Below are 138,004 nucleotides of genomic sequence, written 5' to 3'. Positions count from 1 at the left end.
TGCTGCGTGCGGGCTTTCTCTAGTTGCGGCGAGTGAGGGCTACACTTCGCTGCGGTGCGTGGGCTTCTCATTTGTGGTGGCTTCTCTTGTTGCGGAGCACGGGCTCTAGGCGTGCAGGCTTCAGTGGTTGCAGCATGCGGGCTCAGTAGTTGCGGCACGTGGATCCTAGAGCACACGGGCTTCAATAGTTGCGGTGCTCAGGCTCAGAAGTTGTGGCACACAGGCTTAGTTGCTCCACAGCATGTGGGACCTTCCCGGACCAGAGATCGAACCTGTGTCCCCTGCACTGGCAGGCAGATTCTTAACCACTGCACCACCAGGGAAGTCCCTTGATAAAAATTTACAAATAAGAGCTGTATACCCACCAGCTTTTACCATTAACATTTACTATCCTTACTTATCTCATGTCTATCCTTCTAGCCACCATCTATCCATCCATCACCTCATCTTACTTGTTGATGAATTTCAAAGCAAGTCCTACTTATGTTTTTAATTGATTTCTTAGAAGACTAAATTCCTGAAAAATTACTTACTTCATATATTTAAATACTATCATTTTACTTGTGATAGTCATAGGTCACTTGGGATGTTCTGCAGAATAAATCTTTGTAGTGAGGTCACCATGACATTTATTAAAAATTTGAAGCTGAAATTCAAGCAAGGATAAGCCCAGAGCTTATTAAGGAGAGACACTGAGAACAGGGAGGCTGTGGCATTTCCCCACCTCTTTTGGGAGAGTTTTCAGACCAAGGGTAAGCAACTTCCTGTCAAGAATGGTTTAGTGTAGTGTTGCCTGAAGGCAGAGAAACTTCCCAGGTGATCTATTAAGGTCCTTTTCATTAGAGCCAACTGACTCTGAGATCTCCCAGTCTTTACTAAAGGTTGATAATCAGGGTGGAAGAAGAAAAACAAAATGATGAAAACCAGAAAGACATCAGACTCAGGCTATCCCTTCATTAATATAAGATTATACATCAAGCCTCAGATGGCCTTTCAACTCACTCGGTGAATCTTCTTGGTAGGATGTTCATACACCAGACAACAATTGAGTAAATGTTTCTGCTCTCACCGAGGTCCCAGCCTTTCTTCCCAGACATCGCCAAGTTGCCAACTCACAGCTGGCTGGCCCACAGTTTACACTGATGCTATCCGTAGTCCTAAAGGAATCTGACCTTTTCCTTTGGAGATGAGAAATACTATATCCCCTCAAGATCACATACCCCAAACTTATCATGTTTAGCAGATAGTAAATCTCTCCAAAACATCAAAGCTGACAGGGACCTGTCTAAAGTGCACTGGCTGTGGACTGTGGCATTTCCAAATATCTAAGATGTTACTGAATGGATGGAGGTTGGAGTCAGTCAGTCAGTGAGACTTATTCAGTTATTCCAGGGCTGTGGTCAGGGTCTGAGCTGCTAACATGTTACCAGACAGGGAGGAAAGAGGACTAAACCACAGAGTGACCCTGTAACATGGGTGGAGAGCTACCGAACAATGAGTAGTGAAGTAAGCAATCTGTATCAATTGGAAATTTGGTTTGGGGGAGGCAGAGGATGTGCATCTCCCAGTTGATTCTGGGAAGATTTACTCTGGGCTCTGAACGGATGGGGAGCAGAAAGTTTGTCCACTAGTTTGGAGGATGAGAGAACACAGTGTAGCAGGTGCTGAGGATACCCTGCCCGTATCACCCTGGGCCTTGACATTTTGTGCACAGCAGCCTGACTTCCAACTGCTGGAGGGCTTTGTCTGGTGGTTTGGGTTTGCTCTGCCTAGCACACAGCAGGCCAGAAGTGTTGGAGAGTTAGTGCCTTCCCAGCTGCAGCCTTCGACCAAACACTGTGGAATTGGTGTTTTTATACCCCAGCTCCATAACTCCTTGTTCAGGATAACTGAGGCTTACATTCTGCACTGCCCCCCCAGAGTTCCCCAATAGGGTTGAGTTCCGATTGTCCACAGTGGCATCTTCCTTAAGCAAGCACCTCCTATTGGCTTCCATCTCTCCTGTCTCAGTTCCCCACTCCCCTACTCAAATAAACTACTTGCACTTGAACTTGTGCCTCAGAGTCTGCTTCTAAGGGAACCTAAACTAAGACACACAGGCAGTGGACAAATGCTCTGAAGATCCCTCTGGCTCATTATTTTCTCTCTTGTAATCTGTTAAGGCGATCAGAAAACAGAGAAGACAGGGACTGCCAAGCACTCTTACCTCAGCCCAGGAAATGCAAGGACATCTTTTCCTGGTAACAAAAATATTCTTTGCCTTTGGGAACAGCTGTCACAGTGTCAGCTCTGGCTTCATATTACTTACCCACACAATACTACCTCCCATTATAGAATTTGAGAGCCATCAGAAATGCACTGAGAGAACAGTGACAGAATCCTAGCTGTTGCCTCAACAAATCTCCTATGTTCCAGCTCATCTCTGCCCCAATCTGATATGTAGCAACATGAAATATTTTCAAATGCAAATCCAATCACTAATGGAATCCTTATAGAAGAAGTTTTAATGCCCTTGGAAGTCACTGTGCTCACACTGAGCATCTGAGTGAAAGTCAGGTGGACAGATCGATCTTCAGTTTTCCCCCAGAAATTAGGCCAGGAGACAGTCACTGAACTACTAGGACACAAAAGAAACTGTTTCTCCTTCAATGAGGTTAAATCCTTTGCAAAATCAGCACTTAGAATAGTGCTGTTTGTCTGGGGATGTAATCCATTTTCTGGAGGTGGTAGGAAATATCTCTATATTTCGTAGAATTAAAATAACTACTGTTGTCTATGTCCTTACACTAACAGAAGTTCAACTGCGGAGATAAAGTGTCATCTGCTATCATGGGAGGATAATTAGCATCCTAAGGCTCTTTCCTCTATGATGTGGGTCATGGTGGGAAGCAGGATTCACTTCCTACTGTAGAAGCAAGCCAAGCCAGATGGCCCTTTCCCTGACCCTTGGCTGCCAGAGGACAGTCACATTATCCAGCCTCAGCAGCTCAGGTGTTCCCACCCTGGACTTTTAATTTAGACTCAGGGACAGTTCAGAATTCCATGACAGGAGAGGCACTTGGGCTCTTGGCCTCAGCTGTGGTGGTGTCCATCGGCCAGAGAGGCAGCAGGGCCAGGGTTAGGGACATTCAAATCAGGCTGTCCCTGCAGCATGACCTCAGCTGTGTTCCTGCTGCCCAGCCTCTCTCAGATCCTGCCTGTCTTTAAAACCTAGTTATCCAGGCTTCTGGTCAATTCTGTTAGCCCCCATTATCCTTCTACTAAAGTTAGCCGGAGTCTACTCCTGTTATGTGCCATCCAGAACCCTGAGGGGCACAGAGAGTGATATCCCCAAGTGTACAGAGTCTCCCCTGTAGGTCAGAGACCTAGCTCTTGTCTAGGGGGCATCTAGATGTCTAGATAACTAGTCAAAGGGGCTTTATCTCCTTCCCTGCAGAGGGCTTGATTGCATAATTGTTAAGTTTCCTTTCCTGTTCTAAAAGTCTATGACACTACATGGAGTGTTGGACAGTGAAGACACAAAACTACTTGAGCTTCTGTATCCTTAGTGGTAAGAAGAGGGTTTCAGGAAAAAAAAAAAAAGCCATTGTGTGAAGCCCACAGACGGATCTGGTCCAAATCAAACAATCAAAGAGTATCTCAAGTCTATATTGTGCATATGTCCCCAAATATCTCAGTTCTATATGGTGCATATGATTGTATATGGTAAACATTGTTTGGGGCATATCAAGGCAAAGGAAACCCATAGTTCAATTAAAAATGTTCACAGGTCTGCTATATGAATGGTCCCATTGGAGACAAAGAATCAGAGATGTTAAGACAGGGAGAGTGACTGGCACTTTTACGTACTCAGTAATGTGAATGACTTTGTAGCCATGAAAACAGTCTGGAGAGTGGGCAGTGTGGTCATAACATGCATAGATCATGGAGTTTGGTGGGGAGAGTAGAGGTCATTTGTTTTTAAGCCCTTCCCATGGTCACACTATAACAATTTCAGGGGAAAACCCACTTGAAACACAATGAATCAGGGAAACTTTTGTAGTTAATGATAAACCAGTCTGGAGAGTGGTTCAAAACAGTTTTTGAAGGAAAGGGAGACTATTATAGATTAAAAGAGGTTTAAGAGATATGTCAGCCAAAAGCAATGGTAGATCCTTGTTTAAATCCTGATTCAACTAAAACTGTAAGAACACGGACTATTAGATGATGTTAAGGAGTTATTGATGATTATCTTGGAGGTATTAGTGGTATTATGGTGTGTTTTTTTCCCCAAGTCCTTATCCATTAGACATACATGCTGAATCTATGGGTGAAATAAAAGAATGTCTTGGGTTTGCCTTAAAATACTCTAGCACAGTATTACTGAAAGTGTGGTCTGTGGATCAGTGCCAGTTTGCCAATTGTGTGCTATTAGTCTGTGGTACGTGCAGACACTGACAATGAGTGTTTAGAAACTGGGACAGCACTTTGCATTGTCATGGCATCCAAGCAGCTATGAGTGGACTTGTCTCATTGACCAGCGCAGAGCCCAGTTGGGTATTGTTGAACTTGCATGCCCACCTGTATGTGGTCCATGACAGATTGGAAATTAAACAGAAGGATTCTTCACCACTGATAACTTAAGAAGAATTGCTTTAGCACACACACAGTGAGGAGCAGGGGTGGGTAGAGATAGATGAAAAAGAATGGCAGAAAGTTGATGACTGTTGAAGCTAGGTGATGGGCACATAATACAATTCTCTCTATTTTTGTGAAAGTTTGAAAATCTACATCATTTGGTTTATTAAATAGTTTTTAAACACCCAGTCTGTTAATGGAGATATTTTAAATACATACATTTTCAATGCATATATTTATATCTAAACGTATATTATATATGTATAATATATGTGTATTTCAAATAAAATAATATAGAAATGACACAGAATTCATAGCTCACACAGCTTACATAACATATGTAACTTTATTTTACAAAAATCTTAGGTAAACAAAGTAATTTCCTGGATCATAAGCTTGGTGAGCTTTTAGTATATAATTATAATAAACAGATTATATAATAAACGCCTTGAGGCCAAGGATCCTGTGAGATATCACTTCTGTTCCTCCACAGCACTCAACCCACAGTACTGCAGAGTTAATGGTCCCTAATAAACCCTGGCTGATAGGCTAAACTCAGGAAATGAATTGTTATGAAGAGTGGTTTAACTCTCCATGCACTAACAACACACCACTCAATCAATTTGAAAATCAGTTTCCTGAATCCACCCTCACAGAGATTTGTCACGGAACATTTGAGACTGAGGAGGACTTGGAACTTTGCTAATGTCCTCATTTTGCAAATGGAAATGAGGGCCAGAGAAGTTATATGAGCCTCACTGGATATTCCGCTTGTTAGTGGCAGTGCTGTTGCCTCTGATGCCTACAATTGGACTGTTCCTTCGGCCATGATGTTTCTCAGAACGTACAAGTCCACCTCCCACCCCCTGCCCCTTGCTCCTGGTTTAAAATTATATGGTTTCAGTTGTAGGAAAGAGAAAGAAGTTGTCAAGCTGACCCCACCAGGAGGCTGAACATGAGGTGTAACTATAGAATAGGTTCATGTAGTGGTCAGTATTTATCCAGCACTGCTCTGTGCCTCTGGCCTTCAGGAACTTTCTGTCTATTTGGGGAAAGCAGATGTACACATGTTAATAGAGGATGGTCCTGTTGTGTAGGATTAAAGCATAAATGAGTAGCTGGGTACAGCCAGGGGTGGGGAGTGGGGCTGGAGAAGGGAGGAATATCTTGGAGGCCATAGAGCTTGGGCATGAGGTCAGAGAACCAAGGAGAGGGAAGAATCCTAGGGTTAGAATCACACAGACCTGGGTTTGTGCTTCACCCTGTTGGTATTAAAGAGCTTGGGAGGTTTCTGTGGGGAACAGGATGGGATCCAACACTGACTGGACTTAGAAAGACCAAAATGGTAGCAACAGTGTGTGGGAGTGCCTGGCAGCAGGGAGAACCATGAGGAGGGCCTAAGGAGATGAAAACGTGGAGCAAGGGATGGCAGTGGGAAGAGAGAGAAAAGGCAGATGAGAGAACTTTGACTTTTAAGTAAAAAAAAACAACACCAAAAATCCCCCCAAGACTATGTGATGTGCCAGGTGCTGTTCTAATACCATACAAATCTGAACTTATTTGAACACCCTGAACTAGTATCATTGTTATTCCTGTTTTACAGATGCAGACACTGAGACACAGGAAGATTAAGTCACATGCCCATGGACACACGCTGATAAACGGTAAAGTCAAGATCACACCCAGGCAGTTTGGCTGCTGGGTCTCAGCTCTTCACCACTGAATGCTATAGTGAAGTAAAGGAGTTAGAGGTTAAAGTCATGATGACTCCCTCATGACTAAGTGACTTAGAAAATGTTAATGCCATTGACAAGTTAGATACATTAAATGAGAATATTAGCCTGGGGGAAAGCAGATACATATACTTGGTTTTTTATATATTTTGTTTAAGTTGACAAGGCTGCATCTGAGTAGAATGTCCTGTGGGAAATTAGAACTATAGGACAGGAACTCGGGAGAGGTGTGGTTGTTAGCTCCTTTCTGTCAGCACTTGAAAAAAGTTGTGCCACTTCATTCTGGCCTCCATGATTTCAGATGAGAAATCTGCTGTCATTTGAATTCGTATTTGCCTGTAAGTAATGCATCATTTCTCTCTTGTTGCTCTGAAGATTTTTTTCTTTAGTTTTCAGAAGTTTAACTATGATATGTTTTGAGGAGGAGTTTTTTAGATTTATCCTATTTCAGGTTCACTTAGCTCTTGAATCTGTAGGTTTCTGTCTTTCACCATTACTTCAGCCATTATTTCTTTGAATGCTTCTTTAGTCCCACAGTCTCTCTTGTCTCCTGCTGGGATTCTGATGATATATATGTTAGAGCTTTTGTTACTGTCCCACAGGTCCCTCTTTTTCTCTAGTCTCTTTTAGCTGTTTTTCAGACTGAGTGAATTTGATTGAGTAGTCCTCAAGTCCAGTGATTCCATCTTTTGCAATCTTCACTCTACCATTAAGCCTATCCTGTGAGTTTTTTATTTTAGTGGTTGTACTTTTCAGTTCTATAATTTTCACTTGGTTCTTTTTTGTAACTTCTATTTTTTTGTTGAGGTTTTCTATTTTTTCATGTTTCTGGGGATTTCATAATTGCTTGCTGAAACCATTTTATAGTGGCTGCTTTAAAATCTTTGCCAGATAATTCCAACAACTGATTCGTCTCACTAGTGGTGTCAGTTGATTATCTTTTCTCATTCAAGTTGTGATTTTCCTGCTTCTTGGTATGACAAGTGATTTTTTTTATAGTATTTGGACATTTTGCATATAATGTTAGGAGACTCTTGACCTTACATAAATCTTCTATTTTAGTAGGCAGCCACTCTGTTTAGTTTTTTGCTTTTTTTTAAGGCTTACTTTTGTAGGCTATCATTTCAATGACAGTTTAGTTTTCTGAGCCCTTGCAATGTTGTTCTGATCCACTTTGTTCTTCTGGCTCTGCTTAAGCTCCAACTGGATCCCTACACATGATGCCTACATGGGTTAAGGGTGCTTCCCTGGGCTGCTTGGTGTCATTAGGCAGATGAAGGGAGATGTCCTGGGTTACCTTCTGTCACTGCATGGAAGGCTGGAGACACTGAGTCTGCTGGCACTACTAGTGAATTTGGAGGGGCTTGCCTGTTGTTCACCTGGTGTGGGGCAGTGGATGAGCTTGGCTCCTGGGTTTCTCTGTTTCCACTGATGTGGGCAGATTGGGTCGACTGTTGTTGGGGGTGGGAGGGTAGGGCATGGGATGGGTTGGCCAACCTGCATTTTGCTGTTACCACCACTATGGGCAGATCAGTCTGCTGCTGTCTGTGACTGTGGGGTGGGGGATGGGTTGGAAATTCATTTCTGCTTCTTGCTGCTGCTGTGAGCGGGTTGGGCCTGCTGCTACCATAGGGTATGAGTCTCCCCACTAAGCCTTTGCTATCATTCTCTTTTCCTGGTCCTTTAGCCAGAGAGGACAGGCTTTTCTTCCTTCCTCCTCTCCTTCTTTCCTTCTTTCCTTCCTTCCTTCCTTTCTTCCGTCTCTTTCTTGCTTGCTTGCTTGCTTTTTCTTGTTCTTTCTTTCTCTCTCTCTCTTTTTTGTCTATTGTTTTTGTTTTTTTTAATCTGTTGTCTGCTTTTGGTTTCAGGTTTCAGGTTGGCTGGTACCCAGGATCTATGGAAGATAAAAGAACACCCAGGGAATTCACCGTGGTGTTGTTCTTCAAGACGTGAGGTCCCCAGCCAGTCCACTTTCTTCTTTCCATCTTTAAGAGTCCTTCAGAGTAGGATTGTCTGTCAAATTCTTTCCATGGCATTTGGTTGTTTTTAGAGGGGAGGAGCCAGGAGAAATGAGTCTATATCATCTTCTCCTGGAACTGGAAGTTGCCTCAGGATTTTGAGCAAATGTTTTTGTTTAAGCCACTGTATTAGCTGCTGACTGCTGCTGTAATAAATTACCACAACCTTAGTGGCTTAAAACAACACAAATATATTATCTCGGGGCTGCATTCCTTCCAGAGGCTCTGGGGAGAATCCATTCTTTGCCTTTCCAAGGAATGCTATCTATGGTCCCCTTCCAGCAATGGCATCACTCTGACCTCACTTCCATCATCACATCTCGTTCTCTGACTCTCAAACTCCTGCCTCCCCTATATAAGGACACTTGTGATGACATCAGGTCTACCTGGACAATCCAGGATGACCTTTTCATTTCAAGATCCTTAACTGAATCATACCAATCATATCTGCAAAGTCCTTTTTGCCATGTAAGATAACATATTCCCAGGTTTCAGGGATTAGGTCATGGACATCTTTGGGGACCAGTCTTCTGTTTGTTACAAAGCTAATACATGTACTTTTGGATATAGATTCCCCAGCTCCCCAGCTCTTCCTCACAGAGGCAGCAAGAGTTATGTTTCTTCTGCATGTCTCCAAAGATATTTTATGCATCCACAAACATTTCTCTTTTGCCTCCATTTCCCCCACACAAATGGTAATTTACTGCATAGACTCTTTTTCGCCTTGCTTTTTTTTCCCAGTTAATAATAGAGTTTGGAGCTCTTTCCACACCAGGACAAAAAGAACTTCCTCATTCTTTTACAGCTGCATAGTGGTCCATAATGTGGATATGCCATAATCTATCTAACCACTCCTTACTATGGGACATTAAAGTCTCTGCTGGGATTTGAGGGGGTGACTAACAATGGCCTCACTTTCAAGGGAGGAGGGTGCTAGTCACAGTCATGGCTGAAAGGGGCTTCAACTGAGCAGCAGTAGGTAGGGTAGAGGCCAGATTAGAAAGGGATGATGAACTAGTGAGCACAGAACATTACTGCCATTCTTACAAATTCACAATTTCACTGTGCTCTATAATTTACAAAGGGCTTTCAGGCACATTTTATATTAAGATATGTTGAATATTCATTAACTTATGAGAGCCTCATAAAGACTCTGAGACATAACAATCACCTATTATCTACAATTTGCAGATAAGTAAATTCAGGCCCAGAGAGGCTGAGTGACATGCTTGGGGGTGAACAGCAGCAGAGCCATCTCAGGGTCTTCTCTGTTTCCAAATTCCAGCATCTTGTGTCTTAGCTATTTCCTTGGTCCAGAAGATGGAAGCAAAGGGAAGAAGAGGAGATGGACAGAGCTAACATCATTAAATGAAGGGGTCTTTTTTTTGCTGTGTGTGTGTGTGTGTGTGTGTGTGTGTGTATGGGGGTGTGTGTGTGTAATTTTTTTTTTTAAGATAAAGGAAACCTGGAAATACATGATGGAAAAGTGAGAGGAAATGGGAGAAGGCTGAGGATACAAGACAGTGGGGAGAGAATGTGAAAAATCAGGGGAGGGTTAGGCACTGCATCCTTGCTGCCAGGAGTTCTTGAACCAGAGCATCTGAGAATTCCACACCTTATATCCAAATGGGCCACACACCTTCTAGAGAGTCAGTGAGCAAGTATTAATCAGGATCCCAGGGGTACCTGGCAAAGGTAACCAGAACGCTTTCACAGCTCGAATACACATGAATTACATTCTCATAAAATAATAAAGTGTGCTTAAGGCATCTGACATTAAGCTGCAAATGCTGAAGGAGGCCAAGGAAAAAATAACAGTGAGAGAGGGGTCCTGAGTCTTGTGTCTTCTGTGAATGCACTATCCAGAGAGACAGCAGTTGGAAAGGATTCACTTGGGTGGATTTGTAGAATTCTTGCTTCAGCTGCTGGTAAAACCACTTTCTCCAATGCACAGCTTTCAGGTATTTAAGAAAAAAGCAAGGAGAGAATAAGGCCAGTGGGTTGCAAGCAGGTAAGCAGGCTTGAGTCTGGTCCACAAGCCTATTTGCTGACAGAATCATTTATCCCAAAGGGGCTGTCATTTGGGTCTCCTTAACATGGGCTTTCTCCATCCAAGCAAGAAACTGGCGTAGGTGTCCACAGAAACGACTGTGCAGAGATAGCCCAAGCCCGCAAGGGACAGTTTGGGTTTTCTGAACACTGTGTTTTTCTGGTAAACGAACCATGAGGACTGATCAGCTCTGAAAGGTCTAAAACCATGGACCAATAACATTCAGGGATGTGGCCGTAGAGTTCTGTCAGCATGAGTGGGAATTTCTCGACCCTGTTCAGAAATTGTACTGGGATGTGATGATGGAGAACTATAGTAATTTGGTCTCAGTGGGCCATTCCATTTCTAAGCCAGACGTAATTGTTTTATTGGAGCCAGGGAAAGAACCCTGGATGGTTGTGAGGGAAGAAACAAGAAGCTGGAGTACAGATTTGGATTCAAGTTATAAAATAATCAGCGATAGAAAAACTTTTATATCTGGAAAATGTTCATCTCTTTTTCTGCATCAGAGAATTCAGAGTGGTGAGAAACTCTATGAAGATAAAGAATGTGGGAAGGCCTTTAGTTATGCCTCAAACCTTGCTCAACACGGAAGAGTTCATATTGGAGCAGACAGCCAGGACTCCAAGATGACATCAGTCGTACCACTGAAGGAGAAGTTCCTGGATGTCAAATTAGGGGAGCTGCCACACTGGATACTAATGCAGGATTTCATCCCTAAATGCATTGCTGGAGCATTTCAAAGAGGTTATTACCGGTATTACCACAAGTATTTTAACGGGAAGAAGGGGAGTGTCGCTGGGCTTTCTACGGTGCTGGCAGCTTATGTGCTTTTCAACTACTGCCATTCTTTTTATTTTTTAATTAATTAATTATTTATTTATTTTTAGCTGTGTTGGGTCTTCGTTTCTGTGCGAGGGCTTTCTCTAGTTGCGGCGAGCGGGGCCACTCTTCATCGCAGTGCACGGGCCTGTCACTATCGCGGGCGGCCTCTCTTGTTGCGGAGCACGGGCTCCAGATGCGCAGGCTCAGTAGTTGTGGCTCACAGCCCCAGTTGCTCCGCGGCATGTGGGATCTTCCCAGACCAGGGCTCGAACCCGTATCCCCTGCATTGGCAGGCAGATTCTCAACCACTGCACCACCAGGGAAGTGCAACTACTGCCATTCTTACAAGGAACTTAAACATGTGAATTCCCTGGCGGTCTTGTGGTTAGGACTCCATGCTTTCACTGGCTAGGGCCTGAGTTCGATCCCTGCTCAGGGAACTACGATCCCGGATTTTGGGGTCTTGGTTCCCCAGCTGGGGGTCAAATCTGAGCCCCTGTGGTGGAGTGCCAAGTCCCGACCGCTGGACCACCAGAGAATTCCTGGCCCCAGGGAATATTAATTGGCATGAGCTCTCCCGGAGGTCCCCATCTCCGCACCAAGACCCGGCTCTACCCAACAGCCTGCAAGCTCCAGTGCAGGACGCCTCAGGCCAAACAACCAGCAAGACAGAAACACAGCCTCATCCATCACCCATCAGCCTAAAGTTGTACTAAGCTCACGGACACCTCAAAACTCACCCCTTGACACGGCCCTGCCCACCAGAGAGACAAGACCCAGCTCCACCCACCAGAGCACAGGCACCAGTCCCTCCCACCAGGAAGCCTACACAAGCCCCTGGACCAATCTCACCCGCTGGGGGCAGAGACCAGAAGCAAGAGGAACTATGACCCTGCAGCCTGCAGAAAGGAGACCACAAACACAGTAAATTAGACAAAATGAGATGACAGAGGAATATGTTGCAGATGAAGGAATAAGGTAAAAAGAAAAGAAATCTTCCATAAACATGAGTAGACAAATGAGTACCACTGAAGAGGGCACACTCTACATTCCTGACCATGATCTTTGCCTGGCAGCCCTGAATCATTTCATATCTTAATGGAAAATTAACAATAAAAGATGACTGGTTAAAAAAAAAAAAAAAAGGATCTCTCAGCAACTTTCAAGTATGTAATACAGTAGTATTAACTCTACTTACCATGTTGTATGTTACATCCCCATGACTTATTTTATAATTGGAAATTTGTAGCTTTTGACTACCTTCACCCATTTCACCCACTGCCTCTGGCAATCATCAATATGTTCTCTACCTATGGCTTTGGTTTCACTTTTGGGTTTTTTTTTTTTTTTTTGGATTTCACATATAAGCGAGATCATACAGTATTGGTATTTGTCTTTCTCTGTCTGACTTCACTTAGTGTGATGCCCTCAAGATCCATCCATGTTGTCACAAATGGCAGGATTTCCTTCTTTTAATGACTAATATTTGACTGTATATATGCCACATTTTAAAAAACCCATTCATTTCTTGATGAACTCTTGTTGTTTCCATGTCTTGGCTATTGTGGGTGGTGCTGCCTTGAACACTGGGTTATAGATAAATTTTCAAGATAGGGGTTTTGTTTCCTTTGGATGGATACCAAGAAGTGGAACTTCTGGGTTATATAGTAGTTCTAGTTTTAATTTTTTGAGGAACCTCCTCACTGTTTTCCATGGTGACTGCACTAATTTGCATTCCCTCCGGCAGTACATAAGGGTTCCCTTTTTTCCACGTCCTTGGCAACACTTGTTATTTCTTGTCTTTTTGGTAATAGCCATTCTTACCGGTGTGAGGTGATATTTTATGGTAGTTTTGATTTGCATTTCCCTGATGATTAGTGATGTTGAGCACCTTTTCCTGTACCTGTTGGCCATTTGTATGTCTTCTTTGGAAAAATGTCTATTCAGATCCTCTCTCCACTTTTTAATTGGGTTGTTTGTTTTATTTTCTATTAAGTTGTATACATTTTAAAAAATATATTGTGGATTGTAAATCAACTATACTCCAGTATAAAGTAAAAATTAAAAAAAAAAAAGTGGGCTTTCTCTGAAGGTAAACTTGCTCATGGAGATTGTGCTCTCTGACAGATAGGGAAAGTGGTTTTCCCCTGGAAAAGAAAGTAGAGTCTGAGAGAGTCAGCCACTGCAAAGTGACCTGGGAGAATGGGAATAGAGAGAGGAAAGGAATAAAAAAATATTTTGAGTAAAAATGCCGAAAAAAGCAAACTGGCTTGTCATTTACTTGGATATACACAAACCAACATGCGAATGAAATTGATCATATCTGCTTCATCTTGCTTCCACTGAAGTATTTTAAAGTAAATTACAACCATCAAAATGTTTTACCGCTGAATCCTTCAGTACACATCTCTAAACAATACGGACATTTCCTACATTTTATTTTATAAATATGAATAAGCATCGCTGTTTGCCAGCCTGGATGTGCTAGGCATGGGTGAACAAGATAGAGCTCATGTTCCTTTGGTGGGGGTGGGAGATGGAGAGGTGGGAAGAGACTTAAACCATGTACCACATCATTACATTTGTTTGGTGTAATCAAGTTATGAAGGTGATGCTCTGTGCCGTAGCCATCACCTATGGAAGGTAGCCTCTCCCATCAGGGAAGGTGGGAGGGAGAGGTCCCAGAAGGCTTCTCTGAGGAAGGCACACTGTGGGTGGCCCTGGGGTGGGAGGAAGGCCAGCATTCTGGAGCAGGGAGCAGAGAAGGATAGCTTGGGGTTAGGTATGGGCTTTGGCACCACCTCCACTACCTATTAGTTCTCTGTGCCTCCGTTTCCCCATCTGTAAAATGGGGCCAGTAACAGCGGTGTTTGAAATGATGGTTGCCACTTATTAAGGAATCCACAGTCCTACCCAAAACCTGTTGGTTAAGGAGGTAGCATGTTGAGCAACTGAGAAGCCACTGTGGCTGCAGCAAAGAGAGTAAGGGTGAAGCCCTGGGATGGGCAGGACCAACTGCTAGACCAAGGGCAGCGAGAAGCATGGAAGGCAAGTGGCAAGGTTGGGTCTATGTTTTTAATTTTTCAGTTACTTATGTCATTGCAAAGGTAATACATGCTTTCATTTTGGATTGCATTTTCCCCACACCTTTGTTAACACTGGACGGGATTGATCTTTTCAATTTCTTACCAATCATATATATTTTAAAATGGCAACACTTTTTAAAAACTGCATTTCTTTTTTCTTGGCTGTGTTGGGTCTTCATTGCTGTGCACAGGCTTTCTCTAGTTGCAGTGAGCAGGGGCTACTTTTTGTTGTGGGTGTGGGTTTCTCATTGCAGTGGCTTCTCTTGTTGTGGGGCGTGAGCTCTAGGCGGACGGGCTTCAGTAGTTGCCCTGCATGGGCTTCAGTAGCTCTGGCACGCAGGCTCTAGAGCTCAGGCTCAGTAGTTGTGGCTCACAGGCTTAGTTGCTCCGTGGAATGTGGGATCTTCCCAGACCAGGGATCGAACCTGTGTCCCCTGCATTGGCAGGCGGATTCTTAACCACTGTGCCACCAGGGAAGTCCCTAAAAACTGCACTTCTGTGATAACTTACATCAAGCGGCTATTCATACTGTCCCCTGAGAAAAAACGCACAACCTAACAGTTGCGAGTTATGTTTTATTCAGGGAACTTACTGAGGACTATAGCCTGGGAAGGCAGCCTCCCAGATAGCTCTGGGGAACTGTTCCAAAGAGCTAAGGGAGGAGCCAGGATATATAGGAGTTTTTGCTGAAAACAAAACAAAACAAAACATGTAGTTGAACATCAAAAGATTACTGCTAATCCCAAAAACCAGACATTTCAAGTTAATGATTTTAGTGCTTTAGTATGGGAAGATGCAAGAGTCTGGGCTCATTGAAATTATTCCTTTGATATGCACCTTAACTATGAAGGGCCAGCATCTAGTTTTTCTCTGTCCTGAGTTCCCCTCAGGGTGCACCATCAGGGCAGCTGCCTTGGCTGAGGGCGTGATGGCTGCAACAGTCACTGTTTACTGAAATGCCAGGCAATGCTTTTTGTCCACAATATTTACTGACAATTTGCATTTCTTCTGTGAAGTACCTGTTCATACTCTTAGTTCATCTTTCTATTCATTTGCCATTTTAGCATTTATTTACAGAAACTCTTCATATATTACATTAAACTCTTGTTTGTTAATATCTGAGCAAATTTTTTCTCAAGTCTGTCTCTTGTCTTTCAACCTTTCCTTCTTTTTTAAATAAACTTTTTTTTCTATTATTAAGATTTCACACATAGAAAAGTAGAAAGACTAGTGAATCTCCATATACTCATTACCTAGATGTGGTAACTGATAACATTTTGTCATATTTGTTTCATTATCTTGCTTCTGATAAAGTATTTTAAGTATTATAAAATTTTTTTATTTAATAAAAAATTATAGACATTAAGACATTTACCCTAAATCCTCCAGTATACATCTCTATTTTTTTTTTTACAAAACCATAATACCATTATCACATATTTATGATATCTTTCAAAGTTTTTTACTTTTATGTAGTCATAACTGTCAGTCTTTTATTGTTTTGCATTGCTATCTGTTTTAGGAAGTGCTTTCTCATGCAAAGATTATTAAAAAACTTATCTTTATTGTCATCTACAATTCTATAGAGTTTTTTTTTTGCACTTAGATCTTTAATCATCTGGAATTTATTTTTGTGTATATTGTGAGGAAGAGATCTCACCATTTATAGAATATTTAGGTAATTCAACATTTATCAGAGTTTTGAAATGTTACCCTCAACACAGACTAAATTCCCATGGGGACTTCCCTGGTGGTCCAGTGGTTAAGAATCTGCCTTCCAGTGCAGGGTTTGATCCCTGGTTAGGGAACTAAGATCCCACATGCCGAGGGACAACTAAACCCACACGCCACAACTACTGAGACCGTGTGCTCTGGTGCCTGCATGCCACAACTAGAGAGAAGCCCGTGAGCTGCAACTAGAGAAGCTTGTGCACCGCAACGAAGAGCCCGTGTGCCGCAACGGAAGGATGCCACATGCTGCAACTAAGACCCAATGCAGCCAAATAAATAAATTAATTAATTAAAAAAATTTCCATGAATATGGCAACTTATCTTAATTTTGCTTAAAATCTTCAAGTCCCACTCTCTTTAGAATAAAATTCTAATTCCTCACCTGGGCTTAAAAGGCCTCCCCCTGGGACTTCCCTGGTGGCGCAGTGGTTGAGAGTCTGCCTGCCAATGCAGGGGACGCGGGTTCAAGCCCTGGTCTGGGAAGATCCCACATGCCGCGGAGCGGCTGGGCCCGTGAGCCACAATTGCTGAGCCTGCGCGTCTGGAGCCTGTGCTCTGCAACAAGAGAGGCCGCGATAGTGAGAGGCCCGCGCACCGCGATGGAGAGTGGCCCCCGCTTGCCGCAACTAGAGAAAGCCCTCGCACAGAAACGAAGACCCAACACAGCCATGAATAGATAAATAAATAATAAATAAATAAATAACTTAAAAAAAAAAAAAAAAAAAAGGCCTCCCCCTGCTTACGAAACTCATCTACCACTCTGCCCTCTGCAGAGTGTGCTCTAGCCCCAGGGACCTCCTTCCATCTGGGCACTCAGAGCTCATACCAGGCTGTTTCACACTGATTTCGCACATGCCATTCCCTCTGCCTGGATGCTCCAGCCTCTGTGCGGCTGGCTCTGGGGAACCCTGCAGCTCTCAGTTCAAATGGCACTTCTTTAGAGTCCTTCTCAGACCACCCAGTCTAAGCACCCACCCCAGGCACTACTACATCCCTTTTATTGCCCCAAAGCACCTCTCACTATTTGAAGTTACCTTGCCTTTGTCCGTCACCCTCACTAGAGGGTAAACTCCATGACAGCAGGAGACCTTCCAGGTCTGGTTCCCTGCTGTTGGGTCAAAGAAAGTAGACTTTCATCATTTTGATAGAAGTTGCCAAATTGCCCTGAGAAAAGCTTTGCCACTTTACTTTCCCTTTGATAGTCAATCAGAGCACTTGTCTCCCTGTACTCTTGCCAGAACTAGAGTCCTTCCAACTTTTTACCACCTCCAAAATACAAAAATCAAGAAACAAAAACAGACAAACCCAAAGCAACTAAGGGTATCTTATTGAAATAAATGAAAATTTAACCTCATAAATTGCAGTTCTTCATGTTTGAGTATGGTTGTTGTGCTTATTAGCCATTTATATATACTTTTTTCTTAACTATGAGTTCATATCCTTTGTCAGGTTTTTCATTTGGTTTATTTCTAATAATTTGTAAGAATTCTGTTTATTAAAAAAAGTCTCTTTATTACATGTGTTCCCAGTATTTTTCCTCATTTTGATCTTGTTTATGACCTTAAATATTTTTGGCCTGCAGAATTTTAATATTTCTAAAAAGTCAAATTTATCACATTTTTCCTTTAGGATTTTCAGGTTTTGTGCCATTCTTAGAAAGATCTCCTCTATTCCAAGATATCTAGATAGCTCTTTCCATATATGTATATGTATACACTCATTTTTTATTCTAACATTTTTATGATTTTATTTTTTAAATTTGAAATCTTTAATCCATCTGGAATTCATTTTGATATCAGGAGTGAGGTGAAGAATCTAAACTTTTTTCCTTTCCTCCCGCAGGGTGGGGAGCCAAATGTGCTAAGACCATTTGCTAAAAAATCCACTTTTCCTCATGGATTTGAAATGCTACCTTCATCATATATTCAGTTTCCATCTACATTTATATCTATTTATGGGCTGAATTAGTTTTCTTTGTCTATTTTTCTTTTCTAGTTGCTTTAATCACTGTAGAGTTAGAAACATTTTCACCTTTGACAAGGCTAGCTCTCTCTCTTTAATTTGCTACCTATTGATGCATATTTTGCTTTTTAAAAGGATTTGCACTGGGAATTCCCTGGTGGTGTAGTGGTTAGGTCTCCGCCCTTCCACTGCCGGGGGCGGGGGGGCCCTGGTTCCATCCCTGGTCGGGGAAATAAGATCCCACAAGCCACATGGTATGGCCAAAAAATAAAATAAAATGATTTGCACTATGGCTGCAGGGTAAAGAGAATGGAAATGGTGGATGTGGCTTGACCTGATGGAACTTCCTTGCAGTATTCCACGAGAGAGATGGTAGAATAGAGAATAGAACACAGATGTTACCATAGATTACCCCATTGTATTCCAAATTTTAGTCATTTTCTAGTATACCACCTTTCATAATTATTGATATATCTAAATGTCACCTACACTATTATTAAGTTAATTTTTCACTAATTCAATTCACTTTAAAATTTTAAATACTTACATTAGGTGTATCCTATGTAATATCTGTAAAAGCATAGATCAGACATAGTAGTTATAATATTTTATAATTATAAATGAATAGATAACAATGAAAATAAACATCGTCCATCTAGCACCTAAAGTTCTTTTGTGTACAACCAGTGGTTTGAGAAACGTTGATCTGAGCAAACCATTCTGATCAGTTCTTTGAAAATCTCCACTCAGCCTGGGCTGGTTGCTAGTGTCTGCTGCCTGAGCGGGAGGCTGGTTAACAGGTGGGTTCAGTTTGCAAAAATCTTCAAGATGTTCACTTATAAACACTTTTCTGTGTGATTATAACAAATAAAAAGTTTAAAAAGTAAGTTTTTAAAAGTTTTAAAAGTATCACTGTATTGTTTCGTGCTAATTACCGGTAATAAAATCTATTACATATATAGGTCATGCAAAGAAACAGATTAATGAAGTGAATAACAGTTACACAAACTTAAAACACTGGTAGCAGTTCTCTTCCATAGAATTCTGAGGTTCCTGGAAGCAAATCCATCCTCCCATAGATCTCTGAAATGGGCCACAGATGATATCCTAGATAGAACGTTCGGAGGATGATAAGATGTCAGTGAAGTGATCTGTAGGGCAGAGTTAGACAATGATGCCAGAGGCCAGAGCCTTAATATCCTTATCTCTTAGTCTTTATTAAAGGTAAACAGTGATAAATGGAAAATGCCATCCTAACTGCATGAAGATCAAATTAAGGAGCGAGACTGCAGGGAATCAAATATTTTGTACTGACCTGTCACAAGCACTTACTCAGAAACAAGTAAACACACACCACAGTCTTTTTTTACCCTAAGGTGATTCTGGTTTTTAGACTTCTAAATTCTCTGCTTTCAGAGTTTACCTTTTTTCTGAACAGCCACAGCACTGATATTAATAAAGTTTACAAAGTCACTGATATTAAAATCTCACTGCCAAACAGAAGCTGCTGCTTCCCAGCATGGAAATTCAAATAGCTTGTATCTTTTGTCTTTCAAAAACAGTATAAAATAATCTAGTTTCCTTCTGTTGGTAGCCATGGAAACTAAAGTCCAATATTTCGGTGACAGAATAATGCTAAAAACTACAGCATTCAAGGGCATCTATGGATTTGCTACACATCAAAAAACAATAAAACTAGCAACTTCAAAATTCAACCTGTAGAATTTCAATTGTAAGTCTCCCTGGTTTCATAATTATTGGGGGGGGGGCAGTTGAATTGGAGAAAATGCAGATTATTGCTTGTCAGAGGAAGATCTGGAGTCTTATTTTCTCAAAGACATGTTCATTTCCTATTTCCTTTCTGTTAGGTCTCCTTCCAGTGGTGCCTGCCCTTCGAAGTGGATATTCTTCCTACCTCTGATCATCCCAAAGCTGGAAGCCTTACTAAGTAATTCCTGACTTTTAAAAGGGCTTCTGTCTCCAGTCAAGAGTCCCTAAGAGGGCTTCCCTGGTGGCGCAGTGGTTGAGAATCTGCCTGCCGATGCAGGGGGACACGGGTTCGAGCCCTGGTCTGGGAAGATCCCACATGCCACGGAGCAACTAGGCCCGTGAGCCACAATTGCTGAGCCTGCGTGTCTGGAGCCTGTGCTCCGCAACAAGAGAGGCCACGATAGTGAGAGGCCCGCGCACCGTGATGAAGAGTGGACCCTGCTTGCCGCACCTGGAGAAAGCCCTCGCACAGAAACGAAGACCCAACACAGCCAAAAGTAAATAAATAAATAAATAAAAATTTAAAATGAATATCTGCTAAAAAAAAAAAAAAAAAAAAAAGCAGAAGAAGCATCCCTCCAAAACTGAATCAGGGAAATAAAAAAGCAAATTAAAAAAAAAAAAAAAAAAAGAGTCCCTAAGAAACCTGGCCTGAGAGGGTGCCCTCATTTTTTTTTTTTTTTTTTTTTTCCATGAGATATCTTTCCATTTATTTAGGTCTTCTAAAATTTCATTTAATGACATTCCATACTTTTAGTGTAGAAGTCTTACAATGTCCTTGTTAAATTTATTGTTGAATATTGTAGATTTTGGATGTCATTGTAAATGAAATTGATTTCTTTGTTTCATTTTCATATTGTTCATTGTTCTTGTATAGAGATATAATTGATTTTTGTATAGCCTTCTGTATCCTGAAACCTTACTGAACATGTATATTAGCAGACACACTTTTTGTTGTTTCCTTAGAATTTTGTATATATAAAATCATGTCACCTACAAAGAGATATAGTTTTACTTTTTTTTTTTTTCACACACACACACACACACACTGTATTTTATTTTTACAAGAGATAAATAGACTGACACCAAACATTGTACATGGATGACCACAACAAAAGCAACAATGATTGCAATTAACAAACATGAAACACACTCATACTATGTCATAATATTGACATTCAGTCCAGTAATCCTCCACTGTAACAGCTCCTTTACTTTGCAGTGAAAATTGATTTGTATATTCTTTGCCTCTGAGTCCTTGTGGGATTTTTTTTTTTTAATTCAGACAGAAAGTCACAAAAATTATACTCATCCTCATCAGTTCACTCAGTCCCATGTAATTAATTTTTTTTTTCATCTTGATCTTTTGTTAGCACTTTTATGAGTTCATCAGTTTTTCATTAGAGTTCTGAAAATGCTTATTCATTCAGTTCAGCAGTACAGTCAGTTAGCAGAAACCTGTACTTGTCAGAGTCTTTTCCATGAATTTCTTGAAGATGAAACCCTTTTATAGGAACATATTTGCAAAATCATCAGAGTACACCCAGAACTGTCTGTAAATGACAAAAGACTTAAAAATGACCACGGTTAAAAATTTGATGAAAGTTCATAATAATGCAGTTGACAAGAAAATTAGTTACTTCTGAGATATACATTTTAAAGTAATAACTAGGATTATTACATATAACATTATACCAGAACATATAAGATTTTTAGAAATTTCATGTAATGTCTGAAACATTTATATTAACATATTTCCATACATATTTCCATACACATACAAATATAAGATTTTTAGAAATTTCATGTAATGTCTGAAACATTTATATTAACATATTTCCATACATATTTCCATACACATACAAATATAAGATTTTTAGAAATTTCATGTAATGTCTGAAACATTTATATTAACATATTTCCATACAAATAACCCAATGAAAGTTTAGTATTAGTTGTTTTGTTTGTTGTTTTATACTGCAGGTTCTTATTAGGCATCAATTTTATACACATCAGTGTATACATGTCAATCCCAATCGCCCAATTCAGCACACCACCATCCCCACCCCACCGCAGTTTTCCCCCTTGGTGTCCATATGTCCATTCTCTACATCTGTGTCTCAACTTCTGCCCTGCAAACTGGCTCATCTGTACCATTTTTCTAGGTTCCACGTACATGCATTAATATACGATATTTGTTTTTCTCTTTCTGACTTACTTCACTCTGTATGACAGTCTCTAGATCCATCCACGTCTCAACAAATGACTCAATTTCGTTCCTTTTTATGGCTGAGTAATATTCCATTGTATATATGTACCACAACTTCTTTATCCATTCGTCTGTTGATGGGCATTTAGGTTGCTTCCATGACCTGGCTATTGTAAATAGTGCTGCAATGAACATTGGGGTGCACGTGTCTTTTTGAATTACGGTTTTCTCTGGGTATATGCCCAGTAGTGGGATTGCTGGGTCATATGGTAATTCTATTTTTAGTTTTTTAAGGAACCTCCATATTGTTCTCCATAGTGGCTGTATCAATTTACATTCCCACCAACAGTGCAAGAGGGTTCCCTTTTCTCCACACCCTCTCCAGCATTTGTTGTTTGTAGATTTTCTGATGATGCCCATTCTAACAGGAGTGAGGTGATACCTCATTGTAGTTTTGATTTGCATTTCTCTAATAATTAGTGATGTTGAGCATCTTTTCATGTGGTTCGTGGCCGTCTGGATGTCTTCTTTGGAGAAATGTCTATTTAGGTCTTCTGCCCATTTTTGGATTGGGGTGTTTGTTTCTTTAATATTGAGCTGAATGAGCTGTTTATATATTTTGGAGATTAATCCTTTGTCCGTTGATTCATTTGCAAATATTTTCTCCCATTCTGAGGGTTGTCTTTTCGTCTTGTTTATGGTTTCCTTTGCTGTGCAAAAGCTTTGACGTTTCATTAGGTCCCACTTGTTTATTTTTGTTTTTATTTCCATTACTCTAGGAGGTGGATCAAAAAAGATCTTGCTGTGATTTATGTCAAAGAGTGTTCTTCCTATGTTTTCCTCTAAGAGTTTTATAGTGTCCAGTCTTATATTTAGGTCTCTAATCCATTCTGAGTTTATTTTTGTGTATGGTGTTAGGGAGTATTCTAATTTCATTCTTTTACATGTAGCTGTCCAGTTTTCCCAGCACCACTTATTGAAGAGACTGTCTTTTCTCCATTGTATATCTTTGCCTCCTTTGTCATAGATTAGTTGACCACAGGTGCGTGGGTTAATCTCTGGGCTTTCTATCTTGTTCCATTGATCTATGTTTCTGTTTTTGTGCCAGTACCATATTGTCTTGATTACTGGAGCTTTGTAGTAGAGTCTGAAGTCAGGGAGTCTGATTCCTCCAGCTCCATTTTTTTGCCTCAAGACTGTTTTGGCTATTCGGGGTCTTTTGTGTCTCCATACAAATTTTAAGATGATTTGTTCTAGCTCCGTAAAAAATGCCATTGGTAATTTGATAGGGATTGCATTGAATCTGTAGATTGCTTTGGGTAGTATACTCATTTTCACAATGTTGATTCTTCCAATCCAAGAACATGGTATATCTCTCCATCTCTTGGTATCATCTTTAATTTCTTTCATCAGTGTCTTATAGTTTTCTGCATACAGGTCTTTTGTCTCCCTAGGTAGGTTTATTCCTAGGTATTTTATTCTTTTTGTTGCAATGGTAAATGGGAGTGTTTCCATAATTTCTCTTTCAGATTTTTCATCATTAGTGTATAGGAATGCAAGAGATTTCTGTGCATTAATTTTGTATCCTGCAACTTTACCATATTTGTTAATTAGCTCTAGCAGTTTTCTGGTGGCAGTTTTAGGATTCTCTATGTATAGTATCATATCATCCGCAAACAGTGACAGTTTTACTTCTTCTTTTCCAATTTGTATTCCTTTTATTTCTTTTTCTTCTCTGATTGCCGTGGCTAGGACTTCCAGAACTATGTTGAATAATAGTGGTGAGAGTGGACATCCTTGTCTCGTTCCTGATCTTAGAGGAAATGCTTTCAGATTTTCACCATTGAGAATGATGTTTGCTGTGGGTTTGTCATATATGGCCTTTATTATGTTGAGGTAGGTTCCCTCTATGCCCACTTTCTGGAGAGTTTTTATCATAAATGGATGTTGAATTTTGTCAAAAGCTTTTTCTGCATCTATTGAGATGATCATATGGTTTTTCTTCTTCAATTTGTTAATATGGTGTATCACATTGATTGATTTGTGTATATTGAAGAATCCTTGCATCCCTGGGATAAATCCCACTTGATCGTGGTGTATGATCCTTTTAATGTGTTGTTGGATTCTGTTTGCTAGTATTTTGTTGAGGATTTTTGCATCTATATTCATCAGTGATACTGGTCTGTAATTTTCTTTTTTTGTAGTGTCTTTGTCTGGTTTTGGTATCAGGGTGATGGTGGCCTCATAGAATGAGTTTGGGAGTGTTCCTTCCTCTGCAATTTTTTGGAAGAGTTTGAGAAGGATGGGTGTTAGCTCTTCTCTAAATGTTTGATAGAATTCACCTGTGAAGCCATCTGGTCCTGGACTTTTGTTTGTTGGAAGATTTTTAATCACAGTTTCAATTTCATTACTTGTGATTGGTCTGTTCATATTTTCTGTTTCTTCCTGGTTCAGTCTTGGAAGGTTATACCTTTCTAAGAATTTGTCCATTTCTTCCAGGTTGTCCATCTTATTGGCATAAAGTTGCTTGTAGTAGTCTCTTAGGATGCTTTGTATTTCTGCGGTGTCTGTTGTAACTTCTCCTTTTTCATTTCTGATTTTATTGATTTGAGTCCTCTCCCTCTTTTTCTTGATGAGTGTGGCTAATGGCTTATCAATTTTGTTTATCTTCTCAAAGAACCAACTTTTAATTTTATTGATCTTTGCTATTGTTTTCTTTGTTTCTATTTCATTTATTTCTGCTCTGATCTTTATGATTTCTTTCCTTCTGCTAACTTTGGGTTTTGTTTGTTCTTCTTTCTCTAGTTTCTTTAGGTGTAAGGTTAGATTGTTTACTTGAGATTTTTCTTGTTTCTTGAGGTAGGCTTGTATAGCTATAAACTTCCCTCTTAGAACTGCTTTTGCTGCATCCCATAGGTTTTGGGTCGTCGTGTTCTCATTGTCATTTGTCTCTAGGTATTTTTTTATTTCCTCTTTGATTTCTTCAGTGATCTCTCGGTTGTTTAGTAACGTACTGTTTAGCCTCCATGTGTTTGTCTTTTTTACGTTTTTTTCTCTGTAATTCATTTCTAATCTCATAGCGTTGTGGTCAGAAAAGATGCTTGATATGATTTCAATTTTCTTAAATTTACTGAGGCTTGATTTGTGACCCAAGATGTGATCTATCCTGGATAATGTTCCGTGCGCACTTGAGAAGGATGTGTAATCTGCTGTTTTTGGATGGAATGTCCTATATATATCAATTAAATCTATCTGGTTTATTGTGTCATTTTAAGCTTCTGTTTCCGTATTTATTTTCATTTTGGATGATCTGTCCATTGGTGTAAGTGAGGTGTTAAAGTCCCCCACTATGACTGTGTTACTGTCGATTTCCTCTTTTATAGCTGTTAGCAGTTGCCTTATGTATTGAGGTGCTCCTATGTTGGGTGCATATATATTTATAATTGTTAAATCTTCTTCTTGGATTGATTGCTTGATCATTATGTAGTGTCCTTCCTTGTCTCTTGTAACATTCTTTATTTTAAAGTCTATTTTATCTGATATGAGTATAGCTACTCCAGCCTTCTTTTGATTTCCATTTGCATGGAATATCTCTTTCCATCCCCTCACTTTCAGTCTGTATGTGTCCCTAGGTCTAAAGTGGGTCTCTTGTAGACAGCATATATATGGGTCTTGTTTTTGTATCCATTCAGCAAGCCTGTGTCTTTTGGCTGGAGCATTTAATCCATTCACGTTTAAGGTAATTATCGATATGTATGTTCCTATGACCATTTTCTTAATTGTTTTGGGTTTGTTTTTGTAGGTCCTTTTCTTCTCTTGTGTTTCCCACTTAGAGAAGTTCCTTTAGCATTTGTTGTAGAGCTGCTTTGGTGGTGCTGAATTCTCTTAGCTTTTGCTTGTCTGTAAAGCTTTTGATTTCTCCATCAAATCTAAATGAGATCCTTGCTGGGTAGAGTACTCTTGGTTGTAGGTTCTTCCCTTTCATTACTTTAAGTATATCATGCCACTCCCTTCTGGCTTGCAGAGTCTCTGCTGAGAAATCAGCTGTTAACCTTATGGGAGTTCCCTTGTATGTTATTTGTCGTTTTTCCCTTGCTGCTTTCAATAATTTTTCTTTGTCTTTAATTTTTGCCACTTTGATTACTATGTGTCTCGGCGTGTTTCTCCTTGGGTTTATTCTGTATGGGACTCTCTGCGCTTCCTGGACTTGGGTGGCTATTTCCTTTCCCATGTTAGGGAAGTTTTCGACTATAATCTCTTCAAATATTTTCTCTGGTCCTTTCTCTCTCTCCTCTCCTTCTGGGACCCCTATAATGCGAATGTTGTTGCGTTTAATGTTGTCCCAGAGGTCTCTTAGGCTGTCTTCATTTCTTTTCATTCTTTTTTCTTTAGTCTGTTCCGCAGCATTGAATTCCACCATTCTGTCTTCCAGGTCACTTATCCGTTCTTCTGCCTCAGTTATTCTGCTATTGATTCCTTCTAGTGTAGTTTTCATTTCAGTTATTGTATTGGTCATCTCTGTTTGTTTGTTCTTTAATTCTTCTAGGTCTTTGTTAAACATTTCTTGCATCTTCTCGATCTTTGCCTCCATTCTTATTCTGAGGTCCTGGACCATCTTCACTATCATTATTCTGAATTCTTTTTCTGGAAGGTTGCCTATCTCCACTTCATTTAGTTGTTTTTCTGGGGTTTTTTCTTGTTCCTTCGTCTGGTACATAGCCCTCTGCCTTTTCATCTTGTCTATCTTTCTGTAACTGTGGTTTTTGGTCCACAGGCTGCAGGATTGTAGTTTTTCTTGCTTCTGCTGTCTGCCCTCTGGTGGTTGAGGCTATCTAAGAGGCTCGATGGGAGGCTCTGGTGGTGGGTAGAGCTGACTGTTGCTGTGGCAGTCAGAGCTCAGTAAAACTTTAATCCACTTGACTGTTGATGGGTGGGGCTGGGTTCCCTCCCTGTTGCTGTGGCGGTCAGAGCTCAGTAAAACCTTAATCCACTTGACTGTTGATGGGTGGGGCTGGGTTCCCTCCCTGTTGGTTGTTTTGCCTGAGGCAACCCAACACTGGAGCCTACCCGTGCTCTTTGGTGGGGTTAATGGCAGACTCTGGGAGGGCTCACGCCAAGGAGAACTTCCCAGAACCTCTGCTGCCAGTGTCCTTATCCCCACGGTGAAACAGAGCCACCACCCGCCTCTGCAGGAGACCCCCCAACACCAGCAGGTAGGTCTGGTTCAGTCTCCCCCAGGGTCACTGCTCCTTCCCCTGGGTCCCGATGCACACATTACTTTGTGTGTGCCCTCCAAGAGTGGGGTCTCTGTTTCCCCCAGTCCTGTCAAAGTCCTGCAATCAATTCCCACTAGGCTTCAAAGTCTGATTCTCTAGGAATTCCTCCTCCCGTAGCCGGACCCCCAGGTTGGGAAGCCTGACGTGGGGCTCAGAACCTTCACTCCAGTGGGTGGGCTTCTGTGGTATAAGTGTTCGCCAGTCTGTGAGTCACCCACCCAGCAGTTATGGGATTTGATTTTACTCTGATTGCGCCCCTCCTACCGTCTCACTGTGGCTTCTCCTCTGTCCTTGGATGTGGGGTATCCTCCTTGGTGAAGTCCAGGGTCTTCCTGTCAATGATTGTCCAGCAGCCAGTTGTGATTCTGGTGCTCTCGCAAGAGGGAGTGAGAGCACGTCCTCCTACTCTGCCATCTGGGTTAATCCTCACCCTCATTCTTAACATACACGTGTAGGCTGATCTATCTGCATAATCTGCTTTCTGGAAATCTTACGGAGTCTTATGCCAATTAAATTTCATCCAGAGTCCTCAAAATCTAATTGTTCAGTATTTCCAGCTTCTCTCACTGTTCCCGCAGTCAAGTGATAGAGCCCTTTCTGTCAGTACAATTTGTTCGAAGGACCTTCGAGAGAGGGATTAGCACGAGGCTTCTGATTACAATTTCAGGGAGCTCAGTGCAGGGAGATGTCCTTCTACCAACCAAATCTCAAACGAATATTCAGGACACAGCTGAGGAGCAGAGGACCTGCCAGCACAGGCCTGCTCAGGCTATTTAAAGCTGCTCTCCATAAAAAAGAATGAAATAATGCCATTTGCAGCAACATGGATGGATCTAGAGATTGCCATACTGAGTGAAGTTAGACAGAGAAGGACAAATATCATATGATATCACTTATGTGTGGAATCTAAAAAAAGGGTACAGGGACTTCCCTGGTGGCGCAGTGGTTAAGAATCTGCCTGCCAATGCAGGGGACACAGGTTTGATCCCTGGTCTGGGAAGATCCCACATGCCGCAGAGCACCTAAGTCTGTGTGCCACAACTACTGAAGCCCGTGCGCCTAGAGCCCATGCTCCGCAACAAGAGAAGCCACTGCAATGAGAAGCCTGCACACCGCAACAAAGAGTAGCCCCAGCTCGCCTCAACTAGAGAAAGCCCGCATGCAGCAATGAAGACCCAAAGCAGCCAAACATAAAAAAATTAAATGAAAATGAAAAATAAATTAAAAATATTAAAAAAGGGTACAAATGAACTTATCTACAAAAGAGAAATAGAGTTACAGATGTAGAAAACAAACTTATGGTTACCAGGGGGTAAGGGTGGGGAAGAATAAATTAGAAGATTGGGATTGACATATACACACTACTATATATAAAATAGATAACTAATAAGGACCTACTATACAGCACAGGGAAGAACTCTACTCAATATTCTGTAATGGCCTGTATGGGAAAAGAATCTAAAAAAGAGAGAATATATGTATATGTATAACTGATTCACTTTGTTGTACACCTGAAACTGACACAACATTGTAAATCAACTAGACTCCAATAAAAATTTTTTTAAATTAAAAATAAATAAATAAATAAAGCTGCTCCCTGGCAAAGCAAGGGCAGGACAGGGGTGAGGGGCCAGCCGTTCAGAGGGCGACAGAGGGTGCTGGCAGCAGGCAGGCAGAAGACAAAAATAATGAGAGGAAGGAGTCCACTTGGGCAAAGGATTCCTTTTTCTCTTCCACCACAAATTGACAAGCCTGCATCCATCAGCCTAGCTTATCATAAGTGAGCTTACACATACTTTGGTGGGTGGTACACATTTTTTTTTCTCACCTTTCATGTTTACAATCTGGTGGAGATGAAAAGACTTTTAAAAAAAAAATTTGTGAATCTTAGCTGTTATTTTAGATGGTTCAAATGTTCCTTCCATGCCCAGTTGATGTTATAAAACAGGAAACTCTGGTTTTGGAGAGGCAAAGGTATGATTAAGATTTGATGCACTTTTTGGAACCATATTTAAATCTTTGTATTATTGGGGGACATACATTCCCAATCACATGGTCACAGTTTTACAATTTGGTAAAATTCTTATACTTGATTCAGCATAAGGCTTTGTTCCCTTCAAAAAAACTCACTGAGGGCTTCTCTGGTGGTGCAGTGGTTAAGAATCCACCCGCCAATGCAGGGGACACAGATTTGAGCCCTGGTCCGGGAAGATCCCACATGCCACAGAGCACCTAAGCCCGTGCGTCACAACTACTGAGCCTGCGCTCTAGACCCCGTGAGCCACAACTACTGAGGCCCACGTGCCTAGAGCCCATGCTCCACAACAAGAGAAGACACCGCAATGAGAAGTCCGTGAACCGCAACGAAGAGTAGCTCCCGCTCGCTGCAACTAGAGAAAAACCCCCATGCAGCAACGAAGACCCAACGCAGCCAAAAATAAATAAAAATAAAATAAATAAATTAAAAACAAGAAAAAAAAACTCATTGAACGGAAGCCTATTCTCTTAGGTCGGCTTCTTCCAGAAGTAGAATCTGAGTCAAGGGTTCAGGTGCAAGAGATTTATTAAGGAAACGCTCCCAGGAGACACCAGTGAGTGGGAGAAGGACAGGGGAAGGAAGGAGCCAGGCAAGAGTAAGATTTCATGCGAAGCCCCAGCCTTGGCCTGATCAGGAGGAGAGCTCTGGAACTTGAATCATGCCTCAGAGCATGTCCTTCCTGGAGACAAGGAAGCTGGACTTTCAGACTCCCAAACCAGTTGGTCACCAGCCTTAGGTCAAAGGGTTGGGTAGGAGATGGGGTGGCCATGGAGGCAATAAAACCCCCAGACACTGCTGGCTCTCCATTTGGGCTGAACTGGCTCCAGGACCAGATCACAGATGCCAGCCTTTGCCTGCAAAGCACTTAGCTGGGGGCTGGGCACACAGAGCTGGCAAGAGACCTGAGGGGTTCTGGGTGATGCACCAGCAGTATCAGCCACAGGGCTACCCCGCATATGCTTGCTCTCACCACCAGGCAACACTTATGGGTCTTTCATCAAGTTCTGCTGCAAGAGGAAATGAATAATTTCTTTTGAAAGTCCTGGGGTCAGCTTTTCATCCTCCAGAGACGCACTTCCTTCTCTGGTTGGGTAAAAGTGGGCATCCCTGGAATGTTTCTGTAAGATGGAGCAGCCGTCCCGGTTGAAGATGACCCGTGCCATTTGAAAACTGCGGAGGGTGTACTTTTGGTTCTCCTTGCCCTTCAGTTCATTGATTTTCTGAGACAGGCACTGGTAGACAGATGTGGAGAGTGAATTTCCAGAGGCTGGCTGTGGATGGCCAAATACTTCATAGAATCTATCCAGAGATTTCCGAAGTCCAGCCTCCTCTGCCTTGGTCTCTGGTGGGCCCTTCACAGAAGGGTCAAGCCAGGAGTTCTCAGAGGTCCAGGAATCATTTTGTTCAGTATTTAGGTTACTAGCGTCTGTAAGACAAAACACATTCCAATACTCAAACACATATTTTAAAATATCAAAAAGCAAGGCAAGAGCAGATGATGTTTCTTTTCAGTTTAACACACTCACTATTCCTGGGTAACTGGCAATGGACAGAATCAGCTGATTTCAGAATCTGTTCCCACTATCCTGGGATTATGCCACTTGTCTGCTCAAAGTAAGACACTTGCATGTATCAGGGGTTCTTAACCTGGGAGTCCTTATATAGAAATTCAGGGTGGCTGTGAACTAGTATGGGGGAAAAAAATCTTATCTTATTTTCATTAACCTCTACCTGAAATTAGGAATTTCCATCCATGATGAATGTAGGCAACAAACTTATTAGCAGCAGTACCTGTGACCCTGTTACCAACAGATCACAGTTATTTTCATTTCATATTAGAGCTTGTTGAAGAGGTTTTAAAATACCATTTATGCTTATCATTATGCTATGGAACTAACTGTGTCCCTCCAAAATTCATATGTTGAAGGCCTAATCCTTAATGTGACTATAATTGGATATGGGGCTTTTAGGAGGTTATTAAGGTTAAATGAGGTCAAAAGGGTGTGGCCCTAATCAGATAGGACTGAAGGCCTTATAAGAAGAGGAAGAGACCCCTCTCTCTCCCTATTGCCTCCCACCCGCCTCCGGATGTGCAAAAACCAAGGAAAGGCCGTGTGAGCATGTGAGGACACAATGAAAAAGTGATCTTCTGTAAGCCAGAAAGAGAGTCCTAACCACAACCTGACCATGGTGGCACCCTGATCTCAGACTTTCAGCCTCTGGAACTGTGAGAAAATACATTTCTGTTGTGTGAGCCACCCAGTTTACAGTACTTTGTTAGGGCAGCCCGAGCAGCCTAAGACACACTACTCTGAAATCACCATAGTTAATAGTTCTGACACTAGATCTTATTATGTAAGTCTTAATAAAAAAGCATTACATATTCTTTACAATATCATATCTTTGTTCTTTAAATATTTTAATAACTACATTTCAATATATTTTCCTTAGTAATCCTATATGTTTTACTTCATGCATTTAAAAACATTATTCTGAGAAGGGGTCGAGAGGCTTCACCAGATGCCAAAGGGATCCATGGCACAAACACAGCAGCAGTGACCCCAGTGTGGACGATTCTGGGCATTTATGCAGTTCAGACATTTTCTTTTCTACCCCCTACAATAATCCTATAGACTCTTTACCTCTAAATTAAAATTACCACCTTTGTGCTTTTTAAAGGAGGGGTAACAAACTAAGTGATTTAATAATAGACAAGAAGAAACCAGAACTGAAGACAAACCCTAGTTCCTGTAACTTTCTGTACCTCCCTGGGCACCCTAATTCTTAACATAGGAATCTCTTAGGTCTTTTGAAACAGAATGTTCCTATCGATGTGTTCTAGAAAAGACTTCATGCAAAAAATTAATTTGCAAGTTGCAGAATTCCTTATACAACTACCAGGTTTATTCTTTAAAATTTCATACTTTAAATCAAAATATATTTTCCTTTTTTCACTCCGATATAAGCTTTATTAAATTACTAACTTTAATTCCACACACACCCCACCCTTGCTAATTCAACAAGTAGTTATAATAAAAAATATTTGTACTTGCTAATGATGAAGAATGTTGAATGATGCAGTGGGTGAAGTTTTAGAAAAGGAGGCAGGATTTGGGGTTTTGACTCTAGTTTTACTACCAGGTAGATATGACACCTTTCTGAGCTTCGGCTTTCTCATCTACAAAACAAGAGTTTTACTAAACGATCTCTTGCCTAGAACTTCTACGGTAATACAGGGAATGGAGAAGTATAATCCAAAGCATTAGAGTATCCAAAAAGAATGTGGACACACGTTTTGTGAGACACACGCAGGGCCACACGTGGACAAGCATTCATTGACTCAACACACATTTACAGAAAGGTGATGATATAAATGTAACTCATTACAAGTTGCTACAAGATAAACAGAGGATGCTGAAGACCATGTTCTTCACCTGAGATAGTTAGACCTTAACTAGGAAGAGGAGACATACTTCTAGACATCAAACAACTGGAAAATACTCACAGGATATACATAAATACACAAAGATGTGATGACATTGACTGGGGACAGCGTGGATGCAAAGACAAATGCAGTGTAAGGGAAGGATCAGCACGTAGCAGAATTAGTGAGGGGTGCCTCTTTGGAGAAGGCTACGTGCAGTCTTATTAGGAAGGGACCAGAATCAGAGACTGTGGAAACAGGAGGAGGGTTAATGAACAAGGCCATGTGGCAAGAAGAAGCAGAAACTAAACTACTCCATGGCTGGTTGTCATTATCCCCCTCTACCAGCTGGCTGTACCTTCAGCAGCCTGAGACCCAGCCTGGAGGCAGAAGGAGAGAGAATTCACAGAGTGGCCAGACAGGCTCCTGGGACAGACAACAGCGACCGTGCTTTTTAAAGAATTCAGTGGCAGGGATGGTGCTTCCATTACACTGGATTTCAGCAAGCCTAGTTTATGTCCCAGGCCCCTCAAGCCTAAAAAATAAAATAAAATTTTTAAAAAAGGAAAAGAAATTTCCTTTGCTGCTGCTATGCCCAGAGCTTCTGCCTAGTTCTGCCTAAGTTCCTCCCAACAAGCCCATTGCTGAACTGCAGCCTCCTGGATGGGCAGAGGGTGAGGGTGGCAGAGGCTGGCCTCTTTCCAGCCCTTGTGTCAGAGAAACTGCAGGAGAGGACTTCCTGGCCACCTCACTTGGAATGCTGAGCACACTTTCCAATAGCAACTTTCTTATCCACATAGGTCAATAGGTTCTACAACATGGAAGGTGATGTGGATAGACAGAGTGGAAAGCTGGGGATCATCTAAAGCAGAGTGACTTGTAACACAGTCTCCAAAGTCAAGTAGACCCAAGTTCAAATCCCTGCTCTGCCAAATTCAAGTTGTGCAACACTAAGTTACCTAACACCTCTGAGACTCAGTCTCCTGGTGTGCAAAATGGAGACACTACCAGTTATCAGCTCATGATTCTCATGTTGTGAGAATTAACTAAGATAATATATGCAAAGCACTTAGCCAACCTTGAAGAATGGCTGATTCCAGGCTGGTGATAGGAAAGTACAAGATGAGCCTGGAACATCTCACCGTTCTCTAATGCTCGAAGAATGATGGGGGCACAGCAAGGGGGAGGTGAGGCCGGCTCAAAAGGGATCCTCTGGCCAAATCTGGAACAACTTGAGCATCAAAAAAATGAGAGTTAACAGATTATAACCCATTTATTAAAACAGAAAACCATGAATCCATAAAATAATTGAAAGTTTGAAGAGGAATGGGATACTTACAGCCTCAGAGTACCTCCCCATAAGATACTTATTAGTTACAAAGGGAAAAAGAATAACTTTAAATATAGCAGAGAAGCGTGGCAAATATCACCATCCACAAGTGATCTAAATGAGCACCAATGAGTAACGGGACAAATCAAAATCATGTGCAACCTGACCAGGTGTAACGGGAAGACCCAGCATCACTTCTCGGATAGTCCTGCCAAAGGTGCATCACCTGAACCAATTATGAGGAAGCGGCAGACAAAACCAAATCAAGAGACATTCTACGAAATGAATGGCCTGTACTCTTCAGAAGTGCCAAGTTCATGAAAACCAAGGAAAGGCTGAGCAGTTGTTCCAGACTGAAGGAGACTACAGAGACAGGACGACTAAATGCAGCACATGATTTCCTCTGGCTCCTTTTGCTCTACAGAACATTCTTGGGCTCCGTGAATGGGGTCTGGGGATGAGACGGTAGTAATGTGTCACTGTTAATTTCCTGATTTTGATGGTTTCATTGGGCTTTGTAGGAGAATGTCCTTGTTTGTAGGAAAATCAGGGATGGTGCGCAACAGGTTGGTGGCTTACTCTCAAATAATTCATGAAAAAAAATGTTACTTGTACTTGCAAGTTTTCTGAGTTTGAGATTGTTTCAAGAAAAAAATTAAAACAAACCTCTGGAGGAATAATTGTTAAAATTTCTTTGGGTGGCCTACTTTAAAATTAAAACAAACAAAACAGCCTTAGTCCAGGGCTTGGCAAATGTACTCGCCTAACGAATGTACTGCCATTAGAGAGGCGAGGAGAAAGGGGAAGGGGAAGGGTCCCACCATGGCAGCATGAGGTGTTCCTTCACACCTTCCTCCCCACAGATGATCTGGTCCTGGGGGGTAAGGCAGGAAGCCAGAGGCTGAGAAGTGTCAATGGGAAGAGTGGGAGAGAGAAGGAGAGCTCAGCAGTGACACTCCAAGTAGCAGGGCAGGTACTTATTAAGTAACTGATCAATAACTTTGATATGCAGATTAAAAAATTTTTCATCTGTGTCTCACTGTTATATTTCATTTAATTTTTGAAATTCAGTATCCACGAAAGAACCTAAAAAACTAGCCTGTCTCCTCTATTTTACATGCAAATGTCAAGCAGACAGCAGCTTGTCTTCAAAGAAACCCTCCTTCCCCTTTCCAGAAGAGTAATGACAACATGCATTGAGTTATTTACTACATCAGTTCTTTTGAACACTGCCTCCAGTTCATTTCAGACTTTGATTTCCTTTTAAAATTTGCTTTACTTCCAACTACAAAGCCATCTCTCTAATCATGTGGCTGTTGTGGCCTTTTGGGTATATTAAATGTTTGGGTAAATCATTTAAATTTAAAACATTTAATTTAAATTTAAACATTTAATATGTTTGGGTAAATTTAATCTAAAAATTCATAAGAGTTATTGTACGCTGTTCAGTTGCTAGGGAATGCACTGCCATTCATGCATGCTGCACAAAGCAGGTGTCAGCACTCACTCAGCATTTACGGTGCTCCCACTGGGTGTGAAGCACGGTCCTGGTGGAGTAAATCCAACCAAGAATGAGGCTCTGAGGCATCTAGGCTGTTTTCCTCACTCCATCCTGGGAGGAAGGCATCCAAATCATTTTTAAATGTTTTTATTCTAACATAAAGTAATCCATTTCTTGATTTGTTCTCTAAGACGTGAACTTTTCTGTCAGCTCTATCCTGTTGCTGTTGCAGTTGAAGGGTTTTGTTTTGCTTTGATTTTTATTTATGTGTAAAGAGACCTGCTGCAATAATTTCACAGATGAGAGACAGGCAGAGAGATATAGGGGTTTAAAAAGTTGCACATAAAAGGGTTTCATCTTCAAGAAATTCATGGAAAAGACTCTGACAAGTACAGGTTTCTGCTAACTGACTGTACTGCTGAACTGAATGAATAAGCATTTTCAGAACTCTAATGAAAAACTGATGAACTCATAAAAGTGCTAACAAAAGATCAAGATGAAAAAAAAAATTAATTACATGGGACTGAGTGAACTGATGAGGATGAGTATAATTTTTGTGACTTTCTGTCTGAATTAAAAAAAAAAAAAATCCCACAAGGACTCAGAGGCAAAGAATATACAAATCAATTTTCACTGCAAAGTAAAGGAGCTGTTACAGTGGAGGATTACTGGACTGAATGTCAATATTATGACATAGTATGAGTGTGTTTCATGTTTGGTAATTGCAATCATTGTTGCTTTTGTTGTGGTCAAAAAAAAAAAAAAATTACAACAAAAAGTTGCACAGCTAGTTAGTAGTGAGGCTCACACTTGACACTGGGATCCTGACATTTCATTTCTCAGATAGTTTAAGGATCAGTTTTGGCTTTCGAACAACTCCTTATTTTTACATTGGCTCATACTATTTCTTAGCTATTTGTACCCACCATTCCCTTGACCCATCTCCAAAAAAGGTAAACTTTTCATTAAATAATTCCTAATTAACATTTAGAGTACAAATAAAAAACATTTTATCATGAAAAAAAATTATTTAAATTTAAATTTACCCCAACGTATTAAAAGTTTCTTCACCAGTATACAAAGCCAATCACTTCTTTTCCTGATGCACCTACACGTGGACGGAAGATGGATCTCTGATAACTTGGTCAGTTCCTGCTCAGTGGAGCATCCCCACAGCTATATTCAAACCCCACTTTATTCTACCTGTTGCTAGAGCTCAGACCTGTAGGGCTCTCAACTGGGGACTCTACTCTAGGGACAGACTGGGGATGTTTTTGTGTCAGTGATTGGACAGTGCTACTTGCATTTAGTGAGTGGGCTCAAGGATGTAAACATCCTACAATGCACAGAACAGTCCCATATATCAAAGAATCATCCTTTCCCCAAATGCCAGTAGTGCCCTCCACCCCCAGAGAGCAACACTGGCTCAAAGGATTCTGGAAGGAGTGGGAAGTGAATGCTGAATCCCACTGAATTGTAATAGATTGATTTGCCTTGAGCTCCCCGAGACATCTTTGCTACTGATCCTTGCATAGTGAATGCCCTTCTTGCTGGCACCTATTTGCACCATGCTTTCCTTCCCTCTCAGACCTTGAGATGGCTTTTTTTTTTTTTTTTTTTTTTTCTCAGTAAGGGCCCCAGTCCTAATGATTTTGGCATTATATAAATTGGGTGGAATTTCCCTTTTTATTTCAATATGCTTTCCATCATGAATAGATTTCTCTAGGATTTGCAAGAAGAGAGAAGGATGGGGCTTGACGCCACAACGCTCTTGCATGCATTGCTTCCAGGTCATCTATCCACCAGAACATCCGTTTGTTAAATTTTCTTTTGACCAAAGAGAGAAGAGATAACGTATAGATATTTGAGATTCTTATAAACCTAAAACTATTTTTATATCTTGAGGAGTTATAGAGGTTATTTGAGTTTAGTAATCCGAGACAGTCAATTAGCATGGAGCATTTGAGATTAATGGCTGCGTTCTGAGATTAATGCCATTGGCCATCAGAAACCCGGATATTTAATGGGGGTTTCTTCCAGTGACTCTTCAGTGCCTACTTCTGCAGCTGATAAGCGCACAGTGGGGTTTGACCTCTGCGGCACATTTTAGGTTACATCCTTAACAGGTTCCCTTTAAATGGGCTTGACGTTTAACTCTGCCTCCTCCAGGCAGCAGCATCAATAGCTGCCCACTCTGCCTATTTGTCCAGAGTTTCTTTTACCAGCAACTGCTAATTGGGAGGATCTGTGGCTTCAAGGCTGTACAGAGCTGAAAGAAATCTACTCTAAGACAATAAACATATGACGGATTATCAGGATTCAAGGAAAGAAGGAACATGTGGTTTGTATGGCCTTCTATGTTGCTTGGAGGGGAAGCTGCTCATTTCTCAGGGCACTGCGTGGCACACTCCTAAGGGTGACCCTGCTGCCTTGGTTTGTCTGTTGGAGGCTCTAAGAAAAAGTCACGGGCATGAGAGAACAAGGTGAATGGGAGGAGGGCACACTTTGGGTGCACTGACTCATCTTCTTCATGACAGCAGTCAGAGGCCTCCCAAGGTATCTACATGGGTGAGCTACCAATTTTAGTGTATTAGGGTTTGTGGTCCAAGGATGTGGGGCACCACTCTGCTAGGCTGCATCTTCCTGCTCCAGATCTCACCTACCTTTCCTTCATATCCTCTCCTACGCCTCTCATTCCTGCCTCCCCACTCCATACTTTGTGGAGGAATAGAGGATTGAGCAGGATCACTGGATGGACAAAAATAAGTCCTACCTCCAGCCCCACAGGCTGCAGGGTGCTGATACCTCTGCATCCTGGCTTCTTTCCTGATCCTGGAACGCATCAAGAATGTTCCCTCTTCAAAACCTTTGCACTTGCTGTTCCTCCCTGTGGAACATGATCTTTCCACATATCCGCACAGTTGGTTTCCTCACAACCTTCAGTTCTCTGCTCAGATGTTACCTTCTCAGTGAGGCCTTCTGTATTAGTCAGGATGGGCTAGGGTATGCTACTTAACAAGCAAGCCCCAAATCTCATAAAACAACAAGGGATTGTTCCTTACTACTTGCACTCTGTGTCATACTACAAGTGGATCTGTATCATCCTTGCCCTTTCCCTGGAACCCAGGCCACTGGGGCAGCCACTACCTCAACATTGTTTAGTGACTATAGCAGAGGGAAAAGAGCATGGTGGAGCAGACAGTCACCGGGAGAGCTCTGTCACTTCTGTTCACATATCATTGCCAATGTTAAGTTGTATGGCCAAACCTGATTTCAAAAGAATGAGGAAGAAAAATTCTCCTGTAGGGAGAGGCAGAGATTACTGGTGAACAATAATTCAGTCTGCCATACTTTCCTCGAGCACACTATTTAAAATTACATTTCCTTCACTCCCTAGACCCTTGCTGTCCCTATCTCCCTTGTCTGCCTTATACTTTCCATATAAACCTAACAGTACCTAATAATGTATGATTTGTTTGTTTATTGTCAATCTTCTCCTACTCAAGGTTTTTTGTCTCTCTTGTTACCTGGTGTATCCCCAGGGCCAGCACACGGTAGATACATTTTAAAAATTTTGATGTTTTGTTTTATTTGATGAGTTTTACTTTCAAATGCACATGTAAATGTGTGTATTAGTAGGGTGACCACTATTCACTAGCGTAACTGGGCTGTTTGCCCAGCAAATCCCCTGTTTGTGCCTATTGTCTCAATTAATTATTAATAGCACCCTTTTTCACTCTCAAACGGGCCTTGGATTACACAATCCACTATGTGAATACATGAATCATGATAAATTACATATATAAGCTGACGCTGGAGGAGGGGGCACATATATCTTGGTCAACAGTGAGACGTTCCACCACACATACCTGGGGCGGGGCAGGGGGGTTGAGTTTGATGCCAGAAATAATGCCAGTCTGTGGTATAAATAATGTACCTACAGACTTTTTTTTTTTTTTTTTTTGCTAAACCTTCTGTGGATTTGTTCTACTGTACTCCAAGACCATCCTCTTTTCCTTTCCCCTCTTTTTCATACCTGGTATTTCTCCTACCCTCTTGCTGTCCAAGAACCTTTTTATTACTGCCCTGCAAGTGAAGGGCCTCGGTTCACTCTACCCCATCAGCAACTTGCTTAGATTCCTCTTTCTGGTTTCATCTGACTGTCCCCCTCCTCTTAAGGTATAACACCAGCACTGTTACTTACTTCCTATCTTATTAATAACGTAAAATTAATGACAAGAAAAATCAATCAGCTTAAGCCTCCTTTTGCCTGATGGTTTATACGGTTTAGAATTTGCAGCTGTTCCTTTAAAGGACAAAAACCACATACAAGGGAGCCCAAGGAGGTGTGGACATCAAGATATTTAATCCCAGTTAACACCTCAAAGGATGGATGGTCTGGTCAGGTGTTTTTGAAACCACAGTCTAGGTCTGTACTTACTTACATCTGAAAGTAAAAACTGGATGAATCACCCATGCTGTCACCTTTCATCCTAATGACGAACAGATGCAATGGGCAGAGGACACAGACCTCTAAAAGGCAACTGTTGTGAAATAAAATGAATGCTGGAAAAATACAAAAATATGTGTGATAGGTGAACAGCCCTAAAAGTAGGTGCCCAGGGCAATTAATAAGGTCAGTCTCTACTGTCTGATTCATAAGCTATCTTACTTTTACCTTGGCATTTTATGTCTTTTTCTAAAGAAATTAAAAATGTTCTGAAAATTACAGGGAACTATAATATCTAAGTTCACACCACTCCAGATTGACAATTAACATATGTCATATTTGCTTCAAGTCTTTTTTTCCTATTAAAGAAGAATTAAACAATTCAATTAAAGTTGACATAGAAATAGAAATTCCTACATAGAAATTGATTCCTTCCAGCCCATTTTTATACCTTACATATATATGTATCCATAAGCAAGACAGTGTTGCTTTATGTGTGATGATCTTTTTAATCTTATTTTCAATATACAAAGTTTTGCTTTTTTTCACCCAACCTTATGATTTTTTACTTCTAGCCATTATTGATATATATATACATGTGAATGTAGGGACAGGCTGCATTAGTTTTCATCCATCCTCTTGCTGAAGGACATGTGGGTTGTGCCTAATTTTTCACTATCACAAACAAGGCCTTAGTGAGCCCTTGTGCACTTGTGAGACTTTCTCTGGAAATACATACAGGAGTGGAATTGCTGAGTTGAAGGAAACATGCGTTTTCGATTTCACTAGATCCTGACAGATCACTCTCCAAAGTGGTTGCAGCATTTACAGTCCCACCAGCACTGTCTAGATTTTCCTGTTTCTCCACAGCTTCGCCAAACCCTGATATTGTCAGACATTTCAAGCGGTATCTCATTATTGGGTTCACATTTCTCTGATTACTCGCATGGCTGAGCTGCTCTTCATATACTTATTGGCCACTTGAGTTTCCTTACTGTGAACTGCATGTTCATATTCTTTACCATTTTTCTTTCTGTTTTTTTTTTTGTCTCTTTTCTATATTCTTTTTAATGGCATAGAAAATGAATTATAAAGAAAACAATATCTTTGTCTGACTTTTCTCCAATTAATCTCATGACTAGTTTTTTTTCCAGTCTGAAGGGGATTAAAAAAAAAAAAATGTGAGGATGAAAAACAGACTTCATGAGAAGCCTCAAGTTCTGTTTTTGTTCTAATGGCAAACTTTCTCAAGCAAAACAACTCTCCTGGTGTCAGCTTATCACTACCAAAAAGTGATATTATGTTTCTACTCGATTTAATAAAAAAGTCATACACCAAGCCTGATCCAGGGGCCGGGATCACATCCAGCTTACTGAGTCTCATTTTCCAGACAAGAAAATTAAGATAGGACCAAGTCTCCAGAGTCACTTAATGCAGAGATTTGCAACTAGAACACAAAAAAAGGCTAATCTGCTCATTAATTTTCTTAATTAAAATCATTTTTATGTAACTATCATTTGCCATAATGAGGATCGCTGATGGTTTTACATGTTGGTGATGATGGGCCAGGCAAGGGGTTCAAGAGCCTCCCGAGATGATTCATAATTGACGTTTAGAGACCACAGGCTTAGATCCTAGAAATGCATAACAATTCTCTTCTTTACTATGAGACCGAGGATTAGCCTGAGGCTTGATTTAAAACAGCTTGGTTTCGTATTTTGTTAAGTAGTAACCAAGTTAACGGGACAGAGAACCTGATCCTTTCACAGCTGGAAAAGCCAAGGGGAGTTACCTTGTTCAACTCTCTCACTTTCTGGACCAGAACTGTTTAGCTAAAGTTGGAACAAGAGCTGTGGTCCCCACAGACATAGAGAATAGACTTGTTGCCAAAGGGAAGGGCCGGTGGGGGAGGGATAAACTGGGAGTTTGGGGTTAGCAGATGCAAACTATTACTTATAGAATGGATAACGACAAGGTCTTACTGTATAGCACAGAGAACTATATTTAAGGTCCTGAGATAAACCATAATGGAAAAAAATGTATATATATATATATATATATATATATATATATATGTATAACTGAATCACTTTGCTGTACAACAGAAATTAACATTGTAAATCAAGTTTTTCAATTAAAAAAATTGTTAAAAAAAAAGAACTGTAATCCATTGATTGTTAAAAAAAAAGAACTGTGATCCATTGACCCCGTCCACGTTCTGGGCACGAGGAGTCCTGAGAAGGGATGACCAGGAGAGGCCATCAGACAAGGGACCTAAGCTCCTTCAGGAGCCATTTCGAATTAGGCGCTTCACAGTAACATTTAAAGCCGTTGTTTTAAAGTGTTTTTCCCCCAGGTGGTTTTTAAAATCTCATTTACATGGGATGTTTCAGCAGATTTGTTTCAAATCCTGGCCTAGATAGTAAGGAACAATTGTGAGCAGAAAAAGCAAATGAGTTGGATTTAGGTTGCTATGGCAACATTACCATTTTGAATACGGCTGTTTACTTCAGCAGAGTTGATTTAAACGTGAGCCGCTAATTAAGATGATGCTTGAAACTTTAACCTTAACCTTCACTGTAAGAAAAAAGTAAGCACTTTAAAAATGATGCTTGAAGTGTTGCTGGAGACATATTTAGCAAGAAGATCCTTCCCCTTTGCTGGAGAAGCAAAAAGCCAATCCGTTTTCCTTGAAGAAGAATGAGGGCCTACTCACAATCTGTCCAAATCCACAAGTCAGTATTTCCTAGTTTTAAGATTTAAAGAGGAACAGAACAGAATTCCTGTCAAAACTGAGCCAGTTCCAGTGTTGACACCGGCAGTAAGACTTTCTGAGAGAGACAGACAAGGAAAGTCTGATATTTCTCTACACATAGCAGTATTTTTGTTAGACACATATTTGTGTAAACAGATTTCACTCCACATCAAATCAAAGTTAAGTACATCTATGAAGTGACAGACTGAATTGGAAACAAATACACCAGAATGTAAATATATAGCTGAGTGTTCCCCCTTCAAAGTAATCGCCCTGGGGAGTGGGGGGGGGGGGGGAGTTCTTATTTTAAAAATGCTGATGTTGCTGAGAACATTTTGGAGCCTCTTAGAAAGTGTCTTCACTTGCTCCGGAAACTTTTTTTTTTAACATCTTTATTGGAGTATAATTGCTTTACAATGGTGTGTTAGTTTCTGCTTTATAACAAAGTGAATCAGCTATACATATACATATATCCACATATCTCCTTCTTGCGTCTCCCTCCCACCCTCCCTATCCCACACCTCTAGGTGGTCACGAAGCACCAAGCTGATCTCCCTGTGCTATGTGGCTGCTTCCCACCAGCTATCTATTTTACATTTGGAAGTGTATGTAAATCAATGCCACTCTCTCACTTCGTCCCAGCTTACCCTTCCCCCTCCCCGTGTCCTCAAGTCCATTCTCTACGTCTGCGTCTTTATTCCTGTCCTGCCCCTAGGTTCTTCAGAACATTTTTTTTTTTTTTTTTTAGATTCCATATATATGTGTTAGCATACATATATGTGTTTTTCTCTTTCTGACTTACTTCACTCGGTATGATAGACTCTAGGTCCAGCCACCTCACTACAAATAACTCAATTTCATTTCTTTTTATGGCTGAGTAATATTCCACTGTATATATGTGCCACATCTTCTTTATCCATTCATCTGTTGATGGACACTTAGGTTGCTTCCATGTCCTGGCTATTGTAAATAGAGCTGCAATGAACGTTGTGGTACATGACTCTTTTTTTCTCAGGGTATATGCCCAGTAGTGGGATTGCTGGGTTGTATGGTAGTTCTATTTTTAGTTTTTTAAGGAACCTCCATACTGTTCTCTATAGTGGCTGTATCAATTTACATTCCCACCAGCAGTGCAAGAGAGTTCCCTTTTCTCCACACCCTCTCCAGCATTTATTCTTTGTAGATTTTTTGATGATGGCCATTCTGACTGGTGTGAGGTGATACCTCATTGTAGTTTTGATTTGCATTTCTCTAATGATTAGTGATGTTGAGCATCCTTCCACGTGTTTGTTGGCAATCTGTATATCTTCTTTGGAGAAATGTCTATTTAGGTCTTCTGCCCATTTTTGGATTGGGTGATTTGTTTTTTTGATATTGAGCTGCAAGAGCTCCTTGTAAGTTTTGGCGATTAATCCTTTGTCAGTTGCTTCATTTGCAAATATTTTCTCCCATTCTGAGGATTGTCTTTTCGTCTTGTTTATGGTTTCCTTTGCTGTGCAAAAGCTTCTAAGTTTCATTAGGACCCATTTGTTTAGTTTTGTTTTTATTTCCATTTCTCTAGGAGGTGGGTCAAAAAAGATCTTGCTGTGATGTATGCCATAGAGTGTTCTGCCTATGTTTTCCTCTAAGAGTTTTACAGTGTCTGGCCTTATATTTAGGTCTTTAATCCATTTTGAGTTTATTTTTGTATATGGTGTTAGGGAGTGTTCTAATTTCATTCTTTTACATGTAGCTGTCCAGTTTTCCCAGCACCACTTATTGAAGAGGTTGTCTTTTCTCCATTGTATATTCTTGCCTCCTTTATGAAAAATAAGGTGACCATATGTGTGTGGGTTTATCTCTGGGCTTTCTATCCTGTTCCATTGATCTATATTTCTGTTTTTGTGCCAGTACCATACTGTCTTGATTACTGTAGTTTTGTAGTATAGTCTGAAGTCAGGGAGCCTGATTCCTCCAGCTCTGTTTTTCTTTCTCAAGATTGCTTTGGCCTTTTGGGGTCTTTTGTGTTTCCATACAAATTGTGAATTTTTTTTTTTCTAGTTCTGTGAAAAATGCCATTGGTAATTTGATAGGGATTGCATTAAATCTGTAGATTGCTTTGGGTAGTAGAGTCATTTTCACAATGTTGATTCTTCAAATCCAAGAACATGGTATATCTCTCCATCTGTTGGTATCATCTTTAATTTCTTTCATCAGTGTTTTATAGTTTTCTGCATACAGGTCTTTTGTCTCCTTAGGTAGGTTTATTCCTAGATATTTTATTCTTTTTGTTGCAATGGTAAATGGGATTGTTTCCTTAATTTCTCTTTCAGATTTTTCATCATTAGTGTATAGGAATGCAAGAGATTTCTGTGCGTTAATTTTGTATCTTGCTACTTTACCAAATTCGTTGATTAGCTCTAGTAGTTTTCTGGTAGCATCTTTAGGATTCTCTATGTATAGTATCATGTCATCTGCAAACAGTGACAGCTTTTCTTCTTCTTTTCCGATTTGGATTCCTTTTATTTCTTTTTCTTCTCTGATTGCTGTGGCTAAAACTTCCAAAACTATGTTGAATAATAATGGTGAGAGTGATCAACCTTGTCTTGTTCCTGATCTTAGTGGAAATGGTTTCAGTTATGTACCATTGAGAACGATGTTGGCTGTGGGTTTGTCATATATGTTCTTTATTATGTTGAGGTAAGTAAGTTCCCTCTATGCCTACTTTCTGGAGCGTTTTTATTATAAATCGGTGTTGAATTTTGTCAAAAGCTTTTTCTGCATCTACTGAGATGAGATTAGCTAATCCAACAGCACATTAAAAGGATCATACACCATGATCAAGTGGGGTTTATCCCAGGAATGCAAGGATTCTTCAGTATACGCAAATCAATCAATGTGATAAACCATATTAACAAATTGAAGGAAACTTCTTTTGGATGTCCTCATTGGTGGCAAATCTCCATCCACAGAGGACAGAATTACCCTTTTGGAAAATGTCAAGAGGCATTAGGAGTGAAATCTGATAAATAATGTAGGTGATCCTGCAGGGTAACTGGGTATGGGTTAAAAAGCAAGGTTTATCTCCAAAAGGAAATTGCTTTTCTTATGTTTCGCATGCTGGTTCTGAAAGTAGTTCTCACAAAGGAATTCCAAAGTCAGTTCTATGCAATAGCAAGCAGCATGGTTTCAATGTACATATATGTTCAAATTTGCTACCTTAAAGGACAAGCTAATGCGGATTTAAGTTCTGGCTATTGTAAAAAAGCTCATAGTCATAGATTAGAAATCTGAATATTTTTGTCCTGACAGATAAGATGTTGGCGAGTGTGGACTTTGTGTTTAGAAGACGTGAGTTAGTCCTACCATGGCCACTTACTGCCTATGTGACCATGGGCAAGTTACTTAACATCTCTGAATCTCCATGTTGTCATCTGTAAAATGGGAATAATAGCTCTGCCTCATAGGACTGTTGTAAGAATTAAATGATTTATTAGTATAAAACCTAGCATGTAGTAAGTGCTCAACAAATATAAGTTACTTTATAATTATCACAGTGACAAGAGTAGTACCAGAAGCAGAGTTGTTGCATGTATGTATTAAGCTATTTGCCATTTAGCATCTAGGCCTTTTTTTTTTTTTTGGCCACACCATGCGGCATGTGGGATCTTAGTTCCCTGACCAGGGATTGAACCTGAGTCCCCTACATTGGAAGCACAAAGTCTTAACCACTGGACTGCCAGGGAAGTCCCAGCATCCAGGATTTTAAAAAGTGAATTGTAAATGCTCCTGTAGGTCTTCTCTGCAGTGATAAATTAACATTATAAGCAAAGTCTAGATGAACAAGCATTCATTACTGCTCCATCCTGGTGTCAGAGTTAGTGGGATGAATCATAGTGAACATTGCCCATCTCACAGCAGTAGGACTATGATTACAGAGAGGTCCCAAGTGCATGCTCTGCAAAGCAAACACAATCCCACTGTGGGTGGAAACAGCAGGTGCCTCAGCGTGTGGGCATGTCAAACACAGAAGCCCAGGCTGGTGGAGCCCTCATCTGTCCCCCCAAGGAGCACCAGCACCAGAGTGTGGGTGGGACTGAAATGACTCAACCTCCAGGGAGTCTGTGGGGGTGGTGGTTTTGGAAGTAGATGGAGATCAAGTGAAGAACTTCAGGGAAAGTTTAGGTTAATAAATACATATGAAAGAGAAACAGGTTACATTAAAAATAAAAAAAGATTGAGAAACTAGGAAGAAAAGATTTGGGTTCACAGAATGACTGCTGGCTGAGTCAGAATTGTAGTGCTGAGTTAAATTTTAAAAGGCAAGATGAGACTGGGAAATACAATGAGAACAGTTACAGGAGATAATTCTTAATTTCCTTCTCTCTTCTCCCTTCTCTCACTAACAGCTGAATCTGAAGAAAGGCAAAGCTTTGAGCCTTCTCTTCTGTAACAAATAACTTCAGAGAACACAGAAAACTCAGTGGAAGTGGGAAAAAAGCCATAAACAAAATTTTTAAATAGCATAATATACAACCTATGCAGAAAAGGCCTATAAACAGCAGAGAAATGAAAGCTAAGGCTGACTAAATGACAGAAAATATGGGCTGTGAGGGGTTTAGGATGCATTTGTGTTGAAAATGTTTCTAACATGGAAACAGGAGCTAGAAGGGCTAGAAGTGGGTGCAAACATGGAATTTTGAATTTCCACCTTTACAAGGATATGACAAATCCTTCCTGTGACCAAATATCTAAAAACGCTGGTTAAGATATTTTTTAAAAATCTCTTACATGCATGACTAAGCTGGAATAAAGTAAAGAAAGCCCTTAGAGACCAAAAGGAAAACAGGAGTGGGTGTTCCAAGAGGTAAGTGAATCCTGAGCTGGTGCCTAAACCTAGCATATCAGCTTTAATGGCCACACAGCATTCGGGACACAAAGTCTAGGTCATGGCCAGATGGGGTGCTTGAAAGGAAGCTCACTGCACAAGGCTGAGAGCCCTGTAGCTCCGCCCTCAGAGAAAAGATGGACTAGAAAGAAATGTGCCTTGGAAAGGGTTGTAGGAACTTCCCTGGTGGTCCAGTGGGTAAGACTCCGAGCTTCCACTGCAGGGGGCATGTGTTCAATCCTTGGTTGGGGAACTAGGATCCCACATGACATGTGGCGAGGCTAAAAATATTTTTAAAAAATAAAAAAATAAAAATAAAGGGTTGCACTAAAAACACTTGTCTGTCTTGGCTTTGCTCTGAGTGGAGAGAAAAAAAAGAACCATCTCTCCAGAAATATAACCATGAGCCAGACCTCACATATATTTGTGGTCTGAGTTGAGACTATTCTGTGGTCTAAAATCCTCTATGCTAGTATTTATTTTAATATGGTTCCAGACTGATGTGCTCTCATATGTTTAGAGAAAGCAAATGCAAGCCCTTTTTAGAAGATTGTACTCTCACTCCAAATCTCAAAAGAAACCCTACACACAAAGTTCCATGGAATATGAGTTTACAGTAAAAACAATACTCACAAAATACCTATTTAAACAAGGCACCTTTGTTGAGAGGGAGTAAAGAAAAAGAACCAGCACTAGAATGAGACTCACAGAAACAGATTATTGGACTTAACAGAATATAAAATAAATATGCTTTTGTTAAAGAAATAAAATAGGGATTCGGAAGTTTGACTAAAGAACAAGAGACTACAAAAAATAAACAAACAGGTAAATTAGAAAAAGAGACAAAAAAGCTTAGAAAAATGTAAAATTATAATAATAGGTATTTATACCTCAGTAGATAGGTAAAACAGAAGATTAGACACTGCTGGACAGAGAATTAGAAAATGGAAATCAGATTTGAAGATTTACTCAGAATTTACCACAGAGAGACAGAGATGGAGAAAACAAAACAAAACAAAATTGAGATGTGTAAGTCAAAGTGAGACGTTCTCACATGCATCTGATGGGAATTTCAGAAAAAGATAATAGAGAGAATGTAGGAAAGGCAATGACAATGAGTTAATGAGTGAGAATTTCTTAGAACTGATAAAAGCATGAATTCTCAAATTTAGCAATCACAGTGTTTTGCAAGCAGGATAAATGAAAAGAATTCTGTGGCTAGGTACAAGATAAAACTATAGATTATCAAAGGCAAAAATAAAAATCCTAAAACCAGCCATAAAGAAGACAGATTACCTATAAATGAATGATAATTAAGTTGACTGTTGATGTTTCAATAGCAGCAATGCAAGCAAGAAGGCAGTGGAATAATATCTTTGAAGTTCTAAGAGAAAATAACTGCCAACCCAGGGCCACTCAGGAAATGATGAGGAAATTAAGATATTTAACTGGCCATTTAACAAAATCATAAATGTCATAGCCAGACTGCCCTCATATCCAAAGCTCATTCTCTAAGAGTGCTTAAAATGGACAATATTCATACCACCTAGGTCAATTTATGGAGATTTTATCTTAAGGCAGAGGAATGAGCTACATAGAATTTTCATGTTTTCTATTCCTTTTGGTGATTCACTAATATAGTTCAGCTATCCTTGAAACGGTATTCCAATGCTAGACTTTGATCCCAAATCACAGGTGATCACCTTAAAAGTGTAGCTTATTCTACATTTTGTTTCCCAAAAGTTTCATTCTGTAATGAATTAATTATGCAAAATCATTCAACTTCAAAGTTGTTCTAGTTGGTTTTATTAAAAATGTAGATGCTTTTAATGTTTTGCAGATGTCATTTTCTCTCTGTAATCAACTGTTTCCATATGTTTTTCAAAAATTACTCACTTGATCTTCCTAAGTCAGCTCATGCTGCTACTCTAGTGCCCTCAGTATTGCAATACTAATTGTGCAGCCATTGGCTTACAGATCAAGCACTCTTTTGGGAAAAAAAGGAAAATAATTATTTTTACTCTCTCATGATATTCACTCTCTTTGAAGAGATCACATGAAAGAAGAAATATAGCTTAATTTTAAGAAAGCAAACTTTCTTTTAGCCAATGAACTATGTCAATCATAAGAAGATACACAGAATCAGAGGTTATGACTCACAAAGTTATTAGCAGTAACATTTGCTGCCTTATTGATTTTTTGTTACCTAAGATCCTTCTTAAATTCATTTCATTTCACATATAAATGAAACAGTTTTCTTGCATAAACCTAGAAAGGGGTACAAATTTGTAGGGGACTATGAAGAAGGAAAAGGAGGAAAATGACCTAGTTATACTGGTCATTCCAGATAACTAAATTTCTTTGACCTCTGAGTGGCAAAACCTCAAATGCATTTGAAACTTCAGCTCTTTTAAAAGGAGCCCCCCAAACTCCATGCACGCAATAAATCTTTCATGCATATTTCTGTTTTCCTATACACTGACCTAGGTAGTATATAATTGGGTATACACATATGTAAAAATCCACCAAGCTGTAACACATAAGACCTGTGTACTTTATAAGAATTGTATCTCAATTAAAAAAATATCTACACACACAGACACACACACACACACACACACACACACACACTCCCTGTCTTCAATAAGTCTTGAATGTGGCATAGACGTTAAGGTTTTTTTTTTTAAAAAGATTCCCAGATGATTCTAATGTTCATCTAATGTTCAGTTCGGTTCAGCTGCCCGAAGACAGCTGGAACATGTCTTGATTAGAATAGCCATTCAGCAAATATTTGTTTCAATAAATGTATGAATGAGTGAATGATGAACCAACAAACTAATAAATATCTATGTTATTCACGGTTGTAGGTATACCATTGATTGAGGCCAGAAAAAACCCTAAGACTGTCCAAAAAAAAAAAAAAATAGGCATGCCACATGTTTTAAGCACTTTAAATGCCTTATCTTTCCTCACAACGACTCTGTGAGGGAAGTTTACTGTTCCTGATCTTTAGTTGCAGCCAACATAAATCACTTTGGCTACCTTAAGCAGAAAGAGAGGTATTAAGAAGTATAACATAATTCATATCATTGTTAGGAAAGCTGCAGAGACAGACTCTAAGCTAAACTTTTAGGGGTTACTCCTCAAATCACTAAGCAGAACTGGACAGCCAAAGGGGCCGCTGGAACCTAAAGAACCAGGAAGCTGCTGCTACAGATGCTGCTCCAAACTCAGTTTCTGCTACAATTTGGAAGCTTCTCAATCAGGAAGCTGCCTGTCAAGTCAGGAAGCTATTACTACAGCTGCCAGTTTCAGAACCATGCTGCCTCTGCCATTATCCACACCAGCTAGAAATGAAGGTCCCAGCCCCATCTGTCTTCCCACATAATCTAAGCCTGAATTCAGAGCTTTATGGGAATGCATTTGATTAGCAGATCCGACTCACATCCAGAACACTAGCTGCAGCAGGTTCTAGAAATGAAAACTGCCACCCTCTGTAAGACAAGAAATGATGCTAGGAGGAGGCAGGAATGGGCATTAAGTGGGCTAATTAATAGACTCACAGATAATGAAACTGAGGCACAGAGATTAAGAAACTTGGTCAGAGACACATAGCTAGTAAGTGGCAGGGCCAGGATTCAAACTCAGGAAGTGGCCCCAAAGACTAATAAGGCATTGGAGAAAATGATAATAATTCAGTGCACAGGCAGGCTCATGGGTGTGAGGTTTCCAGTCCTGACATACAAACTCTTTTGCTTATAAAGAGCAACTTCTAATTTACTATACTTATCAATCCTGACATCACCTCTAGAATTTTAAGTCTGGTAGTTGCTCATCTTCAAAATTCAAAAATATGTCATTAATTTATTTGACCATTTTCATTTTGGTCTAGAAAGTGTTCTTAAGTGTTTCAGGGTGGGGAGAGGGTGGGGAAGAAAGCCGAAAAAGGTTATGGCACCAACTAGTGATGGAAGACATCCATACTCAGGCTTCAATAACCACCTCCAACTCCAGCTCCTCATATTACTTCCACGGTACAAATTAAAAGAACATTTAAAAGTATCTTGAAGTTATTTAGGACTTTCTAATGGAACACCTTACTGATTCTACTTTCATCAAAAACTTTGAGAAACTATATTGCATGCAGTAGAATGATGGTTGTTTAGCTTCTGCTTGGAAAGTTGACCATTATACAGCTCTTATGGACTGGAAACCTTGAGACTAAAGCCTGTGGTGTATTCTCTGTTATCTGGAACTGGATTGCCACACATCCTTAGCACAGTTCCATCTGTCAGTCTGCCTATCTCTCTCTCTCTCCATCTATTCACCCACCCATCCATCTCTCTATGAGAATGACCCAGATAGCAGAATAAAAACATTAAACTGTATCCAAAATAAGTATATCAATAAGTTCGGACTAAGGCTGAGAGGAGTGAGAAGGGTCATTTCCAAATCATAGGATGGAAATGTTGAAAGTTCCCCACAGAGGAGAATGTGTCAGCTACTTTTTAAAGACTATAATTTGGAACAGAGACCCTTCTGGGGTGGGGGAAAGAGGAAATGCTTCATCTGACATGACAAGTTATAAATCACAAAACTGTCAGTTTGGGAAGGGGAAATATTTGCTGAAGATTAAGTACATGGCAAAGGTACATCATTAAATCTAAAGTGACTAAAAAGCTCAGTTTGTTATCACATACCTCTACTCCATCTTTAATGAGCACACAGCCTCAATAACCATGAGCCGTAGTCTAATCTATCTCCACGGTGCAGAAGGAAATGATAAATGTTTTCAGCATGACTTCCAACAAAGTGAGTCTGAATTAATTATTCCGTGTGCAAGTGCAAATGGATTTGGTTAAACAAATGAGCCTACCCGCCAAAGACATCAGCCAGACACTGGACTGAATTCATATTAATCAAATGTACATCAGACTGAATCAGTGACGTGCACAGAGGTAGGGCTGCTCAACACTTATATTTTATTGATAATTCCTAACCAATTTTTATGTTTATAGAAGTAATATGTGCTCAGAGCTTTTAAAAGTCAGATGACGCTAAAAGTCTGACAATGAGCAACAATACTTTGGAACATCCCTGGTGGCGCAGTGGTTAAGAATCCACCTGCCAACGCAGGGGACACAGGTTTGATCCCTGCTCCGGGAAGATCCCACATGCCGCGGAGCAGCTAGGCTTGTGCGCCACAACTACTGAGCCTGCGCTCTAGAGCCCACAAGCCACAACTACTGAGCCCATGTGCTGCAACTACTGAAGCCCATGTGCCTAGAGCCCTTGCTCCGCAACAAGAGAAGCCACTGCGATGAGAAGCCCGCACACTGCAACAAAGAGTAGCCCCCGCTCGCCGCAACTAGAGAAAGCCCGCACGCAGCAACAAAGACCCAACACAGCTAAAAATAAATAAATAAATAAATAAACTTTAAAAAAAAAACAATACTTCCCTGCCTCCTCCATCCTCCTCCCCATTCCTCAGAGTCTACATTCCAACTTGCTGTTCCTCCTGGTTTTTAAAATCTTTTTATGTCTAATGACCATGGTCCTGTATGACAACTTAACAGTCTTAGACACTATATGTTGATATCATTAGGCCTCATCACATACACTTACACATGCCCCTGTGCATAGAGACTTACCTTCCCCTGTTCTCTAAATACAATTATGTCACATTTTTAAATTAAGTCAACATTCAGTGTTTAAGTTATTACAACTATATAAAGTTGATCACTGCTTTATTGTACGATATTATTGTTTCTGTGCTTAATAGTTATTTCTCTTTTGCATTTGCTTGCTTTGCTTTGTAGCTATCCCTAACTCTACCCACACCCCCCAAGAGCCTCTCAGTGTAACGTCCACATGTCCACCTGGCAGAATAGGCTTTCAGTTCCCCAGCCTCCTGAGCACTTGCCTCTGCAGCTCTCCGCCCTCCAGCTCCAGGCCTGCTCCACGGCTGTTGACCCGGGTCTCCCCTTTGTTGCTCTCCTAAATTTTTTGTATTATTTCTATGATGATTTCCTCTGCCCCACTTTTTGTTTTGTTTTTTGCAGATTTCTTCTGCTCCATCATTGTCTCTGTTTCTTTTGAGTTCTTTATTTCATATTAGTCTTGGTTTCTACATTTTACAATGGAGGATTTCCACAAATACCTGGTGATCTTTGGCTATGAGTTCATAATTTAAGGGTGAGGTATTAAAACGCTAATTGGAAGCTCTTGCCATGGGTAGGGCTTATAGACTGGTGGACTTCATATCGGGTGACTGATTTTCATTCAGGTTTTCCAGAGATGGATCCTCTCATCTCCGCAATGGCCAGGGAGTGATGCATGAGGATCCTGTTTTAGACAGAAAGGTCCAGATAGTCCTCTTTGAGGAGATGGCATTTAACTGGGAGGCCCTAAATGCAACGAGGGAGGAAGCAATGTGAATATCTGGGGCAGATGGGTTTCAGCAGAGGAAACGGCAAATGCAGAGTCCCTGAGATAGAAACAGGTTTAGCAAGGATGAGGACCAGCCAGGAGGGCCCTGTGGCTAGAGCAGAGGAAGCAATGGGGAGACAGAAGGAACGATGTGCATTTATAATTTATGGAAACAATTTTCACATAGACCTTGTCAGAGACATTAAAAAGCCTAATATCAAAATATTTAGTGACAGTTTATAAAAACGAATCTGAATCATTTTTATGGTACTTGACATCAGACAAAAAAGATCACGATGACTTGCCTTTGTTTGGTTAATCAGGCAAGCTTACAGTTATGTGAAATTATTTACCCTTGTTCAACCTTGTGAAGATTGTGAAAAATGAAAAATCTATACCTCATAAACACTTACACCAGAGACTCTGAATAAGATATAAATCTGTCCACACATCTTAGCTAAATCAAAGGAAGCAGCTCATGTTGAGAAAAATCGAAAGCTTAAAAAAAAAAAAAACCCAACCAGTTGCCAAGGCAACAAGAAAAAAAATTAGACAGAAAATATATTTTCCATCTCAAACACTATCACATTCGAAAGCTGAGTATCTTCTGGCCCTGCTTTCAAAGTTTTATTTAACCCTTATTCAGTCATTCCCGGAGACGGTGGAAGAATTGAGAATCCACAGAACCCAGGCCTCTGTCAAAGCTGGGGGGTGAGCAACACACTACTAAAAAGCGCTGAAGGGGAGGGGAATAAACCCTCTGGTTCACAGGCTAAGGCATAAGAACTACCTTCTTTACTTGAAATTATTCTGCTACTTTTCCTGTATGACACGATTTTGCAGAGAACTTCCACTTATGAGCTAGACACCAAATGGTTATTGAGAGACTGGAGGAAGGTCAAATAATGTGCTGGAGGATTTCCAGATCCTTCCCCTTGAACTTGTACAATTTCAAAGGGTGACTCAGAGCTGACATTAAACACCATCTGTGCTCCTCAACCAGCCACCCCGCTAAAAGTCCTGCCGTCCGCAGGCTGCCAAACATGGTCTCGACTCTCCCCTTGCCAGCTTTCTCCACCTGGAGGCTCCGGTGCTTCTTGGGGTCCCTGCGCCCCCTCCTCTATGAAGCCCCCGCAGGTCTCCAGGCAGAGCTGACCGGCCCGCCCCACGTCCGGCAGGGTCTAGTGTACGGCACCCAGTGGCTCTTCCACATCCTGCTGAAGGCCTGTGCGTAGCTGTTTTCTTAGATCTGATTGTGGCTTCCTCGAGACAGGGACCCTGTCCTAGCTACAGTGAGACAATGGACCCAACACGAGCCTGGCGAAAGTGGTATTAGCGAATGAGACAGAATGAATTAATATACTGCTCTAGATTTTAATGCTAAAGCACAATCTCAAAACACCATCAACAAGTAGAGGGAAGAATCTGGAAAGCTGGTGGAGGGTAGAGGGAGGCAACTGTGTCTGGCCCCAGCTCGGGCCCTGGCCAGCCGTGTGACTACTGAACCTCTCTCATTTTCCAAACTGAGTCTGCACAACGCCGCCTGTGTCCTGAGAGATGGTAGCAGGTGTTCCATGAAAAAAGGGCTCGATTTTCCAATAAGTTCCAGATGGTGGGGTCAAAAGCATAAGTCAGGTCTTTTTACCGTAGGCCTTTGTGCAATAGTGTCTCACCTGGAGGAGGATGGAAAGAAGCGGAGCAGGCCAAACCCCTGAAAACACTGACTCTCATTTTCATTATTGTTGCTCTTCTCATCCATCTACACTCTGTAGATTTTTTTTCCCATAATGACTATAGATTATTTTTAATTAAAAAAAAAAGCTATTTTACTAAAAGAATTAGTCAAATTAGAATGTAACCTAGTTGGATGAGCTTGTATTTTTTTTTCCTGTGTTATTATAGAAATGATCCTTTTTCTAAAGTTACACACTATTAGTTTTGCTATCAAAAAATTTTTTTTTAACTTTGGAAAGTTATATTTGAAGAAAAGCACTCACAGGATAGGAGAACCTCTCACCCTGGGTACGGGAAGCCTCCACCATAAACCTTCCTCCTGGCAGGCAGTTCTGTTCTGGCCTCCAGAAGGCTTGGGCTTAGAGGGTAGCTCCTGATCTGCTTTCCCCAAAACTGGCACTGCCTTCCTGACAATGAGGGCATAAATACCACATCTATGAACACACGCTTAAGTAGATATCTGCATTCCAAGGGTCACAAAGATGAAGGGAATCAAATGTAAACACACGTGAAGTTTTGTCTCCTCAATGCCAAGGACAGCAGGCACATCTTAGATGAATGGGTTCTAGGCAAGAGAATTATAGGACCACTCAGGTAACTGAACATAGGCCAAGGGTTAGACAAAATGGAAATGATAAAGATGCAAATCCAAACTTTAGCCTCTTTCTCTTTTCTATAACTATTTCTACAGCTAGCTTTTCTATAACTATTCTGTGTGTGTGTGTGTGTATGTGTGTATTTCTCTCTCTCTCTCTCTCTCTCTCACACACACACACACACACACACACACACACACACACACAGAGCACAGGGCCCACATTAGATGGACTCTGTTCAGGACAATCATTTATAATAACATGGTGAAGCAGAGGCCTACAGATAATGCAGATGTCACGAGGCCCCCAACCAGAGCTGAGCTGAACAAACAATGTTCCCATTAAGGTATTTTAAAGATCAAGAGAAACAGTTTGTCAGTGTTACAGGGGTGATTTTTCTTCTTACCGATGAATAATCTCATTTAAATGAGTATCATTTAAATCCTTTAAGAGTCTAAAGAGAAACTAGGGACAAAACTCAGAGGAATCTGGAGCAAAAAACTGAAGAAAGGAAGAGGAGAAGCAGAGGAGCCTATTTTAGGACTATTTTAAGAAGAAAAAGCAAAAGTACAACACTGTAAGGTGTGTGCAACCAGGGGCACGACAGATGGGGAGCTCCGGGTGTGACAGGAGGACAGACCTGTCAGCCACATAGCACTGCTGCAGGAAGGCAATGACCACCTTGTTCCAGAAATGTAAAGAACAGCACAGCCTTGGACAGCTGCCCAGAAACCTCCACCTGGAGAAGCAGATCTTCTGTAAGATTCTTGAGCAGAGATCTAGGATTAATGGGATGCTAAGGTCTAAAAGATGTTAAACTCTAAGAGATCTAAAAGATCTCATCCTGCTTTCAGGATGAGACTGAGAACAATACTATTAGTAAACAGAATGGTTCTATGCTGGAAGAATTCTAAGTCCTCTCAGTGATTTGGAGTATAATATACCCACCAGCCATGCTAATCCCAAAAATGTAAGCAGTGGATAAGAGAAGCTTCAGGTAAATATCATGAAATTCTATTCTACGGCCTAGCGCTCCATCTAAGATCCCCCTTCACACAGGGAGAGTAAAGAAAACCAAGGCAGGAACACATGCAGTTTTCACTCTACCCAAGAATCCTTCAAAAATGTGCAGAAGTCTCTCCTAGGCTCACTTCCATCACTCTTACGAAATGAAAAAAAGAAAAAAATAGGGGGAGAGGAGGACCGGGAGCATGAAAGCAATGCATTATAAGAAAAGAAAAAGAAAATATAGCAAAACTGTAAGAGTTTCTCTCTGAGTGGAAGGATTATGGGTGTTTATCTTTTTCTTCTTGTGCTTTTTTATATTTTCCAATCTTCTACAGTAAACATGTAAACAAGAAAATGTTTAAAGAGAGAGAGAGATCAAAGGGATTAGAGAAATCAAATTGAGACAACTCAAAGGAAGCCACACAACTATTGCCACTTAAAAGCAAATGCTTGCTCTGTCTCAGGCAGTGTCTCTGTTCATCTTCCTGTTTCTTCAAGGACAACAGTCATTTGTCAAATATTTATTAAATGTGCACCAAACGCCTGACCCTGGATGGAGAAATGAAAGGTGGGGCTGTTGTCCTCAACAAACTTGCCGTCAAGAAAGACTCAAAAGAAATAAAACACCAAGAGCACTATAAAATGCTAAACCATGTTCTTTTGATGACAGCTATACTCAGAGCTTATAGAGAGCAGAGTCAGAGGTGCCATAAAGAGTTCACTGAACCGGGACTCCAGACCTGGCTCCTAAAGGAAATGGGGATTTGGATAAACTCCCATGGTTCTCCACAAAATGATCAAGGCTAGGTTGAAGTGTCTCTGCTTTCTCTTGGTAGTTAATTAATATGGTTCTGTTTAAAGACAATGCAGGGCTTGTGTGCCCTTGAACCTTTTGTCAAAGTGTCACTGTAAACTTCTACCATTTCTAATGAGTTGGCATGAAAATTATAGCAATGTTATATTTTCAAATTGATATACTTTTAACTTTTTATAAATTATACGTATATAAAAGTGCCTAAATCATAGCTCTATTAATCTTCACAAACTGAACATACCTGGTATAACCAGCACCCAGATCAAGAAACAGAACAGCACCAGAACCCCAGGAGCCTTTCTTGTACCCCCTTCCAGTTACTACCCTCCCAAGTGTTACTCTCATTCTGACTTCTAACATCTAGGTTGCTTTGTCTTTTTTATACTGTATATAAATGGAATTACACAGCAGTTACATTTGATATCTGCCTTCTTTCACTCAACCTTCTGTTTGTGAGACTCATCCATGTTGTTGTAGAGAGTAGCAGCTAGTTCATTTTCAATGACATATGTGTTCCATTGTATGAATACATGACCATTTAGTTACCCATTCTACTGAAGATGGGCATGTGGGTGGTTTCCACTTAGGGATGTAATAGTTGGTGCTTATATGACTATTTCAGTGCATGCCTTTCCATGAACATATGGGTGCATTAACTGCTGGGATACAGGGTACACAAATGTTCAGTTTTTAGAAATCCTGCAGGTAGGTGTCATAGCTTATCTGAGAATTAAGGGCCCATCTCTGCTTTTTCCTGTTCCTGGCTCTAATGACGGAGTCCTATATCAGGCCTGGTCCAAATCTGATCTATCACTGAAGATGGGGAGCCCCCAAACCATTCTATTTTCATCTACCTTAAAAATATTGTCTTCATAGACATTGCCTATGCTTATTTTTTCCTAAAGAAAAGGCTGTTAACTAAGAAGGGCAGAAGAAATTACATTGTTATTAAAGGCAAATTATAAAGGACAAGCTCCCTAGTAAAACACAACTTATGATTACAATTATCTTCAAAATAAATCAAATTATCTGTATAAACCCAATGACTCACTGGTAAATTAATGAAAAATATGACAGTGTTCAGCTTTTAATTGCTTCTATTGCAAACCCCCCAAACCCAAACTTCGGTTATCAGGCAGTAAAGAGGCAATTAGTTTGTAACAGATGTGTCAGTAAAAACCTGTTACAATGTGGCCCCAGAGTTAATAGTTCCCAAATTTATGAAGTCCATCTGTCCAATTTTTTCAGGTTTTCACTTTAGACAATCCTACTTAGATAGTCCCTCCAAACTAATTGCCTTTTGTTTTGTTTTGCTTTTGCTCGGGGTCTTTTTTTTTTTTTTTAATATTTTCTGTATATAAGCTTCATATGAGCCCTGTTATCTCAAACTCAAAGTTTAATTTCTTTTCCAGAACATTTTTTTCATAATACTAAACCTCAGAAAAACAGCAGATGACAAGATTATTGAGCAGTGGTAGGGCTGAAACAAATTAAGGCTTTCAGGCTGTGTTGCTACTTCTGTTTGCAAAAAGTAATCTGTTTCAGGTTATCAAACATCACCTGTGACCTTTAAAAAGAACTCCCTGAAGTCATTCATTCATAATAAAATCTGGTTAGACTATTACAATAGTGAATAATGTAAAATGATGCCAATTTTCAATTATAAGACCTGATAATGCTTATTACACATCTTCAATATTACTGAATAGGTTTGAAACGATCCAAATAACAATCAAATACATTTTGCTTGGCACCATCAGATGAAGAAACTACAAATAAACACAATAAGGAAAGAGGAATGAGAAATAGAATAATTTCAGGGAAAAAAATTCCCCCAGTAGCATATCCCCTATGGAGATGGAAGGAAAAAAGAATTTGCTCTTGGTACAAGATCTACTCCCATTCAGGTAGAAAGGGTGGTTACTCTACTGATGGGAGAGTGGGGTCATAAAGGAATGACCCCTTAAAGCAGTAAGGAATAACTTGAAGGGCATGAAAAGGAACTTCATGGGCCCTTCCATGGCACCTAGAATCCCTACTCTGCTGGCTTCCTAAGGTTATGACATGCCACAGACCAATATGTTTATTCATTCAACAAATATTTGTGAAGGATCAATTATGTACCACACACTGTTCTACAGTCTGGAGATTCTGTGATGAACAACACAGCTATGGTCCCTGCCCTCATGGAGCTAAAGATCTAGAAGAGGAGGTAAGACAAGAAATAGAGAACTCCACAGATAAATTCTAGTAAGTGACATATAGGGTGCCCCAGACAGCAACTAAATACTGGATATTGTAGGGAGAGGGGGTCGGGGGTGACTTAGTTACATACGACATGTGATAGAGTTAACCAAGTGTTAAATATGCTGAATCCATTATTCATAACTAACACCATCTGTAGCCAGGTAAGTGATATCAATATTTACTGCATCTTTCCATTAGTTATTTCAATATAACTATTTTGGGGGGGCACTTATTTTTATTTCAACCACAAATAAATGCAGAGTTGAGTATGGTGTGGTCTCTCTTCAAAGAGTGGATGATCAAGTCTACAGAGGAAGCAGCCCCACAAATAACCCTCCAGACCACAACGTGAAATGCAGTGTAACGAAGCTGTGAGGGAATCTAACTGAAGGCAGGGGAAGACTGCAGAGAACAAGGGTATCCCTGTGAAAATGTAGCACTTCTCCAGGCCTAGAAGGAGGGAAGGGAACTCTTGGGAAAGGGAATGGGCATGAAAAACCTTAAAGTGGTACACAGGTCATGGCATGTTTGATGGGCAGCCTGCAGACTGGCTGAGCAGCAGGGGAGGGGACCAGAGTGGTGGATTCCAGGGCAGAGACAGGAGGGCTTATGGGTGGAGAGATGGGTGTGGGCCAGACTACAGGGGGCCATGACTCAAGGCCGAGTGGGGGCTGCAGAGCAGCGGTACCACAGGGCACTATGCAGACATTTTCCACCCACCCTCTTACCTAGATCCACTCTTTACCTGGCTCCACCTTGCTCTGCCCTGGGAGGCTGACCACATGGACTGCACAGATGGGCACCCCTGCCCTCTTTCTTGGGGTTGAGAACCAAAGAAAGGCCTGGCAGGAGATGCAAGGAGGGAGAAAGGTAAGGTGGGACTACTTCCCTGGCTCCCTTCCTGGGTGGTTGCCATGGGCTGACTGCATCCCTCCTCCAAGCTCACAACTCCCGTCAGGCAGCCCACTCACCACGGCTCCTGGGAGCACGCTCTCTCAGGCCCCGGCCATGCTTCCCCTTGTGGTTTTCTCACTCCTACTCACAGCTTTGTACATAATCTCTTTTTAAGCTTCCCTCAAATTACCTGGTTGGACTGTGTTATCTGTTCCCCACCAAGACCTGAACTGATGCAGTCATGCAGCAAGGAAATCGGGAGGTGGCTGAGGAAGGCATTAGAGGCAAATGCAGAGAGGGAGATGCCTGTGGGAGAAGGAGGGGACTGGGGGATGGAAGGTCATGATGACAGAGAAGAGTGGGTCATCGGGGAGGTGGAATGCCAGACTAGCCACAGACTACAGCACTTATGTGAAAACCGCCGTGTGCCAGGCACCATGCCACAGGCTCTAACAAAACTCACTTAACTCTTACAGCTTCCTAATGAGGCATCCCATTGAACAGATGAGGAAACTGAGGCACAGAGAGCCTGAGTGACTTGATTAAGGTCCCAAGCTAGTAAGTGGTGAAGCTCAGATTTAAACCCAGGGAAGTCTAGTACCAGAGTCACGTCCTGAAACCTCTGTGCTAGTCTGACCGCTCTGGCTGGGCAGAGAAGGGCCCTTCAGAATTCAAGATCTTGGAGGAGGCAAGGCAATGGTGACAACAACTCTGGGGAAAGCCATCTGTGTAGATTGCTGAAGTAAGGCTACTTGAAGAAAACCTTGCTACCCTGTACAAACTCTGCCTCAGTGACAATGTAGAATCTTGTGCAGAAATCTAAAAAAAAAAAAAAAAAAAAAAAGACTATGTCCAAATAAATTACAGTCAGTTGGGAATGGGAATTCCCTGGTTAGAATCTTGGGCTTTCATTGCTGAGGTCCCAGGTTCAATCCCTGGTTGGGGAACTGAGATCCTGCAAGCTGCGAGGTGTGGCCAATAACAGAAACATAAAACCCTACGGATTTACCATAAAACCACAATTATTTTATGTTCCTAAGAAACCTCACACTATCAAAACACATATCACATAAATAGTTATTTCAATATGGGAAAAGGAGGATGGTGGTTAGAGCTGGCAAGACTAGATAATTTTTCCTGTAGGAGCTTCGACAATAAAGAGTTTAATTATATTTTGTTACCATCTAAAAAGAATAAATGACTTGATCACAGACCAACAGAGAACCAAAAGCAAAACCTGAACAGCACAGAAAAATAACCTGCATCCAAGTTCACAACCAGCGAAGACAAAGAAAAGCTGGCCTTGGGCCACTCACCTAGTGCGGCCATGTGCCCTGTGCTCCACGGGCAGCCGCTTCCTTCCTCCAGCCCAGGGGAGCCTGTGAGGGCGCTCACATCACAACCCCTACTGGTCCAGAAAATGCAAAACACGCTTCCAACACACTCAGATGCATAATACCCAGTTCGCAGAATGAACTTACACCGTAAGGAAAATATTGGTCAGTAGTGTTTGTGTGGGGTCTCCTGCAGCAGATAAAGTCATGAAATCAACAGGGCTCTGTGACGCGTAATTACAGCAGGGCATGTCCCGTGACTTCTTTTAAATGGCATCTCACCATCTCAACTCACTACCTGAACTCAAATAACTTCCATAGCAACAACTTTCCTTTCCTTAAGGAGAAAGAGAGGAAGGGAAAATGCTCCCTAGCCAGACTCGTATATTTTTCATTTGCCCGGTGCACGGCGAGGTTGTAAGGAGGAATGCAACATGAGCTCTTAGAAATGTCGCGGGGGGTGGGGGGGGGGGTTGCAGTCGCACGGTGGGTGTCTGACGATAGCTGATGATAGCTGCTGACTGTGCTGAAGGGTCTCTGCCTTATTCTGTTCTTCCTGAACATCCTCAGGCAGGGTCCCAGGCACAGGAAAGACGGGGGCTGCAGAGAACGGTCCGTTTCTGCGCTTGTTCCCGTGACATCAGGGCAGGTTGCCATGACTGTGTGTACACTTAACTTCTTTTTGCAAGAGGGAGCAGCTGGTAGATGACATTTGTTAATCAGTACTGTTCCATACACTCATATTAAAAGGAGCCAAGAAAACCTACGCTACTGTGAATATTTATCCTTTCAGGTTCAAACTGCTAATTTGTTTTAAAGGAGGACACCCTCTCTTTGCCGTATAACAGGAGACAGTCAATAAAGGACTTTGAAAGGGATATGGTTTAGCTGAGTGTATTGCCAATTTTTAAAACCTCCTGTTTTCTTGATGTCTCAACACCCCTGAGCAGAGGCTGTGATCACCCGCCAGGAGACCAGATGCGCAGCGTGATGAGGCTGGTCCCTTCTTGCCCTTCCCTGACTGTGACTGAGTGACATTCAAACACACCAGTAAAAATCCCTTCACACCTTTTGCTTGTGTGGGGATCGTGCCTGTACCTGGGTGCTCACTCTCTCTCAGCTCCTGACCCTCTTGCTGAGTCGGTTCCTCCAGTGCTCCTCCCACGAGGCCTGCTGCCTAGCCTGCGTGCCTCCCTCCTCTAGAACCTGTGAGTATAATAAACCCTCTCACTTAGTATGCTTCTCCAAGTGCGGCTGTGCTGACAGCATCTTTAAGGAACCCACGAGGGGCACTGGCTCCCCGTTTACAACACACTAAGCAATCTGGTGGTTCTGAAAAGGAAGCTAAGGCCTCTGATGACCGTGGCAGTTGGGAAGACACAAACTTCAATCCACATTGCAGAAAACTGGAGATTTCATCATTAAATTCTTCCATGGGAACATATTTCCCTTAAAAATGCCAGTTTGGGAAAGAGAAATTTTTTTAGTCTGGATATGGTCAATTTATATACAAATGTATATAATTTTAACTAATTCTATTTCTTATGTTTCTGATCTATTTTAAAACATTGAATCCGGATTTCTTTTATGATTTATCCAATGACTGGTAATATTTCTCTCCCTGTTACCATTTGCTTTCATCTCGCTCAATTCCCTAAGCCCCCTCCTTTTTCCAAGAAGGAGAGGTTCATTTCACTCAAACCATGATCATGGGTAAAATTCATAGTCAAAATTCTAGTCCACTTTAAACTACGTTTGATAGCTACCATAAAGAGTAGCACCTCTAGTCCTCTTGACTAAAGGGTAAAAGTAGACAGTAGATAGCTGTAGGCTTTAGATCCTTGTGCAAGATGGTAACTTGAGCTGAATCTTGTAGACTCTACATTGCTACTGCTTCATTTGGGAAATAACACTTTAGATCAAGGCAAAATGTAGATACACATGTTAATATTTCATCCCAGATCTCTACTGCAGTGTTTAAACGATAGTTCTTCAATTATGGTGGAAGAGGAATATTCATTCATTCATTCATTGTTTAACACAAATTTCTTGAGCAGCTGTTATGTGTCAGGCATTATTCTAAATGTTGAGGATAGAGCAGTGAATAAGAGAAACAAACTGTTTGCTCTCATGGAGCTTATGTTCCCACTGGTAAAACAGACAATAAACAAGCAAATAGAGACTTTAACTAGAGACAGTGATAAATCCCATGATGAAGATAAAGTAGAGGAAGGGGATAGAGAATGATGTGGATGGGGAAGCCAGGTTGGATGGGGTAGGCCAACAAGGCTTCTGGGGAGTCACATTTGAGCAGAGATCTGAAGGAAGTGAGGGAACAAACAATGTTCCAGTGGAAGAACATTCCAGGCTAAAGGACCTGCAAGTGCAAAACCCCAGAGGTGGGAATGAGCTTGTGTGTGGCTGGTGAGAAGTGGGTGAGGAGGAGGGGGCATAGCCAGGCAGGGAGTGGCCAGATCACGTGGGGCCCAGAGACCAATGGAAGAGATTTGGATTGTGTCCTAAGTACACTGGAGGGGTTTAAGCAGGAGAGTGAAGTGGCAGAATTGAAAGTTTACAAAAAGGTTGCTCTGGCTGCTGCTGGTGAGTGGGTCAAAGAGGGCAAGAATGTGACTGGAGACCAGTTAGGAGGCTACTACAGAGTTAGTGCAAAATGGCAGCTTGGGCTTGGGTGGAGTGATGGAGGTGGTGAGACACTGCCATACCTGGAACACATCTTGGAGACAGAGCCTGTGGGACTAATTTGTGCTGGACACAGAGGACAGGTTTGGGGCCTGAAGAACTGGGTGAAGAGAAGAAAATTAGGAGAGAGGCTGAGTTGTTTGTTTGAGGGGGATCAAGAGTTCTATTTGAACTTAAGTTTGAGGTGCTTATTAGATGGCCATCTAGAGCAACTGAGTAGGTAGCTGAATGTACGTGTCTGGGGCTCAGGGAAAGCTGGCACCATAGAAGTTAAAAGAGATCACCGAGGGACTGAGGCAGAGGGTGAAGGGAAGAGGCCTGAGGTCTGAGCCTGAGATGCTCCAGGGGTTGGAAATCAGTTAGAAGAGCCAGAACCCAACAAAAGAAGCTGAGAAAGAGCAGCCAATGAGGAGGAAGAAGAAGCAAGAGGAAGGGATGTCCCAGAAGCCAAGTGAAGAACAGGTGTCCAGGAAGGGGGTGACCAGCTGCATCAACTGTGCTGTTTGGTTAAACACGATGAGGACTGAGAACTGACCATGGGATTTGGGAGACAAAAGGCACCACAAGTCCACAATAATAGCAGGGGTGCAGTGTGTGGAGGTAGGGGAGGGGAGGACTGGTGGGGAGGGCAGGCAAAAGCCCGACTGAGTGGGTTGGAGAGAAATTAGGAAGAATGAAGAGAGTGTGTCAGACAAGCTACACTCCTCTTTCACAGCCCTTTGCTATAAAAAGGAACAGAGAAATGGGGGCAGTAGGCGAAGAGCAATACGGGGTGAAGGGAGGATTTCTTTTTCTCAAGATGAGAGATTTTATGCTGGAAAGAATGAGCCAGTCAAGAGGGGAAAATCAATAATGCAGGAGAGAGGAGATAATTGGAGGTGTGATGTCCGTGACCAGGAGAGAGGAGTGGGAATTGCATACGAGTGGAGGGAACGGCCTTAAACAGGAGCACAGACTTAGTTACTGTAACAGACAGGGGCATCTGGGGACAGAGGCAGGTGGTAGGAGATGAGAGAGTTCTTTTTCTGCTGTTTGAATTTTCTCAGTAAAATGGGAAGCAAGAAGCAAGGTTTATGGCTCATAAGGTGATCCTTAATAGAGGCCGAAATGACCCTGCTTCCTCTAGACCTGGGCAACAAGCAGCCGATGGTCCGATGGGGGCGCCAAAGCCCACTGGGCAGCCCAGTTCCCCACGTGAGAACTGCCAACTGCCAAACCCAATTCTTTTTCTTTGTTTCTTTTTCTTTCTCTCTGTCTCTCTTTTTTTTTTTTTTTTTTTGTGATTGATTCCCATTGCGGAGTTTACTCATGTTGTAAACTGAGCTACAATTTAGTTTTAGCAAAATAATACAGTGTATAACATTTAAATTAATGCTGTTAATTTTTTAGTTTTGTCATTTATTGCTTTGGTTTTTTAATTGTATTAAGCACAATAAGCCTATGGGGCTTTTTTTTTTTAATTTTTTATCTTAAGCATTCTTACCACACACACACACAACTTTAACTCTATGAGGTAGTGAATGTGTTAATTATTTTGATCTTGGTAATCATTTCACAGTGTATAAGTATATCAAACCATCACACTGTAAACTTTAAATATATACAATTATATTATTGTCACTTATTCCTCAATAAAGCTGTAAAAAAAATGTTGAGCCCATTTCTAAGAAGAGGAAACAGTTGGGAGAACCTGACTTAGCAGCCAGGAGAGGGCAAAAGAAGGCAAATCTCTGAGGAATAAAAACCAGCAGGGAAAAACTACTAATCCTTCAGCAACACTTAAAAAATTAAAAATCTTTGATCCATTTGCTTTCAATTTCCCTAGTGAACCTTTCCTATTCAGTGAGAAAAATACTCATGTTCCAATAGGGAAAACAGGCTAAGGACATTCACAAAGAATTCATAGGTAAAAAACATGAATGGCCAATCCATACGAAAAAATTACTGCATTTCACCCATAGAGGCAGAAAGTAGAATGGTGGTTGCCAGGGGCGGGGGTGAGGGAAATAGAGAGTTAGTGTTTAAAGGGTACAGAGTTTCAGATTGGGAAGAAGAAAAAGTTCTGGATTTGGATGGTACATTAAAAAAATTCTGGATTTGGGTGGTATAAACAGTCCTGGATGGTACAATGTACTTATTGCCACTAAACTACACATTTAAAAAAATGGTTAATATGGTAAATTTTATGTTATATGTTATATACCACAAATAAAAAAAATTTGCATTTAACTGGTAAAGAAATGCAAATTAAAACAACGAGATGGGGACTCCCTTGGTGGTACAGTGGTTAAGAATCCACCTGCTAATTCAGGGGACACGGGTTTGAGCCCTGGTTCGGGAAGATCCCACATGCCACGGAGCAACTAAGCCCATGTGCCACAACTACTAAGCCTGCACTCTAGAGCCCGTGAGCCACAACTACGGAGCCTGCGTGCCACAACTACTGAAGCCCATGTGCCTAGAGCCTGTGCTCCACAACAAGAGAAGCCACCGCAATGAGAAGCCCGCGCACTGCAATGAAGAGTAGCCCCCACTCTCCACAACTCAAGAAAGCCTGCACAGCAACGAAGACCCAATGCAGCCAAAAAAAACAACAAAACAAAACAACGAGATGACAGTTTGTACCCATACTCTATCCTCAGTGAGGTCACCAGGTGGGTAAGACCCTTGTGGAAGAGGTGGATGTCACCCAGGACGCAGGGAGACCAGCCCCCTCCCAGCTTGCTGGGTGGAGGATAAGCAGTGTCACTTTCCCAGAGGGCTATGGGACTCAAATGCTTTGACACTGTAATTTGGCTGTCAAGAGTCTATTCTAAAGAAAGCATCAGTAGCCAGGCTCAGAATATCTAACTAAGTGCATATGTATGCATCCAGTCTATGCTGGAAGGCCAGGAGGGCACCACCAATGGACGACAACTTGGAGGAGTGTCTGGAAGACACAAAGCACAATGGGCAAGATAGACCATAAAACTCAAAGGTGCTGGACACCCACACCCCCCCCCCCCCCCCCGCTGAAAGAAAATGGCATGCAAAAAGTGAGTTTTCTAGCAGAAATCTGAAATGATCCTGTAGTCAGAAGCAGGAGGAGCTGGAAGGAGAAAGTGTGGGGAAGGGAGGAGGAGGAGGTCTGTCTGGATATTATTTAAAGGGATCAGTAGAGTTGAGCCAGGTCTCCCCCATCACACACCATAAACATGTTCCTTCTCAGAGCTGCCAGCTCTGGTGTGTGTCAGCAGGATGCAACATGAAACGCATGGGACACTGATGTGCACAGTGGCATTATTTGTAAGAGTAAAAATATTAATAATAGCTGGCAAAAATGGTTAATAAATTATGGCATATCTATATAATGCAATATTTTTCAGCAATTAAAAATGATATTTTTGAATTTAGATGATATCAGAAAAGGCTCACAGTATAATGTCTAAAGAAAACAGACAATTGGCAAAAATTGAATCAGGTCTGTGGAATAATCCACAGTGGAGCTCTGTATAAATGTTGATTTTTCTGATTTTGATAATTGCACTGTAGCTGTATAGGAGAATGTCCCATTTTAGGAAATACACACTGTACTAAAGTATGAGTGAAGGAGCATTAGGTCTACACTTACTCTCAAATGATTAAGAGAAAAAATAATATAATTCTCAAATGAATAAGAGACTGATGAAGCAAATGTGGTAGAATATTCTCAATGGGAGAATATGAATGCAGGGTATAATTTTTTAGAAAAGCAAATAACCCAATTTAAAATAAAGAGCCAGTGATATGGACAGATAATTCACAGGAGAATAAATTAAAATGTCTAAGAAAATTATATAGGATGATGCTCAAACCTTACTAGTAATCAGAGAAATGCCAATTAGAACAATGAGTTCTTGTTTTTCACCCATATCAGTAAGGATGTGGGAAAACAGTCACTCTCAGACATTTTTGGTACAGGTTTTTGGAGTGTTAGCAGTACTTATGTAACAAATTTGGAAATGTGCATGCCCTTTGATGCAGTAATTCCACCTTCTACGCACCTGTTCTACAGAATGAAAAAAAGCAGCATGCAAAATTATACGTAGAGAATGACCCTTATTTGGTTTAAAAAAAAATAAAGAGCTACAAGTAAATCACAAAAATGGTAACAGTGATTAAGGATTATCTCCAGGTTTTAAAAAGGAGATGGTTTTCTTCTCAGCATTGCTTTTAAAAAATGTATAAAATACTCAAACAAGCAGGAAACATACAAAACCGAAAACAGCAAGCCTCCATGTACCCAGCAACCATAGTTAAGTGATGTTAACAGTTATGAGAAAATAAGTCATTAGATATATTTGAAGACCATCCCAACTTCTTTCCATCCTTTTCATCCTAGAGTTTCTTCTTTCTAAGCTTTCTTCTTTAAGCTTGTTTGTATTTTACAATGTTAACCTATTACCATTATAACAAACACGAACCTCTTGAACAGCAGCGTTGAATGGAAACAAGCAAATCATTTGCACACTGCTCAGAATGCCTGGGGGACCTCGGTAATTCCCTCTGTTACTGGAGAAACTGGGGTACTGTCAGGTACCTCCACTTGCATGCCATAAGATTGGCTAGTTACAGGTCTCTGAGTGGAAACAAAATGCCATTTAGAAACAAGTAGATTTCACATCTGAATGCCCAGGTAACTCTTCAGTGGATCAGTACATGGAGAAACAGCAGTTGCAACATGACAGAGCCGGAAGGAAGGCCTGTGCTGATCACCTTTCTTTCTAGTCCAACCACTTTGTTACTGTTGAAGAATTTAAGTTCTAGAGCAAGCATGTGACTTGCTCAAGACCAGACTGGGAACTCATATAGGGGAGAATAAAGGAAGGGCTCTACCAGCAGCCTGGTACTGGATCTCTCTTTCCCTTTTTGGAAAATGAGGGCTAAAAGGCGCCATAGCTTTGAGAAGGTGTTCCCAGGATATTCCACTGAAAATAGGTTCCCTCCAGATTTCCCACACCTTGAGCCTGGTCAGTGCCCCTTTCAGTGGACACAAGAGAAGGGGCTTTTCCCTTGTACTGGGTCCCTGGTCTTGTTCAGGTTGAGATTGTTCCTCCAAATCCAAAAGTCTGTTTGGTGATCAATCTGTGCCTCTCAAGTATCAGCTCTTTGGCCTTACTATATTATAAGAAACTATATAATTGGCCTCATTGTTGGGATTTAAGGACACACACATGAACACACACATTCACAGCCCCACAGCTCTGGATTTTCACTTTATATCTCTCAAGAAGATGAACAACAGAAGCAGTAAATAGCAATTCACCTGACCCAACATGATGGACTTTTAAATGAAATTTTGCCTGACCAATAGCCCACGTGGTTGCCAAGACTCCAAGATGACCCCTAATGATCCCCATCTCCTGGTATTCACACTCTTGAGTAGCCTCCCTCCATACTGTAGTGGGGTAGGCCTGTGTGACCCATAGAACATGGTAGAAGTGATGGTCTGTTGCTTCCAAGATTAGATTATAAAAAGCACTGTGGCTTCTGTTTTGAGCACCCTCCACCTCTCTCATCTCTCTCTCTCTTTCTCTCAACTCACTTGGGGAGAAGTCACCTGCTATGTCTTGAGCACACTCAGCAGCCCTGTGAAGGGGCCTGGAGAACTGAAAACTCCAGCCAGGAGTGACATGAGTGAATCTTCTTGGAAGCAGATCCTCCAGCTCCAGTCAAGGCTTTGGCTTGACTGCAACCTCATGAGAGACTTAGAGCCAGAAGCCCCCAGCTAAGCCACTCCCAGATTTTTGACCTCCAGAAACTGTGAGGTAATGAATGTTTGTTGTTTTAAGCTGCTGAATTTGGGGGTAATTTGTTATCACTCCCAATAGGTAACTGAGCTCACTGTCCCTCAATATCCAGTATGCTACAACAAAGTTTTTACCAAACTATATTTTAGAGGTTAAGAAATGTTGGTCACAGACTTCCACATGATTTTTTAAAAATTTAATTTAATTTATTTTTTATACAGCAGGTTCTTATTAGTTATCTATTTTATATAAATTTATTTATTTATTTTTATTTGTTTATTTTTGTCTGCACTGGGTCTCCGTTGCTGCACGCAGGCTTTCTCTAGTTGTGGCGAGCAGGGGCTACTCTTCGTTGCAGTGCGCAGGCTTCTCATTGCGGTGGCTTCTCTTGCTGCGGAGCACGGGCTCTAGGCACGTGGGCTTCAGTAGTTGTGGTGCACAGGCTTAGTTGCTCAGTGGCATGTGGGATCTTCCCAGACCAGGGCTCGAACCGTGTGCCCTGAATTGGCAGGCGGATTCTTAACCACTGAGCCACCCGGGAAGTCCCCATAATTTCTTATTTTCTCAGCTGATGAAACTCTGATAGTAAAAGATGTTTCAAATGACTACAGATTGTTGCCATAACCCAATACCTGAGCAAACTGTGCCTTTCAAAGTAGGACTGGGAAACTCTCTCATAAAGGTTTTCAGGGTGCTGCCTCCCAGCAGGCTCCCCTGAGCAGGCTGCTGAAATCCTCCATGTGCCTCTCAGATGGCTCTGGATCTGGGACAATACATCAGGCTCTTAGGTATGGCCTGGCTGGCTTTGTCATCCCTGGTCTCTTTCTCCAGGACACTGTAAATCAAAGGCCCAGGCTAAAGCTTATCCATCAAACCCAGAGATGAAAAGAAGACAAGACGAAAGGAGACATAAATAAAACCTTTCCCCTGTGAGACAGCATGACAGCAGGCTAAGCGATCATTTAATATCAGCCTGAAGTAACATTTTCCTTTCTTTATTTTATGAACTTTACTTGGACTTCCACAGCCATTCTTTTTTAAACCTACCCGTGACAAACAACTCTGAGTTTGCTGATAAATACATCACTGTGGGAAAATGTCTTCTAATCTGGACATTTCAGTAATGGGTTCCTTGGGTTTTCTATCACTAAAGGGTGAATTTAAATTCTAAGACAGCAGAGACTGTATCTAGTTCACACTTTCTCCCCAGGAGCTAGCACAGTGCATTTATTTACCAACTATGAATTTACTTTCTATCTTTGAAGGCCTATCAGTCAAAGGGTATCTGCTGAGTGCCTATAGGTACAGCATGGTGGAAGGAGCTGTAAGGGCCATGAAACTTAACATGGCATAGACCTGAGGCACTGAAAAATACTATCAGGTCCCCATGTGTGTCCACTGGAATTCAGTAGTTCTTTAGGCATAAACACAAACGTGTGACTTTCTTAGCAAATTACCTGCTGTTTAAATAGTCTATAGAGTTGCTATGGTGCCTGAAATCAATATAACATTCACTGAGTACTTACTATATGTAATGAAGGCAAAGCAGTTACAAAGGTGAGAATTACAGTTAATAAGCAAAGTTTGAGATTGAAAATAATGGATAAAGGTAAGAGTATAGATGATTTTTTTTCCTTCTAATGTTCTGTATTTTCAAAGTGTCCTAAAATTAGCATGTATTGGTTTTAAAAATCAGAAGAAAACGAATGGTATTCCTGAAGGGGTGGAATCAGGTGAAAGGGGGAAAAATATTAGGCAAGTCAGCAAAAATGAGTCAGGGAAAGGCGACCTCTGCTGGTGAACCATTATGATGACGAGCACGAGCTTCGGAGTCTGCAGGTCTGGGTTCAAATCTCAGCATTGCTGCAATATTAGCTCTGTCTGTGGGGAGGTAATTTTGCCTTTCTGAGCCTCAGTTTCCTGATCTATAAAATAGGGATAATAGTGTCTTCTTTAGGTAGAGAATGAAGATTAAATGAGATAATACACTGAAGGATCTCAGTTCAGTAAATGGTGGCTATTACTTCTATATTATTATGGGTGACAGTGAGTGACATCTGATACAGCTCTTGGTGTTACTATAGCAACCCCAAATTTCTCTCCTGATACACAGCTGTAGAGCTCTCCCCTACCCCATTCTTCTACCACCTTTCTTTTTTACTGTTTTCTCTTCTCTTTTCTCCACTGCTTTTGTCTCTGCCAGTTGGAACCAGTAACACTCACTGGGGTGCTTAGGTCTGCAGGCGGGATGTAGTTTAGTGAGGCAGGGCCAGATAATGTGATTCACAGTTCCTGCCATCCTGCCAACTCAGTATGTGATCTCAAACCTCTTAATCACTCTTGGCAACTCTGTCATCTAACTTATAAAATGGGGACAGGGCTTCCCTGGTGGTGCAGTGGTTGAGAATCTGCCTGCTAATGCAGGGGACACGGGTTCGTGCCCTGGTCTGGGAAGATCCCACATGCCGCGGAGCAACTAGGCCCGTGAGCCACAACTACTGAGCCTGCGCGTCTGGAGCCTGTGCTCTGCAACAAGAGAGGCCACGATAGTGAGAGGCCCGCGCACCGCGATGAAGATTGGCCCCCGCTTGCCGCAACTAGAGAAAGCCCTAGCACAGAAACGAAGACCCAACATAGCAATCAATCAATCAATCAATCAATAAATCTTTAAAAAAAAAAAAAAAGAAAGAATATCTTTAAAAAAAAAAAAATGGGGACAAGATCTCTGCCTTTACTTACTACAAAAGAATAGTAGAAAAAAAAATCTAAGTAAGTAACCTCCGGCAATGACAGACTAACTGGTACCAGACTTGCACTTCTGCTGTAAACAACTAGAAAACAGGACAAAATGTATGGAACAACTGTTTTCAAATACTGGACATGGGTAGTATAGGACTTTGACCCCTGAGAAAAGGGAAACAAAACAAGATGTGCCTATGACTGCCCCAGCTTCCTGCCTGGAGGCACTTTCTGGACCACAGTGCAGGGAGTGGGATCCAAGCAGAGCACAGCAGTCTCCACAGTGAGGAGACAGAGATTTGAGCTTAAGATACCTGGAATTTGTGAGGCTAAGTCCTAGAGAGAAGGGAGCTACACAGAGAAAGAGCTCCAGAGACTGGAACAAGGATTCTTTTTGAGTCTTCCACTGAACACTAAGCTGTGCACATTTATGGTGAAACTCCATAAAGCCAGGCAAAGCCAGGGAGGGAAGCTGAGCTGAACAACTCCAAGAACTTGCACAGGGCTGGGAGACATCCATGTTCTGACAGCCACAGTGGAGAGACCTTGCTGAACATCCAGGGTATTCAGTAGAGACCCAGAAAGGCCACACCTTGGTAGTAAGCTAAACTAAGTACAGAGTAAAGGCTACTCCAAAATCTCTCTAACGAACTTAAAAACAAGCCTGAAACCATCAAGTTGATTAGCAAGTAACTTAACTGACTGCCAAAACAAACTTCAGTACTTTTTAAAGACAGCAAAATCCAGACACTTAACAATGCAATATCATGAAGTCCAACCATCAAGTAAAACTTGGTGGAGAAGAAGCAGTAATAGGTATTTTGAAAAAACCTGGCTCATTTCTAGATATAAAGTCCAAAACAACCATCAGTCCTTTTTGTTTGTTTCTTTTTGCTTTGTACTTTGAGGAAATAGTGCTGTAAATATATGACTATTTCTCTAATTGTTATTTTCTGATATTTGCATTTTCTCCTCTTCCATAGAAAAGTATAGAAGAGGCTCTTTATCACAGAATTAACTTTACAAGCAAAAGAAAAATGTACGAATTTACTCCACTAAAACTAAAATTCTTCCAGCCTCTATGCGCATGTCACCTGTCAGAGGCCTTTCCTGGCCATGGTGTTTAAATTGCACCCCCATCTCTTATGTTGCATGCTGTTTCTTCATAGCACCAACTTCTGCTATGTTTTCCTCTAACAGTTTTATAGTGTTTGGCCTTACATTTAGGTCTTTAATCCATTTTTAGTTTATTTTTGTGTATGGTGTTAGGGAGTGTTCTAATTTCATTCTTTTACATGTAGCTGTCCAGTTTTCCCAGCACCATTTATTGAAGAGGCTGTCTTTTCTCCATTGTGCATTCTTGCCTCCTTTGTGAAAGATAAGGTGACCATATGTGCGTGGGTTTATCGCTGGGCTTTCTATCCTGTTCCACTGATCTATATTTCTGTTTTTGTGCCAGTACCATACTGTCTTGATTAATGTAGCTTTGTAGTATAGTCTGAAGTCAGGTAGCCTGATTCCTCCAGCTCCATTTTTCTTTCTCAAGAATGTTTTGGCTATTCAGGGTCTTTTGTGTTTCCATACAAACTGTGAAATTTTTGGTTCTAGTTCTGTGAAAAACGCCATTAGTAATTTGATAGGGATTGCACTGAATCTGTAGATTGCTTTGGATAGTATAGTCATTTTCACAATGTTGATTCTTCAAGTCCAAAAACAGGGTATATCTTTCCACCTGTTTGTATTGTCTTTGACTTCTTTCATTAGTGTCTTATAGTTTTCTGCATACAGGTCTTTTGCCTCCTTAGGTGGGGTTTATTCCTAGGTATTTTATTTTTGTTGTTGCAATACTAAACAGGAGTGTTTCCTTAATTTCTCTTTCTGATTTTTCATTGTTAGTGTATAGGAATGCAAGAGATTTCTGTGCATTAATTTTGTATCCTGCTACTTTACCAAATTCATTGATTAGCTCTGGTAGTTCTCTGGTGGCATCTTTAGGATTTTCTATGTATAGTATTATGTCATCTGCAAAGAGTGACAGTTTTACTTCTTCTTTTCCAATTTGGATTCCTTTTATTTCTTTTCCTTTTCTGATTGCTGTGGCTAAAACTTCCAAAACTATGTTGAATAATAGTGGTGAGAGTGGACAACCTTGTCTTGTTCCTGATCTTAAAGGAAATGGTTTCAGTTTATCACCACTGAGAATGATATTGGCTGTGGGTTTGTCATATATGGCCTTTATTATGTTGAGGTAGGTTCCCTCTATGCCCACTTTCTGGAGACTTTTTATCATAAATGGGTGTTGAATTTTGTCAAAAGGTTTTTCTGCATCTATTGAGATGATCATAAGGTTTTTATCCTACAATTTGTTAATATGGTGTATCACATTGATTGATTTGTGTATATTGAAGAATCCTTGCATTCCTGGGATAAACCTCACTTGATCATGGTGTATGATCCTTTTCATGTGCTGTTAGATTCTGTTTGCTAGTATTTTGTTGAGGATTTTTACATCTATGTTCATCAGTGATATTGGCCTGTAGTTTTCTTTCTCTGTGACATCTTTGTTTGGTTTTGGTATCAGGGTGATGGTGGCCTCATAGAATGAGTTTGGGAGTGTTCCTCCCTCTGCTATATTTTGGAAGAGTTTGAGAAGGATAGGTGTTAGCTCTTCTCTGAATGTTTGATAGAATTCACCTGTGAAGCCATCTGGCCCTGGGCTTTTGTTTGTTGGAAGATTTTTAATCACAGTTTCAATTTCAGTGCTTGTGATTGGTCTGTTCATATTTTCTATTTCTTCCTGGTTCAATCTTGGAAGGTTGTACTTTTCTAAGACTTTGTCCATTTCTTCCAGGTTGTCCATTTTATTGGCATATAGTTGGTTGTAGGAGTCTCTCATGATCCTTTGTATTTCTGCGGTGTCAGTTGTTACTTCAAGGAGAGCATATCTGTTAATGCTATCAAGATTTACTCTAAACAGTAGTTAGTATTCATTTCATGTAATTAAAATGGGTTGCCCATTTTTGTGCAAACATGTACATTCAGCTCCTTTCTACTATTTAGTTGTACATCTAGTTCTTTAGTGACTTTTTAAAAAGCTGTCACTTTAATCACTTATGAACACAGTTTTAGAAAGAAGAATCCACCCCAACACTTCTCACCTCCTCTTATGAAAAATTCTTTTATAGTTCCACCTCTGGAAGAACATTCTAATGATGCATGTGCCACAGCTCTGTATCTGCCACTATGGAAACTCATTTAAAAATGCCACCCCCTTAAATTCCTTCATGGCGTATTAATTTGATGTTCTAAAACAAATACTTCACCATGAATTAACTCCTGGCAAATAGTAAGATCAACCTAACTAACCTGACTTCTATAGCCCTTCCGCCATCTGTAAATGTGTTTCTTATACATTCTTAAAGGGATCTTTTGTTAGTCATTAGGCTTTATTATAAATATTCTCCACTAAAATCTACTAAATCACTAATATTTAAAATAAAGCAATATAGTTCTCAAGATATGATTCTATTAATGAGAGTATTCATTCACCAAATGCATTGGGTAAGATATGTTATGAGGAAACCCACTACCAGATTGTGAGAGTTAAAAAGTGGGGATGACCTAAACATCCATCAACAGACATCACATCAGATAAAGTATGGTCCAACCATACAGTGGAATACTATGCAGCCACCCAAAATATGAGATTTACATGTACTAAAATGGCAAGATGCCTTAATATAGCATTAAGTGAATAGAGTAAGATACAAAATGGTATGTATAGTAAAATCCTATTTTCATTTCTAAAAAACAGATATATGAGCTGTTTGTGTTATGTGTAATATATGTGGTGTATGTGTATGTGTGTATATGTATGTATGTGTAAGTATAACTATATGTATGTATATGCTTATAATTGCATAGAAAATATCTGGAAAGATGCACAGAAGTTATTTATGATGATCTCTAGGGAGAAGTACTGAAGAGACACGAGACTTTTATATTTCATTTCATACCCTTCTGTGTTATTTATTTAAATAAATTTTTTAAAAGGATGACTAATGTCTTCATCACTAATATCGTAACAATCATACATATACCAAAGTGGGGACCTCCTTCCAAAAACGTAGCAGCAAGTCTGCAACAAGAAAGATATGTTTTGGATTTTCTCTACAGCTCATTGCCTGAAATCACTAATGGCTTCCAGGGAGCACGAATCCTGAAGCCTGACAAAGAAAGGCTATATCTTTAAAAAGGAAGTCTCCAGGGCACTGCTTTTCCAGTAGTGTTCGCATAATTCTAGGGTTATCTGGCTTGCCAAATTGGGAACATTCCACAGAAATAGGACTCTAACTTATGAAACTGCTTTGAATAATGCAGTATCCTATATATTATTTTCAGAGATATTTTCAGAAGTCAGGAGTTTACACTGTATTTCTGGATTTTAATTTTTTTAATACCAAAATGATATCATTGTTCCAATTTTAAATCACAATTCAAGCAGAATCAAATGTGGCCAAGAGCTGCCCTTGGCCCAGCATAGGAAAGGGACCCAAGACAGAGAGCACAGCCCTGCGGGGCTGCAGCTGAAAGCAGTGGGCACTGTCCCAGCATGTGGCTGCTAGCCAGCTGACTTCTAAGCTAGTGTGCTCATGAACACAATGAGGATTCAAGGCAGAAAATTACAGGTGATGGTTACAGGACAACTCACTTGCTCTCAGGTACTAAAAGCAAGTCTTGCAGTGAAAGACACAATGTGCGGCATTCTAGTGGAGAAGATGGTGACAGAGGGCTGGCAACCATCACTGCCACTCTACACCCTCTCTCACCCCAAGTTACTCAGTTTACATCCCCTGGGTGCACAGAAACAAAAACAGGGGATACAAATAAGGAATGTTGGTACCTTAACTGATCCGCACAGCATAGGCAAGATGGCTAGGAGAGTCAATTCTCCCATCACTCTGAAGAGACATAGTGATGCTGAATCTCTCCGTCCATGGCCAGAAGCAGATACCAGAGACCTCAACAGATCCAGGGACAACACTGTGGGCCTCTGTTCCACTTCTATCAAGATTATTGTTTGATTTCTTTTAGCCCTAAATCCAATTCCTTCAGAACTTGGGAAGTAGTTTATCAAAACTCAGGCCTGACTGGTAAGAGTAGAAATGGGCACAAGGCATTTATTGCAGATAATATGCTTTCTCACAGTAATACAGGAAAATGATCAGTGCTCTTAACCATCACAAGAGATGGATATATGATAGAAGAAAAAGAGACAAGCAAGTGTCTTAATTTTCAACAGGGAGGAAGAAGGTATAATCCAGAAATCTATACATTATGGACCATTGAGCCTGATGCTTAAACAAGAGTTAAAAGTATGGAGGTGAGGACTGTCATTTGTGACACCTGTTGTGTGTCCAACCCCATTGGTTAGGTGTTATTAGCCCCATAAAACAGATGAAAAAACTGAGGCTCAGAGAAGTTCTTAACATGCCTAAGGACACCGAGTAAAAAATGATAAAACCCTTTAAACCCCAAAAGCTGTACTTTCTCCCCATTCAACAGAGAAAAGGAGGTCGCCAGGCCCAGCCATGTGTCCTACAACATTAGGTTCACCTCTGTCTGATCACATATTTAGCAGACAGTTCAAATATTTACATTCTTACTTTGTTGCCTGCCCCAAAGTACCTTTTTCCTGTCTAAAGAAACTGAAAAATGTACCACTTGTAGAAAGGTCTAATTTCTTTATTTCAAGAAACTAAAAGGGTGATGGGGAACTGATTGATAAAGGACAGTGAGCCGGGGAAACAGAGTCATGTTACTGCAGCTTCATGACTGTGAGACCAAGAGTTGAGCGTCAGGTACAGCTTTCCTAGGTCTGGCAAGACAAGATTATCTTCTGGGAGGGAAAGGGGGCATTTGGGGACAGTGTTGTAAGATTTTTGTTTTTCCCTCAGCTGATCACCGTGGGATGCTGCCAGGGTTCCTGCTGCCTGGACTCCACAAGATTTCCCGGGCTGGGCAAAGGCCTTATTCACCACCAGCACATAACTCTCTTTTCAGTAAATAAACTGCCAAAGAGACTGAATATGTGGCATCTCTTGGGTTGTTTGTTGTTTTTCCCTTTGCCTTCAAACACTTCAAGTTTACCAAGTCAATAGGAAACATCTCATGCAAAGCTGAACAAGATCCCGCTTCTAAACATAAATCCCTGTTAGATACACCAGCACATGTATCCACATATCCATGCCAGTGGCAAAATGTCAAGTGCACTGGTCTACAGGGTTAGGTAGGTGACAGACACCTTCATCTAGGGCAATGTCTGCGATGGAATTCCTGTTAGGCCATCACGGAAATGTTCTTGTACACTCCCAGATTGTTTCCAAGACAGTGAAAGATTTTACAGGATGTGGCAGACCCTGAACAAACAAAACTAGCCTGCAGGGACCTTAAAGTCACTAGAAAACACACAAGAGACTGAGTGGAAGACAGATTATTCTTTTCGGGAACTATATTAATGTTTTGCATTGATTTTAATGATCAAGTCATAGGAACAGGCAACTTCCTCTTTTGATTGAGGAGGAAGGAGACAGCCTCCCAACTCCCAGTTAGCAAGCCCACCAACACCTCCTCTTGTAATTGTTGTTTTATTCCTTTAAATGTTAAATCAAGGCCTAGGCTTCTGGCGGGGGTTCCCCCAAAACCACATGCTACATTTGAGGCCCCCTTTTTCCCCCCGTGGGGAAAGTTTTCATTTTTTCTATCAGATTCTTTTCTTTTTTCTTTTTTTTTCTGGCTGCGCTGCGCGGCTTGCAGGATCTTAGTTCCCCGACCAGAGATTGAACCTGGACCCAGCAGTGAAAGCACCGAGTCCTAACCACTGAACCGCCAGGGAATTCCCCAGATTCTTTCGTTTTAAAAACCATTTTTAAAAAATTGAAGTATAGTTGATGTATAATGTTGTGTTAGCTTCAGGTGTACAGCAAGATGATTCATATATATATATATATATACACACACATCTATCTATCTATATATACACATCTATATCTATATGTTCTTTTTCAGACTCTTTTCCATGATAGGTTATTATAAGACATTGAATATAGTTCCCTGTGCTATACAGTAGGTCCTTGTTGTTTATCTATTTTATACACAGCAATGTGTATATGTTAATCCCGAACTCCTAATTTATCTCCCCCTTTGTCTCCGTTATCCCCTTTGGTAATCATAAGTTTGTTTTCAATGACTGTGAGTCTATTTGTTTTGTAAATAAGTTCATTTGTATCATTTTTTTAGATTCTACATAGAAGTGATATCATATAATATTTGTCTTTCTTTGTCTTACTTCACTTCATATGATAATCTCTAGGTCCATCCATGTTTCTGTAAATGGCATTATTTCATTCTTTTTTATGGCTGAGTAATATTCCTTTGTGTATATGTACCACATCTTCTTTATCCATCTATCAGACTTTTGAAGGAATCTTCAGTCAAACAAGGTGAAGAACAAATGTCCTCATACCTCTCTGGTCTTCAAGAATGTTGTGCTGAAATTCAGCCCCTCTTGAGTTACAAGTATTGTGGGCTTATTGAGCATATGCTGAGGGTGAGAATAAGCCCAGGACAGTGAAAAGGGAAGGCCAGGGCTGGTGATCAAGCCAGATGGGAGCCAGAGCAAAAAGTCACCCATTTCCCTTTATCCTGGCTCTGGCCCAGGAGTGTGTGTGACAGAGAACTTGATGGTGTAAGCCTCGGAGGAAACCTCGAGAAGCACTGCTGTTTGAGGGAACCACTTGGGCAATATTGTGTATGGTGGTCACTGACAAAGCTCTGGAGTGCGACTGCCTAGTTCTACCATAGCCTTGGTTAAATAACCTAGCTGGGCCTCAGTTTTCTCAACTCTAAAATGGGGATGAGGGAGTTCCCTGGTGGTCCAGTGGTTAGGACTCTGTGCTTCCACTGCAAGGGGCACGGGTTTGATCCCTGGTTGGGGAACTAAGATCTCACATGCCACACAGCCAAAAAAAAAGAAATCTCTAAAATGGGGATGAAAACAGTATCTCTCCCCTTGCTTATTGAAGGATTACCTGGGATAGGGCCAAGGAAACAATAAATGTCAGCTATTGTGATGACTATTTATAAGTGACTTTATACTCCCTTTGTAATCATTCTTTTGTGTGACCTTTGCAGTGAGCACTTCCTGAGGGTGAGAGATGTATTATAATCTCTATGTTAATTCTTCTTTTTAAGAACTTCCAGCCACATGTCTTAAAAGTATATTCTAAAAAAAAAAAGTATATTCTTAGCTCTGCTACTTAACTATTTCAGAACTTCTATCTTCAAAGGACCAAAGAAAGTTTATCTCATCCACTTTTTTCTAATATTTTATCTTCTGTAGATATTGCATGAAGTCTACAATGATTTGAACATTTCTAAACTAACAGACAAAATGGCAAAGTGGATTTTCCAACCTCTGCCATTGATAACACTCACTGGCTAAAAATGTCTCATATGTGTGATGCTTTGAACTTCTTTCAGTGCTTTCATAACTACTCTTTATTTTATTTATGTGGTTCTTTACTTACTTATACCCCTACCTTTTCCCATCGAGGACTGAAGGTGGCTTTAAGGACACACAAAATCACAAGATGGCATAAAATAAAGACAGAGCCAAGGAAGAAAAACAAAGAAGAAAGAACACCAAAATCCCTGGGAATTGGGGAGAAAAAGGCCTTGTTCCTATTTCACAGAGAAGGAAACCGGGGCACAGAACCACTAAATGACTTTTGAAGCTGTGTGGGTTAAAAGCTAGAAATATCTGAGACTAAGGCAGTGTTAAAAATGATAACCTGGGACTCTGGAGTATTGGAAAATTAATTCAAAACAAAACAAACTAATGTCAAAGAGACACCATCCAGGTCAGCGGAGCTCCAGGGAGAAGTCCTGGGAGCTAGATGCGGATGGAGCTTGGAGGGGAGGTGGTGTAGACAGCCATGATCATAATCGTAGGTACTAACAAAGTGCTGGGCACCATTCTAAGAACTTTCTAAGCATCACCTCATTTAATACCACAGTGCCTTATGACATATATACTGGTATTATTCAGATTTTGTAAATGAGGAAAATGAGGCCCAGAAAGATGAAGTAACTTGACCAAAGTCATGGAGTGAGTACGTGGCAGATTTGGACCCAGGCAGTCTGACCAGAGCCCACTCCCAACCTCCAGTGTCTCCAGAGACCCAATGCAGACAGAGGTCACCAACAGGAAGGCTGGGCCTGGAGGACCAGGGACATCCTTTCTCAAAGCTGAGAGGGTGAGAAGAGCAGGCATGGTGTGTGGGTCAAGAAAGTTGCAAGGAAAAATGAGGACTCAGCTAGAAAAAAAGGGAACTCAGGATCTAAAACCCCAGGCTTCAGTGCCCTTTATTTGGATCCTGCCAGCTTGCTGGGCAGGAGAAATTCCTTAAAGTGACCTCACAAGGGTTCAAGACACTGACTTGTTTCCAAAACCAAATTTATCTCTGAGACAACAGGATGATGATGATGATGATAAATAATAACAACAATGCTTGCTTTTTTCCTATGGTAAGTTTAGAGCCATCAGTCAATCAATTAGTATTTATTGAGCACATACTATCTACCAGGCACTGTACTAGGCACACTGACTTTGAACACAGGACTTTAAAGAAGGAGAATTTTTGTCATTTCCATAGCACATTAAATATTTTTTAAACATTAAAAAAATTTCTAGGGACTTCCCTGGTGGTCCAGTGGTTAAGACTCTGCCCTTCCAACGCAGGGGGCCTGGGTTCGATCCCTGGTCTGGGAACTAAGATCCCACATGCCACATGGTATGGCCAAAAAAAGAAAAAAGAAATCTAAATTTTAAAATAGAACACCCCTACTTCTCCCAGCTCTAGGGTATTGGTGGCTATCAATCTCCCAGGCTATTCCTATTACAGGACTCTAAAAAATTGCTCTATTTTTGGTACAGGTTCCCTCCTCCTCCCAGTGTCTTTAGGAGCCACTCCACCTCCGCAGTTCCTCCCTGTGCATATTCTGAGCTGTGGCTTCTTCCTTCCGTTAGATCCCCTCTACCTTGGCCTTTTAGGGATCAGTAAAGCTATATGCCAAATATGTCTAATTCTCCCCTCTCCAGGCCACTGACAGGATTGCACTTCCTGGCTTCTTTGTGGAAATGGGGCCACATCATTAGTTTTGGGCAATGAGCTGTGAGTAGAATTCCTGATGCTTGTCACTTCCAGGAGGGATCATTTAACTGCCAATGAGAGGCTCTCTGGAGTTCTTTTTTTTCCCTCTACATGACAATGGCAGCATGTGAGATGGTGGCTAGGTCTCGGGGTGACGAGCCATCCTAACTGCCCAAAATGAACGTGCAACATGAGTAACAAACTATAGAGTTTAAAATCACTTAGATTTGGGGATTGTTTGTTATCACAGCATAACTGACTGACAAAGCCTTTCAGTAAGGCTCAAAGTTTCTGGTCCATAGTTTCTGATCACCCCTTATTTTCCAAGAAAGAGACAGAGATACATAGAGTCATATATAGATATAGTCACAGAAATAATTTTTTCTTATTATTTCTTAGATTTTGAAGTGGGAGGAAGAGGGTAGAACATGTGAAAACCCTACCAGCCATCTCGATCCAATCTCTGTATATAAATGATTTCAATACAAAAGTAAATAGAAGGGCTTCCCTGGTGGCACAGTGGTTAAGAATCCGCTTGCCAATGCAGGGGACATGGGTTCGAGCCCTGGTCCGGGAAGGTCCCACATGCCGTGGAGCAACTAAGCCCGTGTGCCACAACTACTGATCCTGTGCCCTAGAGCCCACGAGCCACAACTACTGAAGCCCGAGTGCCTAGAGCCCGTGCTCCGCAACAAGAGAAGCCACAGCAATCAGAAGCCCGTGCACCGCAACGAAGAGTAGCCCCCGCTCGCTGCAACTAGAGAAAAGCCCGTGTGCAGCAACTACGACCCAATGCGGCCAAAAATAAATAAATAAAATAAATAAATTTTTAAAGAAAAGTAAATAGAAGTTGCAGCTTTAAGAGCCCTTAGATAAATCTCACAATTTGAATCGGAAATATACAGATAAAAGATTTTTTTAATCTATAAAATGAAAGGCACAATAGATGTCTTGGAGTATAAAAAGCAATGTGCTCTGTATGAATTTACAAGACAGCATGGGAAGAATCTTTGCTCTAGCTCAGGGTTTCTCAACCTCTGAACTATTGACATTTGGGGCTGGAAAATTCTCTGTTGCGGGGGAAGGGCCCGTCCTGTGCACTGCAGGATATTTAGCATCACCTCTGGCCTCTACCCACTAGATTCCAGTGACACTGCCCCCAACCCATTTTGACAACCAAAAATGCCTTTAGGCATTGCCAAATATTCCCTGAGGGACAAAGTCACCTTCAGTTGAGAACTTCTGCACTAGCTATGGTCACAAATAGACTTAAACCTTCTCCTACAGACTGGATAACAATTTTCTTTCATAAGAGATTAGATAGTACCATGTTTATGTACTCACCACCTTTTCCAGAATTACTTCTGGGACACGAACCTTGAGCCTGTGAGTGTCCTTTTAAAAGACTTAGACTCAAGGCAAATTTAAAGGAAAGTGAGGTTTACTATGTTGTAAGATGGCCAGTCATCAACTCCTTCCCCGCTCTGTATGCCATTCCCGAATCAAGAGTGGAGTCGATTCCTTCCCCCCCTTGAGTTTGAGCTGCTGTGACTGCTTTGACCAGTAGATACAACAGAAGTGAGCCAGGCTCTTGAGAGGACTGGGAGTTTCTGATTTTCTTCTCTTGGAATGCTCACTCTTGGGATTTTCCCTGTAGGAACTCAGCCACCATGTCGTGAGAAGCCCGGGCCACCTGGGCATGGAAAGGCCACATGCAGGTGCTGCAGCTGACAGCCTACCTGAGCTCCCAGCTGATGGCCATCATCAGCTGTCAGTGATATGGATGAGCAATCTTGAATATTCCAGACCATTCAAGCTCCAGGTGACTGCAGCCTCAGCCAACATTACTTGGAGCATAAGAACCATCCACCTGGGACTTCCCTGGTGGTCCAGTGGTAAAGAATCTGCCTTACAATGCAGGGGACGCGGGTTCGATCCCTGGTCAGGGAAGTAAGATCTCACGTGCTGCGGGGCAACTAAGCCCATGCGCCACAACCACAGAGCCCATGTGCCCTAGAGCCTGCACGCCACAACTAAAGAGAAGCCCGCATGCTGCAGTGAAAAGCCTATGCACCGCAACGAAAGATCCTGCATGCCTCAACAAAGATCCTGCGTGCCACAACTAAGACCCGACCCAGCCAAAAATAAAAATAAATAAATGATAAATAAATCTTTTTTAAAAAAGAAAAGAACCATCCATCTGAATCAAGTCAACCCACAAAATTGTGAGAGATAATAAAATGGTGTTTCAAACCACTAAGTTTGGGAGGAGCTGGGCAGCAACATAATCAAAACATGACCTCAGATCCAACTGTTGTTAGTGACAGAGACCAGACGGGTCACATATACATGTGAGACAGGCATAATGTTCAAGGAGTGGCCCAGGAAATAGTGAGTGGAGAAGCCTGTGACAATGGCAGGGTCTAGGATTGCATGGCCAGGAGTGTGAAATTCCCGACTATCTCAGAGATGTCAGTGAAATCAAGTGATTGAATGTGAATGAGTGGCAAAGTAGAAGGTGACCTGCTAAACAAATGTAGACATGTCTTCGAATACTATTCCCTGGAATGTACAATTTTACATGACCATCATCATGGCAGATATTATTAATAGTGTGTCTAGCATGAGTGAACACTGTACTGGGTACTTTACATACATTATCCTTAATCCTTGAAACAGTCTTGGAAGATAAGCATACTTGTCTCTTCCTCCACCCTCCCCCTTCCCTAACACCCTTCCTGCTTCCTTCTTTTATCAAGAGGGTAGTTTAAAAAATTTTTAAATCGCATCATATACTGTTAGATGAAAGAAAGCTTCCTGTCACTACTTTGAGCAAAACACAGAATCCAGAGCTCTGTTTTTGTTTTTCTTCCCAGGTCTTAATATGCTGAAAGACACTCGATAATCCTTTTTAGGTTCCGGGCTGGTTGCAAACAACTTCAACTTCTCATGCCTGTTGAAGGTTAATATTTGAAAAGTTATATGTAAATTTGTAGTCTAATACTGGGAGATACCAAGTATCTTTCAACTCACCTCCCATGTTCTAACTCACCCTGCAATTGTTCACTGAGTGCCTACCACATGGGTACACATCATGTCACCTCCTCACTAGATGAAATCTAGAGACAGATCACAAGTAGGAAGATTCTATTTGGAAGGACTTAAACAGCTTCAGGTAGTGGCAAGGGTTGTGGCCACAGTCTAGCAGTAGGAAAGACATTTACTTTCTACCATTCTGTAAAGCTCCTGGATATTCAATACAAGACACAGTATTCAAAACAGAGCATGCACTTATTCAGTGCTTACTGGATGAATAAAAAGCATTAAATAGACAGTAACGTGAATGTGTGGAAATAATGTAAGACAACTGAGTTCACTGTATAGAATAAGTATGATTATCTGATATTATTAGTTCATACTGACCCCACAAAATTCACTTGAATGTATAAAAAATTCTCATTTATAGCATTATATAGCCAATTCCAAATTTGTTTTTCCCAATTTCTGAATCCTGCCAATTTCTATATTTTTTCAGGCTGCTATTATCTTGGGGTAGTTGCAGGGAGTTATCACATAATCCACATCCATGAGCTCCAAGTTTGAGAGACAGCACATTTTGATCACCCATTCTTTGAAGGAAGAAATCATGATTAGCCATGGACTTGGCCACAAAGATCAATAATCTTCTCATCTTCACAAAGTAACTCAAATTCAAATTTAGGAAATTAGCTGAGAGTTTATAGGCAGAGGTAAAGCAGTAGGAAACTCTAGGGTATCTGAGATGTACCATAAAAGGAAAAACTCAGCTGGGACCACTTTAAATCATAACTGAGCAATTACCGATTCCTTATTATGACTATTTCTCTCTATATTTTTATTAATAATATATTAAAAATAACTATAGCCAACTGGGCAATTTAAAAAAAAATAATTTAAAACTCTACAGGTAATTTTGAGAACACTCACAATAAGAAAACTGAGGTCTAGTAATAAAGTTATAAAAATGTTTCCTCTAAGATTTGATTAAATTTGGTATTACTGCTCTTCTGCCATAAATGTAAAATAAGATGCTAATTTCTAACCCCTGAGTAATATTTTTTAGTGTCACCAGAATGTAATAGATTCAACAGCTAATCTTTTCATAGAGGATTCTGACATGGAAAAATAAGAAGATAACTGCTCTTTTCTTTTTTAAAACTTATTTATTTATTTTATTTTTGGCTGCATTGGGTCTTTGTTGCTGCGCGCAGGCCTTCTCTAGTTGCGGCGAGCAGGGGCTACTCTTGGTTGCAGTGCGTGGGCTTCTCATTACGGTGGCTTCTCTTTTTGCACAGCACAGGCTCTAGGCGCGTGGGCTTCAGTAGTTGGGGCACACTGGCTCAGTAGTTGTGGCTTGTGGGCTCTAGAGTGCAGGCTCAGTAGTTGTGGCACACGGGCTTAGCTGCTCCGTGGAACATGGGATCTTCCCGGACCAGGGCTCGAACCCGTGTCCCCTGCACTGGCAGGCGGATTCTTAACCACTGCTCCACCAGGGAAGTCCCAACTACTCTTTTTATGAATGAATTTGTTCATTTTATTTGTTCTGTGTAGCCTTGAAAGTTACACTGCCTGATTTTGTCCCCTCTTATTTTAAGTTTTATTTAAGATTTTGCATATCTTATTTTCCCAACTAGACCATCAACTCCTTGTGTACAGGAATCATGTATTCTGACTATTTTATATCAACCTCAATCTATAGCATGGAGCTTGACATAAAGACAACAATCTAAAAAACTGTTTCATTTGACTAGTTAGACCTGTAAAAAACATGCCATGTAATACATTCTCACAGACCCAGCTATGCTTAAAGCCACCTCAAATTAATTGAGAGCCTTCATCATAAGATTATTTGTAAAGACTATTTAGGAGCATCTGCAAATACTAATCAAAGCACTTTGCAAATGAGAAGGCATCTGTTGACAAACACAACATTTGAAATGAAGAGTTTATATGAGAATAGGATTAGATGATTTGCCTAAAAATATATCCAAAGTTAGTGGGCTTCCCTGGTGGCACAGTGGTTAAGAATCCTCCTGCCAATGCTAAGGGACACAGGTTCGAGCCCTGGTCTGGGAAGATCCCACATGCCGCGGAGCAACTAAGCCCGTACGCCACAGCTACTGAGCCTGCGCTCTAGAGCCCGTGCTCTGCAACAAGAGAAGCCACCGCAATAAAAAGCCCGTGCACCGCAACGAAGAGTAGCCCCCGCTCACCGCAGCTAGAGAAAGCCCACGCAGCAACAAAGACCCAACGCAGCCGAAAATAAAAATAAATAAATTTAAAAATATATATATATATATCCAAAGTTAGTAGAAAACATATATATTAATAGCAAATGCTAGGAAGTAATTCTACAGATACTTTGGGTCAGTGTTAATAACTTCTCTGTAAGGGCTCTGTCCAGTACAAATCCATTTTTTTGCCCAGTACTGAGCAACATGAAGGAGGACAAGGCTTGGTCTCCTCCTGAAAGGAATTCAGTAATGAAGACATGCGAGTCCAGAAACATCCCAAGTGGTGGTGCTAGTTCTAACAGCAGCAGCTGTAATGGCTGCCACTCCGTGTGCTAATCTCCAGGTGCCTCACTCAATTCTCAGGACAACCTAGGAAACAGGCATTCTTAATCTACCAATGAGGAAACTGAGCAAAGCAAAGTACAGCAACTTGCCCAAGGTCAGAAAGATAGTAGGTATAGAATCAAGGTCAAACCCAAACTACTCTGGCTCTCAAACCAAAAATAAAGAATACAATTTTTTTTTTTAAGTCAGGACACCATTAAAACCAGAGGGAAAAGGATACAAGTACATAAATAGCATTAAGACAACTGGCTCCCATTTGGAATAATAAAGCTATCACCTTGTCCCACACCTTTCACCAAAATAAAGATTTCAAAGTACAAAAAAAACTAAACCTTAAAAATTCCAGGAGGGACTTCCCTGGAGGTCCAGTGGTTAAGACTCCACGCTTCCACTGCAGGGGGCACAGGTTCGATCCCTGGTCGAGGAACTAAGATCCTGCATGCCATGTAGCACAGTCAAATAATAATAATAATAATAATAATAATAATAATAATAATAATAATAATAATAATACCAAGAGGTATCTATTTATATAATCTTGGGAGTGAGAATGATTTTCTAAATATTAGACCAAAGTAGAAGCACTGATTGATAAAACTAACTACATAAGAACCTAAAATCTCTCACATCAATAAAACAATGTATTTATTTGTAATTATCAGAACTTGGAGATGAACTAATGGCCATTAATAGGGAGATAGTTAAAATATTATAGGATATTTGCACTCCACAATACTATGCAGACATTAAAAGGACTGAAGTATTAACATTTAATAATGGCCGTTATAGAATGTGGTATTTTAAAAGACAAGATGTAGAACAATATGTTTTTGTTAGAGATATTTTGGGTAAAAATTGTGCATAAACAACTGTACTAAAATACATAGTTCACATGCACAGATTTACCCACACTGAGACATATTTATGGGTACACTACCAAAAACCAAATACACGCAACACTACTGGTTACCACTAGGACGTAGAAAGGGGAGAGTGAGAATAGAGAATGTCCCATTTCTACTTCCTTTTGGTCTTCAGTATTTTAATTTTTTTTAAAAAAGTACATATTACTTTGGTCACTTTAAAGAAAACAAACTTTAATCAATACATATAATTAATAATCAATACATTAAAATTAAAAGGCAAAACTGGAAAAAAATAACTGCATTCCCGATGTATAGAGAACTTTCACAAATTAGTAAGAAAAGATGAAAATTCTAATAGAAAACAGGCGATTCATAGAAGAAAAAACATGTCCAAGAAAACACAATCAGAGAAAAGCAAATTAAAACAAGAAATCATTTTTTGCCTATAATAGAATTATCAAAGTATTTTAAAATTATAATACTAGTGTTGATAAGTCTTGAAAAAAGTGATTTTTTTGGCCCCCAAAGCACCGTATATAAGTGGTATCAAACTCTATGTATCCTTCTGCAACTTGCTTTTTTTGCTCACTATTAATGATTTATATAAGTTGACACTGTGGGTAATAATGATACAGGTAGCTCTTGTTCATTCATCTTAACTGCTACATCATATTCTGTTATACATTTACCTTAATTTGTTTACCCATTCTCCTCTGGTGGACATTACTTTGTGTCCATTTTTTCCTTCTGTTTTAAACAATGTTGCAATAAATATTGCTATAAATGTAGGAGCACAGTTGCTAAGATTTCTCTCTTGGATATTTACTGAGAAGAGTAAACTGAATAGGTGGGGCAAAGACTATGAGCATCTTCACTTTGCTCTCCAAGGGCTTATACCAACTGACTCTACCAACCATAGAGGAATTTCATTCCTCTACATCTCCATCAACAGCTGTATTGTCAGATTTTAACTTCTGCTTAGGTGGTAAATGTAAAATGGTATCTCATTGTTGTTTTATTTTGCAATTTCCTTGATTACTAGTGAGGCTGATTTATATGTTTGTTGGTCATTTGGGGTTTTTTTCTTCTGTGAATTGCCTCCATTTTTTTTTGTTTTTTTTGAAAAAAGTGATTTTTATCCCTTTCGTTCTGGAGAACAAACAAGCAATGCGTATTAAAAAATTTATTGTATTACAGCAATTTTTCTTATAGGAACATAGCTTGAAGAACAATTTAAGGTATATACAAGGGTTTAACCATAAGGATGTTGAACACAGCCCTTTATAATAGCAGAACATTAGAAACAGTGAAAATGATCAAAGATAGGCAACTGTTTATTTGTATAATGATTTTAAAAGTTGTTTCAGAGAAATATAAGGCACAACAAGGAAAAGGTGATCTGACAAGCATTTTAAAAGAAAAAGGACCAGTATTTCTTGAGATGTCCAACAGATTTTTTCACAGGAAGTTTTATTGAAAAGCCTGAGAAATAATGCAGATAGATCCTGTGAACATCTACCCACTTTCTCCTAATGTATTGTACTTCAAACTGTATATTGACATTGATAAATCCAACCATCTTATTTATATTTCTCAGTTTTACTTAAAATCATTTATGTGTATCTATACGATTTTATCACATGTGTAGATTCACACATCCACAATCACCATCAAGATACAGAATATTTCCCTCACCACAAGCATCCCTCATGTTACCCTTTATAACCAGGCCCACATCCTTCTGCCCACCCCAATCCCTGGTGTCCACTAATCTGTTCTGAAATTTCTAAAAATACTGTCATTTCAAAAATATTATATAAATGGAATACAGTATGTAGCCTCTGGGAATTAGCTGTTTTTTCCCATGCAGCCTAATTCCCTGGAGATTCACCCAAGCTATTGTGTGTATGGCTAGTTCATTCCTCTTTACTGCAGAGCAGTGTTTCATGGTATAAATGCACCACAATTTAACAATTCTCCTATTGAAGGATAACTGGGCAGTTCAAGTTTTTAGCTATTATGAATAAACCTGCTATGAACATTCATGTACAGGTTTTTGCACAAATCTAAGTTTTCAATTCTCTCAGATTAAATGTCCAAGAGTGCAATTACTGGATCATGTGGTAATTGTATGTTTAGTTTTATATAAGAACCTGCCAAACCATTTTCCAGAGTGGCTGAACCATTTTACATTCCCACCAGCAATGTATGAATGATCCAGTTTCTCTACCTCCTCACCAGCATTTGGTGCTCTCATTATTTTTTATCTTAGCATTCTGATAGGTATCATTATGGTTTTAGTTTGTATTTCCCTGTGGCTAATGATGTTGAACATATTTTCACGTGCTTATTTGCCATCTGGATATCCCCTTCAGAGAAATGTCTCTTTGTGTCTTTTGCCCATTTTCTAATTGGATTATTTTTTTCTGTTGAGTTTTGAGAGGTTTCTACATACTCTAGAGATACTGGTCCTTTGTCTGATATCAGATTTGCAAATACTTCTCCCAGTGTGTATCTTATCTTTTCATCCTCATCATGTGGGCTTTCAGAGAGCAAAAGGTTTTAATTTTGATGAGGTTCAATTCATCAGTTTTTTGGCTGTTGTATTTTTCATTCTACCATTTACATTTGCTCTTTTTCTAATTCTTTGCTGAGATTTTCTATTTTTCATTTATTTCCAGAGAATTTGTAATTGATTGTCAAGCATTTTTATGTTGGTTGCTTTAAAACCCTTGTCATTTAATTCCAAATCAGTGTGATTCATCTCACTGTTGGTGTCTGTGACTGCTTCTTCATTCAAGTTGTGACTTTTCAGCTCTTGGTTTGACAGGAGATTTGGGGTTGTATCCTGAACATTTGTCCACTATGTTTAGAGACTATTCTTTTTAGGGAATCTTGGTCCTAATTAAATCCTTCATTTTAGCAGGCAGCCACTCTCTTTAGGTTCAGCACTCAGGTTCTGGCCTGCTTTCATGGGCTGCGGTCTAATTTTCAGAGACTCTGCTGTTCATTGTGGTTTGGCTGGTGCTGCTGAGGCCCCCACAGGTCCCTGCTGGTATTGTCTGAAGGCCTGGCCTGGCCTATAGGTGTTCCTTGGCAGGGGGAGATCTCAGGCCCCTGGGCAGGCTTCCCAGGCAGGGCTGCTTGTTGAGGTGGGGTTCCCCTTTACAGTGCCCCCCTCTTTGCTGCTCCCCATCTGCCCGAGTGAATGTGGGTAAAGGAGGGGAGTCTCAGGCCCATGAAGATAAAGGGACTTCCCAGGCTGGGTCACTTGCAGTGCTGGCAGAATCCCCCTGTTTGTGCCTCCTGGATGCCTAGGTCTGGCTTAGTAGGGGAGGGGCATCTCGGGCCCAGTGGAGGAGAGTGCTTCCCCTGGTCACTTATTGCTACGGGTCTCCTATAGGCTCCCCCTTGCTGGGTGCTGGGTTCTCCTGATGGTGTTGGATAGACAACCAGTCAATCATGGGGCGAGAGGAGCCTATGTGACCCCTTCTTGTTGCTAGATGTAGGTCAGGGTACACTGGTCCTGGCCACCTTCTCTATGCTGTTCCTTCAGTCCTGGGGCCCCCAAACCAATTCATCTTCTTCTTACCACTGCAAATGGTCTACTTTGGATGCCACTTGCGTCTCCAGGACTATAGTTGTACTTAGCAGAGAAAAGCAGGGAGAAATAGGTCTACACTATTTTGTCAGATTACAAAAGATTTTTAAAATCTCTTACCTTTTAATGCTCCTATAATTTCATCAAATAAGGCATATTTAAATCCTTTGATCTTATCTTTTCAGAAGAAAACATAACATTTACTTGGCAAATGTGCAAAAAAAAAATCAGATAGCATTTTTTATATCTGTATTCCACCCTGTAATCAATCAAGCAAGATATGTGAAAAGGTGTCCTCAAATTATATAACAACATGTGCAATAACTAGGCCTAATTAATAAGTTAGCTTCTCAGACTTTGAGTAAAATAATCTCTAACAACTTTAAGTTTTAAGATGAAAAAAACTCTGCAAAGAATGAATTACAAAGGCTTAACACATATGGTACATTTAAATTCTTTTTCTCTGTAAGGCTCAGGAACATGAAAAAAGTGGCCACAAGATGGCAGCAGACTCCAACTCTGCCCCATAGCAAGAGCCTGCCAAGCAGGTGTCCAGGCTCCAGACCCAGAGTAGCTGCTTAAGTATTACTGGCTAAAACCACGGGATATTATTTTAACCCATTCTCCCCTTATACTTTACTTCTAAAATGCCACTGGTCCACGGATAACGTCCTCATCTTTTTATCTATACTGTGCTTAACATGCCCCAATATTTTCCAAAAAGTTCTTTGTAAAAGAAAATTCTGGACATAACAATTACTGAATACATTGTAAAGAAATGAAGTTAAACCTCTTTCCTTGTTTGTTTTTAGAATTTATTTTAATTTTCCACTCATTTGTATTATTTTGTAAGCAGGAAAAAACTCACAATACTATAAAATATAAGAATACAGTTTTCTTAAGAAAATAGCTTTAAAAGACAGTCTTTAGGGGTATCCTTATAACTGTAATCTCATGTACTACAATTAGAGAGATTTTTTTGCTGAAAAAAAAATGAAGGAAACAACATACTTTCTTCATGATGGGGAAATGTAGTGATAATTTTCTACTCTCAGTAGCATTATAGCTCCTCACATATATTCATTTCTTGGCTGTTTTCTTGACTTTTTAAAAAAATTTTTATTTATTTGGTTGTGTTGGGTCTTCGTTGCTGCATGCGGGCTTTCTCTAGTTGCATTGAGTGGGGGCTACTCTTCGTTGTGGTGCGTGGGCTTCTCATTGCGGTGGTTTCTCTTGTTGCAGAGCTCAGGCTTTAGGCGTGCGGGCTTCAATAGTTGTGGCACGCAGGCTCAGCAGTTGTGGTGCACGGGCTTAGTTGCTCCGCAGCATGTGGGATCTTCCTGGGCCAGGGATCCAACCCGTGTCCCCTGCATTGGCAGGCGGATTCTTAACCACTGCGCCACCAGGGAAGTCCTTCAAAGAAAAAAGCTGGGGGCTTTAGAGAGAGACCAGTCTGGGCTAGTCTGAACACTTTTCATATGAGAGTTGAGCAAATCTGCAGGACTTATGTGAGAGTACACGCTATTTTCTTTTATTTTTGGCTGCGTTGGATCTTCATTGCTGTGCGTGGGCTTTCTCTAGCTGCGGCGAGCGGGGGCTACTCTTCTTTGCGGTGCCGGGCTTCTCATTGTGGTGGCTTCTCTTGTTGCGGAGCATGGACTCTAGGTGCGCGGGCTTCAGTAGCTGTGGCTCACGGGCTCAGTTGTTGTGGCTCGTGGGCTCTAGAGCACAGGCTCAGTAGTTGTGGTGCATGGGCTTAGTTGCTCCGCGGCATATGGGATCTTCCCAGACCAGGGCTCAAACCCGTGTCCCCTGCATTGGCAGGCGGGTTCTTAACCACTACGCCACCAGGGAAGTCCCATATGTACTATTTAACTTAGAATCTTTTTTGTCCTATAGTACACATAAGCTCAATCACAGCTTAAATTTGATGGTAAAGTTATAAACTGGTGAACAAGGTACTGTGATACTTGATATCTATTTTAAAATCTTGTCAAATTTCACTTAAGTGTGTTGTTCATTTATTCAACCACCCTCCGCTGAGCACCTACTATGTGACAGGCACTGTACCCTTATTCCTTACAGGCCAGGGTTCAGGTCTGGACAATGTCTGCAACAGGCACTGTTCTTAGACCAGGCAGAGAGCAAAACAAGAACCCACACAGGGAAGCACCAGGCTCCCAGGAATGAATTAAAAAACACTTATCCTTGCAAGTTATGTGCCAGTAAGATGGGTTTTTGTAACTTTGAGCATGTTAGCAAGACCTAGCTCCATCAAAAACTCCAGGGAGCTGGCGGGTTGGGAAACAGCAGCCACTCAGCAAACAAAGAGCATGATTTACAGCTTCAAAGGACAAAGAGCCAAGAATAAGAAGAGTTCCGGGTCCAGATGAGAAAATCTTTTCTGGACAGAAAGAGTTATTGAGAGTTCCATCCATTCCAGCAAAGTTAAAAAACTATGACTTCATTTTCTTCCTTCAGTTTTAACATAAGAAGTTGGAACCTGCCTGGTGTGAGAAATTTATCTGAAAAGGCAATGCCTTCTTTCCGATAGGTCTACAGGTAGGTAGAGCTTCTTCAGTGATGGGAAGATGAGAGGCTGAAAGGGGAGCTCAGTGGGCAGCAGACACAATGCTGGTCAATGAACCAGAGTCCTGGTGGCCCGAGACGGTGCTGAGACTGGTGTGAAGATATTCAGAGTTAGCAGAAAGAGGCTCACAAGGACTTTCCAGAAGAGGTAACTGCAAATATTTAAGACAATATTTATTACTCAATACTTACTCATACCTTGATGTTTGCATTTCTTTAAAGTTCTGCCTTGAAGTCAATGTAACCCAGATTTGAGTCTCAGTTTTCCACAGTTTGCGCGGTAAAATATTAATATGTTACATGTTAACCTTTCTATGGCTCCATTTCCTCATGGGTAACATGGAGATCATAACATTATTAACTTCTTGGGGTGGTTGTGAGAATCAGAAGGAACAATGCATGTAAAACGCATAGCACAGTGCCTGGAATGCAAGTGTACAATAAATGATAAACTACTGATCTTCCTGTCTCCCCTTAATTTTTTTTGTTTTTTTTATTTGGCTGTGCTGTGCGGCTTGCGGGATCTTAGTTCCCTGACCAGGGATCGAACTAGGGCTCCGGCAGTGAAAGCACTAAGTCCTAACCACTGGACTGCCAAGGAATTCCGTCTCCCCTTAATTGTATATGATCTTCTTTGTCCTACCAATATATGACAATGAATGCGACTAGTGATGGTGTATGTTTGACTGTTTCCACCGAGTTGTTTCCTCATATTGTAAGAAGACACAGCTGAGTGACGAGTCAGGAATGAATGTTCACTTGGAGAAGCCCCTGAAGAGAGCTATATGGTCAGGCCACGGGGCCACCGCTGTACGCCTGGACTGAAGAGTAAATGCCTGTTGGTGCAGCTCTCGACAGGAACACAGCCTGTCTTTAAAAACTGTAACTGCAGGCAGAGTGCACAGAAGTAAACAAGCCTCTTCTCCCACAGCAAGTGTCCTTGACACTCAAAACTAAGGATGATGAGAGATGGCACAGATCACAAATAGCATTCCTGAGCTTTAAAAATAATTCTACTCGGGCTTCCCTGGTGGCACAGTGGTTAAGAATCCGCCTGCCAATGCAGGGGACAAGGGTTTGATCCCTGGTCCGGGAAGATCCCACATGCCTCAGAGCAACTATGCCCATGTGCCACAACTACTGAGCCTGTACTCTAGAACCCATGAGCCACAACTACTGAAGCCAGTGAGCCTACTCAAACTGTTATCACCTCTACTGACTATTTAACATTGTCTACAATTTAGCAGGCTAAAATACAGAACTATATGTATGTATGTATATATATATATACATATACATATATATATATATATATATATATATTTTTTTTTTTTTTTTTTTTTTAAGGGATAGAAAAGTCACAGTTAGAAGTAGTCTGTAAAGAGGGTCTCCAAGGAAACAGGAGTTGCCAGGTCACTATGTGACTTTGGGTGACTTTCTTCAGTATCCTGGGGTTCAACTTCCCCTTGTAGAAAATGAGACAACTAGGAGACCTTGGTGGTTTTCAAACCTTTTTTTTGGCCCTGACATCCTTTCTTCCAATGAATGATTATCTGGAAGCCCACAGTGTAAATAAGCTAATACGGATGAGCAAGAGTGGAGAGTCCAGGGCTCGCTACTGTCTCCCAGTCCTGACCTGTAGTTCTCAAAGAGCTGCCTGGAGCACAGTTTGGGCACACTGGCCCAGAAGCTGTACCATTCTCTAACTCTGTGGGCCTTAATCATGTACACTTAGGGTTTACCCTTCACTCCTTGGGCCACACAATTAGAACACATTGCTGCCTTCCAACAGTGGCAAGAAAAGAGTTCAAAACCCGTTTAGAACCTGAAAATTAAGCCTAGTTGGCTGAATCTGCATACCTCAATCCAGGAAGTGGTAACAAAATGCAGAGATGCATTGCCATGAAGAATACTCAAACTTCCCGAATAAAACCCATCAACTTGATATGTGATAGGAAGTTTCAGATTTTGTTCTATGATTTCTCAGAGAATTGGCTCATCAGTCTCCTTCTTTCCCTTCCTGACTGTATCTTAGGTCCAGTTTAGAGGAGGCTGTGTCATTAGCTACTAGGTTGGGTACTATTTAATGCAGCTATAAAGAAAATGTCTTTAACATTATTTCCATGTCTGAAATATACCCTGACTCCTGTTTAAAATGACAACACCACATCCAAAATTCTACAGTTATTATGTAAATTCTATTTTGAGATTTTGAATTTAAGAGCTTATAATTTCTTATGGAAATAAAATTTTCAAGAATTACAAATGGATACCACATGAATAGCAGAAAGGAAAAAGACATACTTATCTACTCTTAAAAAATAAATTCCTTAGATGAAATGCCTAAATACACAGGTTATAAAATGGCCTTTGAAGATTGGGATGTTGACAGATTCCAAAAGAAGAATAAGGAGCATCAAACCACCATTTACTTTAAACTTATAACCATTTGCCAGCAGGGCCTTTAATCATCAAAGACACTGTGTTTAATATTCAACTTGCTGTACACACTCAACCAATTTCCCCAACAACTGCTCTTAGAAGTTCAAGTTGGAGGAAAGGGCTGAAGTTTCCCACCTCCACGTGCAATGTCAAAGCAACTGCAGAGGAATGCTGTGTCCTGCATTAGAATACATCTTGGGTGCTCTCCAGGATAAAGGTTTGCGAGGGCTCTAATGAGACAGGCCACATGAGCTACCCAGAGTTTATCAAGCTGGAGTGGTACACACAGGACTGCACCGCCAGGAAGCCTTTGTGACCTTGAGTTTGAGAGGTTTCTCCAAGACTATTTGCCATTTCACTCTGCACTTTCATTCTGTTTACTATATGCTTTCTTCGAGCCCAGTAATGAAAGAGAAAGGAAATATGTATCTAAGAGGCAGGGAGTTCAAGTTCATCAACAAAAATGTACTTGGGACTAATTGACAGGTTGAATTCATCAGTCTCTGGAGTGGACTGGAGCTAACCAGGGAGGGGAGAACACACTTCAATGAGGGAAACAATGCAGCTGAGGCACCAGGGCCTGACTCAGCATAGAAACAGGCCCGACTGGAACGGCAGGCCTGTGTTAATGAGTACTTAGACGCCAGCAGGGGCTTGTATTCAGCTGGTGTGCACCTGCACAGCCTTTCCAGTTGTTAAAATATTGCAATACTGTTGAATTGGTTGTTAAATATTTTGAACAAATACCCCAGACATCAGATTACACAGTCCTGAAAATGAGGCGCAGGAGCCTTGAGAGGAGTTGGCAGGAAAGTGAAGTGGACCAGGACATCTCAAGGGGATTTAAATAGAGGACGTGAAGACAACTGTGTTTCGGGAGGACCTTCTTGGCGTGTGGCTCTTCTGCCTGATCTCCCCAGGAAGCGCAAAGGGCGGGGGTTTCACAATCCTGTGCTTGGCCAAGGTGACAAGTTGTTGTTTGCTCCCCAGCAATTCATAGGACGTGGCTAATCGGTCACTTCAGGACAGATGAGCTCTATTTAGACAGAGCCCAGCCTCACCTGCCTTTGGTACCCAGACAGAAACGACCAAGGCTTTAAGGTTTTTCTGACTAATACTCTCAGGTTCTTATCAACCCACGCACTTCTTGGAAAGCACTCTCAAGCCTCACGTCCTTTGCCACGAATCTCCTCCCCCGGGGCACGGGCAGTGAGGTGGCAGCTGGGCACAGCAGATAAGGGCAGAGGAGTATCTGTTTCGCTCCCGGCACCTGAGCAGGAGCAGTTGGGGTGGAGGTCACGGCCGGAGAATGAGGAAGAGTCTTGCGTGAGGTGAAGAGGGAGGAGGGAGAGCAGGGCCTCCTTCCAGAAGTTGGGTCAGTGACAGGCCCACAACAAAGGCAGCTGCACGGTGACACGGGGAATCCGTACAAAAGGAGCCAAGTGCAGTGAGTCCCAGGTTGGATGCGCCCAATGCTGGGTGACCCTGGTGACTGTAACCGGAAACTTTTGACCGTTCACCAACCCCTCCAAGAGCAATTTCCTAACAACACACAGCAGCAAAAAGCAAACCAAGAATGAAGTTGGCCTGGGAAGTGGATGTGTTGGGAAGCTGAGACGGGATGGCCACCATCAGGACAGCTGCAGAAACCAACGTGCAGATAGGCCGTGTCTCTGACAAACTAGGGATCCAGAGTTATTGGACTAGATTAAAACATGGGCCAAAGTCTCCAGAGGGCTGGTGAGGGAGAGAGCCTGTAACCACAGGCACCTAAGAACATGCAGTGAGGGGAGGAAAGCGACTCAATTTACAAGTAGAAAGTGAACCCTCAGGCTCCTGGACAGTCTGAGAAACAGGTGGTGGAAGATGGTCAGCACAGAGCCCATCGGCTGGGCACTCAGGGCAGTGACTCCCCTAGAGGTTAAGGCTGTCCATCTCAAGTTCATGGCTTGATAACGGCCAGATTAACAGTGACAACCTAAGTTTACTTTGTAGAAAATCTCACCAAAGGCAGATTTGGAATGTTTACAACAAAATAAACAGCTTTCCATGTAAGCATCTCCTACTGATGTCAGAATGAAGTCCTTTTGTGGTGGATAAACCTGAGCCCAGTTATTCCCATTTAGCATAAACTCTCAGATGCGGGCTGTTAAATAAACGGATGGCTGCCTCCCATTTGACCCCAGCATAATCCTTGCTCCCATCATGGCTCAAAGATACCATTTCCACTTAGTTCGCAGGAACCTCTGGGTGATCTGGTCTGTTTTTAAAACGGTCACGAGTATTGTCAGTAATAAATGGCATAACCTACAAAAGTACTACAGAGTGGCCGAGTGTACAGCCAAAGAAAATTTTTGAAAATATTTAAGTCTGAATAAAATAGTATCAAAACCTAATATTCCTCCCTAAAATTACCACCTCCCAAAATGAGCTGTTTGTTCTATCAAGCTAACAAACTTGCCTACATTTATTTCCAGCAGCTCCTTGTCCCAAGGGTAGCAGCCCCTTGGTTATTTTCCAGGTTAGAAAAGAGCAAACTTGTCTCAAAGTATGACTTAAAAGGCTGCCTTTGGATTCACCCCGGCTCTGCCATTTAATTAGTGACACTGGGCAAGTTTCCTAACTTCTCTAAGCCTCATGTCCTCATGTATAAAACAGGGCTAATTTCCATTTCTCAGGTTTGTGGTAAAAATGGAAAGTGGCAAAGGTTTGAGAAACACTAAGCGTGGAGCCCAGCAGCACAGAACCTGATGGGCAGCAAGTCCTCCACAAACAGAAGCAATCATTGCTCACCCATTCTAAGACGTTCCAGAACCCTGTGGTGCAGAGAGAAATGCCCAGGCACAGAACCTTCCTTGGGGGACTGTGTGCAGCCCAGCAGGCGTGCTGGGAGTGCTGCAGAGGGTTAGGCACAGCCACGGGCAAAAGGCGGGAGATGGACGCTAAGGATGGTTCCACTGGGAAAGGTCAAGCTCCGGGATGGGGAGGGGAGGGGAGTGTGAGAAGGTGTGGGGGTGGGAAACCTAAACAGGATGCTTTTCAAGGACAGCAGACAGGCAAATCCCCAAATCTCTCTCCTACCTGCCTTGATTCCAGAAATTGAACCTCTCTTTTAGGCTAAGGCTCAGTACTCTTAAGAACTGGGACTCCAAGAGCACAGAGGCGGGTGACTCACCTGTGTGTGTGTGTTTGCCTTGACAGAAGTGACAGAGTTTAAGCCGCTGCACAAGAGTCTATAACTTACTTTACACACGTTATTTTTTAAAAAATATTTATTTATTTATTTGGCTGCGCTGGGTCTTAGCTGTGGCATGCGGGATTTTTGTCACCGCGTGCGGGATCTTTTTTGGGGCATGGGGGATCGTTTCTTTAGTTGCAGCACGTGGGATCTTTAGTTGCGGCATGCGAACTCTTAGCTGTGGCATGTGGGATGTAGTTCTGTGACCAGGGATCAAACCCAGGCCCCCTACATTGGGAGCGTGGAGTCAGCCACTGGACCACCAGGGAAGTCCCACTTTGCACATGTTAAATGGCTGACAGTTCTGCCGTGTCTCCATCAGTTACACATTTTGACTTTTCTTTTGCGAGGCAGAGGAAATGTGACAATCTCCTCCTCCAACACTGACCATGTTATGGGGCTCAATTCAGGCTTTGAAACCGAGGAGGACCCTGTGGGGCTCCCGGGCATGGAGAATTTTCTGTCCCCCGTTTCTTGTAAGCAAGACTCCAGCCTCCATAACCTTCCCTGAGTTCCAAAGGGCAGATTCGAACTGTTGCTAATCAAGGGAGGAGCAGCCAAGAAACCACCTGAGGCAAGATTAAAGGGACCAGAGAGGTTCATCAAGATTAAGGGACCCTGCACACACCCTCATCTTGTCAGCAACCCCACCCTTGAACTATTGCTATAAACTCCTCATCAAATCCTCCCAGGTGGGGACACATAGTTTTTCAAGACAGGAGCCTGCTGTGTCCCCCTTTGCTCAGCAAAGCAATAAAGCTATCCTTTTCTACTTCACCCAAAACTCTGTCTCCAAGATTCAATTCGGCACTGGTGTACAGAGAGGCTGAACTTTCAGCATCAGCTTCACCTAATTCAGTGCTGCCTATGACTCCCAACCCTTATACTGGAACCTTCCAAAGTTATCCATAAGCAGCCTTAAGCTATGTATGTGCATGAGGAGTGGGGAGGGAGGGGAATGGAGACATTTTATGTTGTGATCAACTTCAGCCCTAAATAAATGTGGGCCTGTCTCGTAATGAAATAATAAGTTAGCATTTACTCATCCATTCTTTCTTTTTAATTTTTGTTTTGTTGTTGTTGTTGTTTTTATTTTTACTCATCCATTCTTCATACAGTACCTGCTATCCTGGAATTTATGTTCTCGTTGGGGGAGACAAACAAATAAAGTAACAGTAAAATACATAGGGTGCCCAATGACACTGGTGCTGTGGAAAAGAATAAAGCCAGGGAAGGACATGATGAGGGAGCATCAGCAGGAGAGGGGCAAGGCTGGGCCTCTCTGAAGGGTGAACATGTGAGGCAGCAGCCCAGCCCGGGGTGGGAAGGGTGGGTGATGGTACAAGGTGAGGTCAGAGAGGCCAGGCCCAGGGCCCCAGGGACATGGGGCCAGGTTAAGTCCTGGTAAGTTTGGCTTCAGCTCTGAGTCAGGTAAGAAGCCACCAAAGACTAACATAATATGATTTACACTTTAAAAGGATCCTCTGGTCTCTGTGTTAAGAAGAAACTGTAGGAGGGAGGAATCAAGATGGCAGAATAGGAGGATGCGGAATCCACCCTTCCTCACAAGTACATCAAGAATACATCTACAGGTGTGGTCCTGTTACCTTGGAGAACTGAAGGGGTCTGGAGGTCCTGTGATGGTGTTCTGGGCCGGAGATCTAAACAATCAAAACATTAAACAGTACAGCTGCTTCAAATCCCTGGGGATTTCAGAATAACTGACACTTCTGAAGCTGTTCCAAATTCTGAAGAGATGTTTGCCAGTAGATTCACAGAAGATGACAAAGAGTACCAGGAATACCTGAAATGCCCTCCTGAGTCCCCTCCAATTGTTGAGGAATGGAATAGCAGAGGTGGTGGGAACCAAAGAAATAGAGGCAATCGGTTGCAAGATAACAGACAGTTTAGAGGTAGGGATAGCAGACAGGGGTGGCCAAGTGACAATCGATCCAATCAGTGGCACGGATGATCCTGGGGTAACAATTACCCACAGCACAGACAAGAACCTTACTACCCCCATCAGTATGGACACTATGGTCACAACCAACAACCTCCCTATGGCTACTACTGATAGAAATGTCAGCAGCTTTTAGTAAAACCATTTACTCTGTTAACATGACAAAAGTTTATGTTGTATTTTCTTTTTTTTTTCTTTTTTTTTTTTTAAGTCTTCTAAACTTATTTAATTAATTTATTTACTTGTTTATTTTTCGGCTGTGTTGGGTCTTCGTTTCTGTGCGAGGGCTTTCTCTAGTTGTGGCAAGCAGGGGCCACTCTTCATCGCGGTGCGCTGGCCTCTCACTATTGCGGCCTCTCTTGTTGAGGAGCACAGGCTCCAGACACGCAGGCTCAGTAGTTGTGGCTCATGGGCCTAGTTGCTCCGCGGCATGTGGGATCTTCCCAGACCAGGGCTCGAACCCCTGTCCCCTGCATTAGCAGGCAGATTCTCAACCACTGTGCCACCAGGGAAGCCCAGATGTTGTATTTTCTGTTGGTCATAGTTTTACATCTGATTGTAGAGAGTGGATTGATTTTTTGGAACTTGAGACTTTTTTTTAAATTAGATCTTACTGGAGAGATATGATGGCTGCTGGAAATATCAATAAATACTCCCCTAAAAAAAAAAAAAAGAATACCTCTACAAATGCAACAGTTCTCACAGAGCACCTGCTGAACACTAGCGGAAGACCTCGGACACCTAAAAATGCAATTAAAAATCCCCACACAACTGGGTAGGATGAAAGAAAGAAAAAACAAAAGAAAAGAAACGAGAAGGGACAGCATCCCTGGCAGGGAAATGAAGGTGGGGAGAGGTTCCTGCACTCAGAAAAGCCCATTCATGGCAGGAAAATCAGCTGGGGCAGAAAGGGACCTTTGGGGGATTGGAGGTGAACACAGCAACCGGTCTGTGGAAGGCAGGACAAAGTAAGAACTGCGCGCATGGTCCATGTAACAGCCCTGCGCACCCCAGCCTGAGTCACATGTCTCCTGGTGTGGAGGGGGCTGGGTGCTGGAAACTAGGGTTTGGAGAGTGGACCCAGGGGGGACAGCGATTGGCTGTGAAGAGACAGCCTGCAGGGACAGGAGTAAGGAGCTTCACAACAGGGAAGGTTTTTGGAAGAAACCCGGGCTGCTATAGAAGCAAGGTATCATTGTTGAGTGGCACACAAGGAGCGGAGCCGCCATTGCAACTCCCTACCCCCCCCGCTGGCCCCTGCCTCCACGGGCCCTGGGAGGGACTCCCACCAGAGCGAGCATGTCCCAGTCTGTTGCAACTTCCTGCCAGTCTCTGTCACCACAGACACTTCACACGACCCAGTTGTGGCTGCCTTATCCCTCCACAGCCTGAGTGAATAAGTTCCCCAGTCAGCCTGGGTGCCTCAATCACCGTTGTTTTCGCCACCTCTCACCTGGGCGGGGAAAAGACACCTAACGGTAGCCCACATGCAGAGGTGGGACCAAAACCAAAGCTGAGCCCCAGGGGCTGTGCTACTAAGGAAGAGGAACGGAATTCTCTCTGTGCAGCTGCACAAGCTTTGGATTAAATCCCTGGGATCTGCTTGGTAAACCCTGCATCTGAGGAATATCTGAACGGACATGTGCTCCCACAACTGAGACCAGTCTAGCTTTAGCAGCTGTGGACTCTGGGGGCAAGTACACGTGGGAGATGGGCAAGGTCAGAGTCTGAGCTGCCCCCACAGGGCCCACAGCCGGTCCAGAGACCTACCTAGAGGTATTGGAGGGCCTCCTGGGGAGGCAGGGGTTGGCTGTGGCTCACTGTGGGGTCAAGGACACTGAGAGTGGAGGCCTCAGGAAAATATCATTATTAAGATTGTTTTTTGGGCTTCCCTAATGGCACAGTGGTTGAGAATCTGCCTGCCAATGCAGGGAACACGGGTTCAAGCCCTGGTCTGGGAAGATCCCACATGCCACGGAGCAACTGGGCCCGTGAGCCACAACTACTGAGCCTGCGCGTCTGGAGCCTGTGCTCCGCAACAACAGAGGCCGCGATAGTGAGAGGCCCGCGCACCACGATGAAGAGTGGCCCCCACTCGCTGCAACTAGAGAAAGCCCTTGCATAGAAGTGAAGACCCAACACAGCCAAAAATATATAAATAAATAAATAAATAAATTTATAAGATTGTTTTTCTATTTTTTAATTAATTTTTATTGGGGTATAGTTGCTTTACAATGTTGCCTTAATTTCTACTGTACAGCAAAACAGTATGGAATGCTTCATGAATTTGCATGTAATCCTTGCACAGGGGCCATGCTAATATTCTCTGTATCATTCCAATTTTAGTATATGTGCTACCAAAGCAAGCACACTTTTTTGGTTTGTTTGTTTCATTTTGTTCTGTTGTTGTTTTCTGTTTTAATTTTATTTAATTTTTAAATATATTTTTTACTTTTCTATTTTTACTTTATTGTGGTTTTCTGGGTTTTTTCTTGTTTTTCTTTTTGTTCTTTTTTTTAATCGTCTTTGTGTGTTTGTTTTATGTTATCTTTGCTTATTTTAGTTTGCTTTCTGTTTTTGTTTTGTTTTGTTGTTTTTGTTAGTTTTTTATTGTTTGTTTTTGGGTTCTTTTGTTTGTTTGGTTGTTCTCTTGGGTTTTTTTGTTTGTTTGTATTTTCTTTTTTTCTGTTTGTCTGTTTGGTTTTTGCTTTTATCACTTTTCTTGGGTTTTGCTTGTCTGCTTGTTTTCTTTTCTTCTTTTTTTGGCTGTGCAGCTTGTGGGGTCTCAGTTCCCCAGCCAGGTGTTGGGATAAGAGTGCCAAGTCCAGGACACCGGACCACCAGAAAACTCCTGGACCCAGAGAATATTAGTCAGCGTGAGCTCTCCCAGAGGTCTCCATCTTGACACTAAGACCCAGCTTCACCAAACTGCCTGCAGGTTCCAGTGCTGGATGCCTCACACCAAACAACCAGCAAGACAGGAACACAGCCCCACCCATTAGCAGACAGGCAGCCTAAAAGTTGTACTAAGCTCACAGACACACCAAAACACACTACCTGACACAGCCCAGCCCAGCAGAGGGAAAAGACTCAGTTCCAATCAACAGAGTGCCGGCACCAGTCCCTCCTACCAGGAAGCTGACACAAGTGCCTGGACCAACCTCACCCACCAGGGGGCAGACACTAGAAGCAAGAGGAATTACGACCCTGAAGCCTGTGGAAAGGAGACCATAAACACAGTAAGTTACACAAAATGAGACAACAGAGAAATATGTTGTAGACGAAGGAGCAAGGTAAAAATCCATAAGACCAAATGAATGAAGAGGAAATAGGCAGTCTACCTGAAAAAGAATTCAGAGTAATGATAATAAAGATGATACAAGATCTTGGAAATAGAATGGAAGCACAGATCGAGAAGATACAAGAAATGTTTAACAAGGACCTAGAAGAACTTTCAAGGAACAAACAGTGATAAATAATACAATAACTGAAATGAAAAATGCACAGAAGATAGAATAAGTGAGCTGGAAGATAAAATGGTGGAAATAACTGCTGAGGAGCAAAATAAAGAAAAAAGAATGAAAAGAAATGAGGACAGTCTCAGAGACCTCTGGGACAACATTAAGTGCACCAACATTCGAATTATAGGGGTCCCAGAAGACGAAGAGAAAGAGAAAGGGTCTGAGAAAATATTTAAAGAGATTATAATCAAAAACTTCCCTAACATGAGAAAGGAAATAGCCACCCAAGTCCAGGTAGCACAGAGAGTCCAATACAGGATAAAACCAAGGAGAAACATGCCGAGACACATATTAAATACACAAAAAAATATTACATACAAAGAAAAAATATTAAAAGCAGCAAGGGAAAAGCAACAAATAACATACAAGGGAATCCTCAGAAGGTTAACAGATGATCTTTCAGCAGAAACACTGCAGGCCAGAAGGGAGTGGCAAGATATATTTAAAGTGATGAAAGGGAAAAACCTACAACCAATATTACTCTACCCAGCAAGTATCTCATTCAGATTCGACAGAGAAATCAAAAGCTTTACAGACAAGCAAAAGATAAAAGAATAAAGCACCACCAAACCAGCTTTACAACAAAAGCTAAAGGAACTTCTAGGCAGGAAACACAAGAGAAGGAAAAGACCTACAAAAACAAACCCAAAACAATTAAGAATATGATAATAGGAAAATACGTATCAATAATTACCTTAAATGTAAGTGGATTAAGTGCTCCAAGCAAAAGACACAGACTGGCTGAATGGATAAAAAACAAGGCCCATATATATGCTGTCTACAAGAGACCCACTTCAAACCTAGGGACACATACAGACTGAAATTGAGGGGATGGAGAAAGATATTCCATGAAAATGGAAATCAAAAGAAAGCTGGAGTAGCAATACTCATTATCAGACAAAATAGACTTTAAAATAAAGAATGTTACAAGAGACAAGGAAGGACACTACATAATGATCAAGGGATCAATCCAAGAAGAAGATATAACAATTGTAAATATTTATGCACCCAACAGAGAAGCACCTCAATACATAAGGTAAATACTAACAGCCATAAAAGGGGAAATCGACAGTAACACAATAATAGTGGGGGACTTTAACATTCCACTTATACCAATGGACAGATCATCCAGACAGAAAATTAGTAAGGAAACACAAGCCTTAAATGACACATTAGACCAGACAGACTTCATTGATATTTATAGGACATTCCAGCTGAAAGCAGCAGAATACATTCTGTTCTCAAGTGCACATGGAACATTCTCCAGTGTAGATCATATCTTGGGTCACAAATCAAGCCTTCGTAAATTTAAGAAAATTGAAATCATATCAAGCATCTTTTCCAACCACAACACTATGAGATTAGAAATCTATTACAGGAAAAAAACTGTAAAAAACATAAACACATGGAAGCTAAACAATACATTACTAAATAACCAAGAGATCAGTGAAGAAATCAAAGAGGAAATCAAAAAATACCTAGAGACAAATGATAACGAAAACACGATGATCCAAAACCTATGGGATGCAGCAAAAGGAGTTCTAAGAGGGAAGTTTATAGCAATTCAATCTCACCTCAAGAAATAAGAAAAATCTCAAATAAACAATGTAACCCTACACTTAAAGCAACTAGAGAAAGAAGAACAAAGAAAACCCAAAGTCAGTAGAAGGAAAGAAATCATAAAGATCAGAGCAGAAATAGAAACAAAGAAAACAATAGCAAAGATCAATAAAACTAAAAGCTGGTTCTTTGAGAAGATAAACAGAATTGATAAACCTTCAGCCAGACTCATCAAGAAAAAAGGAAGAGGACTCAAATCAATAAAATTGGAAATGAAAAAGCAGAAGTTACAACTGACACTGCAAAAATACAAATCATCATAAGAGACTACTACAAGCAGGTATATGCCAAAAAAATGGACAACCTGGAAGAAATGGACAAATTCTTAGAAAGGTACAACCTTCCAGGACTGAACCAGGAAGAAATAGAAAATATGAACAGACCAATGACAAGTAATGAAATTGAAACCGTGATTAAAAATCTTCCTGCAAACGGGACTTCCCTGGTGGTGCAGTGGTTAAGAATCGGTGCTCCCAATGAAGGGGGCCTGTGTTCAATCCCTGGTCAGGGAACTAGGTCCCAGATGCATGCTGCAACTAAGAGCTTGCATGCCTCAACTAAAAAAGATCCAGCATGCCACAACTAAGGAGCCCACATGCCATAACTAAGGAGCCCACACACCACAACTAAGGAGCCAGCAAGCCACAACTAAGACCCAAGCAACCAATAAATAAATAAAATAAAATAAATATTAAAAAAAATCTTCCAGCAACCAAAAGTCCAGGACCAGATGGCATCACAGGTGAATTCTATCAAACATTTAGAGGAGAGCTAACACCTATCCTTCTCAAACTCTTCCAAAAAACTGCAGAGGGAGAAATTCTCCTAAGGTCATTCTACGAGGCCACTGTCACCCTGATACCAAAACCAGACAAAGAAGTCACAAAAAAAGAAAATAAGAGACCAATACCACTGATGAACATAGACGCAAAAATACTCAACAAAATACTAGCAAACAGAATCCAACAACACATTAAATTGATCATACACCATGATCAAGTGGGGTTTACCCCAGGAATGCAAGGATTCTTCAATATATGCAAATCAATCAATGTGATATGCCATATTAACAAACTGAAGGATAAAAACCATATGATTGTCTCAATAGATGCAGAAAAAGCTTTTGACAAAATTCAACACCCATTTATGATTAAAAACTCTCCAGAAAGTGGGCATAGAGGGAAACTACCTACACATAATAAAGACCATATATGACAAACCCACAGCAAACATCATTCTCAATGGTGAAAAACTGAAAGCATTTCCTCTAAGATCAGGAACAAGACAAGGATGTCCACTCTTGCTACTTTTTTTTTTTTTTTTTTTTTTTTAAGATAGAAGGTGGTTAAAGAGCTGTCCTCAGTGGCTGTAACAGTGTTACATTGGCAAGAAGCTCAGCCTTTCCACTGGTGCCCCCTTAAATCCTGCCACCAGTTTTTTTTTTGTTTTGTTTTGTTTTTTAATTATTTATTTATTTATTTTTGACTGTGTTGGGTCTTCGTTTCTGTGCGAGGGCTTTCTCTGGTTGCGGCAAGCAGGGGCCACGCAGGGGCCACTCTTCATCGCGGTGCGCGGGCCTCTCACTGTCGCGGCCTCTCTTTTTGCGGGGCACAGGCTCCAGACGCGCAGGCTCAGTAGTTGTGGCTCACGGGCCTAGTCGCTCCGCGAGCATGTGGGATCTTCCCAGACCAGGGCTCGAACCCATGTCCCCTGCATTGGCAGGCAGATCCTTAACCACTGCGCCACCAGGGAAGCCCCACTCTTGCTACTTTTATTCAACATAGTTTTGGAATTCCTAGCCATGGCAATCAGAGAAGAAAACAAAATAAAAGGAATCCAAATTGGAAAAGAAGAAGTAAAACTGTCACTGTTTGCAGATGACATGATACTATACTATACATAGAGAATCCTAAAGACTCTACCAGAAAACTACTAGAGCTAATCAATGAATTTGGTAAAGTTGCAGTATACAAAATTAATGCACAGAAATCTCTTGCATTCCTATACACTAACAATGAATGATCAGAAAGAGAAATTAAGGAAACAATCCCATTCACCATTGCAACAAAAAGAATAGAATACCTAGGAATAAACCTACCTATGGAGGTAAAAGACCTTTACTCAGAAAACTGTAAGACACTGATGAAAGCAATCAAAGATGACACAAACAGATGGAGATATACCATGTTCTTGGATTGGAAGAATCAATATTGTGAAAATGACTATACTACCCAAAGCAATCTACAGATTCAGTGCAAACCCTATCAAATTACCAATGGCATTTTTTACAGAACTAGAACAAAAAATCTTAAAATCTGTATGGTGACACAAAAGACCCTGAACAGCCAAAGCAATCTTGAGGGAAAAAAATGGAGCTGGAGGAATCAGACTCCCTGACTTCAGACTATACTACAAAGCTACAGTAACCAAGACAATATGGTACTGGCACAAAAACAGAAATATAGATCAATGGAACAGGATAGAAAGCCCAAAGATAAACCCACACAACTATGGTCAACTAATCTATGACAAAGGAGGCGAGGATATACAATGGAGAAAAGACAGTCTCTTCAATAAGTGGTGCTGGGAAAACTGGACAGCTACATATAAAAGAATGAAATTAGAACACTCTCTAATACCACACACAAAAATAAACTCAAAATGGACTAGAGACCTAAGTGTAAGACCGGACACCATAAAACTCTTAGAGGAAAACATAGGAAGAACACTCTTTGACATAAATCACAGCAAGATCTTTTTCAATCCACCTCCTAGAGTAATGGAAATAAAAACAAAAATAAACAAATGGGATCTAATGAAACTTAAAAGCTTTTGCACAGCAAACTAAACCACAAATAAGACGAAGAGACAACCCTCAGAATGGGAGAAATTATTTGCAAACTAAGCAACTGACAAGGGATTACAAAATATACAAACAGCTCATGCAGCTCAATATCAAAAAAACAAACAACCCAATCAAAAAATGGGCAGAAGACCTAAATAGACATTTCTCCAAAGAAGACATACAGATGGCCAACAAACACATGAAAAGATGCTTAACATCACTCACTAATTATTAGAGAAATGGAAATCAAAACTACAGTAAAGTATCACCTCACACCAGTCAGAATGGCCACCATCAAAAAATCTACAAACAATAAATGCTGGAGAGGATGTGGAGAAAAGGGAATCCTCCTACACTGTTGGTGGGAATGTAAATTGTTACAGCCACTATGGAGAACAGTATGGAGGTTCCTCAAAAAACTAAAACTAGAACTACCATATGACCCAGCAATTCCACTCCTGGGCATATATCTGGAGAAAACTATAATTCAAAAAGATACACATGCACCCCAATGTTCATTGCAGCACTATTTACAATAGCCAGGACTTGGAAGCAACCTAAATGTCCATCAATAGAAGAATAGATAAAGAAGATGTGGTACATATATATAATGCAATATTACTCAGCCGTAAAAAGGAATGAAATTGTGCAATTTGCAGAAACGTGGATGGACATAGAGACTGTTATACAGAGTGAAGTTAGTCAGAAAGAGAAAAACAAGTATCGTATAATATTGCTTATATGTGGAATCTAGAAAAATTATACAGATGAACTTATTTGCAAAGCAGAAATAGAGACAGAGATATAGAGAATGGACGTATGGTTACCAAGGATGAAAGATGGGAGTGGAATGAATTGGGAGATTGGGATTGACATATATACACTACTATGTATAAAATAGATACCTAATAAGAACCGAGTGTATAGCACAGGTAACTCTACTCAATGCTCTGTGGTGACCTAAAGAGGGGATATATGTATACGTATAGCTGATTCACTTTGCTGTACAGCAGAAACTAACACAACATTGTAAAGCAACTATACTCCAATAAAAATTAATTTTAAAAAAGGAAGAGGGCTTCCCTGGTGGCGCAGTGGTTGAGAATCCGCCTGCCAATACAGGGGTCACGGGCTCAAGCCCTGGTCTGGGAAGATCCCACATGCCGCGGAGCAACTGGGCCCGTGAGCCACAACTGCTGAGCCTGCGCGCCTGGAGCCTGTGCTCCGCAACGGGAGAGGCCGCGATAGTGAGAGGCCCACGCACCGCGATGAAGAGTGGCCCCCACTCGCCGCAACTGGAGAGAGCCCTCGCACAGAAACGAAGATCCAACACAGCCAAGGGTAAATAAATAAATAAATAAATAAATTTTAAAATTACCTAAAAAAAAAGAAATGCAATTTTTTTGAATATTCATATTTAGTTGACTGGGTGTACCTAGTTAACCATTATTATTCAATTATTTAATTACTTGTTTGTTTATTTATTTTGGCTGCGTTGGGTCTTTGTTGCCGCGCACAGGCTTTCTCTAGTTGCAGCGAGTGAGGGCTGCTCTTCATTGTGGTGCGCGGTCTTCTCATTGCAGTGGCTTCTCTTATTGCAGAGCACAGGCTCTAGGTGTACGGGCTTCAGTAGTTGCAGCACACAGGCCCTAGAGCGTGCTGGCTTCAGTAATTGCAGCGCATGGGCTCAGTAGTTGTGGTTTGCAGGCTCTAGAGTGCAGGCTCAGTAGTTGTGGCTCACGGGCTTAGTTGCTCCGTGGCATGTCAGATCTTCCTGGACCAGGGATCGAACCTGTGTCCCCTGCATTGGCAGGCGGATTCTTAACCACTGTGCCACCAGGGAAGTCCCTGTTCAATGTTTAATTTAGTGACAATTTACTGTAATTACAGATGTCACTATACACAAAGCTTATTTTTATTATGAATTATTTCTTTAGTTTTGGTTAACAGAACTGGAATTCCTGCATGAAAAGTAAAATATTTCTAAGCCCATGTATATGTATTTCCATATACTTTCTATATGAATATGTGAAAGCACAATTTATGAGTGAAGTTTCTCTGCTTTTATATATTCCAATAAAGATAATAATAGAAATAAATAAAATTTAAAAAAAAGAAGAAGAAACTGCAGGAGGATAAGGAGCAGATGTGAGAAAAGCTAGTTATGAGATTAACAATAATCCAGAAGACAGATGTTACTGGCAGGGACCAGGGTGGTGGCAGTGGAGATGAAGGAGAGCTGACAGGATTTGCTGATGGACTGGATATAAGATTAAAGAGAAAGAAAGAAGTTGAGGATGACTCCCAGGTTTCTGCCTAAGTGAACAGAAGGATGGAAGCACTTTTTTGAGATGAGAAAGCCTCAAAGAACAGGTGTGTCTATGTATATATGAGAGGGTAGAGGAATCAGGAATTTGGTTTAGGATATGTCAAATTTAGGAAGCCTAATAGAAATCTAAATGATGATGTGAAATACATAGATAGTATAAATGTCAAGCCAGAGATCCAAACTAGAGAGAGAAATCTGGGACTGAGCGGGGTACTGAGAGCATTTAAGGCCCCGAGACTGGATAAGATCACTCAGGGAAGGGTGTGATGACAGAGAGGAGAGCTGAGGACTCAGCCCTGGGCTCTCCAACACTAAGGGGCTGGAGAGGAAGGAATCAGGCAAAGAAGATTGAGAACAAATAAGACAGAAAAGTAAGAAAAAAAACCATAAGATGCTGCTTCCCAGAAAGCCCACTGAAGAAAGAATTCAAGAAGGAAAAAAGTCAATGCTGCTGACAGATCAAGAAGGAGGACGCTTGAGAAGTGACCACTGGATTTAACAATGTGGAGGTCACGACCTTGACAAGAGCTATTTCCATGGAGTGATGGAGATAGAAGCCAGGTTGGAGGGTTTTAGGAGGAACTGGGAGGAGACGAACTGGGGACAACAGGTGTAGATGACTCTTCTGAGGGTTTTCTGTAGAAGAGAACAGAGGAATGAGTCTGTAACTAGACGGGGACTTGAGGTCTAGGGTGGGCATTTTGTTAAGATGGAAGCTATTAAAGCATGTTTGTATGATCATGAGAATGACCAGTAGAGGTGGGATCAACAATGCAGGAGATTACTAGAAGTGACGACCTTGAGTAGCTGAAAGCAGACAGGAAGAGAAGGACAGGCAGGGATGGGTCTCCCACGGAAACAGGAGGGAAGGAAGCTGATGGATGTGAAGTGTGTGTGCTCATTCTCTTTTGAGTGTTTCCGTTTTCTTGATTAAATAGGAAACCAAGATTATCAGCTGAGAGAGAGGTTGAAGGAGGTAATGGGGGTTTGCAAAGAGAGAAGAAGATACTACACAGTCATCCAAGAGGGCAGGAGGATGAACATGCTAGGAAAATAGTGTGTGATGGATGGGCAGCAAGGAGGCTCCACTTGAGGTAGGAGGTCATGAATTTAATGGATCTTGTCATGAGGATGTGGAGAAAAGGGAACCCTCATACACTGTTGATGGGAATGTAAATTGGTGCAGCCACTGTGGAAAACAGTATGGAGTTTTCTCAGAAAACTAAAAGGAGAACTACCACGTGACTCAGAAATTCCACTCCTGGGTACCTATCTGAAAAAAACAAAATCACTAATTAAAAAAGATACATGCACCCCAATATTCATAGCAGCATTACTTACAATTACTAAGATATGGAAGCAACCTAAGTGTCCATCAACAGATGAATGGATAAAGAAGATGTGGTATATACACACACACACACACACACACACACACACACACACGCACACATGCACAATGGAATACTGCCCAGCCATAAACAAGAATGAAATTTTGCCATTTGCAACAACATGGATGGACTTGGAGGGTATTATGCTAAGTTAAAGAAGTCAGACCACTTACATGTAGAATCTAAAAAATAAACTAGGGACTTCCCTGGTGGTCCAGTGGTTAAGAATCCACCTTCCAATGCAGGGGATGCAGGTTCAATCCCTGGACGGGGAACTAAGACGCCACAGGGCAACTAAGCCCGCGCGCCACAACTACTGAGCTTAACTAGAGAGCCCGGATACCACAAACTACAGAGCCCACGTGCTCTGGAGCCTGTGCGCCACAACTAGAGAGAAGCTCACGCACTACAACTAGAGAGAAACCCACGGGCCACAACTAGAGAGAAGCCCAAGCGCTGCAACGAAGAGCCCAAGCACTGCAACGAAGAGCCCAAGCGCTGCAGCGAATGATCCCACATGCCTCAACGAAGATCCCGCGTGCTGCAACGAAGACCCAAGACAGCCAAAAATTTTTAAAAATAAATAAATTTTTAAAAATAAATAAACAAATAAAACAAACTAGTGAGTATAACAAAAAAGAAACAGACTCACAGATATAGAGAACAAACTAGTGGTTACCAGTGGGGAGAAGGAAGGGAGGAGGGGCAAGATGGCGTAGGGGATTAAGAGGTACAAACTATTATGTACAAAATAAATAAGCTACAAAGATATATTATACAACACAGGGAATATAGCCAATATTTTATAATAACTATAAATGGAGTATAACCTTTAAATATTGTGAATCACTATGTTGTACACGTGTAACATATAATATTGCACATAAATTATAGCTCAATTAAAAAAAAAAAAAAATGAAGCCTGGTCAGCATGGTGGTGTGCTGAGGCGCCCAGGCGCTGAACTCATGAAGAGCTGGATTTCCAAAGCCCACCACATGCCAGGCATTACACCTTATACACTTTGACCCTCATTATGGCTGCCCCATGACCAGATAGGCATTACTATCTCCATTTTACAAATGAAGGAACCAAGACATGGAGGCCAAGTGACTTGCCCAAGGCCAAACCACAGAAAGAAGCAGAACCAGAATTCAAACTAGACAGTCAAATGCAGCACCACCACTCCCCATGCCGTGCAAAACGGTTGTCTCAGGATTTGAGTGCTCCTTCCCATGTTTAGACCTTTATAAGGGCTTCCAAAAGAATCTTTTTTCATGAAATGTCTAGATTTTAAACAAATACTCCAATATAAATATTTCAATGGTCAACTCAATTCAAATTAATAACAGTTGCTTTCTTTGGGATGGAAAGTAATGTAGAGGCAGCAGGATGGGAAGGGGAAGAGGAAAGGTTAAATGAACTAAGATTCTGAGCCTAGAAAGAAAAAGGATAAGAAATGATCTAATTCTTGCTCTGGAACTAAATTAAACAGGAATCTGACTGGTCCTGATTACTATGTCCTGAAAATCAGAACAGAATCATCAGGGAGTTTAAAAGTATTTTTTTTTTCATAGAATTCTTAAAGATAATGACAGGTACACACGCTACTTACTGCCAATGTTGAATTCATCTTCATTAAGGCCCACATTTTCTTAGTACCTGCGTGCTCTTTAAAAATATATATTTGGGTTTCTTAATATTAACAACAACAACAATAATAATAGCACCAGAATACTGTAATAGCAATTGACTGAGCGCCAATGTATGGCAAACACTATGATGTGTCCCTGCACTGTTCCCTGAGTTAAACCTACTCCATGAAGCAAGCATTTTGATCCCCATTTTGTAGATAGATGATTCTGGAACTCAAGAGGCGTTAAGAAGTATGACCTGAGTCACACAACCAGTAAGTGGCAAAGCTTTGAATGTGTGGACCTACAGGCCTGGATTAGGCAATAAACAGGGAGGAGATTGGCTTTACAACCAGAGATGGTCACTATGTCAAAGAATTATCATTAAACTTAAAAAACAGACTTTTCGGCAATTCGGTCAGGGAAACTTACAGAAAAGTTGTTACCTAAATCCAGAGTATACTTCATAAGAGGAACACTAAGGTCCCTATGACACACAACAGGCCCACGTGGCTATTTCTGAAGTTTTAAAAGAACAAAACAAAAAAACAATTCTACCCTCTCCCTATTGAATCAAGTGCTCCCTGCCTCTAAATGCATTTGGATGGAGATCAGAAAGGGACTCAGACAAAAAGGCCTCCAGGAAACAGCTCTTTGTCCTGGTTCCACCAGGGAGGCTGTCCTTTGAAGTCTCTCCCAACAGTTTTGCTTAGATAAGATGTTTTTCTCCCCAAGACAATGAATGATTCTTCAGAGATCTGCCTTTGGAAGACAGAGAAACAAACTATCACATATAGGTATATGTCAGGATTTTTTTGTTTGTTCAATGTTAGTTTGTTTTAAACTGTGCTTCTTACCTGGATCCATATCAGAAGAGCAAGGAATAGAAAGGGCTTCCTCAGAACTAAAAGCCTCACTGTTGGCCTCCTGGCTGGGTCTCTGCAACACGTAATCCCTTACGTCACAAGCTGATGGCAGGTCCAAAGCATTGCTCTCCTCTGATTGGCTTCCTGAAGTGGCTTCCTGAGTTGCCATAGTCCTGCCATGGAAAAAATAAAACAATTCAATAAAGAAGGCATTGTGTAAGAGAAGCCTCCATTACAGCCATGGCTTAAAGCACCTTAAAGACCAAACAACAGTAGAACCAAAATAATTTACTTTCCTGTTATTAACAGTCTTCCTTGTCTTCGCTTTACTTTCCTGTTATTGTCTTCCTTGTCTTTGCTTTAGACCCAGTATTTGTTTACCATGTTTCTTCATCATGAGAAACAAATAACTCTCAGCACAGAAAGAAACCATGAATCATTTCAGCTGGAAAGTGAACTGCATGTCTGATAAGGATGAAATACTGTGCAGCACTATAATCCAAGGACTACACAAATATTTAATGAGATGGGAAACTGTCCATGATATAGTAAATGGAAAAAGATTTAAAAACTATAGGTAGGGTTTGATCCAGATTTTATAAAATATCGTGTGTGGGATGTGTGTGTATGAAATATACAGACCTATAGCTAGAAAAAAAAGTCTGGAAGGGTATATCCCAAATTAATTCCAGTGATAATTAACTCAATGGTTTAATTTCTGGGTAGTGAAATTACAGATGATTTGCATCATCTTCTGTGGCCTTCAGACAACTGTTAACATGCCAGGCCCCAGGGATGCAAAGATGAATGTGATAGACATTTCCTTTGAGTTGCTCAGGTTGGGATGATCCAAACACAGAGACAGACAGTGCTAACACCATGATAAGATGAAGAGGTGCCCAGAGAGGGGCAGTAGGCTTTCTGGAGGAGGCTGTCCCCAGGTGTGGGGCAGGCCATGGCCAGGGGACAGTATGAACCCCAGAGGAACCAGCTTGGGCAACCACAAGTGGCAAGAGGTGTTGAGAGTTTTGGACATTTCTTGTTAAAAATTAGGTGTCCCTTACCCCTCCTGGTTGATGTCTACTTGTGGGCTGGAGGGCTCTTTGCAGTACATCCAGCCCTGCCCACCTCTCTGTAAAATAATTATGGGCCTGGGGAGATCCTGGACCCTCTGCTACTCTCTGCCTCTTAAGTTGTCATCAGTAAATCTTACTATGGTCAACACCACACCCTGTGACTACCACAGGCCACCATGTACCATGCAGAGGAGACACATGGTCAGATCTGCAGATTTGGCAGCTGGACAGCAGGCAATCTCAGGAGCGACAGGAATTCAGACAACTGTTGTGGTCCCAGTGAGAGAGGAAGAGCATGTGAATGAGGGTAGGGCACTAGCAGCCAAGAGCAGGGGACAGACTAAGAAGATATTTAGGAACAGAAATAAGAGTTGAACTTAATAACTGAATGGATAAAAGGGCTAAAGAGGAACAAGAAGTCAACAAAGAGGGGTAGCTTCAGTGACAGGGTTGTGTTATCAACTAAGTGAGAGCAGACAGAAGGATAGGTTTGGGAGGAGGCAGTATTCCAAATTATGGGATATTATCCAGCTGTTAAAATGACAGTCAGAACTTGAAATATCTATGTCTGAATGACAGAAGCAATTTCAGAATAACATGAACAGTATAATAATATGAGTAGTTAACATTTATTAAGTGCTTTTTGGTTGCCAGGCATTGTGCTATGAGCTTCATCTGCAACAGCCCTATGAAACAGGTAATCTTATTATTACCCTCATTTACAGTCAGATAGTCAGCCCCAAACACAGGAGAAGTAGAGTAACTAGCCCTAGGAAACCCGTCTAGAAAGTACCAACCTAGGATGAACCCAGCTCCAGAGCCTCCCGACTGCAGCCCAAACTACCACCTGATCAAGCAAAGATAGGAGGTATAAAAACAAATCAACAGAGAGACCTGGCGAGACCCCTCTCATTTGAGGACACCCAGTCACATGCTGTTGTGGACATTCGCTCAGGCAGACAGTGAGCCAAGACATCAGCTGATTGCTTCTGGAAGGAGTGAGGTGATCAAGATTCCCAAAGAAGCAAGAACATCCTGTCTTTGCACATTGCTATATTAGCCAACCAAGCCCGAAGTTTCAGCAAACACCTCTGCTGCAGGCATCTGTGGCTCCTCCTTCTGCCCTCATCTTACCAAACACTGCTCTGGAGGTTTCTGGAAGGGAACAAACAGGTTAATGAATGACAGCCACGTATCCTGCTTGCCTACAAAGGTGCCTTGAAATCAGCCAGCAACAGAAGTCATTATTAATGACATGGAACAAAAGGAATCCTTTTTGAAAACAAATAGCACCTTGATGTGATATCTATCTTTTCTTTTATAATCACTTATATTAAATGTTAAATACATCCCAAACTGGTTATTTGAACAAAAAAAGAAAAAAACAATCTACTGAAAGGCAGAATCCTGTTTATTACAAAGTAAGTACCTGGGCATGTAAAACATTATTTGGGACTCAATGAATTTGTACAGGAGAAATCAAATAATAGGGACAGATGAGACCCTTCTAATGATCTGAAACTACCTAGGCTGGCCAAGTAGAATGCAATGATTATCCTTTGCCCCAAAACTTTTGATATGTGGTTCAACTTCCTTCTCCAGAAGTGCTTATTTTCTTCTCTTAAAGGTGTTTTAATTACACAATCTAAGTATTATTTTCCATTACTTGGGAGTATAGGATGCCCTGTGACTTCAGGCACAAGAAGTTTCTCAGTACATAAATACCTGCTTACCAAGAGAAAGCAGCCGTTGCTCTACAGATTCTTACAAATCTACAAAAACAACTCAGTCAGGGTCCATGTATAAGAAGCAGTTTAATTTCATTTACTTTTTTCTTTTTCTTTTTTTTGGCCACACCATGTGGCTTGCGGGATCTTAGTTCCCCAACCAGGGACTGAACCCAGGCCATGGCAGTGAAGTGCCAAGTCCTAACCACTGGACTGCCAGGGAACCATGTACTTTTTTTTTTTTTTTTTTCCAATTAAGGCTCTTTCCTCCCAATATTTTACATGAAAAATTTCAAACAAAGGATAGTGGAAAGAATTTAATACAATGACCATCCATATAGCTACTGCCTAGATTTCTTTATTCTTACTCAATTTACTTAAACACCAAAACAAAACCAAAAACAGTTCACCCATTTCTTCCACCACTCTCCCCCCGCCACTTCGGACAACCACCAATCTGCTCTCCGTATCTATAAGCTTAATATAAAGTATTTGTATTTCTCTGACGCATTTCACATATAATGCTCTCAGGGCCATTCATGTTGCTGCAAATAGCAAAATTTCATTCTTTTTAATGGCTGAATAATATTACATTGTACATATATATCACATCTTCCTTATTCACTCATTCATCAATGGACCCTTAGGTTGTTTTTGTATCTTGGCTATTATAAATAATGCTGCAATGAACATGGGGGTGCATATTTCTTTTCTAATTAGTGTTCTTGTTTTCTTTGGATAAATACTCAGAATTGGAATTCCTGGATCATATGGTAGTTCTATTTTTAACTTTTTGAGGAACCTCCACACTTTTCTATAGTGGCACCAATTTACATCGCCATGAGGTTTCCATTTTCTCTACATCTATGCCAACACTTGTTATTTCTAGTCTCTATTTATTTATTTATTTATTGGCCACACCCTGTGGCCTGTGGGATCCTAGTTCCCTGACCAGGGATCGAACCTGCGCCGCTGCATTGGAAGCACAGAGTCTTAACCACTGGACCACCAGTCTTTTTGATATTAGCCATTCTGACAGGTGTGAGGTGATATCTCATTGTGGTTCTGATTTGCATTTCCCTGATGATTAATGATGTAGAGCATCTTTTCATGTACCTGTTGGCCATCCATACTTCTTCTTGGGAAAAAGTGTCTATTCATATCTTCTACCCATTTTTTAATTGGAATGGTTGTTTTTTTGCTATTGAGTTGTATGGGTTCTTTATATATTTTAGATATTAGCCCCTTATTAGACATATGATTTGCAAATACTTTCTTCCATTCAGTAGGTTGCCTTTTCATTTGTTGATGGTTTCCTTTGCCGTGCAAAAGATTTTTAGTTTAATATAGTCCCACCTGTTTATTTTTGCTTTTGTTGCTTTTGGTTTTGGTGTCAGATTCAAAAAATCATCATCAAGACCTATGTCAAAGGGACTTCCCTGGTGGCACAGTGGTTAAGAATCCACCTGCCAATACAGGGGACACAGGTTCGAGCCCTGGTCCGGGAAGATCCCACATGCCGCAGAGCAACTAAGCCCTGTGTGCCACAACTACTGAGCCTGCGTTCTAGAGCCTGTGAGCCACAACTACTGAAGCCCCTGTGCCTAGAACCCGTGCTCCGCAACAAGAGAAGCCACCACAATGAGAAGCTGGCGCACCGCAATGAAGAGTAGCCCCCACTCACCGCAACTATAGAAAGCCCGCAAGAAGCAACAAAGACCCAACGCAGCCATAAATAAATAAATAAATAATTTTTAAAAAAGACCTATGTCAAGGACTTTATCACCTCTATTTTCTTCTAGGATTTTTACAGTTTTAGGTCTCAACCTCAAGTCTTTAATCCATTTTGAGTTAATGTTTGTGTATGGTGGTCCAATTTCATTCCTTTGCATGTGCTGTCAATTTTCCTAGCACTATTTATTGAAGAGACTGTCCTTTCCCCATTGGACATTCTTGTCTCCTTTCTCATAAATTAATTGATATATGCATAGGTTTATTTCTGAGCTCTCTATTCTGTTCCACTGATTTATGTGTCTGTTTTTATGCCAATACCATACTGGTTTAATTATTATAGCTTTGTTATATAGTTTGAAATAAGGGCACATGATGCCTGCAGCTTTGTTCTTTCTCAAGATTGCTGTGGCTATTCGGAATCTTTCATAGTTCCAAAATTTTTGTATTTTTTTTGTTTATTACTGTGAAAAACATCATTGGGATTTTGATAGATATTGCATTGAATCTGTATATTGTTTGGGGTAGCATGGACATTGTAATATTAATTCTTCCAATCCATGAGCACAGAATAGCTTTCCATTTATTTGTGTCTTCTTCAGTTTCTTTCATTAATGTCTTGTAGTTTTCACTGTACAGGTCTTTCACCTTCTTGGTTAAATTTATTCCTAGGTAAAAACAAAAAACTTTTAAAAAGAAAAAACTTATTCCTAGGTATTTTATTATTTTTGATGCAATTGTAAATGGGACTGTATTCTCAATTTCTCTCTCTGATAGTTCATTATGCAACCGATTTTTGTGTGTTGATTTTGTATCTTGCAACTTTGCTGAATTTGTTTATTAGTTCTAACAGTTTGTTGATGGAGTCTTTAGGGTTTTCCATATATAATATCATGTCATCTGCAAACAGTGACAGTTTTACTTCTTCCTTTCCAATAGAGATGCCTTTTACTTCCTTTTCTTGCCTAACTGTTCTGGCTAGAACTTCCAGTACTATGTTAAATAGAAGTGGCAAAAGTGGCATCACTGTCTTGTTCCTAATCTTAGCTGTGGGCTTGTCACATATGGCCTTTTCCTAGATTTCATAATTAACATTTTACTATGATTTTCTTTATCAGATAACCAGCTATCCAACTCTCTATTCATCCATCAATTTACTTATTTTTATACATATTTCCATTTAAAAATTGATATAATGAAAGCTTCTGAGGGGATGTGTATGATATAATCAATTTGCATCTTCAAAGGTTCACTCTGTCAGCTGAGTGAAACACAAATGAGAGGAGCGTAAACGTGAAGCAAGGAACACAGCTAAGAAGCTCTGCAAAAATGTCCAGAGATGTGCAGGGGCTCTAGAGTTGGAGAGACTGCTCTCACTTTTTAGCTGTCACCTTGGGCAAGTCACTTAATCTCAATTTCCTCATGTATAAAAATGGCTTGATTACTATGCTTACCTCATAGGGTTGTCATAAGGATTATATAAAATTAATGCATGTAAAATACTTAGTACAGGCTTCCCTGGTGGCGCAGTGGTTGAGAATCTGCCTGCTAATGCAGGATACACGGGTTCGAGCCCTGGTCTGGGAAGATCCCACATGCCACGGAGCAACTAAGCCCGTGAGCCACAACTACTCAGCCTGCGCGTCTGGAGCCTGTGCTCCACAACAAGAGAGGCCACGAAAGTGAGAGGCCCGCGCACCGCGATGAAGAGTGGCCCCCGCTTGCCACAACTGGAGAAAGCCCTCACACAGAAACGAAGACCCAACACAGCCATAAATAAATAAATACATTTATAAAAAAAAAATACTTAGTACAGTCTCTGCGCTCATGATGGCTAGCTCAAATAAGTAAAATAGTAATAATTAAAAAACAAATCACAGGCTCCTCTCTTCCCAGCCAACCACCAGCCCATTTGCCCCTCTACTTCCCATCCTATAGCCATCTTGCTTCTTTCATTCTTTTCCAGTAGATTCTATGGTTCACAGTCTTGTTAATACCCTGAACTTCCCTGCCCTGCCCATTCTGTCTTTTCATCACACTCCTTTGGCAAAATCCAGCCTAGACGACCTCAACTATCTCCCTATTTTCTGTGTGCTGGACATGAGAGTCATCAAACAGGTCAGGGCAGACTGGCTCACTCTAAGTGTCTGAGCACCCACCTGGAATGGGCTATCTGGCTAAATGAATCCTGAGATGTTTATCTCATAACTTCCTCTCAACCCCCTCCTTGACTCTTTCATATTTTCTCCACTCTTCTTCAACTCAGACCCTCTCCATCACTCACACACCTTCCTCCTCTTTTCAGCATATCATCTCACTTCGTAACTGACAAGGGAAACAGAAGCCAGCAGAGAGGAACTTCTTCAGCTCTATCAACATAACAAAGGCTCCCACGTCTGCACACTGCTTTACCTCTCCGTTCGTGTGGCAAAGGCCAACCACTCCACCTGGGCTTTAGATTCCACTCTCTGGACCTTTCCAGAAGCCTTTGGAGACGATAATCCCTTCTCTGGCTTCTGTTCCACTGGACCTTCACTTACGCTTTTCAACAGGCCCAAATCACTCCCATTTTCAATAAAACCTGTGTGTAAAAGAATAATCTTATTCTTTGGAAATACCACTCAAATATTTAGTGTTAGGGAGACATGATGTCTGCAGTGTATATATATATATATATATATATATATATATATATATATATATATATATATATATATGAGAAAGAGAGAATGATAAAGTAAATGGGGCAAGTGTAGACAATTGATGAATCTGGAAAATGTTACTTGGGAGTTCCTTGTACTAGTTTTGCAATTTTTTGAAGGTATAAAATTATATCAATATGAAAATTGTCAAGAAAGAAAAGCAAAAAGAAAACCTTTGACACCTGCCTTCCTCACAGCCAATCTCCTCTCACTTCCACAGACTTCTCAAGAGTCTAGAATTGGCTCATTTTCTCATCTCTACCACCTCAGTCACTCCACCATAACTTCTAGAAATTCCTTCTTCTGACATTCTTTATTTTTCAGGAAGCCACTCACCCAGCTGACATCCCATCTCTGCCTGTTCCTTCCTGCCTGCTCTGTGGCTCATCTTCCATCTCCAACTGGACTTCCTCAAGGATTATCCCAAGGCTTTCTCCTCTTCTTTCCTCCTCTGAAACATTAATTACCACACAGAAACTTCTAGCCTAGTTCCCCCAACCTCTGACCCCACTGCTTTCTTTCCATCAGGTTTTCCAATAAGCCTTGCTTCTTCCCGCTGCACCTGTCCTTCCCTCTTGTGGATAACTATTCTAAAAAATGGAAGAGGGAACACTTCCTAGTTTACTCAATGAGCCCACTGTTATCCTCACACCAAAACTAGACAGAGACATCACAAGAAAACTGTAGACCAGTATTATGAATACAGACACAAAAATCCTTGACAGAATACTAGCAAAATGAACCGAGCAACATATAAAAAGGATTACACTCCCTGACCAAGCAGAACTTATCCCAGAAATGCAAAGTTGCTTTAACATCTGAAAATCAATCAATGTAATACACTATATTAGGATAAGGGACAGAAACCACAACAGATACACACACACACACACAATCATCTGACAAAGTCAAATACCCATTCATGATCAAAACACTCAACAAACTCGGAATAGAAGGGAACTTCCTCAATATGATAAAGGGCATTTTTGAAAAACCCATAGCTAGCATCGTACTTCATGGTGAAAGACTGAATGCTTTCCCCTTAAGCTCAGGAACAATTTAATATTAACTGCTCTCATCAATTCTATACAACATTGTACTGAAGCTAAAACCTTTAGCTGCACAATTAGGCAAGAAAATGAAATAAAAGGCTTCCAGATTGGAAAGAGAGAGGTAAAACTATTTCTATTAGAAGACATGATCTTGTGTATAGAAAGTCCCAATGAATCCACTTTAAAAAAAGCTACTAGAATAATTAAAGTTAAACAAGGTTGCAGGATACAAGATCAATACAGAAAAATCATTTGTATTTATATACACTAGCAATAAACAACCTAAAAATGAAATTAAGAATATAATTTTGGACTTCTTTCGTGGCACAGTGGTTAAGAATCTGCCTGCCAACGCAGGGAACATGGGGTTCAAGCCCTGGTCTGGAAGATCCCACATGCCGCAGAGTAACTAAGCCCATGCACCACAACTACCGAGCTTGTGCTCTAGAGCCCGCAAGCCACAATTACAGAGCTCACGTGCTGCAACTACTGAAGCCCACGTGCCTAGAGCCCATGCTCTGCAACGAGAAGGTACCACAGTGAGAAGCCCGCGCACTGCAACGAAGAGTAGCCCTGGCTCGCTGCAACTACAGAAAGCCCACGTGCAGCAATGAAGACCCAACACAGCCAAAATAAATAAAATAAATAAATTTTTTAAAAAAGAATGTAATTTCATTTACAATAGCATCAAAAAGAATAAAATACTTAGGTACACATAATGAAAAATATGTAAGTCATGTACACTGAGAACTATTTTAAAATGTTGAAAGAAACTAAAGCTCTAAATGAATGGAAAGACATCCTATGTTCATGGAATTGAACACTTACTATTTTAAAATGGCAATATTGCCCAAATTGATGTACAGATCAATACGGTTCTTACAAAATCTCAGTTTTTTTTTTTTTTTTTTAATTTGCAGACATTGACAAAACTGTTTAAAAGTACATATGGAAATGCAAGGGGCCCATAAAGCCAGACCAATCTTGAAAACGAAGAACACAAATTTGGAGTACTCATACTTTCTGATTTCAAAACCAATTACAAGCTGCAGTAATCAAGACTGTGTAGTATTGGAATAAAAACAGTCAGTGGAATAAAATTGAGAGTCCAGAAGTAAAATCTTACAGTTATCAACTGAAGTTCCCCAGGATGCCAAAACAATTCCGCAGGGCAAGGACAGTCTTTTCAACGCTAAGACAGCTGGATATCCACATACAAAAAGATAAAATGGCTCAAGTACTTTGGAAAACAGTTTAGCAGTTCCTCAAATGGTTAGTTACACTTGGATCAGGCAATCCCACTCGTAGGTATATGTTCTCAAGAGAAATAAAAACATGTGTCCACACAAACTGTACACAGATGTTCACAGCAGCTTTATTCATAAGAGCCAAAAAGTGGAAACAATCCAAATGTCCATCAACTGATGAATGGATGAACAAAATGTGGTATATGAATACAAGGAATATTTTTCTGCAATAAAGGAATTAAGTTCCGATACATGCTACAACAAGAACAAACTTTTAAAACATTATACTTAGTGAAAGAAGCTAGTCAAGAAAGACCACATACTGTATGCTGCTATTTATATCAAATATGCAAATTGACAAATCTATAGAGACAAAAAAGTAGACTAGCAATTGCCTAGGACTGGGAGGCCATAGTGAATAGAGGGTGACTGCTAATGGGTACAAGGTTTTTCTTCGAGATGATGAAAATATTCTAAAATTAGATTGTGGTAATGGATGCACAGTTCTGGGGATATATGAAAAACCACTGAATTTTACACTTTAAATGGGAAATTTTTATAATATGTCAATTATGTCTCAAGAAAGTTGTTTTTTAAAAAAGAAGAACCTAAGCTCATTTAGACACACTGCACGCAAATTCTGGGGCTTCCCCAAGGCGTTCGCTGCAGAGGCCGCCCGTGGTGGGGGAGGAGGGGTTTGGGAGCAGGCCAGGGAAAGCAGCCGTAACTTCCCAATTAGGAGAGAACGGCCTGATGCCTTGCGGAGACCCCCTCCCTTCCCCCAATCCGATCCACTCGTGAGTCCGCAGAGAAAACTGGCCCAGAAAAGTCGCCAGGCCCCGATTACACTCACCGCCCCGCAACAGCAGCCGCCTCAAACCGGAAGCGGTGGCTCCACGTTTGTTACCGGAAAAGCAGAGTTTGAAAGGAAGTCGCGGGAACCATCTTTGCTGAGGTCAGGAAAGAACAAGGGAAGGCAGTTACGGCCATCTTGACTGAGGGCATTGGCCCCGCCAACAATGCTTTCCGCAAATGGCTAGTTTGGGCAATTTCTAGAGGTTTATTGATAAATGTGCTTGGTGGACACTAAAGGGAACAGGAGAAATACTTTAAACGTTTAAAAACTTGAACGTCTACATTTTAAAAAACATAAAAAGTAGAGTGAAATTAACAAAGAGAATGTTAATATTTCAGCATGTTGCATTCAGGTAGCTGTACACAACTGCCAGAACTGCAGGACCACGCGAAAGAGATGAGGGTTATTGTTCCGTTTCATCATCTTCTTGAAAACGTCCTGTACACTCACAGCCTCCTATAGATGCCTACATTGGGATAGAACCCCATAAATCAGGAGTCCTACACTAGCTGAGGTTTGGCCAACTGCCTGCCAGATACTTTGAGCTTATGGCAAGTAAGCTGACTGATGTAGTGACCTTTTGAAGGCAAAAATTTTTTTAAATAAATTTATTTATTTATTTATTTTTGGCTGCTTTGGGTCTTCGTTGCTGTATGTGGTCTTTCTCTAGTAAGTTGCAGTGAGTGGGGGCTACTCTTTGTTGCGGTGTGCAGGCTTCTCACTGCGGTGGCTTCTCTTGTTGTGGAGCACGGGCTTTAGGAGTGCGGGCTTCAGTAGTTGTGGTGCACGGGCTTTGTTGCTCCACGGCATGTGGGCTCTTCCTGGACTAGGGCCTGTGTCCCCCGCATTGGCAGATGGATTCTTAACCACTGTGCCACCAGGGAAATCTCTGAAGGCAAACTTAAAGATATAATTAGAGTAAAACTAATTGTGAACTTTCCTTCATATTTAGACAAACCTAACAAGGCGACTGTAAATTTCACTTTTGCTTCCAGCTTTGTGCTTTGATAATCAGTGTATAATTTTTTTTAAAATATTTACTTATTTATTTATTTGCTGTGCAGGGTCTTAGTTGCAGCATGTGGGATCTAGTTCCCCGACCAGGGATCAAACCTAGGTCCCCTGCATTGGGAGTGCAGAGTCTTAGCCACTGGACCACCAGGGAAGTCCCAATCAGTGTATAATTTTGATTTCACTTTTTTCCATGTGTATCTCACAAAAACCACTCTTCCAAAGTAGCATGATAGAATGTGATTAGAGAAAGCCTGGAATGACATTAAGTTTTTTCCTTTCCGTTTTAGGAATGACAAACTCAAATATAATTGAATGAAATTAATTATCTGATTATGCAACCATTAAAACTGACTTTAAAAATAACAACTTGTTGGGGAACTAAGATCCCACATTCTGTGAGGTGAGGCCCCCCAAAAAAATTACGACTTGCTACAGGACTTCCCTGGTGGTCCAGTGGTTAAGACTCCATGCTCCCAATGTAGGGGGCCCAGGTTCGATCCCTGGTCAGGGAACTAGAACCCGCATGCCGCAACTAAAGGATCCCGCATGCTTCAATGAAGATCCCGTGGCTCACCAAAATAAATAAATTTAAATAAATAAATATATATATATATATATATATAAAACAAAAGAAAATCCTGGATCATGCATTGCATTCTCAGTTTTCATGTCTCTTTAGTCTCCTTTAACCTCCGTTTCTGTCTTTGTATTCTTGACGTTGACATTTTTGAAGAGTACAGGTCAGTTATGTTGTAGAATGTCTCTCAGTGTCAGTTTGTCTGATGCTACCACCTGGTTCTCAATGGCATTGAACATTGCTGATCACTCCCTCCCTCTGGAAAGCCCTTGTCCCTGAGTTCCCCTGATACCACCTTCTTCCAATGTTTCTCTTTCACCTCTCAATCATCTAAATCACCTTCACAAACTCTTTCTCGTCAACGTGGACCTCTCTCCGTGTTCTTGAATCATCTTCTCTTTTCCCTCCCATGCAGATGATTCCTAAACCTCTAAGCCAGTCTCCTCCTGAGATTCAAGTTAACATATCCTCCAGTGCCTTTATCTCAACCTCCGCCACCTCCCAATCAACCTGCTCCTGTTTGTTGCCTGAAAACTAGGTTCTCCTCTTGGTGGGTGTGGAGCCAAAAGACACAACCCAGCCAAAAATTGTAAGAAAGAAGTGTTTGTTATTTGCAGCAAGTAAGAAAAACATCAGGATCTTTCCCAAAGCAGTGTCTTCCCAAAGCAGTGTCTCCCCGAACAGCATAATTGGGGAATTTTAAAGCTAAGCGTACATGCATATTCATGGAGGGGTCTGAGCAGAGGAGAATTAGCATAGAATTGGGGCAAAGGTTGACAGAGTCCAAGCTTTCATTGATTGAAGTCATGAAGGTCAGTAAATGTCAATATCTTCATCCCTTAAGTTCCAATTGATCTGGTGGTTGAGTGCTGGTGGGAGCAGAGGTTAAATATGGCAAAACAACTCAAGAAATTGCTTCAGGCTAATTTTTACCATTGAAACAGAACTGGGAGTCTTTACAACAGATTTATTATCTTTTTATTGTTGCTTCTCTTGCCTGATAATAGTCATTTGTTCCTGCATTCTTTTGTTCCCTTAAGATCATTAATTACTGAGACTCATTCAAGGGCAAGCATTGTGCCCAGGCTTAGATCACAAAATTGGCTTAGGCCAAAAATGGCTTCTCTTATGTCAAGAAAGCCATGCCTGGTTCTCTGCGGAACCCCTACCCTATCTGCTTACACTCCCCTCCCACCCCAAATCTCCTGTCTCAGTGAGTCAGACCATTTAGTTGCCAAAGACAGAAACTTTTTCTCTTCCTTTGTCAGCATGTCCCATATCCATCAGTAATCAAAGCATCTTACAGATTCTTTCTGTTAAAGATCTACTGACTAGATCTTAATTCTCTCCATCCTCACTGCAACTTTCTGAGTACAGCTCACCATTGTTCACCACCTAGATGACAAAACTTTCCATCTCCCCCTGAAGCCAGAGTTCTCTCTTCTTTTTTTTTTTCTTTTTTGGTCCCACTGCTCAGTGCTGAGCCCTAACCACTGGACCACAAGGGAACTCCCCAGAGTTCTCTTTTTTTTTTTTTTTAATTATTTATTTATTTATTTATGGCTGTGTTGGGTCTTCGTTTCTGTGCGAGGGCTTTCTCCAGTTGCGGCAAGTGGGGGCCACTCTTCATCGCGGTGCGCGGGCCTCTCACTATCGCAGCCTGTGGAGCACAGGCTCCACACACGCAGGCTCAGTAATTGTGGCTCACGGGCCCAGTTGCTCCGCGGCATGTGGGATCTTCCCAGACCAGGGCTCGAACCCGTGTCTCCCTGCATTGGCAGGCAGATTCTCAACCACTGCGCCACCGGGGAAGCCCCCAGAGTTCTCTTTTTTAAAGGGGGAGTAATCATACCACTCTCTTGCCCTCAAGCTGAAACTCAAACTTCTTTTTTTTTTTCAATTATTTTTTATTTTTTAAAATATTTTTTTGGGGGGCCACGCTGTGTTGCTTGCGGGATCTTAGTTCCCTAACTAGGGGTTGAACGCAGGCCTCCTGCAATGGAAGGGTGGAGTCCTAACCACTGGACGACCAGGAAATTCCCTGAAACTCTTAACCAGGCTTAGAGGACCCCTACTCCTTATCTCCCATTACTGTCCCGCAACCCTACACCTATGCACCATTTTCTTTTCCTTAAATACTCCACACTTGCTCTCTCTCGCCTCTGAGCTTCTTACCCATACAATTTCCTCCCTAGGAACAATCTCCTCTCCTCTTCTGTCTCTCCCATGCTTCTGATCTCAGTTTTAGGGAATTCTTCCAGGAAACCTTCTCTGACTTGTCAAATATGAGTTAGTTGTCCCTCCCAGGAAAGCTCACAATCCTCCTGATTATCCTAAACTCCTTTGCCTTTTTGGTTTCCCCCGCTAGACTGTAAGTGCCTTGAGGGCAAGTACCATGTCTATTTCATACTTGTAGTCTAGAACCCCGCCTAATGACTCACATGTAAGTACTCAAGAAATTTCTGTTATATGCTGGAATAAATAAATCTCTTCCCAGGTCTCCTCCATTCCCCACCCCACCCCACCCCACTCAACCCTTACATCCTCCAAGAAGTGTAAAAAACATGACTTCTTCCTGACCTGTTATCAGTGAAACAACCCTTGGAGCCTTTTGCCACTGTCACTCTTTCCCTGAAAAACAAGTTTGTTTGCTTATAAACTAATTCTCATTTATTCTCCTGTGGCCTTTCTGTGATAAGGTTTATCTTTCTGATGGGAGCAATTTCCTGGAGCAATTTCTGAAGACTGGAGTGACTTTCTTTGCCATGTAGCATGCGTCAGACCATCCTTTTTGGTAATACCACTTTCACTTGGTCAGTGCACAAGAAATGAAAACTAATTGAAGTCATCATCAGAACAAAATAGTTAATAATTGGGACCTTTGATCTGCAGAGACGGTAAAACAGTTTATTGCATTCCAAAGGGCCAAAAGGGAATGCTGTTTTGCCATTGATTGTATAATGACTGTATAAATTGAGTTATGTCACAGTTTTATGGAACTCTTATATTTCATAGTTGATTTTTCTGCCATCAGCTAAGCAAGCTACTTTAGCCAAATCTTTTTCAGCAGAAAGAAGTCATTTTAGGTGAAAGACCAAAATAGCTCTTTCAAAGTAGAATAATGTTGTTTGCAATGACCTTATCTCTCTGTCATTCTGAACCTTGATCTAATTGCTCTTCCATCTGGGGATTTACCTTTAAGAAAGAAGAAAGTAAAACTTACTTCAAGGGTTAGGTAACTGATGAATTTCAAGGCATCTTACTGTTTTTCAGTCATGCAATATTATAAAGCCATAACTAAGCAATAAGTTGATAACAAAGGAAAGAATATCAGACAGATATTCCCTGACCAGACTGGAAGATCCATAAGAGTGGAGGTGTGGGTTTTATTTACCAATGAATACCCAGCACTGGACAGTGTCTCATTCATTACAATGAACATAAGCTTGGACCTTAAGATCTAAAAATCAGTGCTAGCACAATACTAGGCAAATAGTAAAGACTTTAAAAATACTGCTTGTTGGGTATTCCATGATACTGGTGAAAAACATCTATTCCTAGCACCTCGACCCTATGAGGACTTAACAAATAACATACGATTTCATGATGATGGGGACAGATATGTCTGACCAACAGCCCAGAGCCACCAGGGACTGTCTAAACTCAGCAACAGGCACCTGAATGTGCTGTCAGGAGACTGAGCTTCAGTCCTAGCTCTCTTACTAACCAATTCTATAAGTGTAGCCATTTAACCTCTGTGAGCCTTAATTTTCCCATCTCTAAATCCTTTCCAGGACTATTTAAAAAAAAAAACAAAAAACTGCTTGATGGAGTAATTGACTGTCTGATGGCCAACAATTCTAAATTCACTTTTCTCCCAAATTAATGATTTGAGCAATGCCAGTGTCTCCCTTGATGTAACAGGAAGAGGAGAACGACCAAATCTCTAGAAACTCTTATCAACGGAGAAGGCACTGGCTTAAATCTGCATAACAACCTTTCCCTTGTTTACTGTGCTTTTCCTGTCACCACCCATAACTGACTGGCCCCACCCTCAACATCCTCTCTTTAGCTGAGGGTAGTCTTTAAGGTGAGAGTTTGGGCCATTTTGGTGAGTTACTCAGTTTTCCTGGGTCTCTCCCATGTACACGTTATTAAACTTGTATTTAATTTTCTCCTGTTATTCTGTCTCATGTCAGTTTAATTCTAGACCAGCCAGAAGAACCTAGAAGGATAGAGGAAAATGTCTTCCTCCCCTACAGAGGCTTATTATCCCTTAGGGTTTCTGTGGGCCAGTTTTCTGGCAGTGGCATGGTTAGATGCAGTCGTGTCCATACTGGCCTCTTCACAGAGCTATAAGAGCGTGCTCACAGCAAGGTGCCTGGATTCCTCGAAGCAAGGGTAGCAAACTTTTTCTGTAAAGGACTAGATAGTAAATATTTTAAACCCTGTGGGCCACCTCCAGGTTCTGTCATAAATTCTTCTTTTTTTAACTATATTTTAAGAATATAAAAACCAATCTTAGCTCACAGTTTATACAAAAACATTCTGCAGGCTGGATTTTGTCCATAAACCTTAATTTGCTGGTCCTTGCCCTAGAGTACGCAATCCAAGAGATCAAGATAAAGCTGCTGCTTCTTTAAAGGCCTAGCCTGTGAAGTCACACACTGTCCCTTCCGCTGTATTCTGTTGTCACTTATGGCCTGATTCATTGTGGGAGGGGAACTACAAGAGGGTTTGAAGACTGCTGAAGGCAAGGATCATCTGAGGCCACCCTGGAGGCTGACCCACACGGTGTGTTTAAACATGTCTGAGAAGCATACATTTGATTGTCTCCAAATGATTTTTTTATTATCTTTGACAATGACCTTCTGAAATAAGGAAAGACCAGGCAGAGAATTGTGCTTACCATAAAGTATAAAATAATCTGCTCCTAATTGCTTGGCATTCTTCTAAATTATTCCCTGAAAAGGTTTAGAAAATAGCAAAGAATATAAATAACTAGATAGTGAGTGGAGACTATGATTTCCTTTTTCTTTTTTAAAAAACTTTTTGGCCACGCCGAATGGTATGTGAGATCTTAGTTCCCTGACCAGGGATCAAATCTGCGCCCCCTGCTGTGAAAGTGCAGTCTTAACCACTGGCCCACCAAGGAAGTCCCAAGACTATGATTTTCTATTTTCAAAAACCCCACAACTCCTAACAAAATTATTTTGAAATAGTAGACATTAATAAATGTTTGTTGAATTAAAAAATACATATTTCTTTCCACAAAATAGCCCTTCTTTTTTTAATTCCACCCAATTATTTGGTACTCTGTAAGTCAAATATAAAGATTATTTAATTATCTATTTTTCAGCCAGTTGTACTGACTTTATATAGATACAATATGATTTTTTTCTGAGAAAAAAAGAAAAATGTAGGAAAAAGCATGTTTTAAAAAAAGTAGAAATATCTCACCGTCAAAGATACAGCAATCACTCATTTTTTTTTCTTTTTAAATATCCACTTGTTGGGACTTCCCTGGTGGTCCAGTGGTTGAGACTCTGCGGACTTCCCTGGTGGCAGAGTGGTTAAGAATCCACCTGCCAATGCAGGGGACACAGATTTGATCCTTGGTCCGGGAAGATCTCACATGCTTCGGAGCAACTAAGCCCATGTGTCACAATGACTGAGTCTGCGCTCTAGAGCCTGTGTGCCACAACTACTGAAGTCCACGCGTCTAGAGCCTGTGCTCTGCAACAAGAGAAGCCACTGTGATAAGAAGCCTGCACACCACAATAAAGAGTAGCTGCATGTAGAGAAAACATGCGCACAGCAACAAAGACCCAACGCAGCCATAAATAAATAAATAAATAAATATTTTAAAAATACAAAAATAAAGACTCTGTGCTTCCACTGCAAGGGGCCCAGTTTCAGGGAACTAATATCCCACAAGCCGTGCAGGGCAGCCAAAAAAAAAAAAAAATTAAATATCCACTTGTCTTTTTGACATATACCTTTGAGTGATATTCTCAACAATAAGTCTCAATGCCCAGATGTGAGCAAGTATGCAGCGGACTTGGTGGACCTTGCAAAGAACTACTGGCTTTGGCAGTCACTTTTGAGTCTCCAATTATTTTGCTTGTCATTATCTTTGACAATGACCTTCTGAAATAAGGAGATAAGGTAAAACCACTTTCTTACACACCATGATGGTTAAATCACAGGTTCAAACATCAGGCACCAAATTACCGACCTTCTCCTTCCTCCCAACACCATGACCTAGAGGAAGCCCGTGGGGTGCAATTCAGAGACCTGTGCAGATTGTGAAGTGTCCTCAGGCCTGCATTTCTCATCCTTAGCTGAAGACAGCATTCCCCATGACACCTAAAAGCATTTCAGTCATTTGCCCTCTTCCAGTAAAAAGTAAAATACACTCACATTAATGGATCACAAAATTTAATGTTGAAACTGTTGTCAACCAGGTACATGTGCCGACGCATGGTGGGGCCAAACAAACTGAAACGTCAGAGTTCAAAGCAGAGAGAGGTTTACTGCAAGGGCCAAGCAAGGGGTATGGGCTGCTTGTGCTCAAAAGACGCAAACTCCCCAGTGGTTTGGGGGTAAGAGTTTTTAAAGACAAAATTTGGGGTGAGGGCTATAGGCGTGTGACTTTCTTCTGATTGGTTGGTGGTGAGGTAACAGGGTGGTGTTCCAGAACTCTTGTGCTGGGCTTGAAGTTACCATCCTCCACCTGGGTGGGGGCCTTAGTTCCTGTCGAACTTAGAGATTGTATCAGATTGTTCTGTATATCCACGGAGGAGGAATTAGGACTTTGCTTTATTGATGCACTACTGTACACCCTAACTAGTCACTATTTGAATCTGCACTTTGGAACTCAGGGAAGATCTAGGAAGCTGAGGTCTTTTTTTTTTACAAATAAGGAATGGGGTACACAGAAAGGCTTTTGTACCTGTGATACAGAGCAGGGACCTGTGGGGCTCCTGGGCACAAAGTCTTTCTGTGTCCTCCATTTCTTTGATTACAGGAAATAGCCTTCATTCAGCCTCCATGACCTTCCCTGAGTTCCAAGGGGCAGATTCAAGCAGTTGTTAATTAGGGAAGGGAGGATGTGAGACAAGGGAGAAACAAACAGTCAAGAGAAACAATAGTGCAGCCTTAGGGCAAGGTCCTTGGTCCCCATCAAAGGATACACACAACAATATCTTTGAGCTGTTTTGCAGATACTGAAACTCCCTCCATGTGGGAGAAGTTAACGATTAACAATGGTATGCTGCCCACAAGCAAGTAGACCCCAGACCAGTTGGAACCTGAAGGTTGAGGATGCTGACTCCTACTTACCTCACCACCAACCCATCAGAAGAATGTCCATGACCTGATCA

The 138,004-nt window shown here is 41.1% G+C and overlaps 1 protein-coding gene, 1 non-coding gene and 1 pseudogene across 7 annotated transcripts; 1 reads left to right on the top strand and 2 right to left on the bottom strand.

The window, feature by feature from the left end:
* Positions 1 to 29,705: 29,705 nt before the first annotated feature.
* On the bottom strand, positions 29,706 to 129,082 carry SHLD1 (shieldin complex subunit 1). 6 transcript variants are annotated; one of them, XM_068524260.1, is made up of 4 exons: positions 129,026 to 129,059; positions 120,848 to 120,868; positions 118,629 to 118,810; positions 29,706 to 30,741 (listed from the first exon to the last, which is right to left on the bottom strand). In XM_068524260.1, the coding sequence occupies exons 3-4, from the start codon at positions 118,804 to 118,806 to the stop codon at positions 30,299 to 30,301; spliced, it is 621 nt and encodes a 206-aa protein (XP_068380361.1). In that variant the 5' UTR covers positions 118,807 to 118,810; positions 120,848 to 120,868; positions 129,026 to 129,059; the 3' UTR covers positions 29,706 to 30,298. The 6 variants fall into 6 exon arrangements, with proteins under 6 accessions (XP_068380361.1, XP_068380360.1, XP_068380359.1 ...); XM_068524259.1 differs by having other exon boundaries at positions 29,707 to 30,741; positions 120,803 to 120,868; positions 129,026 to 129,074; XM_068524257.1 differs by having other exon boundaries at positions 29,713 to 30,741; positions 120,608 to 120,868; positions 129,026 to 129,082.
* LOC137778587 (RNA guanine-N7 methyltransferase-activating subunit-like protein) lies at positions 102,171 to 104,612 on the top strand (annotated as a pseudogene).
* On the bottom strand, positions 106,697 to 106,803 carry LOC137750821 (U6 spliceosomal RNA). The gene has a single exon (XR_011070604.1). It is a non-coding gene; the product is annotated as a U6 spliceosomal RNA (small nuclear RNA).
* Positions 129,083 to 138,004: the final 8,922 nt, after the last annotated feature.

This window comes from Eschrichtius robustus, chromosome 16, assembly GCF_028021215.1.
Source record: "Eschrichtius robustus isolate mEscRob2 chromosome 16, mEscRob2.pri, whole genome shotgun sequence".
NCBI lineage: Eukaryota > Metazoa > Chordata > Mammalia > Artiodactyla > Eschrichtiidae > Eschrichtius > Eschrichtius robustus.
Note: the sequence above shows the minus strand (reverse complement) of the source record. Positions and strands in the feature narration are given on the sequence as shown.

Excerpts from the sequence above, each read along its gene's own strand:
- SHLD1 (XM_068524257.1), bottom strand. The coding sequence starts at position 120,660 with ATGTCCACAACAGCATGTGACTGGGTGTCCTCAAATGAGAGGGGTCTC. Across the intron at positions 118,811-120,607 it reads AATGAGAGGGGTCTCGCCAG|GACTATGGCAACTCAGGAAG; the intron begins GTCTCTCTGTTG and ends TTTCCATGGCAG. Across the intron at positions 30,742-118,628 it reads CTCTTCTGATATGGATCCAG|ACGCTAGTAACCTAAATACT; the intron begins GTAAGAAGCACA and ends TTTGTCTTACAG.